The following is a 123,249-nucleotide window of genomic DNA, read 5'->3' on the forward strand; positions in this document are numbered from 1 at the left end:
GAGTGACTTAGCCATATTTTTGTCGTTCTACGCTGAGAGGTCAGCGCAAACAGGGCCGCTCGGTGGTATCATCTTTGCGCCAATTGACACTTCCCTGCTAAACATGTCAGACCTTCAGATTACACACTGTGTGAACGTTCTGACGGTTTCAAGGCGCCCCAACATGTGATCGTTAACACGAGAAAAAACTCCTCACCCCAGTCCGAAAACGGAGCATGCCACAAGCCTGCTTGACTAAACCCTGAATAAATACTAGGAGGCATTTTACACAATCGTGGCAAATTATCACGCGATCAAAATATTTAGGGAAATGTTGTTACGCTTAACGGTTCATTATGCTATTCAAACTAAGTGGAATAACAAAACAGGGATTGATAGTGTTTTATTTATCACCAACATTACAATTCGATTTGGGTAAAAACGTATTATTGACCATCCAGTGCTAATACTTGATATTTAAAACATGGGAACTATGTTATCTGTATCACGTGACACAACCACAGAGACAACAACAAAAAGTCACACGCATATTTCTTCTAGTTAGCTTTGTTATTCGATTAATATTTTTGTGTAGTTTTATTTTAATTGGATTTATGAGACGAAACGCTCAATACTAGCCACCCACCCATCCATCAATCAAACTGTTCATCCATCCTCCAACCCAGCTGTGCAATTAATCCATGCCTTTGTTATACACGTCCATGAATCCATTCATTGATATAACCCTGTTTTACTGCATCATGCATTATACATAGCAATTCCTAATGTTGATGTCTATAAAGCTTGGGTATCCATTGGGCTTATCGGCTCTCGACTCTCAAGAGAAAGCCATTATTTTCACATAATTACATTCAACGAAAGAACAATTGATTAAATAATATTGACCACCTCTAAGAAATCGCAGATTGGATTAAGATAACATGGTATGAATTGTGGAGGTATTTGTCCACCATAGTTCAAGCAGGCAAAAGTAGAGCTAGCAGACAAAAAACCACCAGAATAAAATATTTGAAGCCAGCAAAGACATACGTGGATCGATAAAAGGAATAACAAAAACCAGAAAGAACAACCTTTTGTTAAGCATTTCAACACCATTCACCAGCGCTAGACTTACAACATCGCCTGTAGGTCGACTTGAATATTACTCGTATATGGAGTGAAAAACGGTGTGTGTTTACACACGCTCCCTGTGTTGTAGGTATTGATTGGAACCGTGAAATAAAGACCCGGATACGCGACAGTTGCACAGTCGATGAATATCAAAAGGTGGAAGCTTGTTAGAAATATTGACAATGTTTAACAAAGGAAACACGAGTACAGCCAGGCCTGATGAGTGGATTCTGTGAAAACGATTAATGTCATTTGACATGGAACTTAAATCCACGAGGAAGACGAACTGTATACATGTGAAATTGACAACAGGCTGTAATTGACTCGATTAGATGTATGTTGCAAAAGGCTCTTGCACGTTCTACAGTGTTAACAATGCATTATTGATTATTCTGCGTGGTTGGCCTTTAAAAGGTTATTTTAAGTGATAAAAATATAAACACGGATTTTTTGCGTATTCCAGCGAGAGTAGGACGCATGTTGGAACGTCAGGTGTAAAATATCACTACTGGTGTATATTACCGTAAATAGGCAAGATAAGTACACCTGCCTTTCAACTAAACTCATACTCTTAGTTTAATGTTTTAACATATGACAGATCTTGTTTCGAAATGATCAGTGGATGTAAGTTTCTTACCAGCCAACACCGCACCTGCCTCCAAACATATCCTGTGTTCTGTCTGAGGTCAAGATTTCCTTACAAGTAAGTGTTTTCTCCCTCCCTGCAAGATCGAATCCCTCGATATCTAACATAGCTAAACGTACATCACATACTGATAACTTGGTTCTGATCACCAAGAAACTGGAATGGGTATTTTTATGCTTCTAATTCAATAAAATCATCTGAATTAAAGACTGAGACGCGAAATTAACATTCTTTCATGTCCTGGTTTCTATTGTTTGTGTGCAGGAAAATGGGAATGGGGCAATGAAAAGTATATGTAGATAAATCAGGTTTTAAGTGCTTTTAAGACGGTTATGTCTTCAACGAGTTTTGTTCTCTGAGCTATTCACACTATAAGTATCTCATTCATATTGTGTTTGTCATCTGTGTAGCTTTGAGCTTTGTACCGTCTAGATCCGTGTTCAGTTACCTGCACGGTTCAGTGTTTGAAAGCCATTGTTGAAGACTCCCGTCGTGATATGACTGACATTTTGTCAAACCTGGCGTTAAAACACATGCACTTACTCACAGTTGCATGTAAATGACGTTAATACAAGTGCAAGTACAATATAATGGATCATTTGATTTTCAGGGCGGGATTTGTTCTAAACATGTAATCAAGGATGAGTCTTAACCCAAAACACATGTGCCTCGCAATGAATGAAAACATTATGTGCCCATTTCTTGCTGACAAGCACACAAAAAATACAGTTCGTTATTTTTTAGTCATTCACAAATATAATAACCGAATTTTGTTGGTAAAAATAATTAAATTAATGAGATATTTAAATAAATCAAAATCAAATGGTTTCTCGCTAAACAAAAGCAGAAATATATCATGGAAGAGTCAATAACCTCGGGTTCACTTAAAAGCTATAACTGCTTGTAATTAAACCTTTTCACGTGACAGCCTATGTATTACTCTGTACATACATATCTCGTCCTCATGATGCAGTTAGAAAGTAAAATATGTCCTTATAAAAGTGTTTTGCATTTTAAACCATTATATCCGTTAGGTGTCGTTGTCACAGGGTGCATTCACAACAACTAGATTAGCAATATGCTGTTGAGGTTCTTCATGTCAACGTTTGCACGGTCACGTATTGCCCGGGGGAACGTGCAAGTGTCAGCACCGGTCGTTCTCTGTCGTCTTCACAAGTTCACGAAATTTCTCGCTAGAATCTGTGCAGGAAGCCTCAAGACGGAAATGTATTGGATGTCTTCCTAACAAAAGTCAACAGTGACGTGTGACCGACAGTCCATTTCACGTAAACAGGATCAAAATGTCAAATCACTATCAGTCAGCGTTAACACATAAAATCAAGTAAGCGTTGTTTTAATCAAAGGTTTTGCAATTTCTGCATTGCGTGTGGAAACTTGATTTGATCCACTGGTAGTCCTTCAACAGAGTAAGAGGATATAAGATGATAGATGTATCGGAAGCGGTATGACAGAACGAATGATTTCTCTTGTGGCTCTACATGGGTACATGTACTTCTTTTCTCTTAATTAACTGCAGGTACAGTAATATGACGTCACAAATGACAATCGTGTGAAAAACAATTGCAATGGTATACAGAAATATATGACCACAGGTTATCGGGGTCGTGGTACCCGATGCTGTCATTATAATGGAAGTTCCATGTTTGGAAGGCTAGACGTCAAAGTAGACGGTGACGTAGTGGTTGCAGATGCAGCAGGTGCAGGGCAACCATTGTCTGTCATACAGACCCAGAAACAAACATATCCAAGAAAGCCCATGCAAGTCTAGAATATGTGGCAAGTCTAGATTTCCATAGTTCAAGGCTGAAAATGAAGAAAATCTCTGGTCTCCTTTTCATAATATTTTATGATTATTTTTTATACACAGTATTTTTCTGTAAAAATTGTTCATTTCAGAGACAAGATCTTGGTTTAGGACAAGTACTTGTGCGGCCATGTAAATCATATTTTTGTTATTTTGGCTGATGTTATATTCACGTGGATGTATCGCACCAACACATGTTTCAAATGTTCACCGCATGTTTATTAAACCAAAGTTCAGATATATTACATCCTGAGTCACTGAGTGTATTTAATGAGAGACTATGTTAACACATTCAAGTTGTGCAGAACATAATTTAATAGTATGCATGCGTATAATTGTCCACTTGCGTGAGATAAATAGACATACCTATGTCGGCTCTAAAACATTTTACATCACCGCTGTATATTGTTTTTCGAAGCACTCTGCAGTACTCGGGCCAGATGAGTGAGTGAGTTAGTGTGGTTATACACCGCTGTATTACGGCGGGGGACAACAGAAATGGGCTTCACACATGACACCCATGTGGGGAATCGAACCCGAGTCTACGGCGTGACGAGCGAACGCTTTAATCACTAGGCTACCCCATCGCCCCTCCAGACAGATGATGTCGACCAGATAATGATCAAGTCTGGATTGGACAAACCAGTGATTGATATTGTGAGTATAAGGAGGCACAGTGACACGCAGTTAATCATGTAACCCAGTCTGACCACCCGGTTTTGTCGCCTCCCGCAACAAGTTTGTGGGATAGATTCTGAACCAGAATTCCCATAGGGTCTTCGAAGTGTAATCCACAACTATCTCGTGTGTCGAACCTTTGAGATATATAACACGTACATACTTTTAGGCATGACATTTTGTACATTGTTTTTGTTTGTCTTGTGGCCACGAATGAATCAAACGCTTATCCTACGGCTTAAACATGAAACGTTTTTATTTTGTTGAGAACATACAGCAGACAAACACGGATATCCATTAATGCATGTTCTTTGGCCCTTAAGCATATAAACACAGGTAATTCTCCCTGATACACAGGTAAGTGTAAGCCTCTTTGTCGGAACATTATGATTAACTGGTTGGTGACCTCAATCCGGATTCATGTGTTTGCATCACAGATTTCTTATGACAAAGCTCAAGAACATTCCAGCTAGGCAATGCCATTATACAAATAACCAACCCAGTTTAATATTAGATTATGTTATTTTTGTATTGCTACATGGCGCCTTTCCATAACCCGGTAGAACCTGTATTTATTGCAGTATTCACCTATTAGGGACAACATATATCAATACTTCATATAAAACAATGTATGCATTCTATTGTGTTAGCGCCACTTTACGACCATTAACAGAATTGATTAAGTAATTGTTTATGCATAAATAACTCAAATGCTGAACTAATTGAATCGATATTTTAAAATTTGCATTTTGCCAACTAAATATTCAAATTACAGAGGAACTATTACTACAGATGTAGCTAATGGGAAAATCTGTGTGAAGCCAGTCAACGTCGCACCGAAAAATCAATTTGAATATTTTATGGAGCACGCCATCAAGCGATCACAATATCACACAGCTTGCTTTGAACACGAAGTACACATAGCCCTCGCCGTGTAAGCCATCTGCCGCCATCGCAACGCATAACTGACTCGGAAACATAATACTCAGCACACAGCGAGAAAGGACAGTGTAGAGGGAACAAAACCGACCTGACACCGGCCCGGCTCACTATCAGCGTCAGCCAATCAGAAGACAAGAATCCGGAATCTCATCCTGTGATTGGCCAAGGGTCAATCCATTATCTAGGTGGCGCAGAAGGCTGCAGTACGTGACCTACGCCGGGTTGCCAAGAGAGATATTAGTTGGGCAGCCGGGACCGTGAGAGTGAATCTATCGCTTTCTGTGCTGCTTACGTGACACAATAGATTAGACTGACGGTGCGCGATCGATTGGTGCACCCTGTTGGAACAGGTCAACCCAACTAAATCTTTCGACTTTTTAAATTTCCGGAGTTACTTGCTTGTGTAACATGTATTTGTAGATTGTTTTACAATGTGATTATCGTAAATAATCGATGATATTGATTTGTGTGCTTGTACAGACTATATAAATTGACCGAATGAGTTATTTCCATTAGTTCACAGTGAATTAAAGTACTTCGTTTCATCATTTGTTTGCAATATCGTCATTCAGAGCTTTTTGGATGCGATCGTAATTTTCATCACTATATTTTTGGGTATAGCATTATACGTATTATTTCACCAAGGGCACTTTAAGAGCTGAACATCGCTCACACTAATGTACTTGAAGCAATATCAACTTTAATGATAGCTCTTAACTATTTATTTATGAGGTTCAAATGGGGAAAACGATAGGGTCACAAATATAAATTCTATCTTCAATATGTTTCGTTAACGTTATCACAATATTCATAGTTTCTTTTCTCTTAGCAACATTACTAAATATTCTGTTACAAATTGGTTGAAATGTGAAACTAGTTTAGCTCGAGTCTTTTAATGAGGGTCTTTTTTATTACAAATGGAGTCAATACTCACAAAGACTCAAGAACGCAGATGAAAATGATACATTATTTGACTGTAGTTTGATTCAGCTGCAATTAAATTTAAAAAGAGTAGTTTGAAAAATAAGAAATAAATAGAAAGACAAAACATTCTCATCACATTTCACAGTTCGTATTTAGGCTCTTGATTGCGAAGATGAGAAACAAATGAGATGAGATCGGTCTAGAAATGAAATGTTTGCGACTATAGTTATTACAAAAGCTTGACAAACTTTGATTCCAATCACACATACGACGTTGTTTATCGCTGTCATATTATCCAGGTCACCTACTGCTATATACTGGGTATATACAAGCCAGTACGTGCTTACCCGTCGACACCTGGTGTCTTAATTGATTTTCAGGGGTGGTGGGGTAGCCTAGTGGTTAAAGCGTTCGCTCGTCACGCCGAAGACCCAGGTTCGATTCCCCACATGGGTACATTGTGTGAAGTCAATTTCTGGTGTCCCCCCGTCGTGATATTGCTGGAATATTGCTAAAAGCGGCGGAAAACCAAACTCACTGACTGATTTTCAACGGTCCATTCATATGACTGTCACAGCTATTTTGCCATTTGGAATCTGTTTCTGAGGTCAAACCTGGGTATTGTTTTGCACTGACGTTATATAATTATGTATCATGTATTTCGGGACGGGCTAATGTATTCCTGGTAATAACCTACATGGATGTATGAAAGACGTACGTGCCTCGCATTCCCCTAACTGCTGTATTCCCAGGCCATGTGTCTCCTCCTACTGAGACACATATCCGTTAACCGCCAGACTGCTGTATCTCCTCTGCTTCACTGTCTCGCACCCTGTAATTCAGTCATCGTAACGTATAGTCAAGGTTTCAAACTTTACAACTTACTGTTAAATTTAGGCTTGCAAAAGTCGTTAATAGTGTAAATGATAATTTCTAAAAAAATATAAATAACAGACCGGAATGTCCGCTTATCTAGACTTGCCTCTTTGAAGGATAGAATTACTATACGCCCATGGGCTTAGCATTCAGTACAGCCTTGGAGCAAGGCTAGGTTAAAAGCTTTACAGCTATTTTCAAATTTCTGGCACGTTTATTCATACAACATCGATGCGTGGAGTGGGTGGTGGAAGGTGTGTGGCACAGCCTATGGTTCCCCGAATGCTGTTTCAGATTTAATATCTCACACTCCATATTGTAAATCTTCCCACCTGTAAATCCTTCCATTGTAAATCTAACACCCTACATCTGATGCTCAATACATTGTGTATCTCGTGGTCTCTGCACCCTGATTCCATATCTCACACTCTATATCTCATACTCAGCATCTCCCACTGTATATATAACACCCTACATCTGATGCTCAATACATTGTGTATCTCGTGGTCTCTGCACCCTGATTCCATATCTCACACTCTATATCTCATACTCAGCATCTCCCACTGTATATATAACACCCTACATCTGATGCTCAATACATTGTGTATCTCGTGGTCTCTGCACCCTGATTGCATATCTCACACTCTATATCTCATACTCAGCATCTCCCACTGTATATATTACACCCACATCTCATACTCAATACATTCCCCACTGCTTATTTTACCATACATCTCACATTGTATATCGTACACTATGAGTATTACACTTAATACATCTCCTAGTGTATATATTACTTCAGGAGTATAAAACTCAATACAACTTCCATCTCAGGCTCTAGATACACAATATTATGTCTCCCACTGCGTGTCTCTCACTTTATATCACACACTCAATACATATCCCACTGTGTGTCTCACACTTTATATCACACACTCAATACATCTCCCACTGCGTGTCTCTCACTTTATATCACACACTCAATACATCTCCCACTGCGTGTCTCTCACTTTATATCACACACTCAATACATCTCCCACTACGTGTCTCTCACTTTATATCACACACTCAATACATCTCCCACTGTGTGTCTCACACTTTATATCACACACTCAATACATCTCCCACTGTGTGTCTCTCACTTTATATCACACACTCAATACATCTCCCACTACGTGTCTCTCACTTTATATCACACACTCAATACATATCCCACTGTGTGTCTCACACTTTATATCACACACTCAATACATCTCCCACTGCGTGTCTCTCACTTTATATCACACACTCAATACATATCCCACTGTGTGTCTCTCACTTTATATCATATCACACACTCAATACAATACATCTCCCACTCAATACATCTCCCACTGTGTGTCTCTACACTTTATATCACACACTCAATACATCTCCCACTGTGTGTCTCTACACTTTTATATCACACACTCAATACATCTCCCACTGTGTGTCTCTACTTTTATATCACACACTCAATACATCTCCCACTGTGTGTCTCTCACTTTTATATCACACACTCAATACATCTCCCACTGTGTGTCTCTCACTTTTATATCACACACTCAATACATCTCCCACTGCGTGTCTCTACACTTTATATCACACACTCAATACATCTCCCATACATGTCCTCTACTTTATATCACACACTCAATACATCTCCCACTGCGTGTATATCACACACACTCAATACATCTCCCACTGTGTGTCTCTCACTTTTCTCTCACTATCACACACTCAATACATCTCCCACTGTGTGTCTCACACTTTATATCACACACTCAATACATCTCCCACTGCGTGTCTCTCACTTTATATCACACACTCAATACATCTCCCACTGTGTCTCTCACTTTATATCACACACTGTCTCTCTACTTTATATCACACACTCAATACATCTCCCACTGCGTGTCTCACACTTTTATATCACACACTCAATACATCTCCCACTGCGTGTCTCTCTCACTTTATATCACACACTCACATACTGCGTGTCTCCCACTGCTCAATGTCTCCTCACACTTTTATATCACACACTCAATACATCTCCCACTGTGTGTCTCTCACTTTTTATATCACACACTCAATACATATCTTTACACTGCGTGTCTCATCACTTTATATCACACACTCAATACATCTCCCACTGCGTGTCTCTCACTTTATATCACACACTCAATACATCTCCCACTGCGTGTCTCTCACTTTATATCACACACTCAATACATCTCCCACTGCGTGTCTCTCACTTTATATCACACACTCAATACATCTCCCACTGCGTGTCTCTCACTTTATATCACACACTCAATACATCTCCCACTGCGTGTCTCCACTGCGTGTCTCTCACTTTATATCACACACTCAATACATCTCCCACTGCGTGTGTCTCTCAATACATCTCCCACTGCGTGTCTCTACACTTTATATCACTCACTTTATATCACACATTCAATACATCTCCCACTGCGTGTCTCTCACTTCATATCACACACTCAATACATCTCCCACTGACATATCCCACTCTGTTCGTCTCCTATAGGATATCACACACACATTTCCTCTCCATTCGATATCACACACACATTTTCTCTCCCGTTGGATATCACATACACATTTCCTCTCCCAATGGATATCACACGCTCTATGGCACATTCAAGAAATCTCACACTCTTATAGTACACAATCAAATCATCCCACAGGATATCTCAAACCATGTATTACACAATCAATACATCACATATTTGATATCTCAAACTATATACCACACAATCAATATATCTCACATTGGATATCATAAACCCTATATCTCACATCCAAATCATCTCCCACTGGATATCTCAAACCCTATATAACACAATCAATACATCTCACATTGGATATCTCACACCCTATATAACACATTCAATACATCTCACACTGGATACTTCACACTCTTATCTCACACAATCAATATCTCACATTGGATATCTCAAACCCTATATCACACAATCAATACATCTCACATTGGGTATCTCTAACCCTATATCACACCATCAATACATCTCACACTGGATATCTCACACCCTATATAACACAATCAATACTTCTCACACTGGATATCTCATACTCTTATGTTACACAATCAATATCTCACATTGGATATCTCATACTCTTATGTTACACAATCAATATCTCACATTGGATATCTCAAACCCTATATCACACAATCAATACATCTCAAATTGGGTATCTCTAACCCAATATCACACCATCAATACATCTCACATTGGATATCTCACAATCCATATCACATACTCAATACATTTCACATTGGATATCTCACAATCCATATCACATAGTCAATGCAGTTCACATTGGAAATCTCACCCTCTTTATCACATAATCAATACATCTCACATTGGATATCTCACCCTCTAAATCACATAATCAATACATCTCACATTGGATATCTCGCCCTCTAAATCACATAATCAATACATCTCACATTGGATATCTCGCCCTCTATATCACATAACCAATACATCTCACATTGGATATCTCACCCTATATATCACATAACCAATACATCTCACATTGGATATCTCACCCTCTATATCACATAACTCAATACATCTCAAACTGATATCTCACCCTCTATATCACATAATCAATACATCTTACATTGATATCTCACACTCTATATCACACAATAATACATCTCACACATTGGATATCTCTGCCCTCTATATCACATAACCAATACATCTCAAACTGATATCTCACACCCTCTATATCACAATCCAATACATCTCACACACTGATATCTCACTTATGTATATCACATAATCAATACATCTCACATTAGATATCTCAAAACTCTGTATATCACACAATCAATACATCTCACATCCATGCTTGATATCTCACCCTCTATATCACACAATCAATACACCTCACATTGATATCTCTAACCCTCTATATCACATAATCAATACATCTCACATTGGATATCTCTGCAATCTATATCACATAACCAATACATCTCTACACATTGATATCCCACCTAATCACATCAGAATTCTCATAATTTATCATGCGTAAATCATCATTGGATATCCTCGCCCTCTATATCACATAATCAATACATCTCACATTGGATATCTCACCCTATATATCACATAATCAATACATCTCACATTGATATCTCGCCCTATATCACATAACCAATACATCTCACATTGATATCTCACCCTATATATCACATAACCAATACATCTCACATTGGATATCTCTGCCCTCTATATCACATAACCAATACATCTCAAACTGGATATCTCTCCCCTCTATATCACATAATCAATACATCTTACATTGATATTCTCACCCTCTATATCACATAATCAATACATCTCACATTGGATATCTCGCCCTCTATATCACATAACCAATACATCTCAAACTGGATATCTCACCCTCTATATCACATAACCAATACATCTCACACTGGATATCGTGATACTCACTCTGTATATCACATAATCAATACATCTCACATTAGATATCTCACCCTCTATATCACATAATCAATACATCTCACATTGGATATCTCACCCTGTATATCACATAATCAATACACCTCACATTGGATATCTCACCCTATATATCACATAACCAATACATCTCACATTGGATATCTCGCCCTCTATATCACATAACCAATACATCTCACATTGGATATCTCACCCTATATATCACATAACCAATACATCTCACATTGGATATCTCGCCCTCTATATCACATAACCAATACATCTCACATTGGATATCTCACCCTATATATCACATAACCAATACATCTCACATTGGATATCTCACCCTCTATATCACATAATCAATACATCTCACATTGATATCTCACCCTCTATATCACATAATCAATACATCTCACATTGATATCTCTGCCCTATATCACATAACCAATACATCTTACATTGGATATCTCACCCTATATATCACATAACCAATACATCTCACATTGGATATCTCACCCTCTATATCACATAACCAATACATCTCAAACTGGATATCTCACCCTCTATATCACATAATCAATACATCTTACATTGGATATCTCACCCTCTATATCACATAATCAATACATCTCACATTGGATATCTCGCCCTCTATATCACATAACCAATACATCTCAAACTGGATATCTCACCCTCTATATCACATAACCAATACATCTCACACTGGATATCTCACTCTGTATATCACATAATCAATACATCTCACATTAGATATCTCACCCTGTATATCACATAATCAATACATCTCACATTGGATATCTCACCCTCTATATCACATAATCAATACATCTCACACTGGATATCTCACCCTGTATATCACATAATCAATACACCTCACATTGGATATCTCAGACCCTACATATGACAATCAATGCTACTCCCATTGGACATCTCGCACCCTTTATCACACAATCAATAAATCTCCACTCGCATACTCTGTCTCTCTCTTTTCATTTCTCACTCTATTCACCACACTCTATTTCTGCCATGCATTTCATTCCATGCATTGGTGGCGGTTGGGTAGCCTAGTGGCTAAAGGGTTCGCTCGTCACGCTGAAGACCCGGGTTCGATTCCCCACATGGGTACAATGTGTGAAGCCCATTTCTGGTGTCCCCCGCCGTGATATTGCTGGAATATTGCTAAAAGCGGCGCAAAACCATAGTCACTCACTCATCCATGCATTGCACATCTCATTTGTTTAAAGTACACCCTTTATTCCAAGCTCTAAAAACATTCTTCATCCCACATACCTGTAGTATATCTCACGGTCTGCACACCTTTATCTCAGGTAGCATCTTTCACGTTTTATCTCTGACTAAAGTGCGACATCTCGCGCTCCACAGATCTCACGCCATATCCCAGTCTCTCATCTCTCGCCAAATTACATGTTTTTGTTTCCTTGTTTCTCAATATACACTTAGTCAGTGTTTACCGAACAGCCCCTACACATAATACCAATGAGATCTATTGACGTTGCCTACCAGCTAATTCTGTCTGCTACACGTACAATACCTTCCTAATCCGCACACACACAGTGATAACCGGCATGGCTTTTAATGATAGTGGGGCGATCTCCGTTACTGAAACATGATATTAGGAGATTTTTCTATTTTTCAAGACGTTTTAAGTGAATGCGCAGCATGTCTGAATATTCAAGGTCTTCTAAAGATACAGAAGTCTACATTCCACATAGTTTGAGTATTTCTAGCCCGCGCAGGCGACTCTCAGCCTTTTACGACTTCAGCCAACAATTGTCCTTGTATACATATATACTCCAGCGACGCCATAACTGTGTCTACAGAGAGCCAGCGCCGGGAAGCGAGATAAATATGACACATCCAATTATTATGTATTGTCTGTATATTTTTACACATCCTCCAGCCATGTAGAATTGTGGGCAATTACTTTCAGCTAATTTACCTTTCCGACCATCTGGTGCGTATGCTTTTATCATAAAAGCGACGGGGTTTAACAGCTGGTATTAAATACTTTATGAAGGCATGTTCAGTTGGATGTATTATCTAGTAAACTTGCAAAGCAGGTGTTCATGACACTAAACAAAGAGAAAAATGTTCAACACAGCGGTAATACATTGACAGAACTAATTAACCGAGTGGGATACGGGAGACGATGAAAAGTCACGTTCGACCGATACCTTTCAGTGATTAGCGGGCCTGCATACAGTATGGTGAGATCTGTGTTTATTTTGTCGGTTAAAAGGTACACGTTTATTTCAGCCAGTGTTATACTGTATTCGCGCGGTGGAGCGGAGAAAGCATCGTACAGAAATGTGTATTATATGCACACATCTTCTTTACACGAACACATTATCCATCCAGTCTTTCAGTGTTATAACCATCAATATCAGCGAAAAATGAAATAATTATTACACGGGTTATTAAACAAACTATATTTTATCCGAATATTAGTGGAATAAAATAAATTTGAAAGGAATGGTATTTTTAATTCATGAGGTCGAACATGATAATGTTAGTGCGTTGGTTAGTTCATCCTTGTGAAGAGATAGGGTACGGAAGAACATCCCTGCACATGCTGTTGCAGGCACATTGGGCTGTAGGCACTCTGGTCTGTAGGCACTCTGACCTGTAGGCACATTGGGCTGTAGGTACTCTGGCCTGTAGGCACATTGGGCTGTAGGTACTCTGACCTGTAGGCACATTGGGCTGTAGGTACTCTGGCCTGTAGGCACATTGGGCTGTAGGTACTCTGACCTGTAGGCACATTGGGCTGTAGGCACTCTGGCTAGACTAACATCTAGTCTCTGAAATGAACATATTTTACAGGGGGGAAATGGCTCATAAAAATAAATAATAAAATATAATGAAAAGGAGACGTTCACCATTTTACTGAAACTGTGGCAATCTGGACTTGCCACATACTCTAGTCTTGCATGGTCTTTCTGGTATATATTTGTTTCAGGGTCTGTATGACAGACTAGCACTTTGGCATGTGGGCACAATTATACACATGTATACCGACGCAGAGTAAGTGCCCGGTTTCTGTGTGAGTTCCGCCTGATTTAGAAGGACATAGAATCACCGACTGTTCGGTCTGACCATTACCTGACGTACCGCCGTCAAACAGGTGATGGATTGCTGACTGCGGTATAACCCATACTGCCTGTTTGAAGACTTATTTATTCACACGTAAGGCTTCTGATGAGAGATTGATCTTGATGCTGTTTAATGATGAAGATGACTCGATCATATTTGAACATATACACGGAAAGCACCGAACTGGGTCACGGGGATGGGTTGTCACGGAAGTGGTTTAGCTGGATGCTGTGAATCGTGTGGGTGAGGTGGCGTTATGTTTGTAATGGTATGTGTGTGCGCACGCGCGTCTGTGCGTGCGTGCGCGCGCGTCTGTGCGTGTAAGAGAGATGTGGTTGAGGATGGTGAGTGGTTTTGGGTGTGCATGATGTTTTTCTCTTTTTTCTCTTTGTTTTTTTTATGTATGTGTGTGTGTGTGTGTGTGTGTGTGTGTGTGTGTGTGTGTGTGTGTGTGTGTGTGTGTGTGTGTGTGTGTGTGTGTGTGTGTGTGTGTGTGTGTGTGTGTGTGTGAGTGAGTGAATGTCTGGGTGCATGGATTTATAGGTGTAGGAGTGAATACACCTTGAGTGTGTATGACGGTGTGTGGCGGAGTCAACGTATAACGTATAATGCAATCTATACTGAACGCATCATGTGTGTGGAGTAATATTTATAATCCCACAGGGGATCATAATCCGTCGTATGAAGTACGGTAGACGTCTGACAAATGTGATGATGCACATTATTATTTATTGTGTAGTGAGGGGCCATTGTGAGAGATGGAGACGACGCAGTTAATTACAATCATGTTCGACTGGGAACATTACAAAACAGATATCCGAAGCATACTGCTCTGAACAGTCGTGTAACCTGGCTATACCGTACACGCAGATATCTGAAGCATACTGCTCTGAACAGTCGGGTAACCTGGCTATACCGCACAAGCAGATATCTGAAGTGTACTGCTCTGAACAGTCGTGTAACCTGGCTATACCGCACAAGCAGATATCTGAAGTATACTGCACTGAACAGTCATGTAACCTTGCTATACCACACAAACAGATATCTGAAGTATACTGCTCTGAACAGTCATGTAACCTGGCTATACCGCACAAACAGATATCTGAAGTATACTGCTCTGAACAGTCGTGTAACCTGGCTATACCACACAAGCAGATATCTGAAGTATACTGGTCTGAACAGTCGTGTAACCTGGCTATACCACACAAACAGATATCTGAAGTATACTGCTCTGAACAGTCATGTAAACCTGGCTATACCGCACAAACAGATATCTGAAGTATACTGCTCTGAACAGTCATGTAACCTGGCTATACTAATACACAAACAGATATCTGACACAAACAATATCAGATATCTGAACCTGTATACTGCTATCTGAACATACTGCTCTGAACAGTGTAACCTGGCTATACCACACAAACAGATATCTGAAGTATACTGCTCTGAACAGGCGTGTAACCTGGCTATACCACACAAACAGATATCTGAAGTATACTGCTCTGAACAGTCGTGTAACCTGGCTATACCACACAAACAGATATCTGAAGTATACTGCTCTGAACAGTCGTAACCTGGCTATACCACACAAACAGATATCTGAAGTATACTGCTCTGAACAGTCGTGTAACCTGGCTATACCACACAAACAGATATCTGAAGTATACTGCTCTGAACAGGCGTGTAACCTGGCTATACCACACAAACAGATATCTGAAGTATACTGCTCTGAACAGGCGTGTAACCTGGCTATACCACACAAACAGATATCTGAAGTACACTGACCAGAACAGTCATGTAACCCTGGCTATACCACAAAAACAGATATCTGAAGTATACTGCTTTGAAAAGACATGTAACCTGGCTATACCACACAAACAGATATCTGAAGTATACTGCTCTGAACAGGCGTGTAACCTGGCTATACCACACAAACAGATATCTGAAGTATACTGCTCTGAACAGGCGTGTAACCTGGCTATACCACACAAACAGATATCTGAAGTATACTGCTCTGAACAGTCATGTAACCTGGCTATACCACACAAACAGATATCTGAAGTATACTGCTCTGAACAGACGTGTAACCTGGCTATACCACACAAACAGATATCTGAAGTATACTGCTCTGAACAGTCGTGTAACCTGGCTATACCACACAAACAGATATCTGAAGTATACTGCTCTGAACAGTCGTGTAACCTGGCTATACCACACAAACAGATATCTGAAGTATACTGCTCTGAACAGCCGTGTAACCTGGCTATACCACACAAACAGATATCTGAAGTATACTGCTCTGAACAGGCGTGTAACCTGGCTATACCACACAAACAGATATCTGAAGTATACGCTCTGCTCTGAACAGTCGTGTAACCTGGCTATACCACACAAACAGATATCTGAAGTATACTGCTCTGAACAGGCGTGTAACCTGGCTATACCACACAAACAGATATCTGAAGCATACTGCTCTGAACAGGCGTGTAACCTGGCTATACCACACAAACAGATATCTGAAGTATACTGCTCTGAACAGGCGTGTAACCTGGCTATACCACACAAACAGATATCTGAAGTATACTGCTCTGAACAGTCGTGTAACCTGGCTATACCACACAAACAGATATCTGAAGTATACTGCTCTGAACAGGCGTGTAACCTGGCTATACCACACAAACAGATATCTGAAGTATACTGCTCTGAACAGTCTTGTAACCTGGCTATACCACACAAACAGATATCTGAAGTATACTGCTCTGAACAGTCGTGTAACCTGGCTATACCACACAAACAGATATCTGAAGTATACTGCTCTGAACAGGCGTGTAACCTGGCTATACCACACAAACAGATATCTGAAGTATACTGCTCTGAACAGTCATGTAACCTGGCTATACCACACAAACAGATATCTGAAGTATACTGCTCTGAACAGGCGTGTAACCTGGCTATACAACACAAACTGATATCTGAAGTATACTGCTCTGAACAGTCGTGTAACCTGGCTATACCACACAAACAGATATCTGAAGTATACTGCTCTGAACAGCCGTGTAACCTGGCTATACCACACAAACAGATATCTGAAGTATACTGCTCTGAACAGGCGTGTAACCATGCTATATCACACAAACAGATATCTGAAGTATACTGCTCTGAACAGTCACTTAACCTGGCTATACCACACAAACAGATATCTGAAGTATACTGCTCTGAATAGTCATGTAACCTGGCTATACCACACAAACAGATATCTGAAGTATACTGCTCTGAACAGCCATGTAACCTGGCCATACCACACAAACAGATATCTGAAGTATACTGCTCTGAACAGGCGTGTAACCTGGCTATACCACACAAACAGATATCTGAAGTATACTGCTCTGAACAGTCATGTAACCTGGCTATACCACACAAACAGATATCTGAAGTATACTGCTCTGAACAGTCATGTAACCTGGCTATACCACACAAACAGATATCTGAAGTATACTGCTCTGAACAGGCGTGTAACCTGGCTATACCACACAAACAGATATCTGAAGTATACTGCTCTGAACAGTCGTGTAACCTGGCTATACCACACAAACAGATATCTGAAGTATACTGCTCTGAACAGTCGTGTAACCTGGCTATACTGAAAACAGATATCTGAAGTTACTGCTCTGAACAGTCTGGCTATACCACACAAACAGATATCTGAAGTATACTGCTCTGAACAGTCATGTAACCTGGCTATACCACACAAACAGATATCTGAAGTATACTGCTCTGAACAGGCGTGTAACCTGGCTATACCACACAAACAGATATCTGAAGTATACTGCTCTGAACAGTCGTGTAACCTGGCTATACCACACAAACAGATATCTGAAGTATACTGCTCTGAACAGGCGTGTAACCTGGCTATACCACACAAACAGATATCTGAAGTATACTGCTCTGAACAGTCATGTAACCTGGCTATACCACACAAACAGATATCTGAAGTATACTGCTCTGAACAGGCGTGTAACCTGGCTATACCAACACAAACAGATATCTGAAGTATACTGCTCTGAACAGTCGTGTAACCTGGCTATACCACACAAACAGATATCTGAAGTATACTGCTCTGAACAGGCGTGTAACCTGGCTATACCACACAAACAGATATCTGAAGTATACTGCTCTGAACAGCCGTGTAACCTGGCTATACCACACAAACAGATATCTGAAGTATACTGCTCTGAACAGGCGTGTAACCTGGCTATATCACACAAACAGATATCTGAAGTATACTGCTCTGAACAGTCACTTAACCTGGCTATACCACACAAACAGATATCTGAAGTATACTGCTCTGAATAGTCATGTAACCTGGCTATACCACACAAAACAGATATCTGAAGTATACTGCTCTGAACAGCCATGTAACCTGGCTATACCACACAAACAGATATCTGAAGTATACTGCTCTGAACAGTCGTGTAACCTGGCTATACCACACAAACAGATATCTGAAGTATACTGCTCTGAACAGTCATGTAACCTGGCTATACCACACAAACAGATATCTGAAGTATACTGCTCTGAACAGTCGTAACCTGGCTATACCACACAAACAGATATCTGAAGTATACTGCTCTGAACAGGCGTGTAACCTGGCTATACCACACAAACAGATATCTGAAGTATACTGCTCTGAACAGTCACTTAACCTGGCTATACCACACAAACAGATAACAGTCTGAAGGCTATACTATCTGAAGTATACTGCTCTGAACAGTCATGTAACCTGGCTATACCACACAAACAGATATCTGAAGTATACTGCTCTGAACAGCCGTGTAACCTGGCTATACCACACAAACAGATATCTGAAGTATACTGCTCTGAACAGGCGTGTAACCTGGCTATACCACACAAACAGATATCTGAAGTATACTGCTCTGAACAGTCAACCTGGCTATACCACACAAACAGATATCTGAAGTATACCACACAAACAGATATCCTGAAGTATACTGCTCTGAACAGTCTTGTAACCTGGCTATACTACACAAACAGATATCTGAAGTATACTGCTCTGAACAGGCGTGTAACCTGGCTATACCACACAAACAGATATCTGAAGTATACTGCTCTGAACAGTCTTGTAACCTGGCTATACCACACAAACAGATATCTGAAGTATACTGCTCTGAACAGTCGTGTAACCTGGCTATACCACGCAAACAGATATCTGAAGTATACTGCTCTGAACAGGCGTGTAACCTGGCTATACCACACAAACAGATATCTGAAGTATACTGCTCTGAACAGTCATGTAACCTGGCTATACCACACAAACAGATATCTGAAGTATACTGCTCTGAACAGGCGTGTAACCTGGCTATACAACACAAACTGATATCTGAAGTATACTGCTCTGAACAGTCGTGTAACCTGGCTATACCACACAAACAGATATCTGAAGTATACTGCTCTGAACAGCCGTGTAACCTGGCTATACCACACAAACAGATATCTGAAGTATACTGCTCTGAACAGGCGTGTAACCATGCTATATCACACAAACAGATATCTGAAGTATACTGCTCTGAACAGTCACTTAACCTTGCTATACCACACAAACAGATATCTGAAGTATACTGCTCTGAACAGTCATGTAACCTGGCTATACCACACAAACAGATATCTGAAGTATACTGCTCTGAACAGCCATGTAACCTGGCAATACCACACAAACAGATATCTGAAGTATACTGCTCTGAACAGTCATTTAACCTTGCTATACCACGCAAACAGATATCTGAAGTATACTGCTCTGAACAGTCATTTAACCTGGCTATACCACACAAACAGATATCTGAAGTATACTGCTCTGAACAGTCATGTAACCTGGCTATACCACACAAACAGATATCTGAAGTATACTGCTCTGAACAGGCGTGTAACCTGGCTATACCACACAAACTGATATCTGAAGTATACTGCTCTGAACAGTCGTGTAACCTGGCTATACCACACAAACAGATATCTGAAGTATACTGCTCTGAACAGCCGTGTAACCTGGCTATACCACACAAAACAGATATCTGAAGTATACTGCTCTGAACAGGCGTCTAACCTGGCTATATCACACAAAACAGATATCTGAAGTATACTGCTCTGAACAGTCACTTAACCTGGCTATACCACACAAACAGATATCTGAAGTATACTGCTCTGAATAGTCATGTAACCTGGCTATACCACACAAACAGATATCTGAAGTATACTGCTCTGAACAGCCATGTAACCTGGCAATACCACACAAACAGATATCTGAAGTATACTGCTCTGAACAGGCGTGTAACCTTGCTATACCACACAAACAGATATCTGAAGTATACTGCTCTGAACAGTCATTTAACCTGGCTATACCACACAAACAGATATCTGAAGTATACTGCTCTGAATAGTCATGTAACCTGGCTATACCACACAAACAGATATCTGAAGTATACTGCTCTGAACAGGCGTGTAACCTGGCTATACCACACAAACAGATATCTGAAGTATACTGCTCTGAACAGTCGTGTAACCTGGCTATACCACAACAAACAGATATCTGAAGTATACTGCTCTGAACAGTCGTGTAACCTGGCTATACCACACAAACAGATATCTGAAGTATACTGCTCTGAACAGTCGTGTAACCTGGCTATACCACACAAACAGATATCTGAAGTATACTGCTCTGAACAGTCGTGTAACCTGGCTATACCACACAAACAGATATCTGAAGTATACTGCTCTGAACAGTCGTGTAACCTGGCTATACCACACAAACAGATATCTGAAGTATACTGCTCTGAACAGACGTGTAACCTGGCTATACCACACAAACAGATATCTGAAGTATACTGCTCTGAACAGTCGTGTAACCTGGCTATACCACACAAACAGATATCTGAAGTATACTGCTCTGAACAGGCGTGTAACCTGGCTATACCACACAAACTGATATCTGAAGTATACTGCTCTGAACAGTCATGTAACCTGGCTATACCACACAAACAGATATCTGAAGTATACTGCTCTGAACAGGCGTGTAACCTGGCTATACCACACAAACAGATATCTGAAGTATACTGCTCTGAACAGGCGTGTAACCTTGCTATATCACACAAACAGATATCTGAAGTATACTGCTCTGAACAGTCACTTAACCTGGCTATACCACACAAACAGATATCTGAAGTATACTGCTCTGAATAGTCATGTAACCTGGCTTTACCACACAAACAGATATGTGAAGTATACTGCTCTGAATAGCCATGTAACTTGGTCATACCACACAAACAGATATCTGAAGTATACTGCTCTGAACAGGCGTGTAACCTGGCTATACCACACAAACAGATATCTGAAGTATACTGCTCTGAACAGTCATGTAACCTGGCTATACCACACAAACAGATATCTGAAGTATACTGCTCTGAACAGTCATGTAACCTGGCTATACCACACAAACAGATATCTGAAGTATACTGCTCTGAACAGTCGTGTAACCTGGCTATACCACACAAACAGATATCTGAAGTATACTGCTCTGAACAGGCGTGTAACCTGGCTATACCACACAAACAGATATCTGAAGTATACTGCTCTGATAAGGCGTGTAACCTTGCTATATCACACAAACAGATATCTGAAGTATACTGCTCTGAACAGTCACTTAATCTGGCTATACCACACAAACAGATATCTGAAGTATACTGCTCTGAATAGTCATGTAACCTGGCTATACCACACAAACAGATATCTGAAGTATACTGCTCTGAACAGTCATGTAACCTGGCCATACCACACAAACAGATATCTGAAGTATACTGCTCTGAACAGGCGTGTAACCTTGCTATACCACACAAACAGATATCTGAAGTATACTGCTCTGAACAGTCATTTAACCTCGCTATACCACACAAACAGATATCTGAAGTATACTGCTCTGAATAGTCATGTAACCTGGCTATACCACACAAACAGATATCTGAAGTATACTGCTCTGAACAGCCATGTAACCTGGCTATACCACACAAACAGATATCAGAAGTATACTGCTCTGAACAGTCGTGTAACCTGGCTATACCACACAAACTGATATCTGAAGTATACTGCTCTGAACAGTCGGGTAACCTGGCTATAACACGCAAACAGATATCTGAAGTATACTGCTCTGAACAGTCGTGTAACCTGGCTATACTACACAAACAGATATCTGAAGTATACTGCTCTGAACAGGCGTGTAACCTGGCTATACCACACAAACAGATATCTGAAGTATACTGCTCTGAACAGGCGTGTAACCTGGCTATACCACACAAACAGATATCTGAGGTGTACTGCTCTGAACAGTCGTGTAACCTGGCTATACCACACAAGCAGATATCTGAAGTATACTGCTCTAAACAACCGTGTAACCTTGCTATACCACACAAACAGATATCTGAAGTATACTGCTCTGAACAGGCGTTTAACCTTGCTATACCACACAAACAGATATCTGAAGTATACTGCTCTGAACAGTCTTGTAACCTGGCCATACCACAAAAACAGATAGCTGAAATATACAACTCTGAACAGTCATGTAACCTGGCTATACCACACAAACAGATATCTGAAGTATACTGCTCTGAACAGTCATTTAACCTGGCTATACCACACAAACAGATATCTGAAGCATACTGCTCTGAACAGTCACTTAACCTGGCTATACCACACAAACAGATATCTGAAGTATACTGCTCTGAATAGTCATGTAGCCTGGCTATACCACACAAACTGATATCTGAAGTATACTGTTCTGAACAGGCGTGTAACCTGGCTATACCACACAAACAGATATCTGAAGTATACTGCTCTGAACAGGCGTGTAACCTGGCTATACCACACAAACAGATATCTGAAGTATACTGCTCTGAACAGACGTGTAACCTTGCTATACCACACAAACAGATATCTGAAGTATACTGGTCTGAACAGTCGTGTAACCTGGCTATACCGCACAAGCAGATATCTGAAGTATACTGCTCTGAACAGCCGTGTATTCAGGCTATACCACAGAAACAGATATCTGAAGTATACTGGTCTGAACAAGCGTGTAACCTGGCTATACCACACAAACAGATATCTGAAGTATACTGCTCTGAACAGTCGTGTAAGCTGGCTATACCACACAAACAGATATCTGAAGTATACTGCTCTGAACAGTCATGTAACCTGGCTATACCACACAAACAGATATCAGAAGTATACTGCTCTGAACAGGCGTGTAACCTGGCTATACCACACAAACAGATATCTGAAGCATACTGTTCTGAACAGTCGTGTAACCTGGCTATACCACACAAGCAGATATCTGAAGTATACTGCTCTGAACAGTCGTGTAACCTGGCTATACCACACAAACAGATATCTGAAGTATACTGCTCTGATAAGGCGTGTAACCTGGCTATATCACACAAACAGATATCTGAAGTATACTGCTCTGAACAGTCACTTAATCTGGCTATACCACACAAACAGATATCTGAAGTATACTGCTCTGAATAGTCATGTAACCTGGCTATACCACACAAACAGATATCTGAAGTATACTGCTCTGAACAGTCATGTAACCTGGCCATACCACACAAACAGATATCTGAAGTATACTGCTCTGAACAGGCGTGTAACCTTGCTATACCACACAAACAGATATCTGAAGTATACTGCTCTGAACAGTCATTTAACCTGGCTATACCACACAAACAGATATCTGAAGTATACTGCTCTGAATAGTCATGTAACCTGGCTATACCACACAAACAGATATCTGAAGTATACTGCTCTGAACAGCCATGTAACCTGGCTATACCACACAAACAGATATCTGAAGTATACTGCTCTGAACAGTCGTGTAACCTGGCTATACCACACAAACAGATATCTGAAGTATACTGCTCTGAACAGTCGGGTAACCTGGCTATACCACGCAAACAGATATCTGAAGTATACTGCTCTGAACAGGCGTGTAACCTGGCTATACCACACAAACAGATATCTGAAGTATACTGCTCTGAACAGTCATGTAACCTGGCTATACCACACAAACAGATATCTGAAGTATACTGCTCTGAACAGTCATGTAACCTGGCTATACCACACAAACAGATATCTGAAGTATACTGCTCTGAACAGTCGTGTAACCTGGCTATACCACACAAACAGATATCTGAAGTATACTGCTCTGAACAGGCGTGTAACCTGACTATACCACACAAACAGATATCTGAAGTATACTGCTCTGAACAGGCGTGTAACCTGGCTATACCACACAAACAGATATCTGAAGTATACTGCTCTGAACAGTCGTGTAACCTGGCTATACCACACAAACAGATATCTGAAGTATACTGCTCTGAACAGTCGTGTAACCTGACTATACCACACAAACAGATATCTGAAGTATACTGCTCTGAACAGGCGTGTAACCTGGCTATACCACACAAACAGATATCTGAAGTATACTGCTCTGAACAGTCGTGTAACCTGGCTATACCACACAAACAGATATCTGAAGTATACTGCTCTGAACAGTCGTGTAACCTGGCTATACCACACAAACAGATATCTGAAGTATGCTGCTCTGAACAGGCGTGTAACCTGGCTATACCACACAAACAGATATCTGAAGTATACTGCTCTGAACAGTCGTGTAACCTGGCTATACCACACAAGCAGATATCTGAAGTATACTGCTCTGAACAGTCGTGTAACCTGGCTATACCACACAAACAGATATCTGAAGTATACTGCTCTGAACAGGCGTTTAACCTTGCTATACCACACAAACAGATATCTGAAGTATACTGCTCTGAACAGTCATTTAACCTGGCTATACCACACAAACAGATATCTGAAGTATACTGCTCTGAACAGTTGTGTAACCTGGCTATACCGCACAAGCATATATCTGAAGTAAGCTACACTCAACAGACTTTTTACATTGCTATATATATGAAGACAGACGTAAACATATCTTTAACAATGAGACACAAATTAAAACAATACCGACACCGACAGCCGTTAGCCACCCGAGGACATTGTGTCTGAACACAAGCCACGTGTGCGGTTTGCGGTTTGGAATATACATGGTCAGCCAGACAACCACATCAATCACCCTCTCATGAGACCTCATCTACGGACAAAGGAATATCTGTTTCTCCGCTACGACAAATTTCACATTAATGGCTTGCCTCATCCTATTGATTCTTGCCGTTCCTGAGGGCAGAGGATAGTGAGAATGAGGGTGTGTCCGTTGACGTGATGATGCTGCTGCTGATGATGATAATGATGTTGATGATGTTGATGATGATGTTGTTGTTGTTGATGTACACATATCACACTATGTCCCAGACAGCCCATGCCCCAACTCCCGTACATTTTGTGCTAAAGCAATGCACACACACACACACACACACACACACACACACATCCCGCCAACATTATCTACCCCTGCCCAACTCATGCCCAGACCCATATATGCAAACCAAATCCAAACTCACACCTCACCACGCCTCATCTACGCCTATCAATGCCCTATCCACACATAACACATGTCCTACCCATGCAAAATCGGTGCCACACCCATGCCTAACCCACCCATGTTAGCTGGTCCCATTTCTACCACTTCCCTTTACTAGTTGCTGATGGTGTACCTGTGGGATGTATTTTGTTATGACTTGAAAGATGGGTCATTTTCATAGTCTGTTTACATATTTCGGGCCGGAGGGTGGAAGTAAATATTTTACCAAAAAAATATAAATATTCAATTTTTCATTTTGAATTCAAATGTGGAACAGGAAGGATTTTTGGTGCAAAACGGAGCGCCGGGGGCGTGTCTCAGGTAAATGGGATTTCAGTAAGAAGTATCTTAAACAATATATTCATATTTGATGAGGTGAAATGAGGTGTGTTCAGCATTCCACTTATTTCTGGCCGGCAGAATATACACAAAACTCAGATTTCTAAACCAAGTTTTAAAAAAACGTTTTGCCTTATTCAATCTAGTTCTGTGCTGACTTACAAAAGTAGCTAGCACCCACTCTCCGTGGCTGTAAAACCAAATAAGAACTCTATGTAGTTCCAGTGAATGCGCATCAGAGGAACACAGTAACATCGGGACCGGGTACTTAAGCATATGACCTGTCATCGCACCTAGACCTCGTAGATCAAACTAAAGCCAGTTTACGGACCGTACATATAAGTTATAGCATGGACGCGCATTTAAGAACCTGATAAGAGTGGGCGAGGTGCCCTCCTGCCCCGGGCACTGCTAATTTAATCTGTAAAAAAATCATGTTAAATATGTATGGCGGACGGACGTGTGTGAATTGCAATGTAATTTGTTCAAATGTGGCTGAGCTTTATATTCTAGCAGTGGCAAAGAGATGCATTGCCATCGAAAAGCAATCTACTTTCAGTGGCTTTGTGTTTTAACTGTCTGGGATGTTATCAGTAAATTAGCATTCACAGTCAATAATAAAGGGCCCTAGCCGAAATAACTAGACACACGATAGCGAGCGACGCCCTTTGTGAAGATGCACACATTCTGTTTCTAATGTCATTCATTTATTCAGATATATAAATACGATTGATTACAGGCCGGGGAGATGGTCAAACCGAGTTATGCAGCACCAGCAATATGTCTGCTGTGATAAAACAGGCCAGTCGCTGGTTGGTCAGATTGTGATCGCTATAACCGGCCACGTCTGCTCTTTTGATCCGGTAGTAACATGCTCCCTGCCTAATCACATGTACCGAGATGTTATTTCCAGGGCGAAAGGGAAATAAAGACTTTATAGCCGCAATCGTCTAACAATGAATTCGGGACAGCACTCGCCCCGTCTCATTATAATTGCCGATGTCTGATCTTTAACAAATCTTGCAGAAACGGATTCACTGATGGCTACTCGAAAAGCGCGGGAAGGAGATCGAGCAGACGCGAGCCGAGCTCGATAATTTACTGCGAATGATAACATTCCACCTCAGTTTTACGCCCAAATGGGATGCGATATTTGTCACAGGTTGAACTCATCGAAGCAGGCTTTGCAAATAGATACGAAGCCATATTTACTCTGTTGTCAAAGACGCCATTTTCCAATTCCTTCTGCGTTAGAGAGCTTCTTTCAATTAAATAAGGCCTCGAGATGTAGACAGTTTGCAGCAGCGAATGGACTTACAAACGCCGCTATGTCCACATCATGCATTGACGCAGAAAACAGTCTCCAACTTCAATCACGCTGTCAGTCAATCAGGAGGTTCATGGTGGCATGGTTGGAGGCTCTGAGGGACGGCAATATTGCTCATGCCCGCATTAATGTCCATATGCCAAAATACACTTTACTCATACATGGGATTTCAACCTGATTTGTAACAGCAAAGGCGACTTACAAGTCTCATAAAGGTGGATGCTGAATCAGATCCTTGTAACCGTATCCAGAGACCATATAATATGGTCTCTGCCGTATCTTAAAGCGCTGCAGTGCTAATTTGGCCTTTCACTGAGAGATGCCTAGAGCTGAGTTTTAATTGGCTTCGGTTTTCAATACAATTTTTCCTGTCTGCAAATGAAGTTTCTTCAACTCCTTCAATCTGTCCTTAACTAATTATGCTAGATATCGTGACGTCAGATTTTTGTGTGCACACAGATTTCCCCAAGGTCGGAAAGCCAATACCCTATTCCGGAGTCTCCCTGCATACACCGAGGAATCCGAAGGCCGGCTCAGGGGTGTTCATGACCTACAAGGCGTTTATGACGTGACCCAACGGAGACAACATTGATCTCTCCCGATGAAATAATTTAAGCCGATATCTATCGCGTTATTGTTATGCTTGAAATATTTGTAAAGTGGCGGTTAGGAATGAAGTTTATAAGTTTTCCATAACTCATGGAAGTCACATATGTAGTGAAAATGTAGTCCTAACACGAATTTCATATCTGGCACTGTAACTGTTAAACTCCTAATTTAGCCTGACGCATGTATGCAACGACTCGTTCATATTTTTCTGTAATGTTAAATTGACGGATGAGTGAGGTAATGCACAGTCTTTATTACCAACATCAGAGCAACGTGTTCAAAAGATCACGTTAGCAATGCATCAGCGCGGCTTATAAGAGTCAGGCTGTTTGTTCAGTGCTCATCAATATTTAATTACATCTCAATCAGACCAGTCAAAAACTACCAACTCATGAGGTCCCTCGTGAACACTATCCATCCAACCTCTCCCAACATGGCAGGTGGAAATCGATAAGAGGAGATGAAGCCTTAGATTTTGCGTTGCTTTTCAAACGCAATTTCCGCCCCTAAAGGACCCGATAGCAGCCCCAAGAGTCATAGGTTTGATCACTGGAAGTAGCTTTTTCTCTGTCATCGTAAAAAGCCCGAGGGGTGGGAGGGAGTCGGTAAATTACCCGCACCGTCACCTCGACAAGACGTGCCCTGTTGTAGCGCCCTGCCTTACGCCCGAGGGAGTATGCGAGTCCGGGCTCCATAGTTTGAGCTGGCAGGCGAAAAAAGTCTGATTTGAGAGACGGATTCTGAGAGGAAAATAATACCTTTGCAATTTCAGAAATGGAGTTGTATTGATTTCGTCGTAGAAGTGGTGCATTTGATTTTCACAATTAACCGTTTGTGGCAGGTTTTCAAACTGAAAAGATCTCGACCAGAGGGTTTTAGTGAGAGAGTAACGACGCGTGTTCGCTGTATTCCTGGTCTGGAGTTTGGAAACGCTGCCTTCAAATGCGAGTCAAAGATTTCATTTGGCGAATTTCAAGTCACCGAGTCTCCTGGGACAAGTGAAAATGATTGATTAAAACTACATGTTGGCTTAAGGGCAAATTGCGAGAACTAGTGTTCGATTAAGGGTAACTCGAGGGTGAAAGAATTATGCATGTACTTGATGATTACGTACGACAGTAATGATGATAATATACTCTGGGCATCTGTATAATGTGACCAACATGTTAAATATACAATACTCACGCGTCGTGCTGTTGACAAGGAACAATGGTACGCGTGGTCTCTTTGGGAATTACTTATTCATCCTTTTTACATGCTGAGATAACGGAAAGTCGATTGGGTAATGGAATCCAATATTACTGAACGTAATCATTTCGCGCATAGATATAAAAATATAATTCAATGTTGCTTCAATCATATTAGAAGCCGGGACGGATGGGAGTCTGGGCCCTCAATATGATTGGATAAGATGACAAGGAAATTAGTTTTCTTGAAAGTATTCTGACTTTAATGTTGATGTATAGAACGCGAGTTGTTCATCATGCGCAGCTCTTTATGGGTCCTTCGCGGCCTGGCATAATTCAAGAAAAATGGGCTGACGTTATTATGCATTTTTCTTGATTTTAACAGCGATATAAATAAATATCATTTCAAATTGTCGATTTAGTGCAATTCTTGCGATGCGAAGAAATCACCATCTATGTCATTTGATAATGGAGATTCTAACACCGGTCATATATTTATGACCCGGTCATATTTTCCTAATCACAACCATTCATCACAACTAAGATGACAAATAAATCTTCTTCTACTCCCGTCAACAAAGAAAATAGACTGCACCAAATTGATTCTTTCCCTGTAAGCTGAGCACGGCATGCAACCACCAGGGAATCAGTCGACGGGCTTCGGCACTTCTCAAGGCAATCATTCCCCAAACCGGTGTAAAAGGAATTAATGTCCCTGGGGAATCTATCCAACATGTTCTATCTCCTCTCGTCAACAGGGAAGACGCCATGTATTACATTATCAAAGCATTCTAAATTACGCAAGTGATATTTCAAATTATGAATTTGTTTTCTCGATTAGACGAAGATTACTGATAGGAATGTTGAAACGTTATAAAACGGACCTTATCAGTAAAAAGAAAAGTATCCCGGATCTTTTGCTCCAGGGAATCCTTGTCATTATGTAGGATATGATTGCCTGTAAAACCCTATCTTTGCTTCACAGATATGACCTGTAGCAACAAGAACTACTTAATATTTGATACTTTAATTCCGATCATAACTTTGCCGTAGGCAGTCTGGTGTTTCTTTCAATTTCTTTCTAAGGATTCTTCCAAAGAGACGTCAGTTCCGCTATGAAGATAAATTCATTTTTGGGATTTCAGGAATTTTTGGAATTTTGCTCTTCTTTTGAGGATAAGAACCACTTATCATTTTAGTACTATTTTTGTTGGTCTGAGAAAGCAGAGATTAATTCTTAAATATATGATGTTCTCACAAAAGTCACTGGGGGAAACTGCCAGGCTCAAACTGGTATCCAGGTGATACAATGCGAAGATGGTAGAAAGCTTTGATATGATACTTTAGGACAACAACATTCCTTAATCCATTGGCGAATCCAGGGGGTGGGGGAGGCCCAACCACCACCACCTCCCTCTCCCCCCCCCCCCCTTTTTTTTCTTCTTCTTTGTTTTTGGTTGAAAATTCCTTGATCAGCCTATGTAATCTAGTTCTCACTGACGTGGATACTATACAGAAAGCTGTCTATCTGTGTTTAGAGGTTCTGGACAATTTGTCATAAACGAAGACTCAAGGCCACTTGATGTTTATGGGAGAAGGATGTGTGAGGCGTGAAACTTCATCATCGATCACATCAAAGGGAAGTTTGGGGGTGGAGCAGTTTAACCCGGCGGGGGCGGAGTGGGGGTATCCTAGACTAACAACTAGTCTCTGAAATGAACATATTTTACTGAAAAAAACGTTCATAGTAAAAAAATATATATATAATGAAAAGGAGCCCTGAGACTTTCTTCATTTTCAAAAAGCTGAGGAAATCTAGACTTGCCACATTTTCTAGACTTGCATGGGCTTTCTTGGATATATTTGCTTCAGGGTCTGTACGACAGACTAGGGGGATCCCTGTGGGCGCCAATACTACTCGCCTTCTTGGCGATCTGTTTCTTTGTAAGAAGCTCAACTGAGGTTCAGGTATATCGACGGTCTCATTATCGTTCGATATCCCATGTCCCTTCGACTGATATACCCACCTGTACTAGAAATAAATAACACCAGCCGCTTTCATATTTAGATCTAAGTGTGATGATACAGACTGATGACAAACTCCCCGAGACATGACTTCAACTTTCCCAAAGTCAACCTTCCCTTCATCACAATAGTCTTGTGGTTCCAACCTTTAGTGTCCACGCTTCACAACTTTCCAGTGTGTAATCAAGCATGCTGTTTCCACAACGACATCAGCAATAACTATGACAGCAACAGCTGTGGTATTTTATCAGTCTCGTATTCAATTAGTTTTAACTGTTCCATTAATCAGCATATATATTACTTCCCACATTTTTTCCACAACATTCAAATTTAACAAAAATACATTTAAATGGCACATTCGCTATATACGGGGCGCTGAAGCATACACCAGTACGGTAAGTGTCACTGAATGCCCTAGCATTACCTCAGTCAATGTTTTTATAAACATTTTCCCGTTACTATGGTTACTAGAGACGATTTGAATATCATCATTGATCAACGTCGCGCTGAAATAAGTTCTGATGATATCTGAACTTGACAAAAACATATGGTTGTGAAGTCTAAATTGAAAATTAAATCACTTTCGCACTTGCATGGTAAGGGGCTCTTCGATGTTGAAGAGACTTTTATCATCAGGAAAAAGAGAATTCCCGAAGATGCATCACATCAAAGCACTTCCTCTGTCAGAGAGAACACTCGGATGATGACTTGGAAAGACAGGATTAGTCATAACTGTAATGGTAGTTCGAGAAATCGATGTGGTGATGTGGTGTACTGTTTCCTGATATTGTTGTTTTCTGTCCTTATCAGTACATACACACATACGTACATATGTACACACACACACAGACGCACAGCTCAAATATCACTGATTGCTATGTATACGTGTATATCAGCATCACTGTACCTATCAACGTCACACATTGGCTACTAATGTATGTGCTGTAACTATAAATAAGTGAAGTTATGGTGCCATCTGCGGGCATTCGCAGACTTTTTCTATAGAAATATCATTGATTGTTTTGGGCATTCGCAGACTTTTTTTTCTATAGAAATATCATTGATTGTTTTGTATACTTGTATATCAGTATCACTGTACCTATCAACGCCAGCATCACACCTTGGCTTCATGTACTGTACCTATAGATGCGTTAAGAATGGTAAATAGGGCATTCTTTTTCTAAAAATATCATTGATTGTTTTGTATACTTGTATATCATATGTGGTGCAAAATTTACCTGTCAACACAGATACCTATATACGTCATACCGACAAACTTTCTGAACCACCATAGGTACCAATGTATATATACATATGCGTATCTCTACCTAGCCACCCTGCGACCTCACCCCGCTTCTCATCTTTGTGAATCCTACAAATTACCTTTATATATTATATATGTTACACATCTATCTACCTGCCTGCCTACACGTCCTAATCACCTACTTGCATTCTTCATATCCTTCTCCCATCATGCCTACCAAAACCATGCATACACATCTAACTCAGTACCTATCATTATCCGTGCACGTGCCTAGCAAGATATTACATACTCTAACTCGGTACCTACATTATCCGTGCGCGCAAGATATTACCTACGCACGCGCGCACACACACACACACACACACACACACACACACACACCTCCCTCGATTACCTACCAACCCACCCAACAACCCACACTCCCTCAGTTACTTACCACCCACTACCCTATCGTCCACATTCCTTAGACCGCCCTACCAACCACTTACCCAGTTATCCATCTATTCCGCAAACTCTTCCCTGTAAATACATATCGCTAGTTCACAGCCCTCCTCTTCACATGGCCTAAATATGCACAACGTCAACTCCACTTTCATCCATGGCCTAGCATTAAACACGAGGCGGCTGCGCAATCTGTCAGCGTGAAATCACATCGTTTGGTAACCTTGAATTGATTTGGTGACAAGGGCTCATTCAAAAGAATTACTGACGTTATGCAATTGTGAAAATTTAAATTGCTATCTGCAAGACGGAGATCTCTTTTCAAACAAGGAGGTCGTTCTTAAGGAGTCATGCCAGAAGTCAAAATTGGCTTCCTTCCTCGTACAACGTCTTGTGTCAGAATAATTACTCTAGTTGGGCAAATTGCAGCAGAGTCAATCTACAGAGATCAGAGTTAACCTTCACAAATCAAAACCTTTCATCACATCCATAAATTCTTCGTTGCCATCTACACAAGCCTTGATGTTTTTCAGCTTCAACATGAAAGTTTTTAATCTCTATGTTGATAAGACCATTAAATCATACGGAAACATATTAATTGTCTTCAAAACATTAATGTCAAAGCAAATTAGATTTTCCCCGCGATGTAAAGGAATTTCGTTAGGTTATAAGTTGGAGCACTACTGATATACTGATGTACATATATACCCACATAATATACCAATATTCCAATATTTACATTTTCACTGTAATACCTGGGCGGTAGGGTAGGCAAGTGGTTAAGGTTCGTGCTAGTCTAAAGCACGTGTTCGACTTCCCACATGGGTGCACTATTTGAGGGATATTTTTTTATGTCTCCCGCTGGGATATTCTTGGATTATTGTCAATGGTGGCGTTAAATCCAACTAAATCACACTCTATAATACCTGATAATAATTATAGTGCAGGTCTCATTGGAACTGGGGATACTAGTGGCTGGATGTGACGACCCAATGATATAAGGCCCCGCTATATTGTGTGCAGAGTTTGCCGGAACAGGCTCTACTGACCGTACTTCCAACCCGGAAATGCTTCTGAGAATGACCCTTGACCACAAACAGTATAGGAATATCAAAAACACGCCAATAATGTTTATACTTTTCATATATGGACCGACCAAAGCAAGGGTCCTCTAGTGTAATATGTTACAACACTGGTATGTTGTCAACGAAACTTCAGACAGTACATGTCGAGTGACGCAGTTTATCAGGTTTACATATGCTAATTTCCAACTTACTTCTTACCATCTTCAAATCATAAGGATCAACGCCATCATCATTTTATAAGGGACCTGAAATACAACTTTAGGTCAGAGAACAGACTATTTTTGGACATCCATTTCTTCACTTGCATGAAAGCAGCCTTCATTATATTTGTAAAACCTTCACGAACAAGGATTTTGTTTGGAATTCAAATTAGATTTGACAAGACCTAATCTAAGGTCACGTTATCGAAATCCTTAGAGGAGCAAGCTTCTCCTCGTGACTAAACATCGTCTATCGCTTCATTCTCACCTCTCTGCAGCTGCAACCAGACCTTCAAAAAATACACAGCTACTGCTCAACCCAGATGAAAGAGACCCCACTACCGGAGATTAAACCTAGTACATCATAGATTGAGCTGCAAAAAAACCATTTGCTGAAAGCTAAATAAAACATTCAGAGTTGTTCCAAGGATATGAGTGAAAAAACATAGCTCTGAGTGAGTGATTTATCCCGAGCTACTTCTTATGCCTCTTTACTCTTGGGGTCCTTTGAACCCGGCTAACCATATACACAATTCAGTTTCATATGGCTATCTGTACCGTTCCATCTAGAGGGGAGCTTAACGTCTTTGGTATGGCACTATCCTTGCAAGATGGAAACGGTTTTTGTTTGTTATTCAATCAGTAAGATGTTTCTTCATCTCACGGGAGCCACAAGTCCCGGTTTTATCATGCTATTGATTTTTCTATCGACGGTTCCATGGAGTGAGGAAATGGCGATGTCTTCAACTGGACTCGGCGCTAATGCTGGCAATCAGGAACGACTCTCCCCAGGGAGTTCAGATGGGCTTTCTTTTAATATGGTATTCGGTTAATTCCAATGTATTGAGTGAAGTCACGTTTGTACAGTATTTTGTTGGTGCACATACGCGTTATTAATGTTTTAGCGTTTCATAACTTCTCCCTCGATATTTTCTGGAAATAGCATACGGCTTTTATCATGTATATCGGCTCCAAGGCAACACGGCGAGGGACTTCGATTGGTTAAAAGTCATTTTATTGAGCTTATAGATAGATATCTTTTGATTTCAATACCCTCCAGATGAAGACGCTAGTATACCTATTATAGGTAAACGATTGATATCTAATCAGCCATTTCCAAACTTAACATAATACCACATGCATTATATTCCTTTTACAAATCACAATAGTAAAGGATATATTAAAGGGACATTCAGAGGAGGTGGTAACGATGACGACTGAAATTACTTTTCTTTCTGTGCAACGTCCCGATGTAAAGACGAATGCATTAATCCTGTATTCTACAGGAAAGTCCACACCGTCCTGTACACGAGTCTCAAAGATCCAGTGCAGCTGTGAAGAAACATATTTGGGAGAAACAAGGTCTACCAATATCTGGCATCACGTCACTGACCAAACAACACACATCCACCACCTCAGTTCACATGCAACATCACCCAGCCAACAGAACTAATGGACCATTCCCGAAAATCATCATAAAGAAAAAGAAGACATTGGCATCAACAGATTCACAGCGTTCATCAACAAAGACCAGGGTTACCTCATCAATGTATGATGACATGGTCATGTATGTTGTCATGGTAACTCAGCGGGATTGATCGTTACTCAGCCCCAGGTGTGCCATCATACAGAGGTCATAACGTGTGTCTCGAGATGGGATTCGAACTCTGAACCCTGTGATTCCAGGTCGGATGCCTTGTCAACATGACAGCTTGTGTTGCGTTATTGCGCTCAAAGACGTCACTGATTTCGTATTGTCGTCTACCGGTTGTGTGAGATGTGCATTTTGTCATGCTGTTATTGGTGACACGTATTTTTTTTGACAATTTTAAATGGAAACTGGGCACAACATTTCGTATATACGCGAACCTGTATCGGTTGTTGAGAAGACACGGTTGATTTAGGGACTGTGTCAGTGCAGCGTGTCGGTACATGAGCTGGTCGCTTTATCAACCAAGATATTGTTTTACTGGATAAAGTTCCAAGCAACTCTGCTGAAACGGCACTTTAATATAAAACCATCTTCATTCATACACGAGCTTCTAAATTGCCGCTTAAATATATTCATATTTATATACCTGAAGATTGTTGACAACTGCAACATTCACCAACAGTGTCTAGCAGTACCACAAGAAGCAATATATGACTTGTATAGTCATATTGAAGATTGTTGACAACTGCAACATTCACCAACAGTGTCTAGCAGTAGCACAAGAAGCAATATATGACTTGTATAGTCATATTGAAGATTGTTGACAACTGCAACATTCACCAACAGTGTCTAGCAGTAGCACAAGAAGCAATATATGACTTGTATAGTCATATTGAAGATTGTTGACAACTGCAACATTCACCAACAACGTCTAGCAGTAGCACAAGAAGCAATATATGACTTGTATAATCATATTGAAGATTGTTGACAACTGCAACATTCACCAACAGTGTCCAGCAGTAGCACAAGAAGCAATATATGACTGTTCTTAAAGGAAATGCAGTACAGACACGTGTACTCTCTTCTAATTTTGAAGCTGCAGTGAAGAATGCCTATGTGTTGTATGTTTTGATCATATAATGATTAAATCCATCTTGTCAGACATCGAGGTGACATATCTACAAAATAAATAACCTTTTAACATTAGTGTAATGGTATACACAATCTATCACACATACTACGAGGTTGACAAAGCTACACTGAAGACAGATCAGTGTTTAGTTTTTAGTTTTTCCTGCAAACACATAAATAGGAAAATGCTATTGTTATCACATTGTACCAGCATGGTCTTCAGCAATGAAACGTCAATTTAGAATTCGATTTTTATTGCTATGTTTCACTTCAACAACTCGACCCGGGGTTAAACATTCACTGATCGGTTTTTTTCTAGCAATCAAACAAACTGAACCGCACAAATTATACGAATAGCATTCCCTCCACTTGACCCTGTGTGACAATGTAATCCACTAAAAGCCGTTCTGACCACACAATCCAGCAGAAACCTCAGTGGCCAATCAATCCAGCAAACATCCCTGTGACTATACAAGCCACAAGAAGACACCGTGACCACCGTCTACCAGAAACCCCGGTGACCTTACAATCCACTAGAAACCTCTGTGGCCAATCAATCCACCAAACGTGTTTGTGACAATCCACAAGAAGACACTGTGACCACACGGTCTACCAGAAACCCAAGAGGTTACAATCACCCAGAAGCAATTTTGACAATCATTGATCCATCTGTCAAGCCACCGTACATTTCACAACCAACACAGACATCATTGATCCATCTGTCAAGCCACCGTACATTTCACAACCAACACAGACATCATTGATCCATCTGTCAAGCCACCGTACATTTCACAACCAACACAGACATCATTGATCCATCTGTCAAGCCACCGTACATTTCACAACCAACACAGACATCATTGATCCATCTGTCAAGCCACCGTACATTTCACAACCAACACAGACATCATTGATCCATCTGTCAAGCCACCGTACATTTCACAACCAACACAGACATCATTGATCCATCTGTCAAGCCACCGTACATTTCACAACCAACACAGACATCATTGATCCATCTGTCAAGCCACCGTACATTTCACAACCAACACAGACATCATTGATCCATCTGTCAAGCCACCGTACATTTCACAACCAACACAGACATCATTGATCCATCTGTCAAGCCACCGTACATTTCACAACCAACACAGACATCATTGATCCATCTGTCAAGCCACCGTACATTTCACAACCAACACAGACATCATTGATCCATCTGTCAAGCCACCGTACATTTCACAACCAACACAGACATCATTGATCCATCTGTCAAGCCACCGTACATTTCACAACCAACACAGACATCATTGATCCATCTGTCAAGCCACCGTACATTTCACAACCAACACAGACATCATTGATCCATCTGTCAAGCCACCGTACATTTCACAACCAACACAGACATCATTGATCCATCTGTCAAGCCACCGTACATTTCACAACCAACACAGACATCATTGATCCATCTGTCAAGCCACCGTACATTTCACAACCAACACAGACATCATTGATCCATCTGTCAAGCCACCGTACATTTCACAACCAACACAGACATCATTGATCCATCTGTCAAGCCACCGTACATTTCACAACCAACACAGACATCATTGATCCATCTGTCAAGCCACCGTACATTTCACAACCAACACAGACATCATTGATCCATCTGTCAAGCCACCGTACATTTCACAACCAACACAGACATCATTGATCCATCTGTCAAGCCACCGTACATTTCACAACCAACACAGACATCATTGATCCATCTGTCAAGCCACCGTACATTTCACAACCAACACAGACATCATTGATCCATCTGTCAAGCCACCGTACATTTCACAACCAACACAGACATCATTGATCCATCTGTCAAGCCACCGTACATTTCACAACCAACACAGACATCATTGATCCATCTGTCAAGCCACCGTACATTTCACAACCAACACAGACATCATTGATCCATCTGTCAAGCCACCGTACATTTCACAACCAACACAGACATCATTGATCCATCTGTCAAGCCACCGTACATTTCACAACCAACACAGACATCATTGATCCATCTGTCAAGCCACCGTACATTTCACAACCAACACAGACATCATTGATCCATCTGTCAAGCCACCGTACATTTCACAACCAACACAGACATCATTGATCCATCTGTCAAGCCACCGTACATTTCACAACCAACACAGACATCATTGATCCATCTGTCAAGCCACCGTACATTTCACAACCAACACAGACATCATTGATCCATCTGTCAAGCCACCGTACATTTCACAACCAACACAGACATCATTGATCCATCTGTCAAGCCACCGTACATTTCACAACCAACACAGACATCATTGATCCATCTGTCAAGCCACCGTACATTTCACAACCAACACAGACATCATTGATCCATCTGTCAAGCCACCGTACATTTCACAACCAACACAGACATCATTGATCTATCTGTCAAGCCACCGTGCATTTCACAACTAACACAGACATCGCACGATCCATCTGTCAAACCACCGTACATTTCACAACCAACACAGACATCACTGGATTCATCCCCTGTCCAAGCCACCGTACATTTCACAACCAACACTGACATCGCAGGCCATCTGTCAAGCCACCGTGCATGTCACTACCAACTCGAACAGCCAGTGATCCATCTGTCAAGCCACCGTGCATTTCTACATCCTAACACAGACAATCCATCTGTCAAGCCACCGTGCATTTCACAACCAACTAACTCAGACATCCACTGATCCATCCTGTCAAGCCACCGTGCATTTCACAACCAACACAGACATCACTGATCCATCTGTCAAGCCACCGTGCATTTCACTAACCAACTCAGACATCCTTGGATCCATCTGTCAAGCCACCATGCATTCCACATCCAACACAGACATCATTGATCCATCTGTCGCTTTCACCGTGCATGTCACTACCAACTCCGGAGCATCACTGATCCATCTGTCAACCACCGTCCATTTCACAACCAACACAGACATCATTGATCCATCTGTCAAGCCACCGTACATTTCACAACCAACACAGACATCATTGATCCATCTGTCAAACCAACACAGACATCACTGATCCATCTGTCAAACCACCGTACATTTCACAACCAACACAGACATCACTGATTCATCTGTCAAGCCACCGTACATTTCACAACCAACACAGACATCACTGACCCATCTGTCAAGCCACCGTGCATGTCACTACCAACTCAGACAGCCATTGATCCATCTGTCAAGCCACCGTGCATTTCACATCCAACACAGACATCACCGATCCATCTGTCAAGCCACCGTGCATTTCACAACCAACTCAGACAGCACTGATCCATCTGTCAAGCCACCATGCATTTCACTACCAACACAGACATCATTGATCCATCTGTCAAGCCACCGTACATTTCACAACCAACACAGACATCACTGACCCATCTGTCAAGCCACCGTACATTTCCCTTACAACCAACACAGACATCACTGATCTATCTGTCAAGCCACCATGCATGTCACTACGAACTCAGACATCACTGATCCATCTGTCAAGCCACCGTGCATTCCACATCCAACACAGACATCATTGATCCATCTGTCAAGCCACCGTGCATGTCACTACCAACTCAGACATCACTGATCCATCTGTCAAGCCACCGTCCATTCCACATCCAATCCACCTATGTAGCCACCCATGCACTTCACAACCAACACCGACAGCCACCGGTCCATCTGGCAAGCCACCGTGCACTCCACAACCAACACCGACAGCCACCGGTCCATCTGGCAAGCCACCGTGCACTCCACAACCAACACCGACAGCCACCGGTTCATCTGGCAAGCCTCCGTGCATGTCACAACCAACACCGACAGCCACCGGTCCATCTGGCAAGCCACCGTGCATGTCACAACCAACACAGACAGCCACTGATCTATCCCACAAGACACCATGCACTACGCAACACATCCATCAACTTCATCAACCATACGTCACACAAATTCCAGTCAGCCACCCATGAGGTGTGCTAAGAAAATCCGTGAAATACAGGACAACAGCATACATCCATGAACAATCAGGAGACAAGACGTTACTTGAGAAGTAAGCATTCCCATAGCCACTAATTGTGCTCTGATCTATAACTCTATTCATATCATTTGGATTCAAAATCAAATTGCTGCAACACAATGAATGCCTGCCAGGGATAACCACTCAACTGTCAGGGATAACCGCTCAACTGTCAAGGATAACCACTCAACTGTCAGGGATAATATAACCGCTCAACTGTCAGGGATAACATAACCAATCAACTGTCAGGGATAACCGCTCAACCGTCAGGGATAACATAACCAATCAACTGTCAGGGATAACCGCTCAACTGTCATGGATAACATAACCACTCAACTGTCATGGATAACATAACCACTCAACTGTCAGGGATAACCACTCAACCCAAGACAACTGTCAGGGATAACACTGATTAGGAATAGGAGTTGACAAATATCCAGGACATTGTAATCAAAGGAGATTAAGGACGTAACCCACTGCGCGCCGACCCGATCGTTAATCTTGAACAATGCGTCAAAGCCCGGGAACCCGTTTTAAACCCAAAGAAGGTGTTCCCCTCAGTGTGAAATTTGTTTGCCTGTCATGTTTATCATCTATTTCTTGGTTTTGCACATTCAATTTTGGACAAGCATTTATGATAAAGTATGCTCTATTGGTCAATGTGCTAAGTTGATGTGTTGTTGTTGTGCATGCACATGGCAACCATTACGACAAGGGGTTTCACCAACAAAACCAACCCATCTCTCTCAGCCAACTATCACAATAAAACCAACCCATCTCTCCAGCCAACCATGCACAACAAAACCAACCCATCTCTCCAGCCAACCAATATGTACAAATAAAACCAACCCATCTCTCCAGCCAACCAATCACAACAAAACCAACCCATCTCCAGCAACTAATCCAGCCAACCATACACAACAAAACCAACCCATCTCTCCAGCCAACCATACACAACAAAACCAACCCATCTCTCCAGCCAACCAATCACAACAAAACCAACCCATCTCTCCAGCCAACCAATACACAACAAAACCAACCCATCTCTCCAGCCAACCAAACCACAACAAAACCAACCCATCTCTCCAGCCAACCATGTACAACAAAACCAACCCATCTCTCCAGCCAACCATACACAACAAAACCAACCCATCTCTCCAGCCAACCAATCACAAAAAAACCAACCCATCTCTCCAGCCAACCAACCACAACAAAACCAACCCATCTCTCCAGCCAACCATGTACAACAAAACCAACCCATCTCCACGCCAAATAAAACCAACCAGCCATTACACAACAAAACCAACCCATCTCCAGCCAACCAATCACAATAAAACCAACCCATCTCTCTCCAGCCAACCATGTACAACAAAACCAACCCATCTCTCCAGCCAACCATAATCACAACAAAACCAACCCATCCTCCAGCCAACTATGTACAAATAAAACCAACCCATCTCTCCAGCCAACCATGTCACAACAAAACCAACCCATCTCTCCAGCCACCTATGTACAACAAAACCAACCCATCTCTCCAGCCAACCAATCACAACAAAACCAACCTCATCTCTCCAGCTAACCAACGTACAACAAAAAACAACCCATCCCTCCAGCCAACCAATCACAACAAAACCAACCCATCTCTCCAGCCAACCATGTACAACAAAACCAACCCATCCCTCCAGCCAACCAATCACAACAAAACCAACCCATCTCTCCAGCCAACCAATCCAAATAAAACCAACCCATCTCTCCAGCCAACCATACACAACAAAACCAACCCATCTCTCCAGCCAACCAATGTACAATAAAAAACCAACCCATCTCTCTCCAGCCAACCAACCACAACAAAACCAACCCATCCTCTCCCAGCCAACCATGTACACAATAAAACCAACCCATCTCTCCAGCCAACCATGTACAACAAAACCAACCCATCTCTCCAGCCAACCAATATGTAAATAAAACAACCCATCCCTCCAGCCAACCAATGCAAATAAAACCAACCCATCTCTCCAGCCAACCATGTACAACAAAACCAACCCATCCCTCCAGCCAACCATGTACAACAAAACCAACCCATCTCTCCAGCCACCCATGTACAACAAAACCAACCCATCCCTCTCCAGCCAACCATGTACAACAAAACCAACCCATCTCTCCAGCCAACCATACACAACAAAACCAACCCATCTCTCCAGCCAACCATATACAACAAAACCAACCCATCTCTCCAGCCAACCATACACAACAAAACCAACCCATCCCTCCAGCCACCCATGCACAACAAAACCAACCCATCCCTCCAGCCAACCATATACAACAAAACCAACCCATCTCTCCAGCCAACCATGTACAACAAAACCAACCCATCTCTCCAGCCAACCATGTACAACAAAACCAACCCATCTCTCCAGCCAACCATGTACAACAAAACCAACCCATCCCTCCAGCCAACCATGTACAACAAAACCAACCCATCCCTCCAGCCAACCAATGTACAACAAAACCAACCCATCCCTCTCCAGCCAACCATGTACAACAAAACCAACCCATCTCTCCAGCCAACCATGTACAACAAAACCAACCCATCCTCTCCAGCCAACCATGTACAACAAAAACCAACCCATCCCTCCAGCCAACCATACAACAAAAACCAACCCATCTCTCCAGCCAACCATATGTCACAACAAAACCAACCCATCCCTCCAGCCAACCATGTACACCAACCCATCCCTCCAAACCAACCCATCTCTCCAGCCAACCAATACACAACAAAAACCAACCCATCCCTCCAGCCAACCAATGCACAACAAAACCAACCCATCTCTCCAGCCAACCATGCACAATAAAACCAACCCATCTCTCCCAGCCAACCATGTACAACAAAACCAACCCATCCCTCCAGCCAACCAACCACAACAAAACCAACCCATCCTCTCCAGCCAACCAATGCACAACAAAACCAACCCATCTCTCCAGCCAACCATATACACAACAAAACCAACCCATCCCTCTCCAGCCAACCAACCACAACAACAAAACCAACCCATCTCTCCAGCCACCATATGTACAACAAAACCAACCCATCCCTCCAGCCAACCAATCACAACAAAACCAACCCATCCCTCCAGCCACCCATGCTACAACAAAACCAACCCATCTCTCCAGCCAACCCATGCCCTCTCCACAACAAAACCAACCCATCCCTCCAGCCAACCAATCACAACAAAACCAACCCATCTCTCCAGCCAACCATGTACAACAAAAAAACCAACCCATCTCTCCAGCCAACCATGTACAACAAAACCAACCCATCCCTCCAGCCAACAATACACACAACAAAACCAACCCATCCCTCCAGCCATTAATAATCACAACAAAACAAAAAACCCATCTCTCCAGCCAACCATGTACAACAAAACCAACCCATCTCTCCAGCCAACCATGTACAACAAAACCAACCCAACCCATCCCCCTCCAGCCAACCATACAAAACAAAACCAACCCATCCCTCCAGCCACCCATGTACAAATAAAACCAACCCATCCCTCCAGCCAACCATATACAACAAAACCAACCCATCTCTCCAGCCACCCACAACAAAAAACCAACCCATCTCTCCAGCCACCCATGTACAACAAAACCAACCCATCTCTCCAGCCAACCAACCACAACAAAACCATCCCATCCCTCCAGCCACCCATGTACAACAAAACCAACCCATCCCTCCAGCCACCCATGTACAACAAAACCAACCCATCCCTCCAGCCAACCATGTACAACAAAACCAACCCATCCCTCCAGCCAACCAACCACAACAAAACCAACCCATCCCTCCAGCCAACCAACCACAACAAAACCAACCCATCCCTCCAGCCAACAATGCACAACAAAACCAACCCATCTCTCCAGCCAACCAACCACAACAAAACCAACCCATCCCTCCAGCCAACCATACACAACAAAACCAACCCATCCCTCCAGCCAACCAACCACAACAAAACCAACCCATCCCTCCAGCCAACCATACACAACAAAACCAACCCATCCCTCCAGCCAACAATGTACAACAAAACCAACCCATCCCTCCAGCCAACCAACCACAACAAAACCAACCCATCCCTCCAGCCAACCAACCACACAACAAAACCAACCCATCTCTCCAGCCAACCATGTACAACAAAACCAACCCATCCCTCCAGCCACCCATGTCCAACAAAACCAACCCATCTCTCCAGCCACCCATGTACAACAAAACCAACCCATCCCTCCAGCAAAACCAACCCATCCCATCCCTCCAGCCAACCATGTACAAAACAAAACCAACCCATCCCTCCAGCCACCCATGTACAACAAAACCAACCCATCTCTCCAGCCAACCATGTACAACAAAACCAACCCATCTCTCCTGCCACCAATGAACAACAAAACCAACCCATCCCTCCAGCCAACCATATCACAACAAAACCAACCCATCCCTCCAGCCAACCATGCACAACAAAACCAACCCATCCCTCCAGCCAACCAACCACAACAAAACCAACCCATCCCTCCAGCCAACAATGCACAACAAAACCAAACCATCTCTCAAGCCAACCATGTACAACAAAACCAACCCAGCCACCCAGCCACCCATGTACAACAAAACCAACCCATCCCTCCAGCCAAACTCTGAAATATGTATTCCGACCTCAGACTATTAACCCAAGGTCACAATCCCACGGAGACTGCAGGAGAAAGCTATATGTGAAGTGGCAGAGTACAACCAGATCAAAGACCACATGTAATCTGTTCCCTTACAGATGTCCTCCACAACACTATCCATAATATGAAATCAGCAAAGAATGTAAATGCTATCATCACACGCCATACACTATATGTCAAAGTAAATACCAGATGCTTAAGCATAACTCCTCTCGTTCACCTGACCACGTTGCTTATTCTGCTGGATGAGTCCAGAATTAGTTGTGATGACCTTTATGCTCTCATTCCTATCTCTATGAATAGAGTCTGGAGTAGGGATCTACTTACGTCTCGCTGGCACGCCATTATGCATGTGTCTATGTACAGTGTGTGTCATATCATCTGTAGGTTTATCCTTGGTCTTTGTTAACGCCGCGTAACAAATCGATGCGACGATGGCCTAATCGCTTATCTCGATCAGTTGTGTTCGGCATGATCTGGTAATTTGTTCCTAACTTTTCAACAAGGATTAGTTGGGTGAAATGCTACACTGCAAGCATTACCTAAGCCGTGTCGTTTCTCCGTTGGGAGCTTAAACTGAAACGAAAAGACCAATGGTTGTCGATAGTGATCGAGAGGTAGACATTTGCACTGCGTTTAACGACATTCCAATCATATCTCGGAGGTGGACAATCTGTGGACAGTCGAACGTGATTGTCAGCGACGAGCCACACCGTGAACAACAGGGCTACCCAAACAGCAACCTGGTCCACAGTTGGAGCATTTAGTCAAGACTAAATAAGATGTGACGGTGGATCAATAACATTAGTTCATCATGATTTTTTAATTCGAATGATTGTTTTAAATATTGTTTAAAGTATTGTTTCCGGGTGTTATAGGACTGGAGCTGTTATAAATAATGGTTAATCATCATATACATATCGGGGCATATTTTATGTTAAGGTATAAATTGTGTCATCATGTTTCCAAGATTTTATGAGGACAATATATATATTTGAAAAAGTGTTAAGGCACTTCAGTGCATACCGGTCCTTAGACCTACGCTTAGTCTCTGAATATATGTATAATTTTGATTGTATCAAATAAACCCATTTAAATTGAAAAGGATCACCAGTGAGTTGGAAGATTCCTGAACATGTGGAAATCTAGACTTGCTTCATTTAGGGCTTTAGCATTGAAGGGAGGGCTAGGCTGCACTAAAAATAATATGGTTTAAGGACCGTGAGACAGACTAACCGGTAACTTTCAACATTCTCCTGAAATCACTTTCTCACATGAACACTGGTGTCAAAATCATACGCCTACACCATACCTCATATTTGTCAGTATTTTTTAATTCTCCATTCGAATGAAACGTATATTTTATCCAATGACGACTTAACCTTCAATCGCTAACCTTGAAATATTTATTTTGGCATTCCAACGCTCCAATAAAAACACATTGATATAAAATACAAACTCCATGTTTAGAGTATCTTGAGCAATCACGTTAAGCCGCCGTTGCCAACGATTCCAATCACCCTGCCCCGGACGTTAACAATTTATCACTTCACACGTTCCCGTCAAATCTATTTTTCTTAACAAAGAACTCTGTGTATTAATAATAACCACAATTGTTTACAAGTGACTAGTATCAGGTAGTAAATATATACTGGCGTTATCTAAGCACGATAAGACTCATGGGCCATGTGTTAGCGCTGCGATAGCCTTTAACCTTTGCCTGTATACCACTCGCCGATTTCCCGTCGAGTCACGAATCCGTTCCTGCAGTGAGAGCCATTCAGCACAAATGGACCGTTTCCTTTAACTACAAGGTGTTCGGAAGGAAGACTACTTAATCAACCGCAAAAATGTCACATGATCGAATACACCCATTGGGAAATGGCAAATGTTCAATGATATGTTATTAGTTACATTAGCATTGAACTATCCATCGTCATTTGGCTCGACATCTCAAGACTGTCATGGCTTTCATGTCGACTCGTTGTACTCTATTCCCCTATGAAGCACGGCTAAGTTTAGGAAGCGCTTCTAATTCGCATCCTCTTGATATATTATACATGTTCCATTGAAAAACCACCACGCAATCCAAGCAAGCTAATTAAATACCTTGTTAGAACATAAAACAACCGCCTCGTTTTTAGCCAGTTGTAAAAGTAGTATTAGCTTTTATCTACATTTCTTTTACTTTCCATCAATCCTATTTATTCCCAGAACTATCGGATGTTTAATGAACTCTTTCATTCAAGTGAAGCGTTTTTATAACGAAAGAGAAAACATCGTCGCAATTACATTCAGCTTAAGGTTGTTTATATACTCCACGCCAGAGAATGAAAAAAATACTAAATTCATACAATATTCTGAATAATTGTCATGAAATTGTTAATCAAACAAATGCTGTTACGACTCCGTATCTCATTATTGCAACCATTAGTATCAATATTTTACCAAGTCGGTCAATCTGATATGCGTGTGCTGGCTGAGAAAGGAATTATGGACACCAACTAAAGAGATCTGAGTTGATGGCACAGTGTATTAGCCAAGTCTGATAAAGTCATCTAGTCACTGCTGCTTCAGTGAAGCTTTGAGGTCGTCACAAGAATGCAGCAAAAAGCTAGAGCAGGATTGTAGAAGCGCGCTCATTACTGCTTCAAAAGCACGGAAACAGTCGAAACATTTCTTTCCCTTTTACAATAAGATTTGAGAAAGTATAGTCAATATTCATCAATAAAACATCAGGGTGGGAAAAACTCGGCCCTGCATAGTCTTTGATCCGATATTGCGTTCCGTGCCCTCGTTTGAAGTTTTCTCTGAATTATAAGTGGTATTCATTTTATTAAAGCACATTTGTAAACGAGAAATCCCACCAGCCCCAAGAGATGCGTGGATTTCTAAGGATTAGGCATTCCGTCTCCGTGGTTTCCGACAGACTTAGTTCTGGCAGGGAGATTAAGGAATCGATTCCATCCTTCCAGAAGCTGGCTGGAACTGCAAGCAGTGGAGGATTTTCTTAGATACTGGGCTATTGTCTGTCGAGCCATAGAAAACAGCTGATTAATTAATCGTATAAATCAACACAACGTAACATTGTTGGGATGAGGGGAAGAGGAAGCATCATGAAAAGACGCACTTTTTAAATGGTGCAATTGGTCTTTTTGTATGCTCACGGCCTTGTTAGCAGTGGATTCAGACGAAGGAGGGTTTTAAATTGTAGAATAAATGGAGACGTTGTGGTGGTGTACGTTCCCCGTCTTTCATTGCTGATCCGGGTAGTTTGGATGAAGGTTTTCAGCGTGGACTTTCATCATGTAATTACCTAAATGTGTCCAGTTGCAAGTTCGGTTTGATGTAAGAGTTTGTATGCATTATTTCGTCTCCCGTGGATTTATTGGGTAGACGCTCGGCGTCTTTGTTCTGTTGGAGGTGGCACAAGTCATAAAAGTTGATGAATGTTTTTTCTAGGTCTAAGGTGGCAATGTACTTGCACTTGCTCATTGTGAATGAAACATTATACTTCACACACACACACAGAGAGAGAGAGAGAGAGAGAGAGAGAGAGAGAGAGAGAGAGAGAGACTGTTATTAGATGGTGTGTGTTTACAACAGGGCGGCCTTGTAAATTTTGGATAATGTTTGCAGTTCATGGGTCAAACAAATATTTTAAGTGTATACTTTCGTGTGCCTTGTATTTCCGATGAGGTGTTATTGCTGCTTTAGTAGTTGAACACTGGAAAGACTTAGAAAGTACACCTGGAATATAATCCGATGTGAGAAGACGGAACACTCGGAAATATAGAAAATGAGAACACTTCCGGTATAACTGTGTCATGTGACCAGTGACCTTTGACCTCGGTCACATGACAGAAACTGGGCATCCACGTGTGGTAAAATGCAGCGTAAATATGATAGTATTTAGACCATTATAAGCAGGAAGCCACAGTGGACCCTTGGGAAATGATAGTCCTTTTGAAAACAGTAAAGTGAAACCAGAAGAAAAGAATGATAATCAAAGCTTAGACATCAAACACTCCTAAAACGCAAATTTCAATCCTTTTGAAGTTCTTTGGTGGTCAACATATTTGTAACATTTCCATTAAAGCCTATAGGTTTACAAACGGTCTTTTATCCGTGTTTTTCAGGTTTGGTTTAAAAGCATGCCTTATCTACAGAAACGAACTGAGACTTCAGCAGTGCAATCAGAAATGTATTTACCCTCTCAGCATCAAAGTTCTCATTTCGTAATTACCAGAACATGTTGTTATCAGTCATGTTTTAATGTGATATTGAGTTTCTAATGCTAAGCACAAGAGTCCGTGCAATCATTCATCTCAACAACACCCTATCTGTTATCGGTGCATACGAAGCCTCTTTCACGCGGCCTAGTTTGTATCTGGTAATTAATTCGTTGACGCTGGCGCTCGTTACAGCGTTTGCGGGTCGCCGTCTTGTTGTATATACATGCGCATGAATTATCTGATATTTGAACTACTTTTCTTTATAAAGTAAGAAGGATAAACCGAAATAACGGCTCAACAATTGATTAGAGGTTGAATGCTCCACCACAAAATGAACACTTATTCTTTATTTAGGATTGCAATATCGTTATTTCAGATTGCAATACTATACGTCAAAATGTCCAGAAAGGCTTTTTTCGGATTGCTATGCTCCACCGCAAAGTGAACTGTAACTCTTTCTTTAGGATTCCATCGCTCCACCACAAAATAATCAGTAAACATGTAGTTAGGATTGCAATGAGGTAATGCCACGGCTGAGCCTCATCGCAGTGGGCAAATGGGATGCGACCTAACCTACGGTAAACACACACAAACACACACACACACACACACACACACACAGAATATAACCCTAGCAACAAGTCAGACATGAACATTATTTAGTGTAATGCCACAGTAGAAAGTCAAGAATCAGCACATCAACACAACGCCACAGAATCAACAACCATTGTACACCGCTGACAGTAACTCCACACTCTCCTTCAGCTACGTGCATGTCTTGCATGTCTGGTATTTTCCTCATGTACAGATATGTATCAAGTTCCCCGGCGTGTTCACACAACTGCAGTGACATGCGGCTATAACATGTGTCATGCATCATGTCTCGTGCATCATATACCACAACAGCAGTAAAGCATGTCAACATGTCACGTGGGACGCATGTGTATGTGTAATAAAGGTAAGCTAACAGGCTGTGTTTGGTTTACATAACACAAGCAGCAATGCGTTTTGCAGAAGCGAGGAGATTCTGACAGTTTTTTCGTTGGTGAATTACAATCACGTTGTACAGCTTAAGGACCACTCAGGTTTATGCATCCACCAGTCTGTCTCCAAGTCCCTGGACCATAAATTCAAACGAATGATTGGGCAAGTCTGGTCTCACCTCCCTGATTAAGCGGACGGTGGGGTAGCCTAGTGGTTAAAGCGTCCGCTCGTCACGCTGAAGAACCGGGTTCGATTCCCCAGAGGGGTACAATTTGTGAAGCCCATTTTTGGTGTCGCCCGATGTGATATTGCTGGAATATTGCTAAAAGCAGCGTAAAACCACACTCACTCACTCTCTGATTAAGCATTTCTGTTCTTCCTTTAGATCATAATTGTTTAGATATATATTTTATTAAACATAATTTGGATACATTTATTTCAGGGGTCAAATGTCGCTCTATGCATCTATGTACATCCATCTACCAAGTAGTACAGGGACCATGTTTACAGGGTGCCAATGGTGCAATGTTTAGTTTAATGAACCTGAGATACAAAGGTTAATGGCACCGAGGGTAAAAGGAAGTCAAGGTGAAATGATATGAATATGCAAAGGAAGGCGCATTGAGTCAAGGAATTTGGGATGCAAGTACAACAAGAATTAACGGTAAATTGTCGGATGAATGGATTTGAAGCTATCTATTAAAATCACCTTTGGTAAACCGTTAGATGACAGGACATTTGGACACAAGGCCATGAGCGCCGTTGGTGAATGCTTCGGCAAGTTTGGATGTACACGTTCCTAAACGAATACCAAAAGTCCGACTGTCACTGGATGTTCAACACTTTATTCGGCAAAATCGTTTTCACTCTTTAATATTGTTCAGAAGCCTGAAACAGGTGTTAGGCGTACTGACCAATCAACAATAAGAATCGCTAGAATGTAATTTAAAAAGTTGTCAAAACCTTTTATCGCCTTTCAACCCTGGAATATGAACTCGATAACTTTTCACACTAATAGACGATCCTCCAACGTTTTCCAATCACTACAGCCTGTAATACAACATCTGATATCCCGGTCTAGACATATAATAAAACTAGTGTCGGCAGTTACATTAAACATCACCTTATCACCATTTACATCTCAATGAACTGTACTGTATGCTGTAACATTGTCGGCGTGTAGAAGTCTGTCAAAAGGAATCGGTTTTACTGCTCTGCTAATCGCCAGATATGGCAGCATCTGTCTGGAACACTTGTGGTCTGCGAGACTGTGTGAAATGTAGGATTTCACTCAACAGATTTGTTGCCTATTTGTACTGGTACGAAATGTTCCCACCTTTCTTCAGGTGGTTAGTTGGCCTGCCTTTGTATGTGTTTGTGACAGGTGCCACCGATGGCGTTTGATACGATCACATTTTGCAAACACCTGGTATCATCACTATCTGATAGTGATTCACAGACACACCTTATAATATAGACTAATGCTTAGTCTCTGAATATATATAATTTTGATAGTATCAAACAAGCCCATTTATATTGAAAAGGAGCCCTAGAAAGACCAGAGATTCAGAGACTAAGAACATCTGCATTGGGGCTACATGTGCTGGGGTCATTACCAGTTAGAAGTCACATCATACAACCATCAGATAACGGTATTAGTGACAGGCATATTTATTGGCCATCGTGTTAAGCCCTGTCCTATCTCCATGATGTCATCAACTCATGTGGGCCAGTCAAGCCCCCCTACTGCCTAACATTTTACAGTTGGGAAACTTGCAGCCCACAATGTCACTTGGAGACTAGATGACCAAGGTGCAAGATCTATCTGGAACACCAACAAAAATATTTATGAATTTGAACTTATTTCAAAATTTATTTGTATAATATGCGAAGAGGATATTTTTTTAAACAAACTGTTCAATAGAAGTGAAAAGACCAGCGTCTGTCTTATGCTTGAAGATGTTCTGGGTATTTCTATAGATACTAGATCATCCTCACTAGATTTCACCTTGCATGCCTCAATCACATCACGAAGGTAAACAGATTTAATTCCGAGATGCTGTGCCTTTTCAATCTGCTTCTTCATGAGAAGGCGACTAACGGGGTTGGGTGGTCAGGCTTGCTGACTTGGTTGACACATGTCATCGTATCCCAGTTGCGTAGATTGATGCTCATGTTGTTGATCACTGGATTATCTGGTCCAGACTCGATTATTTACATACCGCCTCCATATATGGAATATTGCTGAATGTGGTGTAAACCCAAAGTCACTCACTCACTCTTCATGAGTGCTACGAGTTGGGATACGACAGTTACTGTTGCTCCGTTTGTTTTGTGAAACAAATGGTACAATTTCAAATGTCAAAGATTTACCACTCCCAGTTAGATAACAGTACAGTATGTCACTTCCCTTCAGGTAAGACATGATACAAATTCGTTGGTTTGGACGTATTTCTTCTATTTGTAGTTTTTCAAGTCCTACTTTTATGGCTTTCTCGATATATTCATTTCTGTTCATATTCACTGTGTTTAATTTGCTAGCACAAATATCTGTTTCTGAAACAAGTCCTGGCATGTCAACAAATGAGCGATAGTAATGCCTTGATCAAATCAATCAGATTGATCCTGTGCACAAATAGGTCCCTGCCATATGTTGACACAGAGTTGAGCAATTAGATAAAGTGAGATTGAGTTTCACACAATAATCCTATATCAGGAATAAGAAAAATAACCCTTGTTATAATTACATTTAATACCTTAACCGCAATTGGGCTGCTATGTGTGGACCCAAATCAGACAATGAAACAATACTGTTTACAACATAACATTCAGGAGGAACCTTTCCACAACATTTTCCTTGATTTGTCTCTTCAAGACCAGAAACTGTACACAAGGCCTTCACTATAGCTTCATGTCACCCAATGTGCTTGTTAATTAAGAGTTGACAGATGAAAATGTGAGGCAAGATTCCAGACCACTGGTGAGGAGGTTGGTCCGGCCAGCCATGGTAGTTAGATATGTTTACTTTGTAACCCGACCCCCAAAGTGAGTTAGTTTTCTTGCAGATGTTAACAGACCCTGAACTACTTATAATATAGAAGATCCGGTTAGAATTGATCTTCAGTAACCAACCCATGATTTTCGTAAGGGGCGACTAACGGGATCGGGTGGTCAGACTCGTATATCAATTGCTTAGATAGCTGGAATATTGTTGAGTTCAGCGTAAATATAAACTCACTCTCTAACTGACCTTATAATATAATCGTACAATGGGTAAATGGATGTCTTATGGTCATGGAAAAGATTTCGTGGTTTTTGTCTTAAAAGCGCAGTGAGACCAAGGAAGACGGCGCAGCAGCATTCCAGTGATCACTATAGGCCCCTTCAGCAGAGTACGAAGCCTGTTTCATTGCCGATACCCAGACCAGAGAGTCCAACATTCAAGATTACACACGGCCAGTAGGTAGATCGATATGACAAGCACGTTTGAGTATTTTTCCTTTTCATTAACCATAGTTTACCGATATTTTACTTGTATAGGCTAGAATATTGCTTCCATAACATTTATATGTTGCAGTTGAACCAAAGAAATGTTTTTTTTATGCATAACTTGGGACATCTGTAGCAGTAACAGTAGTAGAAGTAGTAATAGTAGTAGTAGTACATGTAGTAGCAGTGGCAGCAGCAGCAGCAGTAGTAGTAGCAGTAGTAGTAGCAGCAACAGTAGCTAGCAGTAGTAGTAGCAGTGGCAGTAGAAGTACCTAGCAGTAGTAGTAGCAGTAGCAGTACCTAGCAGTAGTACTAGTAGTAGTAGTAGTAGTACATGTAGTAGCAGTGGCAGTAGCAGTACCTAGCAGTAGTAGTAGCAGTAGCAGCAGCAGTACCTACCAGTAGCAGTAGTAGTAGCAGCAGCAGTACCTAGCAGTAGCAGCAGTAGTAGCAGCAGCAGTGCCTAGCAGTAGCAGTAGTAGTAGCAGCAGCAGTACCTAGCAGTAGTAGTAGTAGTAGCAGCAGCAGTACCTAGCAGTAGCAGTAGTAGTAGCAGCAGCAGTACCTAGCAGTAGTAGTAGTAGCAGCAGCAGTAGTAGTACATGTAGTAGTAGTAGTAGTAGCAGTAGTAGTAGTAGCAGCAGCAGCAGTAGTCGTCGTCGTCGTCGTCGTAGTAGTAGTAGTAGTATGAACATATTTTACAAATAAAACACATCATAATTAAAAAAATATTAAAAAATGAAAAAGAGCACTGAGACTTTCTTCATTTTCACAGGTAAACAGTTAATAATAAAAAAATGAAAAAAAAATGAAAAGGAGCCCTGAGACCTTCTTCTTTTTCAGAAACTGGAAATCTAGACTTGCCACATATTCTAGGATATACTTGTTTCAGGGTCTGTATGACAGTAGTAGTAGTAGTGGTAGTAGTAGTAGTAGTAGTAGTAGTAGTAGTAGTAGTAGTAGTAGTGGGTGTGAGTGTAGTAGTAGTGTAGTAGTAGTAGTAGTAGTAGTGGTAGTGGTAGTAGTAGTAGTAGTAGTAGTGGTAGTGTGTGTAGTGGTGGTGGTGGTAGTGTGGTAGTGAGCAGTGGTAGTAGTGAGTAGTGGTGGTAGTGTGTAGTGAGTAGTGGTAGTGGTGGTAGTGGTAGTAGTGGTAGTGAGTAGTAGTGGTGAGTAGTAGTGGTGGTAGTGGTAGTAGTAGTGGTGAGTGGTAGTGAGTAGTGGTGGTGGTAGTAGTGGTAGTAGTAGTAGTGTAGTAGTGGTAGTAGTGGTAGTGGTAGTAGTGGTGTAGTGGTGGTAGTGGTGGTGGTAGTAGTGGTAGTGGTGGTGGTGAGTAGTGGTAGTAGTAGTGGTAGTGGTGGTGGTAGTAGTAGTGAGTAGTAGTGTAGTAGTAGTAGTTATGTAGTGGTGGTAGTAGTAGTAGTGGTGGTAGTGGTGGTGGTAGTGGTGTGAGTGGTAGTAGTGGTGAGTAGTAGTGGTGAGTAGTGAGTGTAGTGAGTGGTAGTGAGTAGTGGTGGTAGTAGTGGTGAGTAGTGAGTAGTAGTAGTCTAGTAGTAGTAGTGGTGGTGGTAGTGTAGTAGTGGTAGTGGTAGTGAGTAGTAGTAGTGGTAGTGGTAGTAGTAGTAGTGGTAGTAGTAGTAGTAGTAGTATAGGTGGTGGTAGTAGTAGTAGTAGTGGTAGTAGTGAGTAGTGGTAGTAGTAGTGGTGTAGTAGTGTAGTAGTAGTGGTAGTGGTAGTAGTAGTGAGTAGTAGTAGTAGTGGTAGTGGTAGTGAGTAGTAGTGGTGAGTAGTGGTAGTGGTAGTAGTAGTGAGTGGTGAGTGGTAGTAGTGAGTAGTAGTGGTAGTGGTGGTGAGTAGTAGTAGTGGTGAGTAATTGTGGTAATTGGTAGTAGTAGTGGTAGTGAGTAGTAGTAGTGAGTAGTGGTAGTGAGTAGTAGTGAGTAGTAGTGAGTAGTGGTAGTAGTGGTGATGGTAGTAGTAGTGGTAGTAGTAGTGGTGGTGAGTGGTGAGTAGTGAAGTAGTGGTAGTAGTGGTAGTAGTAGTGGTAGTAGTAGTGGTAGTGGTAGTAGTAGTGGTAGTGGTAGTAGTAGTAGTAGTGAGTAGTAGTGGTAGTAGTAGTGGTAGTAGTAGTGTAGTGGTAGTAGTAGTGGTGGTAGTAGTGGTAGTAGTAGTGTAGTAGTGTAGTAGTGTAGTGGTAGTAGTAGTAGTAGTAGTAGTAGTAGTAGTGGTGTAGTAGTGGTGTGGTGTAGTGGTAGTGAGTGGTGAGTAGTAGTAGTAGTAGTGGTGAGTGATGTAGTGGTAGTGGTGAAGTGAGTGAGTAGTGAGTGATGGTAGTAGTGGTGGTAGTGGTGGTAGTGAGTGAGTAGTGAGTGGTGGTGGTGTAGTAGTGGTGAGTGAGTAGTGAGTAGTGGTAGTAGTGGTGGTGGTAGTGGTGTAGTGGTAGTGGTAGTGGCAGTGAGTGGTGGTAGTGAAGTAGTAGTAGTGGTGGTGGTAGTGGTAGTGGTAGTGGTAGTGGTGGTAGTGAGTAGTGGTGAGTAGTGTGGTGAGTGTGAGTGGTAGTAGTAGTGAGTAGTGAGTAGTGGTAGTAGAGTAGTGGTAGTGGTGGTGTAGTAGTGGTAGTGAGTAGTGGTGAGTAGTAGTGGTGGTGGTGGTGGTGGTGGTGGTGGTGAGTAGTGGTAGTGGTGAGTGGTAGTGGTGAGTGAGTAGTAGTGGTGGTGGTGGTGGTGGTGAGTAGTGGTGGTGGTGGTGTGGTGGTGGTAGTGAGTGGTGGTGGTGTGGTGGTGGTGGTGGTGAGTGGTGGTAGTGGTGGTGGTGGTGGTGGTGAGTGGTGGTGGTGGTGGTAGTGAGTGGTGGTGGTGGTGTGTGGTGAGTGGTGAGTGGTGGTGAGTGGTGGTGGTGAGTGGTGGTGGTGGTGGTGGTGGTAGTGGTGGTGGTGGTGAGTGAGTAGTGGTGGTGGTGAGTGAGTGGTGGTGGTGAGTGGTGGTGAGTGAGTGAGTGGTGTAGTGAGTGGTGAGTGAGTGGTGGTGGTGTGTGTGGTAGTGGTGATGTAGTAGTGGTGTAGTAGTAGTGGTAGTGGTGAGTAGTAGTGGTGGTGTGGTGTGGTGAGTAGTAGTAGTGGTAGTGTAGTAAGTAGTAGTGGTAGTGAGTGGTGGTAGTGGTAGTGGTAGTGGTAGTAGTGAGTGGTAGTAGTGTAGTAGTGGTGAGTAGTGTGGTGAGTGGTAGTGAGTGGTGGTAGTGTAGTGGTGGTGGTAGTGGTGGTGAGTAGTGAGTAGTGAGTGGTGGTGATTAGTAGTGGTGGTAGTGAGTAGTGTAGTGTGAGTAGTGGTGGTAGTGGTAGTAGTAGTGAGTAGTAGTAGTAGTCTGACTAGTAGTGGAGTTAGTTGTAGTGGTGCAGAGTAGTTCTTCACATAGTGATAGTGGAGTGGAGTTAGTATTGGTCTCTTTATAATAACATTGCCAGTTGGTACCGAATACATCACTATCGAATACCCCTGCGTGTTTCATTTCAGCCACTACCAAACATAGCTGTGTACTTTCTTTTGTCCAGAAATTTGTGTAAGTCAAACATTTGACCACTTTTCAGCTTTGTATACTGCTTACCTAACGATACACGAGAGGAACATTGTCATTCATTGATCCATGGAGCATTTGTTACAATATGTAATGACCATATATGCAGTTACCTTTCTACCTCAGAGGGTTGGATGGTGTTTGTTTGTATGGCACATATAGATCGTCCCCGTAGTGTCGTAGTCAGTTTTACTGTGACCGGAAGGTCGGTGAGTCGATCTCCATGCCGGATCGTACCAACAGGCGTTTAAAGATTTACTTTTCATTACCCTGCCTGGGAGTAATAATCTGTTGTCGTACGTACTGTTTCCTTTGTAGTTATCTCAATCTGCATTTTATAACCTGTTATTGTTATTGCACCTTCAGAAATTATAACTGACATCTGATTGGTCAATTTGTATTTCAGGTTTTAGGGACAACAGAGAGCTTAGAGTAGGGCTCTTTTCTGTAACCAGCTGTTACGTAATACATTATGCACCACAACGAGCATTGTGACGTCATAATAGTGGTGCGTAAACTAAACTTTGTGAGGCTTGACCTTACGTTGGCTAACGAAGTTGCCGTGCTTTGCACTTTCCTTGTGTGTTTTACATGCTATTAAAGTAAACAATTTTTTTTTAAATATAAGCATATACAGCACCAAACTCTGCATCGTTCTTATCGGCGTCTCCTTATTTCAAATATACACTCCTTTGAAAAAATGGATCCGACCCATTCCGCTTAGTTCCATTGTTTTATTTAACGCTGAAGATATCAATTTTGTCATTGCAAAGTTGAAAAAGACTTATTTTCAATGTAGAGCCTGGCAACCTGTGGACCTAACCGCGCTACACTTCACATTTGAAACCTCTCCTGGGCATTCGGTTTCGATTTAGTTTATCTCCAAAATCTCCTAAAGGGGATAAAGCCATGACCGATCATAAAACAGATTATCTCAATGGGCTGATGTAAATTTATCGCCTCTTGTCATGATAGGTCTCACTACATGATCTTAATTAACACATATATGTTCGGTATTTATAGGTTATGGCTGTATAACAGGATGTGATGGCGTACATCGGCTTATGAGCACAGATAGAAGTTAATGGGTCAATACGTTGTACAATATTACACATAAAGGCATTTCAGTAGTCGTTCATTACTTCCTTATTTGATTAATAACCACTTCCAGTTATTATGGAACTATTACTCATATATCACGCAAGAAAACATCGCAGATACATCACATGTGAAAACGACACGCATTCATCATGTTCTACCTAACAGAGTTGCCTTGTTACAAAGCTGTACTGAATGCTTAGCCCATGGTGTATAGTCAATCTATCCTTTAAATGGGCATTTCTAGATAAGCTGACATCTGTAAAAGCGACAATGTGTTAATATTATTTATATCTTTTAGAAATATTATTTAAACTATTAATTATTACCTTAGAGACTCGTGGAAGTCTACTAACAGAGGTGATGAAACAAGAAAGGCCTGATATCTGCTTATCGCCGGTTGCCCACCTCGACAAACAGTGTTTATAAACGTAACGCTTAATACGAGAACTTGATAGATTACATGGACTTGTGTTAATAACTTCAATATCTCGTCCTGCCGCTTGCTAGATAATTATTCGATATTCAGTGTACTTTGCTCGACTTTAATCACAGTTGCCTTGCGATAAGGGTTCAGATGTTTGGTCCGCCATCCATTGTTGTTGGGACAGTTGTTTATTCATACGACACCGGTCTCTCTTTACCGGAGAACGAGAGAGAAATATGCGTGTTTGCTTGAAATGTTTTTTAACAAAAAAATGCACAAGAAAATCCATGCGACATCATCTGAACTATTAGTGGGTTTCCAATGAAATCTTTTACGCCCATTTTGAAAATAATGTTTGAACGGTTACACAGAGCTCTTTATCAACTGTCTGCAAATACGCCGATCTGCAGCGATCCTTTCAACGTTCAGAGAGCTGCTGTAGAGAATATCAGCCCCGACGGTCTAGGGTAAATTTAAATATTGAATGTCTTTTTGACAAATGGCCAAATAATTCAATATGATGAGATGAAATTGCAAAATCTACAAACCAATTTCGATCCAACTGTTCCCCAGTTAGATAAATTCATGACAAATTCATGCAATCACTTCAAGCGATTTAACTGGATTTGTACGCCAAGCTCATACTCGATCCTAGTGAAAGCAAACGTGGCCTAAAGGCACAAATTTGGGGAAAATATATTTGATATTTGAAGGAAGACTAGACAAGGCAATCCCAAAAGGCTTGATTCAACTCGATTATAAACAACCCTTTTTCTGTAAGCTCCAATTGTATACGGTAGATCTGTTCACCAGTAATAAATACTCATCATTATATTACAAAGTTCCAGTTTATCAGCAATAAATACCATGCTTATACAGATAAAATACCACACTTTATCAGCTGTACATGATTAAGACCAAAATACGAACATTGTATCAGTATGACATGGCTGGACTATCTGGTAAACTTGGGCATTTTATCGCTATAATTAGGCTGAGTATATTAATCAGTTGGGAGACTGGGCTATTGCATCTGGCAGATTAAGGTATTTTTTATGGTAAACCAGGGCTTTCTTTCTGTAAGATTAAGGAACTCAATTCTGGCAAACTAGGTTACAGCAGGATTAGGGTATCCATTATTGGTAAACTGAAAAATGCACCTGTAGGCAAAATATATTAATTTCCGGTAAAATAGATTATTGTATCTGTGAGAATGAGGTGTTCATGATTGGTAAATCGAGACATTGTATCTCTAGAAGTCAGGTATATATGTCAGCTGAAATAACGTATTTGTGGGATTAAATCATTCGTTATTGGTAATCTCTAGAATTCACGTATTCATTACCCATAAACTGATACTTGTATCTGTTACGTTAAGGTAGTCATTACCGGTAAACTAGGATATTGTATCTGTAACATAGGGTAGTTATTACTGGTAAACTAGGACACTGTATCTGTACATAAGGTAGTAATTACTGGTAAACTAGGATATTGTATCTGTGACATAGGGTTGTCATTACTGGTAAACTAGGATATTGTATCTGTTACGTTAAGGTAGTAATTACTGGTAAACAAGGATATTGTATCTGTGACATAGGGTAGTCATTACTGGTAAACTAGGATATTGTATCTGTTACGTTAAGGTAGTCATTACCGGTAAACTAAGATATTGTATCTGTAACATAGGGTAGTTATTACTGGTAAACTAGGATATTGTAGCTGTAACATAGGGTAGTCATTACCGGTAAACTAAGGTTATCGTATCTGTAACATAGGGTAGTAATTACTGGTAAACTAAGATATTGTATCTGTAATATAGGGTAGTTATTACTGGTAAACTAGGATATTGTATCTGTAGCATAGGGTAGTCATTACCGGTAAATAGGGTAGTTATTACTAAGGATATTGTATCTGTAATATAGGGTAGTTATTACTGGTAAACTATGATATTGTATTTGTAATACTAGTTATTATGGTAAACTAGGATACTGTATCTGTAGCATAGGGTAGTCATTACTGGTAAACTAAGATATTGTATCTGTAATATAGGGTAGTTATTACTGGTAAACTAGGATATTGTATCTGTAGCAGAGGGTAGTTATTACTGGTAAACTAAGATATTGTATCTGTAACATAGGGTAGTCATTACTGGTAAACTAGGATATTGAATCTGTAATATAGGGTAGATTTTTCCAAACACCTCAACCAAAGAATTAAAAATCAGCAAAACTAAAGAAGGAGACACTACCCTCGCTTCGCAAAGGTGCACAAGTGCATTGTCAGTAAACACTAAACACTATCTATTGAATGGCAACAAGCTCGACCCGTCATACTATGTTTGTGTTTTATTTCCTGGGGGAAATAATTACACATAGGATAGGATATTTTGCAACGACAATGATTATACATGTTCTATTTGCTCCAAAGATGACGCTATATCTACTGTAAATATAGTTCTAGTTTATTACAAGACACTGACATGGGAAAGGGTTTTAAAGCTATATGTAGTTGGCATATAAAAAGTGAAATACGTAGATGTAGTAAAATAGCGGGAGAAGCAGTTAAACTGTCCACGAGCAGCACGTTTTGGGATATTGTTTTCAGTGAGTTATGGTTAATGTTGTGAAAGAGCCATTTAATCCAACATTAATACCCGCGCCGGGCCATGAATCAAGGCGTTATGCACAAGACAACCTCGGGTTCTGTCTGCTCCACATAGATGAATTGAGTAATATTGCAAACTGTCGAGGTGCAACGTCTGGACCAGCTCTCTGAATATATACATCTTTTTTTATAGTAACAAATAAACCCATTTAAATCCCCTGGGAGACTAGAGATTCTGAACCTGAGGAAATCTAGACTTGCTTCATTTAGTGCTTTAAGCATTGCAGGGAGGGAGTGGCATTAGGGAACATAATATGGTTCGGGACTGTGAGACAGACTAGGGAGTTTGGATACACACAAAACTATAATGGGAGCCGGATCTCAGTGTTAGTCTGGACTTTGAAATCGGAGTCGTGTGTGACACCTTAAGACTAACGCTTAATCTCTGAATATGTATAATTTTGATAGTAATAAACAAGCCCATTTATATTGAAAAGTAGCCCCAGGGAGACCAGAGATTCAGAACCTGAGGATATCTAGACTTGCTTTATTTAGGGCTTTAGCAGTGCAGATGGGGCTTGGCAGTAGGGGAAATAATGTGGTTGAGTGACTGTGAGACAGACTAGTGACACCGGTGCAGTTAGGGTTAGCATTATCTGTTTGAGTGATATATGTTATCATAAAACAATTTGACTTAAGTTGCCTTAATTTACCCGGACTGGTAGTTTGCTTGATGTTCATTCCCTGTTTAAAAAGAATAGGTGGATGTTGTAATCTGTGATTTTAAATACAATTTGCATGGTCGTGCAGAACGAGTGAGTGACGTTTTACGCCGCTTTCATCAAGATTCCAGCAACAATGTTCACGGAGGGTATACCATGAATGGGCGTTTACTCTTTGTAACCATGTCGGAATGGAACCAGTGTCTTCGCGAAAGAGGTGAACACTTTAACAACGGTGCTAGTCACTATTCTTTCATACTCAAACCGACCAGTGAAGATCCGGGTTAGAATTGATCTTCAGTAACCCATGCTTATCGTAAGAGGCGACTAACGGGATCGGGTGGTCAGGCTCGCTGACTTGGTTGACACATGTCATCGTATCCCAATTGCGTAGATCGATGCTCATGATGATCACTGGATTGTGTGGTCTAGACTCGATTATCTATTGACCGCCGCCATATAGCTGGAATATTACTGAGTGCGGCGTAAAACTAACTCACTCACTCATACTCAAACCAGCTGTGTGTAGTAGTGTGGTAATGACAGTGACGATTGGTGGTTGACTAGATCCCATGGCCGGGTAGTTCTAAAAGGGCTTAAAGATGGAACTACAGCTACATGATTCCACAAGAATGTTCGGCTATTCCTGACCGGGTTAAACTGAGCTAATGTCTCACTAGGCGATAACTATTAAAATGGCATCTCCGGACTGGTTAATGCAGGCACACACGCAGGCGCGCACCGGATGAGTGATATATTCATCAATGTAACGTTAAACCTAAACTTGCACAACTCTCTAAGGTAATATATAATAGTTCATTAAAACATATGACAACAGATTGACCTCCTCTTATCTTGACTTGACTCTTTAAAGGATAGAATTACTAGTCAGCCATCGACGTTAACCTGTCGTGGCAAGTTTCTTATGTGGTTGTATCCAAAGGGTATGGCCATTATGCGCGCACACACACTACCTTTTTTAAAGAAAATCTGGGATTCCCCATTAAATACGACTACAAGAATCAAAATCTTTTCGGGACAGACTCGATTAGTTTGCAAAAAAACAAACATGGTAGAGTTATAATACTGCTGAAACAAATATATACTCATCATATAGCCACAGTTGAGCAATCAACTCTGATTTAGCAGAGATTTCTTACGGATGTGGAAAGGGTTTTGTCGCTTTGTTTTCATAAAACAAAACGATTTTACAAAACGTGGCCAGTTCCTAGCCAGGGATAGGAAATCTACAACTTTACAACACCCGTTCAGCGGTCACACGGACACGTGATCAGTTTAGCAGATGCATGAGAAGCCGCCGTTATTAGCCGGAAACACAACGTGCCATGTGTTCATAAATATGTCATTATCAGTCCGTGTCAATCAATGACGGAGATAAGACATCATTCATGTTGTCAATAGCATAATCAGCACATCAATATCGCCACCACACGTAGAGTAGAACTACAATTATGAGGGGTGAGTGATTAAAGTCGGGGTCGCAATGATAACCCTCCCGTGCTTATCGTTATCACATTAACACATGTAGATACGACTTCGTGGATACTGCTTGTAATGGCTGAACTGTGATCTCGTGACGTCACGTGATAAAGCACGGGATTTGTTTCAACAGGATTCAAAGAACTCCTGCATGTGATAATAGAATGTCTAGTATTTGTCAATAGGTTATACAGTACAACCAGAAATTATTGAGAATTTATGATTGTATTTTTTTCCACTCATTACTCACGTATTAAATGTGAATATTAGCAGAACATAACTCCAGATTCAAAGACAGGTGAACAGTTAGTATTTTGTCAAGTCACCATGGGCAGCAATGCAGGCTTCAATGCGGCGGGGCATACTACTGATCAAAGAAGTTAGAAAGTCGTGATCCATGCTGTCCCAATATCGGACCACCTCTTCTTTCATTTCAGCAATATTTGTCAGATTTTTCTTAAGACACTTTTCCTTCATAAGTCCCCAAACATTTTCTATTGGATTAGGGTCAGGGCTATAACTTGGCCAATCTAATAATGTCATATTTTGGGTCCGAAACCAGGCCTGTGAATGCTTTGAACGATGTTTTGGGTCGTTGTCCTGCTGGAAAATCAAAAAATTTCCATAGAACACGTGAGCAGATGGAAGTAAATGTCCCTCGAGAATATCTGTGTACCGCTCACTGTTCATACTCCCTTCAAATACACAGAGGGGCGTTGCCCCTAACACAGATATGCCACCCTACACGTTAAATTTCGGACTGTACTTTGGGCGCTGATACATAGGTTTTTCAGTTCGTTTGGTCCAGAATTTCAGTGTATTAGGAAACAGCCACACACAACTTTCATCTGAGAAAATCACATTGTCCCAGTTAAAATTTCTATGCTGTAAGCACCACTTCAACCTTCGTTCCTTTTGTTCAGGTTTCATGATCGGTGATGGAATTCCTCGACTTTTCTGCCAACCCATTGCATGCAGCTCAGTTCTAATTGTCTCCTTACAGACAGCCACAGTTCCTCTATCAATCATATCCAGCATTAAGTTTTCTAAACTCCTTCGTTTGTTTTTAGAAACAAGAATACCAAGCCGCCTCCTGTCACCGACAGTCCATTTTCTTGGCCTACCTACGCCTCCCTGGTGCTCAATGCCATATCCATTTGCAATATGTTTCAAAACACGATAAACAGTGGACAAAGGGATGCCTGTTCTACTTGAAATCACTTTAGCTGATCCGATGTCCTTGTTATAATACTCTAAAATCAACTTCCTCTTCTCTAAATCATCCATACTGAGAAACACTGAAAATGTCGTCTGCTAGCAAGTAAACAAAGGGGGATAACTCTTCACAAACTAATGAAAAAGGATTAACGGAATTGTCTCTCTTGAATGAAACCAAGCACTTGATAGCTGGTCAAGGTTGTTTATACTAGAAATCAAATTAAACATATTCCTAAAATTCTCAATAATTTCTGGTCATACAATACGTTGCTGATAAATATATCAATATTACATTTGAACTGTGCATGTCCAGAAGAGCTCAAACGCGTATACAGCAGCTCATAAAGGTTCATATCTCGGTGAGCGACAGCAAGATTTGGGTTTAACGCAACGAAACAGTTTGGTGGTAGGGCTACTCTAGATTAAAGCTTAGTGTCTGAATATATGTAATTTTGATTCAGGGACTGTGAGTCAGACTAGTGTTACTCTAGTTGTAATCAACATTTCTGTTCTATTTCATATATTTCAGAAGCTGAATGTTGACAGGACGACTAAAGAGCCCAGGACCGTGCACGTTCATCGTCCTGGTGAAACTCACTAGCAAGAGATGGACAGACCAGATATAGTCCACAACAAGCTGAATGTTGACAGGACGACTAAAGAGCTCAGGGCCGTGCACGTTCATCGTCCTGGTGAACTCACTAGCAAGAGATGGACAGACCAGATATAGTCCACAACAAGCTGAATGTTGACAGGACGACTAAAGAGCTCAGGACCGTGCACGTTCATCGTCCTGGTGAACTCACTAGCAAGAGATGGATAGACCAGATATAGTCCACAACAAGCTGAATGTTGACAGGACGACTAAAGAGCTCAGGACCGTGCACGTTCATCGTCCTGGTGAACTCACTAGCAAGAGATGGATAGACCAGATATAGTCCACAACAAGCTGAATGTTGACAGGACGACTAAAGAGCTCAGGACCGTGCACGTTCATCGTCCTGGTGAACTCACTAGCAAGAGATGGATAGATCAGATATAGTCCACAACAAGCTGAATGTTGACAGGACGACTAAAGAGCCCAGGACCGTGCACGTTCATCGTCCTGGTGAAACTCACTAGCAAGAGATGGATAGACCAGATATAGTCCACAACAAGCTGAATGTTGACAGGACGACTAAAGAGCCCAGGACCGTGCACGTTCATCGTCCTGGTGAAACTCACTAGCAAGAGATGGACAGACCAGATATAGTCCACAACAAGCTGAATGTTGACAGGACGACTAAAGAGCCCAGGACCGTGCACGTTCATCGTCCTGGTGAACTCACTAGCAAGAGATGGACAGATCAGATATAGTCCACAACAAGCTGAATGTTGACAGGACGACTAAAGAGCTCAGGACCGTGCACGTTCATCGTCCTGGTGAAACTCACTAGCACTGGACAGATCAGATATAGTCCACAAGCTGAATGGACAGGACGACTAAAGAGCTAGGGCCGTGCACGTTCATCGTCCTGGTGAACTCACTAGCAAGAGATGGATAGACCAGATATAGTCCACAACAAGCTGAATGTTGACAGGACGACTAAAGAGCTGGACCGTGCACGTTTATCGTCCTGGTGAACTCACTAGCAAGAGATGGATAGACCAGATATAGTCCACAACAAGCTGAATGTTGACAGGACAGGAGGACCGACTAAAGAGCAGATATAGTCCACAAGGACCGTGCCCAGGACGTGCACGTTCATCGTCCTGGTGAACTCAAGAGATGGATAGACCAGATATAGTCCAAGCTGAATGTTGACAGGACGACTGGAGGACCGTGCACGTTCATCGTCCTGGTGAACTCACTAGCAAGAGATGGATAGACCAGATATAGTCCACAACAAGCTGAATGTTGACAGGACGACTAAAGAGCCCAGGACCGTGCACGTTCATCGTCCTGGTGAACTCACTAGCAAGAGATGGATCAGACCAGATATAGTCCACAACAAGCTGAATGTTGACAGGACGACTAAAGAGCCCAGGACCGTGCACGTTCATCGTCCTGGTGGTGAACTCACTAGCAAGAGATGGATAGATCAGATATAGTCCACAACAAGCTGAATGTTGACAGGACGACTAAAGAGCCCAGGACCGTGCACGTTCATCGTCCTGGTGAACTCACTAGCAAGAGATGGATAGACCAGATATAGTCCACAACAAGCTGAATGTTGACAGGACGACTAAAGAGCCCAGGACCGTGCACGTTCATCGTCCTGGTGAACTCACTAGCAAGAGATGGATAGATCAGATATAGTCCACAACAAGCTGAATGTTGACAGGACGACTAAAGAGCCCAGGACCGTGCACGTTCATCGTCCTGGTGAACTCACTAGCAAGAGATGGACAGACCAGATATAGTCCACAACAAGCTGAATGTTGACAGGACGACTAAAGAGCCCAGGACCGTGCACGTTCATCGTCCTGGTGAAACTCACTAGCAAGAGATGGATAGACCAGATATAGTCCACAACAAGCTGAATGTTGACAGGACGACTAAAGAGCCCAGGACCGTGCACGTCGTCATCGTCCTGCTGAATGTTGACAGGACGACTAAAGAGCTCCTGGTGAACTCACTAGCAAGAGAACAAGCTGGACAGACCAGATATAGTCCAAACAAGCAAGCTGAGCCAGATATAGTCAACAACAAGCTGAATGTTGACAGGACGACTAAAGAGCCAGTTTCATCGTCCTGGTGTTGTTTGATGTTTAACGCCGCACTCAGCTATATTGAGGTGGTCTGTAAATAATCGAGTCTGCACCAGACAATCCAGTGATCAACATCATGTGAGAACGCAAATGTTGTGTACACTGTGTCGTAATGTAGCGTTTTGAGCGTTTTGTGGATTGGCGCAATGTAAATATGCACATTAAGTAGGATAATAATCATGACAAAGCATGATTCGAACGAACAACCAATTTACTCCAATAAACTCACAGAGTGTGAAAGCGAAACAGCATAACGTTTCCCGAATTACTGGGTTAAAGTGTAGCATTGTAAATAATCATTTTCATTTTACGATCATTTTCATTTAACAAATCACCGTGAACTGGTTACATCTAAAGCAACTCAAGGTGAAGAGGTAAACAATGAATTGGGCTAAGCCAAGGAAATAGGCCATTGCCTTCAACTTGGGTATAAAATGTGATTTAAAACATTCACTAAAATGTTCCACCAAATAATTCTCGCATCAGTAGTGCCAAAGCCTTGGAACGTTTTGATCGCCAGCCTTAAGCTTAACACTCACAACACCACAGCAAGGAAGCTGTCGAAGAACATCTATTTAAGCTATTCCACGAGAAGGAAAAAGTTCTTCCGCTCTAACTATCTCATCTAACATCGATAATAGATTTCCAGTTCCAGGTCGTGCGAGGTTGGTTACATCTGTGAGAACTCATGGGGAAAAATAAAGATTAATTTTATTTCAAGATACAGTTTTGGGAAACAGTCGAGCAGCACGTTCCCTGTAGACCGCCCGGCCAATCAGATGAATCTATTTGCTCCGAAATTGGTTTTGAAGTTATGCAATGTAATACTGAACTTATTCCTGAAGGGAGAGAGGCGTCGTTAGCCGTTAGCCGTTAGCCTTCATTCATTCACTGTTTATGTGGCACGACTCGCGAGGTGATGTTGAACCGATGATTTAAATTAATTTTGCCGTGTAGTCTAAAGACTCAAAACACGCTTCTTTAATTTAGACTCAAAGTACACTGGGGCAAGGAAAAAATCGCCTGAAAAACAAACTGCCTCCAAAATTAGCCTTGATTCATATCGGGGATAATTCAATTTTCGCCCGACAAATATGGCACTCGGTACTACCAGGACAGGAGACCCACGAGTGGAATATGGAAATTCTGAGCGCAACAAAATACCAATTTCATCAAATTATTCTTCATTATATTGTGGCTCTCTGATTCAGAGAGGCCGACACAATGGTCCTTATAGCCCAAGTCTTCGAAACACGAGACACTAGCTGGGTTGAAGAATCAGAAAAAGAAACATGCCTCGGACTTCTATCGATCCGCTATTTAGCACATCGAGATCGCTCTCTCATTAATCGTTCTTGCGAGAAATAAATTAGATCCTCCGACGGGGAAACTTGTTTATGACGCAATTAAAGCCCCCGGTCCAAATTGTCAGAGAACGATAACCAATACGATCACCGGTTGGCGAACAGGAAGAGAAGAGGCCTAAGGTCTTTATCGACATTTCAGTGACAATGACGGGCTCTTAATTGCCGGGTCATCAACTGATGTCCATAATCGGTCGACTGGAAGCCACAGACTTCAGTAATGTACATGGTCTGACAAAGCAAACAAGGAAACCCTGTAACTTGAGCGTGTACGGATAATGGCGCCGCTATATACTTGATAGCCCAGAGATTAATCTCATCTGGATTATTGACGTTTCAGATTCTAATCAAACTGATCAAAGAAATACTAACCTTTGATTGTATTTCTCCGATAGCGTGGGGCAGATTGGTAATGCTTAGAGTTATGTGTTTCATTTTGAAATATTAAGGTAAAAATGTCGTTCATCGCCTTATTTGCTCCGGTGTCTATTTCTATTTAATCTGGGATCGAAACTTCACTTTGTATCAGTGTTTCTTGCAGTTGTGTTTTTCCGTTGACAATTACGGCGACTGCTACTTGTATCAGCAGCAAATGTGCGTCTTGCAAACCCATTCATACGGACTCACAGCCTTCACATCTGAAGACACACATTCCTGCAGTGCAGTCTTCACACATAAATACACTCACACGTCGAAAGACATATGCAATCTCTGCAATACAGTCTTCACACATAAATACACTCACGCAATCTCTGCAATACAGTCTTCACACATAAATACACTCACGCAATCTCTGCAATACAGTCTTCACACATAAATACACTCACATCTCTGCAATACAGTCTCACACATAAATACACGCAATCTCTGCAATACAGTCTTCACACATAAATACACTCACACAATCTCTGCAATACAGTCTTCACACATAAATACACTCACACAATCTCTGCAATACAGTCTTCACACATAAATACACTCACACAATCTCTGCAATACAGTCTTCACACATAAATACACTCACACAATCTCTGCAATACAGTCTTCACACATAAATACACTCACACAATCTCTGCAATACAGTCTTCACACATAAATACACTCACACAATCTCTGCAAAACAGTCTTCACACATAAATACACTCACAATCTCTGCAATACAGTCTTCACACATACATACACTCACACAATCTCTGCAATACAGTCTTCACACATAAATACACTCACACAATCTCTGCAAAACAGTCTTCACACATAAATACACTCACACAATCTCTGCAATACAGTCTTCACACATAAATACACTCACACAATCTCTGCAATACAGTCTTCACACATAAGACACCAAAACAGTGTCTGCAATACAGTCTTCGCACATAAGACACCAAAACAGTGTCTGCAATACAGTCTTCACACATGACACCAAAACAGTGTCTGCACTGCAACTTTTAAATCTGGAGACACCAACACAGACTCTGCCATACAGGCTTCACACCTTAACACAACCACACATCTATCTGCAATGCAGCCCTCACATCTAAAAATCTCACACAGACTCTACAAATGCAGTCTACACCTCCAAAGACACTCATATCATATCTGCAATACAGCCTTTACCTCTAAGGGCGCTCACAATACTGTCTCTGGAATGCAGAATTCACACGTAAACACACTCACAGTTTCTGCAATGTAGCTTTCACACGTAAACACACTCACAGTTTCTGCAATGTAGCTTTCACATGTAAACACACTCACAGTTTCTGCAATGTAGCTTCCACATGTAAACACACTCACAGTTTCTGCAATGTAGCTTCCACATGTAAACACACTCACAGTTTCTGCAATGTAGCTTTCACATGTAAACACACTCACAGTTTCTGCAATGCAGTTTTCACCTGTAAACACACTCACAGTTTCTGCAACGTAGCTTTCACATGTAAACACACTCACAGTTTCTGCAATGCAGCTTTCACCTGTAAACACACAGTTTCTGCAATGAAGCTTTCACCTGTAAACACACCCTGTGTGACATCAATCGGGAATTCAGCTGTCACATCTGAAGGGAACTCATACAGACAGTACATCGTTTTAAAGTCTCTTCAAGACTGTCCTCTTTGCTGTAAAGAGTATTGTTGCATCTCAGAAGTGTAATTTTCTTTTGCGTATTCAATGATAAAATTTCCGCATTTTAAGCCTCTCCTATGAGGACAGCGACAACATGCGCTTCAGATGGTCATCCCGTTTTCTCCTGCGGGGAATAGCCGCATCCTTGGGAGTCATATTTCTTTATCTGCATACCCACTCTCCAAAACAACACCGCTGCTCCAAAAACCTTAATTGCCTCTCTGTATTAGATTCCTATTACTTGACGACAATAGTTACTAGCTATCCTGTTAGACAAGGCTTTTCTCAGCCTCCCTGCAACACCGTTAGTTTCTGAACAACAATGGCGTCTTTCAAACTGAAGTTCTCCTTGACAACTCTAGCCTGATGGGAAACATAACAATTTTCTTGACAAAAGTCTCCTTTTAAATTAGCTCCTCTCATTTTCAGATAACTTCTGAAAAATTCGCTGTCTGAAAATACTAGCTGTCCTCTCTGTACTCACACATCAATTATAATGCAACCGTGACGTCTTCCATTATAGCGACAATGCAATGGAGCGTACCATTGTAGTAGTGATAGTGGCGTTACAATGTGTTACATTCTGTCAACAGTGACGTTACAGTATAGTCTTCTATTGTAGTGATAGTGACGTTACAATATAGTCTTCTATTGTAGTGATAGTGACGTTACAATATAGTCTTATATTGTATTGACAGTGACGTTACCAAAACGTCTTTCATTGGAGTGATAGTGCCGTTCCCAGAGTCTTTCTTTGTAGTGATAATGACATTGCAATATAGTCTTCTATTGTAGGGATAGTGACGTTACCAAATAGTCTTCCATTGGAGTGATAGTGTCGTTACAATACAGTCTTCCATTGTGATAGTGACGTTACAATTTAGTCTTCCATTGTGATAGTGACGTTACAATTTAGTCTTCAATTGTAGTGATACTGACGTTACAATACAGTCTTCAGTTGTAGTGACACAGACGTTAAAATACTGTCTTCCATTGTGATAGTGACGTTACAATATAACCTGCCATTGTAGTGATAGTGCCGTTACAATATAGCCTCCCATTGTATTAATATTGACGTTACCACTTAGTCTTCCATTGTAGTGATAGTGCCGTTACAATATAGTCTTCAATTGCATTGATAGTGACGTTACAATGTATCCTTCCGTTGTATTGATAGTGACGCTACAATACAGGTCAAACACGTCATATGGACTTTACTGGACAGGGACTTGACAGTCAAATAACTTATCAAATGATAAACATAAAATGGTCTTCCTTGAGCAATGGATTGCCTACCAACTCCAGAGTCTGAAGTCTATTTAACTTCCCCTTACTCTGATGCAATAACTGACACAGGGATTGTACTTCCACGATTTATAGTTAAAAATATTACATTCGATTAATTCCAGCTTGGTTTTCTTTTGTGTACAGCAGCAAAGTTAATCTGTTTAAAGTCATTCCCACAGATCTTGATCAAATCATCATGTCCTGCAACAACTGACGTTTTCTCACATTTTTAAATTCGTTTTTATATAAGTTAATTTACTTCATATCAATCTCACAACATTTTTTTTCTATTTGCTAAATTGCAAGGTTTTATGACTCTATCGCCGGCAGCCCTGGACTTTATGAGTTCAGGAGAGCTTTGACAGGTTGATATTTGATATTTAAATTCTTCCCAAACGCAGACAAAATGTCGCTATTATTATTAATAATGAATTTACCACCTAAGGCCGCGGGTAGCTGTCGGACTACAATTATTATCTTTTAAACACCAGAGGCGTCACTTTGCCGTAATTCAAAATCAATTTTTCAGAAGTTAAGTGTATTAAATTTGAATGTTGTATTAAGCTTCTACGCTTTTTTCGCAAGCAGCAGAGGCAGCTGAACATTCCGCCTTGACGATTGTTGGGTGTGTTTTTATCTCAATCGTTCTGTTTTCCCGCTCGCGGGTTCTTGTCAACTCCAGCCAAGGTTTCAGGCTATGTATTACATGCTCTAAAGCAAAGACTAAACAAAAGAAACTGGTGCAGATTATCTGTAAAACAGTGGCGAACATATCTGAAATGTTGGAACGAATGAGGCTGACAGAAACAACTCGTTCAGACACACAAAATGCAACTGCAGTTAATGTGGAAAATTGAGGAGCATAATATATACCCTGTTTTTAACTAAATTAGTTTAACAGGAAATGCATTCAGATCATATGCAAACATAGTTAAAGCTAGGCAACATTTTGAGTCGGCTGGGGAACTGTTCGGCTCGAGGTTTGTAACGTATTATCCAATTTGCTTGACAAATGTCGATTCTGCCAGTGAAGGTATGACTGGAAAAGCGAAGGACCAGCTAACAGGATCTACTGTTAGCCTGCCAAATTGTCCAGTCACGTGATTCGTAGCATATTGATTAACTGTCTTAAGTACTCCGAGGCTCTGCGCCATTTACTGATTTTCCATTTCCCTACAGTAGTGAAAATTAGCTGGCTATTATTTTGACAGTCCAGTGATAGACTCTGTCCCAAAGACATATTCCTAAACCTGGTAGAAATGTGAAATCTATAGTCAAGCACTCACCTCCCTCACTAAAGTGCAGTTTACTATGCTCGGGTGCGTCAGCGTATCTGACATGGTCTAGGGAGATTTAATGGCGTTTGGGAGTGAACAGATAATAAGCTGATGGGTTTTATTTGATCAATTCTCAAATAACAACTTAGTATCGAAAAACTGATATTAAATGCCAATATCATTATTTAAAGAATTAGGCTGGAATCAATTTTGTTGTCGAAAATATTATGTGAGATGCAGAATGTTGGTGTTCTTGAAAGACTGCGGTTTTTCGGTCAATCTGCCGGTCATTCATTCTATGTTGGGCGGATCCATGGGGAGGGGGGTGCTAACCCCTAATCTTTGGACTTCATGATTTATATGACACCCCAACCCCACCCCACCCCAACCCCAACCCTTCTCACAATTCCTGGAGCCGCCACTGCTATATTGTACTCGGAAGTAAGTCTAATACAACATGCAACATTTACCCTTAAAGGTAAAGGTGTGGACAGGTTAACACTGACATGTATTATTAATGTAATTAAAATCGAGGTAGAAAGCAAATGTAACCTCTCTCACTCACTCACTCACTCACTCTGGTATCCTCATCTTGCACTCTCGTCCATCTGTCATTCAGCATTTTTCAAGCTAGTTCGCATGAATATCCCGTTATATGTTTCTCCCTCATTGTCTTCTATCAATTATCTGTCTATTCCTATCCACCACCCTCTACCCAAACACCACCCGAAATCCTTCATACCACGCACCATAAATACAATTTCTTAGATTCCAAAACCTTGGAAAATGAAACCACCGCAAGGTTAAATTATTGGCATGACGAGATTGCCTCAGCTGAAGGGAATTGGATTTGTTCCGGATTTTTCTTGGATTATATTTTTCATTTTTTTTTTTTAAATTTATTATCTAACATAACTTTACATATGGAACTAAGCGTTAGTCTAACATTCTTTTTGTAATACCCCTCACAATGGACAGTAACCCAGGCATATATATTCAAAACCATAAACATAGACGTGGACACATGGACTTCTGCCATATGAACAGTATATTTAGACAACTGCCCCTTGTATATGTGCTGTTTGAATTACATGGCAGGGAGGCAACAGCGTAAATCAGGGTGGGAATACGCTACAAGATCTACGGGCAACCAATGAGTTTGAAATAGGTTTGGGTCAAGTAATAGTTTCAACATTTTGGTCCTTCTATTCGGAACGAAAGATAACCGAACTGAAGTCCATGGTGTTCTCGAGTAATGTCGTTATATCCCTTTTCAGCTGTGGGATTACAATTCCACACAGCGCCTTTTTCAGTTAAATGCTTGTTCATCTTCTACAATTGCTAACGCAGTTACGTTTTTCTAACGACACGTGAAAATGACAGCGTTGTAGATTGCATGAAATCGTTACGACGTAAAAAATGCGCAGCGTTGTTTTTTATGACATTGAAAACCGCCTTTGCTCCCAGTTTCCGTCAGCTATCGATTACCTCGTTAAACGTCAAATCAGCATGGCTTTCCAGATTACGGCTTGACAGTTCTGAACAGCTCGCCTTGTCGCTAGTCCCCGCCAACCCTTAAAAAACGTGCCCAACCAACGATCTTAGCATCAGATGAGCCGCCATTGTAACGTTAGGTCACGTTTACAAATACAGACCATCCGAGTAGGCCGGAACTGGTCGACCTTTGACCTTTCCATGTATGGTCACGTGACCTGTGTTGGCACCAATTACGACTCCTGATTCCAAATTGATTCACTTCCCTCGATCAGTGAGAGCAGAGATAATTGAGGCGGATTTAATCAAGGAGATAAACCACGTTAGTCCTGGGTTCACGGTTGTAATTGGCATTTCCGCGACGAATAACGTCAAATGTGAGCTGCATTATGTTGTTTGCTGATAATAATATCGATGTAGAGATAAGATCTAACACAAGGGCACCCCACAATATGGGTAATTAGAACTGCAAAGGTACCTGAAAATTGAACAAAGGCTTACCTGTCGGGCAAAAGAAATTATATATGTTATAGTCAGATTGTGAAATCAGTCATTTTCGTGAAATAACTAAGAGGGTCAGCCATTCAACTATTTCTACTGCTCGTTCTCCCATCTTCCTGGGTTAACCTTGGCATTCTCTCTGTGTGACTTTATGTGCAGTGATATTGTTGCAGTGTTGGACAGGCCATGTACATGTATACTGATTTTTCGCATGATCTTTCCCATGTATCCGACTAAGATATGTGTTTCGTGTTTCTGAGAGTCGGGGCCACAAAATGCGTTTTGGCGATGTGTTTCGTGCTCCTCGAACACTGGCAATCGTCATCAAGCACATTTACATCATATTTGATGGAAACGTCCAAACCTATTTATATAGCCAATAGCAAAATGGCTGATCCTCTTAGTCATTTCATGATATGACTGAAATTTTCACGAAATGACTGATTTCACAATCTGACTAACATATACACATGACAAAAGGATTTTACAAAAACATTACAAATATTTACTTTAAAAAACCCGCCAAAACATTGTGAACTTTAGGTGCATAACCTCATAACGAAACCTGATCAAACTGAATAATCACTTTTATTTTCCGTTTTAGCTACATTCAAACATGGGGATGTAGTTTATTTTGCTAGTCAGTTTGGATGTGTTGGTGAAGCGTAACGTTATGAAACGAGAATTAAAGCCGTTTCCTCATAATTACACTGCCCGTTATACCTTTCATGAGAAGAACCAAACTGGTAAGGGTAAACACCCTAATAATGAATCATGTTTCGTTTCCTGTACACGTTGAAAACTTAAATGGTACCTCGGGACTCACTGTATGCCACTAGGGTCCATTATCTTCGTGTTGGTCGTTTTGCACGGGTGTCTTGCTCGTAGATTTTTATCACGGTAGTGCAGAAGTTCGTAGAGCAGAGGCAAGGAATATGGTCTGTGATCAACCACATCTTCTTTTGTCTGGCTGTGTTTGAGTCACTGCTTTCTAACAGTGCTGGCTTGTCAACGATAACAGCCTTTGTTCAATTCGGAGTGTCCCTTTCTGGACACAGGGTCAGGTTACGCCACCATTACGAAGGCTAAGTGAACTGGGATCAGTTGGTCAAAATGTGGGATTTTCCTAAATGGTAACTGCTTGGTGGTCGTTGATCAAGCACCCACCACTGTGTTTGCCTGTTTTTGAGTCGATCTTGTTTTTCAGACTTCACCATATGATTTCAGCTCAACTCCAATAATCTACAGCGGGTTTGCGGATTTGTTTTGCATTGGGCAAAACTAGTGCAATAGTTCATACCTGTTGGGATTTTTTCTTTGTTTAGTTTTTTCAGAGATGATAACGACAATATGAACGTTTTCTTGCGTGTGGTAGGAAAAAGTCCATTTGCCATCGACGCCAAGCAGGAAATGTGTCGACTGCGTTGGCCCCATTTCCCGTAGGACTGATGACGGTCGCTGCAACAGCAACGTTGTTGAAGGACGTCGCCACTACGTCTAAGCCGATGTACACTGATTGCTTCCTGAGGAACAGACAAATCGCTTATGTTGAAAATAATGAAAATGGATATCTTTCGTATGATTGATGATATGGGCGACTCGCGTCAACAGCAGCATGAAAAACTCGTGAACAGGGGCAATATATCTTCAACATGTATGTTATACATAGACATTTTCTCATAGTTATGTTACTCTGTTGACGGTTTACTTCATATTTACTCCCTTATTTGCATTATTATTCATCCCTTGTTTGAAAGATAGTTTATTGTCGGTGTTTAGTTTCTTCTGCGACAAACTATATCATACCCAGCGGGACTGTAAGGCTTCCTCGACCATCACAGTGAAATATGAGAAATAAACTTACGTTTAGATATTCGTGTGTCTCAATCAATATTTTTTATTGGCACGTTTGTTACCTTTTAGGACTTGACAGATGCCTCAGGCCAGAATAAGATCGTCTTTGTATTTGACGTTCTTGGAATTGTTTTTGTTAAACAGTGTCACTGACTTGACGCAAATGTCAAATACGACTCCATCGTCTGTACATACATTGTAACGATTAAACATTTAATATTTCTTTTTCTTCTCTGACAATTTACGTCCCAACTTCTAAATGGTAGGATATTAGAAAAAAATATGTTTCTAAATCCTTCGTAATGGACTTCATGTATTGTATTATTGCACAGTGTGACGTAACTGCGCATGCTCAGTAGCAGCTGTGTTCCAACGTAAAAATACGAACAAATAGTTAATCATATTCGTTTTTTTGCTCTCCATGATCTGAAACCTAGAAGTAAGATGGAAATTTTCCTTTCTTCGTTTCCCCTGGCTCTTGCATTTTTATACATCGGCTTCATTGGGTCTTCAATTATTCATTCGCCTCTACGAAGACATAGCACACATCGCTCTGACAGATCTTATTACGCTGAGGGAATATAGTTCAGGCTGGCTCGTATCCCAACTCTCATATTGCGGGATGGTGTTCTAACTATTGTCTGACATTTGTGCAGATTCCTATTAAAGTTCAACGACGAGTTATTCGGACGCAAGCCTAGAGTTAGTTTGTCTTGATAACATCAGGGGGTGATTACAGCACTAGCACAATCGATAAGTAGTTGCAGGAAGACCGTGCCACTGCTATGAAATAAACATGAATTGAGGGTCGAGGAGTGATTGCTGTTTGACAGAAATTGATCATTTGGGTCCTGCAGTGAAAATGAAACGTCTAAAATGAAAGAAAAGGGTAATGGAATTATAAAAAAAAGGAAAAACGATATCTCCTTTGAATACTCGCGATGAGATGAATATTGCGATTCCAAGACGAAATTTAGGACTTGACTGCTCTTTCCAAAGTCCACCTTTAACAATGTAATTAAGGCTTCGTCAGATTTTTTCCCTTATTTTCAAAACAGTTTTGCCTGATTTTGGGCTCGGAGATAAATGCTGTCCCTCGACACAGGGTCTTTCATCTCTGTCATTTTAATCTATTTACTGAACGGCTCACAATTTTAATTCACGAGATACCGTGGAACTCCCAACATGCAGAGTGTGATTTTTCCCCTCGGGTCTGCCAATCCAATGCGAACTACCATGCAAGTCGTGCAGGCCAATTCCACCCTTTCTTCACAATCGGCTTTGTTCCATCAGAGACGCACGTTCACAGAACGTAGCTTCATGGAATTATTGGGCATCGTCGGGGGAGTTCAGCCATCAGCGTTCATCTCAGCAATCAGGGGACAAATTGTTAATATTTTTATTTACCGTTCGTAATATATTACAGCCAGTTGTTTATTACCGCGTAATCACTGTTTGTATTGATACTGATTCCACAGGAAGGAGAAAAAGCATCGATATGAAAATAATAGCGGTTTTAAATTGTAGTAACAGAATAGTGCCATATTTTAATGTTTGCGACAAAGCTATGTAGAAGCAGAGGTAGACTTGCTCAAGTCTTTAAGGTAATAATTAAGAGTTTAATTGAAAATTTCTTCAAAAATATAAATAAAGGACTGGCGCACTGTCCGCTTATCTAGACTTGCCTCTTTAAAGGGTAGAATTACTATACATGCATGGGCTTAGCATTCAGTATAGACTAATGCTTAGTCTCTGAATATGTAGAATTTTGATAGTAACAAACAAGCCCATTTAAATTGAAAAGGAGCCCCAGGGAGACCAGAGATTCAGAACCTGAGACTTGCTTTATTTAGGGCTTTAGCACTGCAGAGAGGGCTAGGCGGTAGGGAAAATAATGTGGTTCAGGGACTGTGAGACAGACTACAATGCAGAGAGGGCAAAGCAGTAGGGACAGACTACATTCAGTACAGCCTTGGAGCAAGGCTAAGGCAGAGGCTGCAGAAGGAAATATCTTACACACACTCCCTGGTTGAGGCGTGATCGATTGAAAATTCCTTCTAACATGAGGGGTTAAAAGATGATTATGCTACTGTCAAGACTATCGGCGAGTCGTTTTTAACATATGCTGACTGTTTCTGCAATCACCACCACCACCCCACCAACCTCCATCCTTCCCCACCCCCAAACCTACCTACATAGACACACAACCCAAACAACGCATTACTATAAACCCTACACTCCCGACCCCTACTCATACTCGTCATTATGGTTGTGGGAGCCAATAAATATTCTAGTATTATTCTGGGTTTTTTTTATTCTTTTTATTTATTTGTCTGTCTTTTATCTACACTTGCACGTGTTCACGTATTCACCTATATTTACACGTGTTCACTCACATTTACATGTGTTCATTTACATTTATATTTGTTCACTTATATTTACACGTGTTCACTAACATTTACATGTGTTCATGTACATGTGTGTACTTACATTTACACGTGTTCACTTACATTTACTTATGTTCACTTACATATACATGTGTTCACTCACATTTATATTTGTTCACTTATTTTACATGTGTTCACTTACATTTACATGTGTTCATTTACATGTGTGTACTTACATTTACACGTGTTCACTTACATTTAATTGTGTTCACTTACATTTACATTTTCACTTACATGTTCACTTACATTTACACGTGTTCACTTTACAACATTTACACGTGTTCACTTACATTTACACGTGTTCACTTACGTTACTTGTGTTTCATTTACATTTACTTGTGTTCACTTACATTTACATGTGTTCACTTACATTTACACGTGTTCACTTACATTTACATGTGTTCACTTACATTTACACGTGTTCACTTACATTTACACGTGTTCACTTACATTTACATGTGTTCATGTACATGTGTGTACTTACATTTACATGTGTTCACTTACATTTACATGTGTTCACTTACATTTAATTGTGTTCACTTACATCTATATGTGTTCACTTACCTTTACATGTGTTCACTTACATTTACACGTGTTCACTTACATTTACATGTGTTCACTTACATTTACATGTGTTCACTTACATTTACATGTGGGTACTTACATTTACACGTGTTCACTTACATTTACACGTGTTCACTTACATTTACATGTGGGTACTTACATTTACACATGTTCACTTACATTTACATGTGTTCACTTACATTTACTTATGTTCACTTACATTTACATGTGTTCACTTACATTTACATGTGTGTACTTACCTTTACACATGTTCACTTACATTTACACGTGTTCACTTACATTTACATGTGTTCACTTACTTTTACATGTGGGTACTTACATTTACACGTGTTCACTTACATTTACATGTGTTTACTTAGATGTACACGTGTTCACATACATTTACATGTGTTCTCTTACATTTAAGTTTGTTTACTTATATTTACACGTGTTCACCTACATTTACAAGTGTTCATGTACATGTGTTTACTTACATTTACACATGTTCACATACATTTACATCTGTTCACTTGTATGTACATGTGTTCTGTTACATTTATATTTGTTCACTTATATTTACACGTGTTCACTTATATTTACATGTGTCCATATAATTTACACGTGTTCACCTACATTTACATGTGTTCACTTACATTTACACATACATTTACACGTGTTCATATACATTTACATGTGCTTACTTACATGTACACGTGTTCACATACATTTACATTTGTTCACTTGCATTTACATGTGTTCTCTTACATTTATATTTGTTCACTTCTTTTACACGTGTTCACCTACATTTACAAGTGTTCATGTACATGCGTTTACTTCACATTTACACATGTTCACCTACATTTACATGTGTTCACTTACATTTACACATACATTTACACGTGTTCACTTACATTTACATGTGTTTACTTACATGTACACGTGTTCACATACATTTACATTTGTTCACTTGCATTTACATGTGTTCTCTTACATTTATATTTGTTCACTTCTTTTACACGTGGTCACATATATTTACATGTGTTCATATACATTTACACGTGTTCACCTACATTTACATGTGTTCATGTACATGTGTTCTCTTACATTTACATTTGTTCACTTGCATTTGCATGTGTTCTCTTACATTTATATTTGTTCACATATATTTACATGTGTTTACTTATATTTACATGTGTTCATATACATTTACACGTGTTCACTGACATTTACATGCGCTCGGGTCCATTTAATAGCGATCACGTACATTTACATACGTAGTTACATGAACAGATTGAATATATAATGGTAGCTTAATGGCACAGGCCTTTTAAACGGGAAACGGCAATGCAATTTCTTCAAAACTGCCTTGACGTCAAAAGTGCCATGTTTGCTTACACACGGAGCCAAGTACATATCCATTACACTAATACGAAGTCAAGAAGCAAGAAGAATTGGAATCGATTCTCTTTGTAATCTCTTTGTCTAAAGACAATAGGCTATAACAATAACTGGTTTACCATCAGATTGACTGGTTTGCCTTGCTGCGTGGATTCTACATCATATGCATCACATTAACGTGATTAGTTTTTAAAGGGTATAGTATACAAAAGTGAAAGCTGCACTATTTCCCCGACAACAAATTGAAGATACAATAACAGGCCTCTTCAGACACTCAGTTATTCAATGTTAATGTCCAATACCAGCCACGCATTTGATGATATATCGATGTACCTCATGCCAGTGGGTATACTTAGTACATGGTGTATCGTGTAAAATCGATACTTGTGAGAAATGTCAGTTGTTAATGCTGCTACCACGAGTGTCGCGTCAGCTTCTTACAATGAAAATATCTCGCTGATCACGTCACACTGCAGTTTTTATATTAACACTGAGTGTTTAGTAGTGAGGGTACTGAAGGGGGATTCGGTGAGGGTATTGATGGGTATTCAATGAGGGGTAATGGCGGGCGTTCATTGAGGGGTACTGAAAGGGTATTCGAAGGTGTATGGTATTCACTGAAATTTGCTGCGTACCCATTCAATCTTCTCATCACTACCCTCAGACCCCTACCAACTACCCAGTGTGCGAAATAGCCACTGGCCCGCTAGCCCGTGGGTAGTAAAAATTCAGTCGGGCCAGTAAGTCTCCACAGTCACTGGCCCGACTGGCTAGTGAATTTTCATGGGGTTATTTGTATATACATGTATATCACTCTCTCCGACTTGTTAAGTTACAATACACTTTTAAATCATGCAAGATTATGGCCTCATAAAAATGTTCATTAAATAAGTAGCTGAATGATAAAACCCGCCATTGTCATGCCGACAATGTTTTATTCTCATCTATTTTTTTCGACATTCAAATTTCGGGCTAGTGAAATATTTTGTGGGTTAGTAACGTTCAGGCAATTTGGAAACTATTTCGCACACTGCATCTACCACTCAACACCATCAAACCATTTTACATCTTCCATCCATCACCTAACATTTCATCTCTCATCCACCTCCTCACACCAAACAGCTGTCACCTAACAGACCATCTACCTCCTCACACCAAACACCTGTCACCTAACAGACCATCTACCATCCCCCCGACAAACACACACAAACACTTGCTACCTAACAGACCATCTACCTCCTCACACAAACACCTGTCGCCTAACAGACCATCTACCCCCTCACGCAAACACCTGTCGCCTAACAGACCATCTACCTCCTCACACAAACACCTGCTACCTAACAGACCATCTACCTCCTCACACAAACACTTGCTACCTAACAGACCATCTACCTCCTCACACAAACACCTGTCACTTAACAGACCATCTACCTCCTCAAAGACACTCTTGTCAACTAAAACAGACTATTTGCCTCCTCACACAAGCTCCTGTCACCTAACAGACCATCTACCTCCTCACACAAACACCTGTCACTAAAACAGACCATCTACCTCCTCTCAAATTGCTGAGCACGGCGTTAAACAACAAACAAGAAAGGCCTACATACCATCTACCATCTCACACCTTCCACCACCACTCCACCACCCACAACTACCATCTACCATCTCAGTGTTACCACCAATTACCATATACCACTTCACCCGCCCTACCTCGACAGTAATACCCTATCCGTATTCACCAAAACACCATGTACATTTCACACACGTCCATGTCATTACCCACCGGCAGATGGAAACACCGTACTCGTTGTGTGTTCGATGGCATTAGCAGGCTCATCAATAGATTAACAGCGCCTGGATAATGAGACGTGTTCCCTCCACATTACACTGCCTCGTGGGAGCCGAGCGACAGTCTGTATATAATACAGATTTATTGCCTCGTAGCTAGTGTTTCATTAGCCTATTGTACAGGACTGGAAGATTGTGTTACTCCCAGTAGATAAATGCCATCATATTGCATTACACGGATAAATCTTGATTATTTGTTTCACATCAATATTTGATTATACTTCGTGTGGCGTCTAAGCTAATATCATTCACGGACATAAACTTGCAAAAGAAGTCGGAGATATATAGGTTTCTCTCCACCTAGCATTTACCTCAGAAACACAAATAACATATTAGAGTGGAAACCGGATAGTTGGCGTATCACGGGCGCAATTTAGTTTATATATTCACATGTCCTTGCAATCGCTGTTGTGTTATATTCGTAACAATGAACAACTCACTCTTGACTTAAAGGTCGCGTATAAATGTCACAGTAGGTGATCAATGGGGAGTGAGCAATACCAGTAAGTCGCAAAGGGAATGCCAACCCTTTCTGAATTCTTAGAATCTATAGTCTTGTTTTCAGCAACCGTCTTATTCAGTTGTATGTTTCACAACTAGTCAAGCGGACATATTTATTCCGCCAGGCCTCATTACTCGTAACGTCATGGCTGCCATACAATATAAATTATCCGGATTAATAGATATTTAAACAAATGAGGACTCTGATGGTTGAATGGTAATTGTAACACATTCACGCGTAATCTGGCCGGCTGACGGTATTGCATCAATAGTCTGAATCGTTATGTAAAAAATACGGCACACTGACTGACTGAAAAATGGAACTGTTTGCTCAACGAATATTTTCTAATGAAAATAAACTACCCACGAGAGACAGTATGTGTGTCTGCTAAGAAAAATGAGAGCCAAAAGCTGTACATGTTGAACAATTTACATCTTACTAAGCTCCCAAGATCTGGCAATAAACATGAAAAGTGTTCTGAGTTGTATGGTCATGTTACCCCATTGTATTGTGTTGACAATACGACTATAGGTCGTGGGTGAGAGTTTTGTCAACGTCATTGTGTATATGTTATTTTGAATATTGACCTGGGGCAAAATGAACACAAACAAGGTTTTATATGGTTTCAACCCAATAATTCGTTTTGGGTAATATCATGAAAACTTTACACAGAACATGGTTCATCTTTACTTAGGTTGCATAAAGCCAGAGGGTGTTTTAATCATGGATCCACTGTGGCGATGGCATACAAACCCCAAGAACTGGAACCAGACACCATATAATAGATTATATGGTCTCTGCTGGAACTAACCAAATTTGCTTCAAAACAACACAAAGTGACACCTTCATTTTCTTAGAGTTACCTCCCCTGTTGGTAGCAGACGACCAAACCACCATTACAGCATGGGCTGAAGGTATGCAATGAATATAACAAATAAACATGTTGTCACACTAGTTACCTTTAAAGAATTTGTTATCAGACCAAAGATCAATACATCACGGCTCCGGAAAAGATTGCCACTAAATACATGTGCAACGTCAATACATTAATCCCCGATATAACGCATTTGGCACACCAGTGGCGTGTATTCAAACGACTTGATTTATCAATACTTTCATTACATAAATATTATAAATCGCTAAAAATGTGTTCTCCGCCAGGTTGTGGCAGCAAGTGTATTGCTCCGCGATGTGCTGTGATCCCTGCAAGTCAGTAACGTTGACAGCAGGCTTTTATTGACAAGATAGGAAATTAAGCACGGGAAGACCGTATTTGGGGCTGACAGCGAGAGCTCTTGTGCCAGACTTCTGCTTGGAAGGCATTTTGCTGATAGCCACGGGTTTTAATTATCGCCACTCTTAGATTGTTTACATTGTCCAGAACACAGTGGGTTGTTTTCATTAGTTCTGTTGTAACATATCGTTGGCAATCTTCAAGAATTTGGATTTGTGTTGGATACAATCAGACGGTGTTTACCAAACAGCCAACAGTGGTACTTTACATCTCGTCACCAACAGATCACATTTTAAAAGTACATTCAACATTAACAAAATATAACCTCTTGCAGTTCTTTATATTTAGACTTTAAGTGCAGGAGTATGTTATATCTGTAATTATATCTACTCATTACGTTTTTTGCCTGTATAGTTTGATTAGACCGGATGTAAATTCCCGATCCGGAAGAACTTGCATGGATCCGGAATGCATGGGTTTCATAGACATTTAGTCCCAGAAAAGAGCTATCTTGTCTTAAAATATATTTCGTCAAGAAGTAAAGAGAAATATATAAATTCCAAAAAGAAAGAGGTAAGTACAATTCTTAATTTGAGAGCTGAGGCAATCTAGACCTCCCTAATCATTAGACCTGAGTTAGACACCTCTTTGATTTCTTCTCTAATGTCTGGGAGACAGTTTCCGGTTTATCCTACGAATATATAAAAAGGTATCTAAAACTCTGATATATTTTGTGCTATGAAGGTGATTATTTATGCTGATGGTATTGAAGAAGCATGCGTATTTATCAGTGCAAAACCATATTGCAACTTATAATTACAACAAATAAACAGTGCCTTCTCACATGTTTCAACATATTCTGTTTGTTCAGCAACACGATACGTCTTCCACGTGCAAATGTAGGTCCAAATTTAGCAGGAGGAAACAACTACGCCCAAAATGACATCGGCGTCATTCACTGAGATAACGTCTCGTGCAAGAGGTGACTGCACGTATTTATTTAGACAGTGTGCACGAGACAATAAATTAACATGTCCCACGGGACATCACACGTCATTCATATAGATATTATCTTCGCCTGTTTATGTGGACAGATTACAGTTTTAGTCCGTCTAGCCACCACCTGCCAATCATGCATGTGATAACAACATGCATTGTACAACAACGCCATGCATGCGAATCCGTGACTGGTCATATGACCCATCCAGCTGACGTACCCGTCATTCCAGGCGTCAAAATATGGTATAGTTAGAGGTGCGTCGGGGCATTAAGCATTTGGCATTACGCGGGAAATTATCGTTGCGATAGACTGCTAGCCTTGCTCCAAGGCAGTACTGAGTGCTAAGCCCATGCATGTACAGTAAGTCTATCCTTCAAAGAGGCAAGTCTAGATAAGCGGATAGTATATCTAAGGACCCCAGTCTGTTAATTTGTTTAATTATCATTTAAACTATTAATTATTACCTTTGAGATTTGTGCAAGTCTACTAGAGTGCATAAAATTAGAAGTTTGGGTTGTAGAGTTGACTTGCTTGATGAGTGTAAGAACACCTGCCCTTCTCCACTGTTCTTGTAGTTGTAGAACAGCGCCGCTGATTCTTCATGGAACGTAACGCAGGGCTTATTTTTCTTTTACTATCTTATAACATGTAACCATATATTCACTATGCGTATATTCTGAAGTTCGAAAGGTATTATTTAAGCTTCACCTTTTTCTTTTCTTTTCTCCCTTATTTTCTTCCCCATTTTCTTTCTTCTTTTAAACACTTTCTTATTTCATTTATTTTCTCTGTTCTTTTCTTTACATTTTTTGTTTTCTGTTCTGCTCTTTTCGTTTGTCTGTTCTATTTTTTATTTTTTCTAACTTTTCTGTTCTTTTTTTTCGGTTGAGTGCCCTTTTCTTTTACTTTCCCTATTAGGAGAATCAGATAGTCCCACCTATTTATATCAAGCTGCATTATGCGGGTGTGTAAAGTAAAAGACAAATGAAGAATGGGTTAGGGAAATAGCGTTGGAAGATATACGCCACAATATCCATAATTATCCATGGCAAGCTAATTCCTCTTACACCGGTCAAGATGTACCTGTGGAATGATTGATGAATGACAGATGTACTTCCGAATTTCAAGCAGCGAATACCTCTGCTAAAGTGGATTGTTATGACAAACTATGTTTATGTTCAGAAAAAAGGCAAACCAACAGCAATCTTCTCGACATTATGCCGTGAAAAGAGTTTAGAAAGAGCATGCTTTGGTGTACTTACGAGGAGTTATAAAAACAACTTTTGAAAAAATGCCGTTCGTAGAATGTGACCGAGTGTTATTCATGAGAAAAGAGATGTGACTATCTGGTGACTCACTGTTGAGATAGACAGCGGCCTTCCTCTGTTTAACACTGCCTGTGTTGTATCGTCTATCTAATCTTACATTAGATAACGCCAGGGGGAAAAGCAGGTGTGGTCACAATGAGAGAGAGAACTTCACTTCGGCAATAAAAGATAACATGCGTCAGTTCCAACCCCTGAAAATATGTTGTAATTTTGTAAACAAAATATTTTTACCCCAATTTCGAAACCGTTGCATTATCCATAGATATGTTGTTACACCACACAAGTAAATATGCTGCATATCACATTCCTTCGACGCATTTTTAATACGCTACAAGCGTATGCAGGTAAATAAAACGATGCACATATGATAGGCGGATTATTAGCCCCAACTCCTTACAAATCTACACTAAATACTTCCAACATCCAAAAAATCGATATCAAGGCGTATTCGAATATGAAACCGATTAAGTTGTAAAAACGATTAATCTTTAAAATCGCAAATCACAGCGTAACAAAATCCATGAAGAGATTCACAAGATCACAAATTTAGATTTTCCATTCGAGTATTCGAAATGATAAATCACAGGCAGATAAAGAATTTTATTCCTTGATTCATTGAATATCTAATGCTTCAGCTGACACCTTAATACGCTTCACATGTTTAAATCAGGAGATCCCAGCAACCATCCAGGAGACTGTATTCATGGCGTCGGCCATTCTCGTCCCTGCTGTAGTCGAGGTTATCGGTGTTGCAGACTACCCACGAGAGGGCTGTAAAACCTACATTTCCTCTATGTGAGGGAAACAGTATCATTGCTGAAATGTAACGTGCACTTACACGGAAACGAGATTTTACTGGGCAATAACCAATCATCCGGAGTTGATGTATGCATTTAAAAAGCGCCCTGGGCCTGTATGAATAATACATGTAATTCATTGTTGAGTACATTGTAGAATATGGCGGAGATATATTGTTACTTTGTGATCTCTGGCAGGATGGATCCTGTTTATACAAACGCGTCTGTCTCCTCTGTAGTCGTTTACATGTTCTCCACGGGAACGTGGCTAAACGCAGCTCGCTCGGAGTCCAGTAACGCCATAGTTATGTGCGTACCGTAGCCTCCCTTACTTACATCACGCGACGTAATGGGGCTCATTGAAGCCAGTAAGAAGGTTGATGTATACAGCCCTCGTTAAGTTGGGTAATTCGTGGAATCTCTCACATGGCGTAACCACATTCGGACGTAATAAAACATGCATCATTTGCACTAAGGGATACATCACGACATGCATAGGAAACTCTTGACATTTAATTTTAATACAAATGAAGGAATAAAACTAAGTACAAAATCGGACATGTATTATAATTAAAATCAAGGAGTATTATCCTCTCTCTCTCTCTCTCTCTCTCTCTCTCTCTCTCTCTCTCTCTCTCTCTCTCTCTCTCTCTCTCTCTCTCTCTCTCTCTCTCTCTCTCTCTCTCTCTCTCTCTCTCTCTCTCTCTCATATCCTGTTTACATTGACTACGGTACGTATAAAATGCCTTGCTTTAAGCTCTGTGGAGTATGATTAATGTTTGCTAGCCCTTGGTTCCGATGGTTTACGAGACATGGAAATTACGCTTAGACATAATTGCCTTTGCAGCACGGTTTATGCTCAAAAGATTTTAAAAGTTCACTGCCTGTTTTATTCATAAGTGCCGGTGTTGACAGAAATATTTTCCTGTGGAATATTTTTTGCGTTGCACACGAAGTTAACGCCAAATAAAAATACATTGCGTTAACTTCGTGTGGAAACACGCTTCTTAACGTTTCTCTTTTTGAAGAAATGGTAATTATGTTCTAATGCAAAATTCATATCTGTAATTCAACTCTAGTCTGTATTTTTAATCAAAATGACACGACGTGTGATAAATCAGAAATTCTCCAGCTTCGTTTTTTTTCATTTCTGAGAATAATTCTAAATGTAGTCAATTTTCATTTGACACAAATTGATGTTGCGTTTTACCCTATTTATCGCATTCTCACAGTGCTAGTTAGCAAGTAAAATCATTACTGCCGTGACAGTTTTACAGTTTTTCCGTACCCGCTTATCTCCATGGCAAACGGCGTGTTTGTTTACTCTCCTCCATGCTATCTTCCTAGCGGGCACCTGTTGAACTTAGAGCGATTTTTTTCATTGCCGACAAGTTCTGTATGGAGATCCAGTGACAAGTGGGGGGAACCTATGAAATAACGTTCTCGCCACATTCGTAGGCATTCTCGCATGACGTCAAACGGTGTGCACATATGACATATATACCACATCTACACATGATCTAGTACAACATACTGAGTACAGAGGATGTGTGTGTGTGTGTGTATTGGGTGGGGGGCCTACAAGCGACTATAAAGACATTTCAATTTAATAACTCATTTCGCGCTTGAATCGGCGCTTGCTGTTATTTGTCCATTAGACATGATTTGGCCGTGTTATTATTTTATTGTATACTAGAGTTTTTTTACATTCTGTTTTCTTTATTTGCTTATTTTTATTATCTTTATTCTATGCGCTGACACTTTATTCCATAGGATCATGTTCTTTTCTTGTATTTCTATTGGTGTTGTTGTTTTGAGGAGAGGGTGTTGGCTTTTGGAAAAAAAACATAAAACCTTTAATATTACGAAAATATTATCTATGCAAAAATAGAAGGATGCGGTTAAAAGTGTAAACGACGATATCGAGTGGTACGGGACTGGTGAAAAAGGAAGTGTGTAAAAAACAGCCTCAAAGCAATCTTAAGAGAGAGTTCAAGAAGTTGGGGAAAGAAAAGGGCTTTCTGATAAATCAAACGACACATTGAGGGTTTGGTGTGGGACAAAGAACACGATTGAGATTCAAAGTTAAGACTACACATTGATCAAGATTGGACCGGTGTTTTTTGGTCTTCTAAAGAGGCGCATTTCAGTTGGTATGGAGTTAGAAGACGGGAAGACTGAAATACGAGATTTAAAACAAGTTCTAAAGATTTAACTGAAAGACGATCTGAGCTTGTGTAAAAAAATCTGCCACCACCAGCAAGACGACTACTTTCAACAGAAAAAAACACAGCCCTGTGATACATCGCATTATTTTTTACCAGAACGAAAACCATTTCCATTTCCTCACTAGATCTAAGTTGGCAATTTAGTAGTGTGTTACCATGTCAATAAACGCGAGGGAAACTGGCGCTGAACAAAATGGCCCATCTTTGATCTCAAAGCTTACAGGCCCCGACTAAAATTGAGCTATTTGATACCTCTAGCTGCACATGAAGGCTAAACTTTTGTACCCTCGAGGCTAGAGAGTTCTTTTCTATAGCCTCGAAACGGAGTGTTTTACCACGTCCTTGGTGAACCCTTCAGCGCAGTGGGGGGCCCTCAAGAGAATTTGATTATCAACATGTTGTTTTAATGTCTTAATGCGCCTTTCCTGAGGTTATTGATACAAAAGGACATACTCTGTCGACACCTCTCCTATATTTTGTTGGTTTGTTTGTATATTATACGGATATTGATTTCTGCATGAAGACATAACATATGTTCGTCTTACACGATCAAAATAGCTGAAAAGAATAATTCTCGTCGCTATTCAGACATCATAAGCGTCTTAAAGGGTATTGAATTAAGGTTAGGAAAATAATTCAATACATGGTGAGTGGCAGTCGGTGCGTTAAAGATTAAATTCTAAACTCTTTGTAAGAAAAACATACATCTATATAACTTAAAAATCGACAGCAGATCAACAGGTCACATTTATCTCTTTTACAAATACTGCATTTTCTTAAAATATTTTTGTAACATTTTCATATCTTTTATCTATTAGAAAAGCTTAAATTGTTTCTTAATGCATCCTTGAGTAGTTAAGTGAACGCATGCATGCATTCTTTCATGACAAGTGAATGGATATTCCTTCAACTCAACGTGCATTTTTTAAAAATCAGAATGTTTAAAAAATGAAGCACATTATTCATATATAAAACTAATTACTGCAACAGACACTAGCGCGATTGTTATCGACCGTGACACACTTTCCTTAATGGGAAACGTAATAATATGAAGAATGTTTGTACATGAATCTGATGTATATAAAGCACACATGATCTGTTCAGAAACATGATAAGAAAGCTTGATGTTCACTCCTATTTGCAGCAACAACTCTCTGTTGCGGATGCTTTCATTCAAGCTAAACGGTCCGGATATAAACACATTGTTCCTGAATAATGTGCTTTATACAGGGGGTCGTCTCAGCAAGAGATCGAGAAATTCATACAGAAAATATCCTAACGTACTGAATGACCTTATACTGGAATGTATGAATAACAAGACATGCACGTACCAGGTTGTAGCAAGAGACAGTGAGTGAGTTGGGTTGAACCCTTCTTTTAACAGCATTCCAATTTCAACAGGTGTTTGTTTAATGAGTGAGGAAAACCCGAAGTGATGCAGGTCTTAGACGTTTACGACATTGGCGAAACCCACGAGCAAACCCCGGACAAAACTACAAACATGATCGGTTCGACCTGGGACTAGAACCCACGAGCACACCCCGGATAACCTACAAACATGATCGGTCGACCTGGGACTAGAACCCACGAGCACACCCCGGACAAACCTACAAACATGATCAAACATGATCGTCGACCTGGGACTAGAACCCACGAGCACACCCCGGACAAACTCTACAAACATGATCGGTCGACCTGGGACTAGAACCCACGAGCACACCCCGGACAAACCTACAAACATGATCGGTCGACCTGGGACTAGAACCCACGAGCACACCCCGGACAAACCTACAAACATGATCATGATCGGTCGACCTGGGACTAGAACCCACGAGCACACCCCGGACAAACCTACAAACATGATCGGGTCAACCTGGGACTAGAACCCACGAGCACACCCCGGACAAACCTACAAACATGATCGGTCAACCTGGGACTAGAACCCACGAGCAAACCCCGGACAAACCTACAAACATGATCGGTCAACCTGGGACTAGAACCCACGAGCACACCCCGGACAAACCTACAAACATGATCGGGTCAACCTGGGACTAGAACCCACGAGCACACCCCGGACAAACCTACAAACATGATCGGGTCAACCTGGGACTAGAACCCACGAGCACACCCCGGACAAACCTACAAACATGATCGGGTCAACCTGGGACTAGAACCCACGAGCACACCCCGGACAAACCTACAAACATGATCGGGTCAACCTGGGACTAGAACCCACGAGCACACCCCGGACAAACCTACAAACATGATCGGGTCAACCTGGGACTAGAACCCACGAGCACACCCCGGACAAACCTACAAACATGATCGGGTCAACCTGGGACTAGAACCCACGAGCACACCCCGGACAAACCTACAAACATGATCGGGTCAACCTGGGACTACAACCCACGAGCACACCCCGGACAAACCTACAAACATGATCGGGTCAATCTGGGACTAGAACCCACGAGCATAGGTTTCAGGTGTAACCAAGGAACTCAACTCTTAACAACACCTCTTAACCTCGATACGTTTTCAGAACAGACATAATTAGTTTCAGTTGCCTTTAAAAGGTTTTTTAAAATATTCTTCTGACAATTACCAATTATTTACATATTCTTCACGACTGGCCGTTCCCCATTCTGTTTGGGCTTACTAATGATCCAGGACAAAGTTTGAATTTTGACTGAGATCAAGTTGAAAAGAAGAATGTTTACATTGCACTGCTGTCTGAATCTTAGACTTCTGTCTTATCTCTGAATAAAATTTCCTTCCAGATGTTTTTTTTTATCATTGTTGTTATTTTAGCCTCACCTCTTTAATTGGTGTTTGCATGTTCGAAACCTGCAAGTGTTGAAAGTGTAAAATCTAAATCAGATTCATATGAATTGAAATTACGATTTCTTACATGATATACAAGTGTTTTATCCTTACTTCGCTCTTTGGACAAGAGAACAGACAGTTATAGCTTGTGGGGCATCTTGTTCGTATTTTAAGTTGTGCAGGTAATTACTTCACTATGTTATCACTTAGATATAACGTGGCTGTTATTTTCACAATAGAGAATATAACTTAATCATCGTGGATGACGCCAGGAAATGAAACGATGGTCAAAGGGAAGTAACTCGCTTATCAAAACCATTCATCGGTAGAGCGCCCGAACCTGTATATGCAGTGTAATTGTGGATGTGTTATTGTGTATGTGTCATTAATGACTTAAAAATTAAAACAGACATCTTCTGTCTGTACTGACATGTATAGTAGAAATAAATGACACATTTAAATGTACCTTATACTGGAATGTATGACAGCTCACGGAGAGAGGTGATGATGCCCATGTGATCTGTTCCCAGCCTGGTCTAAGGGAGGTAATTCTGCAGTTCAGCGGTAGAGCGGGCGAGTTGGTTTCATCAGGGATAATCTACTACGTCTTCTGTTCTCCCTGGTTTCATTATGTTCAGTGAATATCATGGTATAATAACACAATGGGGGAAGGAAGCAGTGTTTAGTAAAATTAGCAACATTTTAACATCCTATGCTTTATCTATTTGTTTATGATTTTTTATTTATTTCATCATATGTAGGCACGCTGTATGTATACAGAAATACGGATTGTTACTAATATATTTTGAAATTGTTCAGTTAGATAGTTTCTTGACAGCCCTGTCAGTTTATCTCCCACTGCTTCTAATGTGCTTCCTGTATTCTAATGTGACCTCAATGTTTTCGTAGACCAAACGTTCTTTCGGAATCTGTGGCATCTTAGATGTGTACCACAAGGTCTCTGTCAAATGAATATATTTTCAAAAGATGCACGAGGGTTAAGAATATATGATAATAAAGAGTCCGTGGGCTTTACACACAGTTACCATATGGGGGAATCGAACCCGATCTTCGGCGCGATGAGTAAACGCTTTAACCACTATGCTAACCGCCCGATATTACAGATGGAGTATTGGATAACTGTCGGGCGTACACAGTATGTTGGAGTATTTCTATGCAACTCTTGCATACTTGCGTTTTATTAAACGTTTTCAGTAAGCAAAGCCACGGTATGCATATCAGCATACTAATTAGATTTATGGATGTTATAAAATATATTTAGCGTAGATCTATGATAATGTGTTTGTTGTACTTGTCAAACGTTACACTGGTGGTAATCAAAGAACATTAATAAGGATTGTCAGAGTAGATCTGGATTATAATTGGTCCTTCGCAAATTATGCTTGTTCGTTGTCAGGGGAAACGTAAGCTTGTTGTATTGTAAGACTGACGTGATTGGGTACCAGGCTGGCTGACATATTTGATTCAGGGCATCATATCCTTGTTGCACAGATTGATGCTCATGATGTCCATCACTATTTACAAATTGCTGTGTTAATCAACAAGCAAAATATTTGCAATAGCACACCTTTAGAGACTGACATAACATCTTCAAGAGAGAAGCAGATCACAGGGTTTTTTCTACTTTTCTGTGTGGTGGTGGGGAGATGGGACAAAGAATATATTTGTTAGGCCTACCAGTCGTATACTAGTGTGTTAGTGTGTGTGTGTGTTAGTGTGTTAGTGTGTGTGTGTCTGTGTGTAAAACTGGGTTTCACGCCCCCAAGCAAGCCCGAGACTCTGATATGGGTGATTACCCCTGACTACTGACACTGCAATGTTTATCTCATGCTTAAAAAAAAAGATTTTCTTTGGAATGATTAGACCACTTTGCATCTTACAGTTTATCCTTTTTTTCAAATAGAAACTATGTTTAAAATTTCATTAGTTCCATGACACAGGTTCAGTTGGCCATGCTTGATAATTGACATTGAATGAAGGAGCCGAGTTCTGTGTAAAAACTACAAAGTGTTTACCATCACAACTGTTAACACTAAACATAACTGCCACCTAACTATTGAGAAATGTGTGACAAACCTGTTATTATGCAGCCTTTTTCAAAACCCTTTAGAAATGAATAACACCTCACTGAAACATAAGAACCGACATTCTGGAAAATAAAACACAGCACCAACTGCTTCTCTTGTGATTTTATTTTTGAAATGTATCAACATGTAAAGCAACCCTTCCTGGCTGTCAACATCACAAAGTTTGGCCTTTCACATACAGACTCAAGAATCATTCCTCAAACGATGATGAAATAAACACCCCATCTGTATAACCATTAATCAAAGCAAGTTTATTACTCCACATTGTCAAAGCAGCAGCTGGAGACAGAAACATTCCACAAAAAGCCACTGCCCTATTCCAAGGTTCCTCAACCATGTTCTCTGATGGCCTGCTTTACCATGTTCTCTGATGGCCTGCTTTACCATGTTCTCTGATGGCCTGCTTTACCATGTTCTCTGATGGCCTGCTTTACCATGTTCTCTGATGGCCTGCTTTACCATGTACACTGTATGGCCAGCTAGACACATTATCTGCCACCACTATGTGCACTGGTTGGGAAATGCAATACTGACATGTATTTCAACACATTTCTCACGCAAATATACAATGCCAACCCTTGTATACTTTTATGAAGAATGATCAGCAAAGGTCAACATCGATGAAAAAATATGCAACTGATCAATCAGTGGAATGCATTACTACACTTGAAAACATTCTGATACAATTTACATCTTCATACATTCTGACACATCTAGCAATAAATCATGTATATCATGGAATATTTGTGTTCAAAGAAAATATATTCCAAAGCTGATATGACTTGAATTCTCTCCCTTAGTCACATTAAGTAGACTCCAGTAGTGATGTGATCAGCATCACAGAGTGGGATACACATTATGTAACCCTTATTACTCAAGGCTTTAGGATTCCTAGTTTGTCCTTGTGACCCAAACACATTCATTGGGTGCTAGCAGGTCTTGGCCTGTAGATGTTACTTTTAACATATTTATTAATACAGGCATTTTATTTTGGTCATATATATCACATATATGATTATCAAAGAAATAGAACATTCAATATAGGGCTAGTTATCTCATATCTTATTACAAATTATTTTCATATATATATACATATAAATATATACACATAGATATACTACACAACTTTTGATAGGGATAAGGATACACAAAACTGTCACATTATTTTCAAATGAATAACATTTTATCCCTATCAATGGGGAGTAGCATACTTCTTTGTGACAAAACTGTCCACGAATAACTATGTACAATATTTATATAAGAAATATTTCTTCACTGTCAGACTTATTTTTCAAAGCCCCTTGTGTCTGTCAATTTGGACAGGAATCTAACTCCGGTAACACCAGCCTTATTCTATCTTCCCTCATTACTATTTGTTTGTCTGTTAAACACCACTCAGCATGACAGCAGCTAGACTAAGGCTTAGTTTCTGAATATATATAATTTTGTTTGATAGTAACAAACAAGCCCATTTATATTGAAAAGGAGCCCTAGGGAGACCAGAGATTCAGAACCTGAAGAAATCTAGACTTGCTTTATTTAGGGCTTTAGCACTGCAGAGAGGGCTTGGCAGTAGGGAAATTAATGTGGTTCAGGGACTATGAGACAGACTAGACAGCAGCCTGTAAATGACCAGTCTGGACCAGACAATCCAGTGATTGACCTCATGAGCATCAATCTACGCAACTGTCGCCTTGTACAACAAGCATGGGTTGCTGAAAACCAGTTCTATCCCGGATCTTTACTGGTCTGTTATTACTGTAGTACAGTGTAAGTACATAGAGGAGGACTGGCAGATGGGTTATGTACAGGTCTATATCAGCTAACAGTAGATTATGTATATATCACAGTGAAATTCTTATATACAGAATTCAGCCTCACAAAGTAGGACTAGTTGTGTAGTCGGGTGGGGGTTGATGAATGGATAGTCAGGTGGGTTGTCACTGATTGTCTATCCAAAACAAAATTCAGGTTGGTAGTCTGATCAAAATAAAATATTTCCAACTCAAAATGTTTTCAGTTTCCTCAAAATATTATATCGGTTGTATATTTTAAATGAAAAATAAAGGAGAGGCACAAGGTTTCCCAATTTACAGCAGGTTTTCAGTGCAATTCTTTGCATAACATATTTATGTTGATAGCAAATGCAAATTAAGCTTTTTTGCAAACATTTTACATATTTTTGGTCTGCCAAATACGAAGCTCAGAGCTTTTCACTTACCCCAGTATTAATATGTTTACATTTAAATCTTTTGTAATTGGCATATTTGAAAATACAGTTTTATTTACTTTATAGTATAGTTTTTAAATAAGTCTTGAGTCAAGGTGTCAAAAGGTTTCTGTGTATACATCATCATATCCTTATATGGACAAGAGACTAACTAAGGAACACTACCATGTTCATAGTCCAGTATTTCAACATATACAGCCTTCCTGTATACAGCCTTCCTCGGGTGGAACTTGTTACACTTGACCCATGATTCAAACAAGGCCAATAACGCATGTATTCTGTCTGTCACTGGGGCATCTCTTTCAGCTACTTAGGGACCAGTTATGTATTACAGGGAGGCGGATGATGTGAACTTTTTTTATTCATCCATTCTCTACATTTGTGCGAACTGGACACACATTTGCGTGTCGAATAAAACTGCAAATATTTGGCAAATATAAAGTGCTTTTGCATTTTGTCTTTTCAGTAAGGGTAAGGAAAAACTGGATCCAGGACAATGGGAGGGTCTTCCAAAAATATGACAAGCACTAAGAGTGCTTTACTATTTTCAGTGTAGTAGTACATCAAAGACCCTGACCAACCCATCCCTGTAATTAATGACTGGTCCCTGAGGGGGGAAACGGTACAATGTGTAGGTTATTACAGACCTTATGCACTGACCCAAATAAACATATTATACCTCTGATAATAGGGTTTAACATTTGGCTAGATCAGCTGGTGAGTATTTATGTTCATAATTTATGTTCATAAAATCCAAGTTACTACAGCTGATACAAACCGTGCCACAGCAATCATTTGGAATTGTACAGCAACTTTACCATATTCTCCAAAAATAATTTGACGTCATGTTACAAGTGCCTGCTCCATACATACCAAACCAAATTCCCTTTCAATTATTTTATGTCGTGTGTAAAACGAATGAATTATATTATATAAATCAAGAAAACAATTGCAGTCAATTGTGTTTTTCAAGAGGTGATTCAAAGGACGGATTTGGTAGCAAATATCTAGTAAATTGGCAACTCTGTAAAGTATTGTGTAGTTAATTGGAATATATATCATTGTGTTTACAGCAGAAATGTAAGGGGTGAGGAGTGATATTTTTGTTTTAAAAAACACTTCATCAGAAATTGCTGATGGAAACAGCATGGAAAGATATATTACATGTTACACCTCCTTGTCTAGAAATAATATGATATCATGTTTATGACATTCAAATACAAATATGGATGTACATTTCTCTGAGGTAAAACTATGTAAAGACCTTCCCAAAGCACTTTATGTACAGAGGTTTGAGATTGCATAAATATTCCAATAAATCTATATGATCAAATTATAACAGGATTCATTATTAATCACTCTTGATATATGAAACTAGTATATTTGCTGATAAAAATATTGCCAAAGATCTGTTTCTCACCAATTTCCATACTGACCAGAAAAAGGCTCATAATGCCTATCACTGGATTGTCTGGTCCAGTCTCAGTTATTTACACATCACTGCCATATTGCTCGAATACCACTGAGGGCAGCGTTAAACAACAAAAGAATAATTTTTACAACAAAGTGAAAAATGGCCACAGTTAAGTGTACAGAACACCTAAAAATGTTTTTTAATGTTTCCTTCATTCAGTAGAATTTGTCACGCTATGATTAATATAGAAACCAGATGTATAGCTACATATCCACCTAATATGTTAGCTCTCTTGCCATGGAAGTTAATGAGAACTAATTCAGCTAACTGAACAATATTTTCAGAATATATAGAAAAACAACTCCAAAGGCCTCTGACCAAAGGCTTCACAAAGCTAAGTTCCATTTCTACCGTACACATCCTCATAATGTGTCAGCCCTCTGGGTCGTACAGTTTAGTGGCAGAAGACTTTCATTCATGTTTTCATTCATTGCCCAAATACTTCAAATTCTGAAGAAATCTATGGACAGAAAATGAACACCATGCCTTGCCATGAGCTCGCTGGGGCTTCCACTTTCTAGTCCTCGCGAGCTGAAAGTCTCCCCAATTTCTTCACTATAAGAATAAATCCTATTTTATACAGGAAGATTGTCATGTCCACAACCATGTGAATCTTTTCTCAAATCCAGACAATAAAGTTTGAAGGTGACACAATTCGGTGTCACCATGACTCCCTGGGAAACATACAGTGTATCACATTGACTATTTAGGTAAAACACAAGGTGTCACAATGAGTCCCTCGTTATACACAATGTATCACATTGACTATTTAGGTAAAACACAAGGTGTCACAATGAGTCCCTGGTTTTACACAATGTATCACATTGACTATTTAGGTAAAACACAAGGTGTCACAATGACTCCCTGGTTATACACAATGTATCACATTGACTACTTAGGTAAAACACAAGGTGTCACAATGAGTCCCTGGTTATACACAATGTATCACATTGACTACTCAGGTAAAACACAAGGTGTCACAATGAGTCCCTGGTTATACACAATGTATCACATTGACTATTTAGGTAAAACACAAGGTGTCACAATGACTCCCTGGTTATACACAATGTATCACATTGACTACTCAGGTAAAACACAAGGTGTCACAATGAGTCCCTCGTTATACACAATGTATCACATTGACTACTCAGGTAAAACACAAGGTGTCACAATGAGTCCCTCGTTATACACAATGTATCACATTGACTATTTAGGTAAAACACAAGGTGTCACAATGACTCCCTGGTTATACACAATGTATCACATTGACTACTCAGGTAAAACACAAGGTGTCACAATGAGTCCCTCGTTATACACAATGGTTATACACAATGTATCATCACATTGACTACTTAGGTAAAACACAAGGTGTCACAATGAGTCCCTCGTTATACACAATGTATCACATTGACTATTTAGGTAAAACACAAGGTGTCACAATGACTCCCTGGTTATACACAATGTATCACATTGACTACTCAGGTAAAACACAAGGTGTCACAATGAGTCCCTGGTTATACACAATGTATCACATTGACTACTTAGGTAAAACACACAAGGTGTCACAATGATCTCCCTGGTCACAATATACACAATGTATCACATTGACTACTTAGGTAAAACACAAGGTGTCACAATGAGTCCCTCGTTATACACAATGTATCACATTGACTACTTAGGTAAGGTAAAACACAAGGTGTCACAATGACTCCCTGGTTATACACAATGTATCACATTGACTACTCAGGTAAAACACAAGGTGTCACAATGAGTCCCTGGTTATACACAATGTATCACATTGACTACTTAGGTAAAACACAAGGTGTCACAATGAGTCCCTGGTTATACACAATGTATCACATTGACTACTCAGGTAAAACACAAGGTGTCACAATGAGTCCCTCGTTATACACAATGTATCACATTGACTACTTAGGTAAAACACAAGGTGTCACAATGACTCCCTGGTTATACACAATGTATCACATTGACTACTCAGGTAAAACACAAGGTGTTACAATGAGTCCCTGGTTATATACAAGGAGTCGCAGTGACGCCTTGGGTTGCACCTAAGTTGTATACTGAATTGTTCAAAGTAAACAACAGGTATGTATCATTAGCTATAAAACATCAGCGCACTTGTTTCAACCAATCACCGTCATCACGCAATAGTTTCATGACTGACACAGCGCAGTGTTGTCCCCCAACCTTGAACACATCAACTCTGTTCCGACCTAACAACACAATTACACAACAACTTCCTGTCCAGCAATCAGCCCTGTATATATCTACCCGTCCAAATGCATCACTTTATACACCAGATGAACCAACAATAATTAAAACAAGTGTGTGCTAGTCCTCTAAAATCGACTCCTGTCAGTGACTTGATTGGCTTGACTGGCGAGACCTTTCTTAGCAGCTTGGTGTATGCGACTGTCGAGTTTATCTGAAAATATAATACCTCATATAATTGATAAAAATATCTAAAAAGTCTTTCAACAAAATATGCAGGAGTTTTTCATGATGATATGTTATTATACACAACACAATATCTGTTCATATCACAATAGTCGATAAATGGGGATTCTGTGACTGGACTGATTGAACAATACAAAACACAATAAGCCAGGTGATACAAGCACCCAATCCACCATGAAGCATGGGGCACATGAAGTATGGGGCACATGAAGCACAGTATACAACAAGTTCTGTAAGGACTTTAGACACTACTCACATATTTTGTGTTTTCCCCTGATTGGAAATTTGACGATTAGCTCCTGTGGGTTCTCACAGATGAACACATACGGTGAGGCAGACTCGCCATCTGGAAACTGAAGAATGGAAGCAGCATAATGAGGTCATAATCTTTTAAGAAAAACACAAGCACAAGATAAATTGTATGAAACCCTGGGCGAATGTGTAACACAGCTAGTCTGCTTGATATGGGAGTAAAGCCTAAAGTGATGCAAGTGTTAGATATTTATCACTTTGGGAAACCCATTCTCTTCCCACAGAGGTTACTCCTGTCATATCTTCCTACGTAATATGACAGGAGTAACCTCTGTGGGAAGAGAATGTGGGAAACCCTGAATAGATCATATATAACTTCCTATATACTCAATCCCAGTACCAAGGAAGCTTAACCCAAATTAGAAATGGCCAACCTGAGCTATATCCCGGAAACGGGTACCCCAACCCTGCACTAGTAACAGGATACCTGGATCCAGTCCTAGAAATGGGATATCTTGATCCTGTTCCAGTAATGGGGTAACTCAACCTGCCCTCTACCGTGGTACTCCACCAAGCCCATGTAGCTAGCCCCACTGCATACCTGCTGACTGTACTCCTCCTGAGAGAGACAGTCCACAACATCCACACAGCCCAGGAGACAGCCCACAGGGTAGGTGCTGGGGAAGGATATGTTGGGATCTGAAACACAACAAGGTATGGCATCACTGCAGCTGTGAACAGCTTCCACAGGTGTTCATACAATGAACAATGCAGGAAGTGAGTTTTACATAGCTTGTCACACGCTTGCAGCCATGTCAAAAACATACAATGTCTCAGTTCAGCTCATGGCACATATTATGAGTGTTGGACAGGAAAAAGATGAGTGTCGCCAGTTGTCTTTGTGGAACTACTCATTCTGTGATGCACTAAAGGCATTTGTTTACGATTACAGAATGAAACAGAAATGTTTGATTAGCTTTGTCTATTGATTCTATAATTTTTTATATAAGAAACAAGAGCATTTATCTAAATAAGCAACACATGAATAATGTATATTAACTATTTATGGACACAAACAGTGTACCAAGGCAAAGCAAAGGATATTGATGACATATTCTGACTTGAAATGAAAGGGGAGACAAGCATGAGGTTCTATGGATCTATTCTGACTTTAAATGAAAGGGGAGACAAGCATGAGGTTCTATGGATCTATTCTGACTTTAGTTTAAATGAAAGGGGAGACAAGCATGAAGTTCTATGGATCTATTCTGACTAGAAATGCAAGGGGAGACAAGCATGAGGTTCTATGGATCTATTCTGACTTTAAATGAAAGGGGAGACAAGCATGAGGTTCTATGGATCTATTCTGACTTTAGTTTAAATGAAAGGGGAGACAAGCATGAGGTTCTATGGATCTATTCTGACTTTAAATGAAAGGGGAGACAAGCATGAGGTTCTATGGATCTATTCTGACTTTAGTTTAAATGAAAGGGGAGACAAGCATGAGGTTCTATGGATCTATTCTGACTAGAAATGCAAGGGGAGACAAGCATGAGGTTCTATGGATCTATTCTGACTTTAAATGCAAGGGGAGACAAGCATGAGGTTCTATGGATCTATTCTGACTTGAAATGAAAGGGGAGACAAGCATGAGGTTCTATGGATCTATTCTGACTTTAAATGAAAGGGGAGACAAGCATGAGGTTCTATGGATCTATTCTGACTTGAAATGAAAGGGGAGACAAGCATGAGGTTCTATGGATCTATTCTGACTTTAAATGAAAGGGGAGACAAGCATGAGGTTCTATGGATCTATTCTGACTAGAAATGCAAGGGGAGACAAGCATGAGGTTCTATGGATCTATTCTGACTTTTTAAATGAAAGGGGAGACAAGCATGAGGTTCTATGGATCTATTCTGACTTGAAATGAAAGGGGAGACAAGCATGAGGTTCTATGGATCTATTCTGACTAGAAATGCAAGGGGAGACAAGCATGAGGTTCTATGGATCTATTCTGACTTGAAATGAAAGGGGAGACAAGCATGAGGTTCTATGGATCTATTCTGACTTGAAATGAAAGGGGAGACAAGCATGAGGTTCTATGGATCTATTCTGACTTGAAATGCAAGGGGAGACAAGCATGTGGTTCTATGGATCTATTCTGACTTTAAATGAAAGGGGAGACAAGCATGAGGTTCTATGGATCCATTCTGACTTTAAATGCAAGGGGAGACAAGCATGAGGTTCTATGGATCCATTCTGACTAGAAATGCAAGGGGAGACAAGCATGAGGTTCTATGGATCCATTCTGACTAGAAATGAAAGGGGAGACAAGCATGAGGTTCTATGGATCCATTCTGACTAGAAATGAAAGGGGAGACAAGCATGAGGTTCTATGGATCCATTCTGACTAGAAATGAAAGGGGAGACAAGCATGAGGTTCTATGGATCCATTCTGACTTTAAATGCAAGGGGAGACAAGCATGAGGTTACTATGGATCTATTCTGACTTGAAATGCAAGGGGAGACAAGCATGAGGTTCTATGGATCTATTCTGACTTTAAATGAAAGGGGAGACAAGCATGAGGTTCTATGGATCTATTCTGACTTGAAATGCAAGGGAGACAAGACAAGCAAATGAGGTTCTATGGATCTATTCTGACTTGAAATGCAAGGGGAGACAAGCATGAGGTTCTATGGATCTGATTTCTGACTTGAAATGCAAGGGGAGACTAGCAAATGAGACAAGCATGAGGTTCTATGGATCTATTCTGACTTGCAAGGGGAGACAAGAAATTCTGACTTGAAAGGGGAGACAAGCATGAGGTTCTATGGATCTATTCTGACTTGAAATGAAAGGGGAGACAAGCATGAGGTTCTATGGATCCATTCTGACTTTAAATGCAAGGGAGACAAGCATGAGGTTCTATGGATCCATTCTGACTTGAAATGCAAGGGGAGACAAGCATGAGGTTCTATGGATCTATTCTGACTTGAAATGCAAGGGGAGACAAGCATGAGGTTCTATGGATCCATTCTGACTTGAAATGCAAGGGGGAGACAAGCATGAGGTTCTATGGATCTATTCTGACTTGAAATGCAAGGGAGACAAGCATGAGGTTCTATGGATCCATTCTGACTTGAAATGCAAGGGGAGACAAGCATGAGGTTCTATGGATCCATTCTGACTTGAAATGCAAGGGGAGACAAGCATGAGGTTCTATGGATCTATTCTGACTTGAAATGCAAGGGGAGACAAGCATGAGGTTCTATGGATCCATTCTGACTTGAAATGCAAGGGGAGACAAGCATGAGGTTCTATGGATCCATTCTGACTTTAAATGCAAGGGGAGACAAGCATGAGGTTCTATGGATCTATTCTGACTTGAAATGCAAGGGGAGACAAGCATGAGGTTCTATGGATCCATTCTGACTTGAAATGCAAGGGGAGACAAGCATGAGGTTCTATGGATCCATTCTGACTTTAAATGCAAGGGGAGACAAGCATGAGGTTCTATGGATCCATTCTGACTTTAAATGCAAGGGGAGACAAGCATGAGGTTCTATGGATCCATTCTGACTTTAAATGCAAGGGGAGACAAGCATGAGGTTCTATGGATCCATTCTGACTTTAAATGCAAGGGGAGACAAGCATGAGGTTCTATGGATCCATTCTGACTTTAAATGCAAGGGGAGACAAGCATGAGGTTCTATGGATCCATTCTGACTTGAAATGCAAGGGGAGACAAGCATGAGGTTCTATGGATCTATTCTTGACTTGAGAAAGCATGGGTTCTATGGATCTATTCTGAAGCATGAGAGTTCTATGGATCCATGAGGTTTCTATGGATCCATTCTGACTTTAAATGAAAGGGGAGACAAGCATGAGGTTCTATGGATCCATTCTGACTTGAAATGCAAGGGGAGACAAGCATGAGGTTATATGGATCTATTTTGACTTGGAATCGCATGGGGAGAGAAGCAAGAGGTTCTATGGATCTATTCTGACTTGGAATCGCATTGGGAGAGAAGCATGAGGTTCTATGGATCTATTCTGACTTGGAACCACATGGGGAGAGCAGCATGAGGTACTGGGGGCCAGTTCTGACTGTGAATCCACACAGGAAGATCACATACCTGTGTAGAGATACTGATACATCTGCTCCACCTCGTGTGTTTCCTGTGTGGTGGGGGACTTTGATGTAGCCGCATCCAGAGGCGACCTCGGTGGGCTGTGTACCAAACCCGGCCTTCATGCCTTTGGAGCATGCACAATACAAACATATCATGTAAGTCAATCTCAAAATCAAAATAGTTCTATATATATTCATAGAAGTTATCCTACAACAACCAAATCAAGTACCATGTTGACAGTTTGGAAAAAAACTAATATTACCTTATAATAAGATTTGTTTGGTAGTTACATAAATGCGACACTCAACAATATTCTAGATATATGGCAGTGGTCTGAACCAGATAATCCAGTGATCAACATCATGAGCATCGATCTACGCAATTGGGATATGATGACATGTGTCAACCAAGTCAGCAAGCCTGACCACCCGATCCCGTTAGTCACCTCTTACGACAAGCATGGGTTACTGAAGACCAAATCTAACCCGGATCTTCACGGGTTGCTTACAGTAACAAATCCCACAACTGCCATGGTGTCACTAAACAGACAATCTAACATGGAACATGGTAACATCAACAAATATTACAAAGAGACTGACATACATTTTGATTCCTTTGATAAGCAGCGACGCCCACGGTTGATGCATGCTCATGCACATGCCCTCGTCTGTCATCTCCAGCAACTGGCGGTCCTGGATACGAGCTGACTTGGCATGTGGGTCAACATCACAAGATGAACTCTGACCAATAACCTTCCGACTAAAGGAAGACCCTTTCGACACAAACTGTAAAACAAATATCATTGATGGATTTAATTGAGAGAAAACATAATTCTAACACTTTCTTTCATATTTTTCTGTTTTTCATTCCAACATGCTTTCATGCTCTTAGTCATTAACATCTTTCCATCATCTACCATTCCAAACTTTTGAAACACCATCTGCTTTCCCACTGCGAGCAGTATTCCGAATACAATTAGATTATTTTCAAAACTTGAAGAATTTGTTTTCAAATGTACTCAATCAGAGTTTTGCTGGGTTATTTACCAATCTTTTCAAAATCATGACCTGAGCCTTTCATTAGCATGATTTACATTACCAATTATTCATAAAAAAGTAATAAAGGAAGAAATCTTGACCTGTATATGCAACACATGCATAACAGATGTAGTATTATGTTTATCATGTTTACAGACAACAATAAAGAGCGCTACAAGAGGAAAGTTTTGATTGACAGCATTAATCTAGGCAATTGGGGTATGATGACATGCATCAAGCAAGTCAGAGGGCCAGCCTTTCAATTCCGTTAGTTGCCTCCTACATCAATCATGGGTTGCTGAAGATCAGTTCTGCCCTGGATCTGTCAAACATTAACATTTTTAAGTCCATAAATCTAAGATGCTTAATACAGATTTCTAAATTTCAGCAAAGCCCAAGAATCTCTCTCTGTGTAAGTCACTTACTGTTGGTGCTGGCTGTACTATGGTGGGGTTCAGTATATTCCCAGATTCCTGTAACGTGTAAGCACTAGGTGAGTTTTTGGGCCGCGCACCTTGATAAACTTGCTGCACCACCTCATCATTGGCATCATACATGTATTTTGCAGCATCCGATTCCGCATCAACCACTTGACGCCCAGCAAAGTCAAGCGTTATTTTCCGATCTCTCCTCGATGCAAACCTCTGACTTCGGAGCTCTTCCTCACGTTTCTTCAGTGCTTCCCTGTCTTTCTTGCTGAGCCACTTAGAGTCCGAGGCAAAATAGTCACTTTCATCATCTATCACTTTGGTTCGTCTCGCACTGCAGTGAACAAGACAGGTTAACCAATAAACTTGGACAGAGTGTTATAAATGGAGCATGATTTTACTCTAAAAAAAATTCTGGAGGATTTTCAGGCACAAGCATATCATCAAAACCATTCTTGGCAGTATCTGAGTTCTGGAGGGAACTGAATTTGAACTTCGCCCAACACATTTTACAAAGGCTACCAGACAGATCATAGTTAGCTATGTCTGACATCACTTTCCAGCAGTCTGGTTTCACATCAACCAGCCCTTACACCATCCACAACTTCCCCCCACTTTTTAAACCACTGGTCCTACCCTTAATGCTTATACCAACCCACCTGGTCCGATCAAAGTCTAGCAGTCTTTCCTTGTGTTTGAGTGCCTTTTCCAGACCTTCGGACATCTTGACAGCTGCCGTTGGCAACAAGCCTCCCCCTCCTCCCTCTGTCTCCAGGAACGGCACTATTGTTGCTCCTTTCATCAGCTGCTGTCGCAGCCTCTCACTCTTCTTGGACCCTCGGTTCAGTATCTCTTGTTCTTCCCTCGTACACACCTAACAACAAACAACCTGATTACAACTACCCTCCCTCATTACACCTGACAACAAACAACCTGATTACAACTCTCCTCCTCATTACACCTGACAACACAGAATCAAATTACAATCATCCTCCCTCATTACACCTGACAACACAGAACCAGATTACAACCATCCTTCCTCATTACACCTGACAACACAGAACCAGATTACAACCATCCTTCCTCATTACACCTGACAACACAGAACCAGATTACAACCATCCTCCCTCATTACACCTGACAACAAACAACCTGATTACAACCATCCTCCCTCATTACACCTGACAACAAAGAACCTGATTACAACCCTTCCTCCCCTGATCACAGAACCAGATTACAACCTGACCCTCAACACCTGACAACAACAGAACACATTACATTACTCCCTCATTACACCTGACAACACAGAACCAGATTACAACCATCCTCCCTCATTACACCTGACAACACAGAACCAGATTACAAATCTCCTCCCTCATTACACCTGACAACACAGAACCAGATTACAACTAACCTCCCTCATTACACCTGACAACACAGAACCAGATTACAAATCTTACAACTCCCCTCATTACACCTGACAACACAGAACCAGATTACAACTAACCTCCCTCATTACACCTGACAACACCTGATTACCTGATTACAACACAGAACCCCTCCCTCATTACACCTGACAACACAGAACCTGATTACAAATCTCCTCCCTCATTACACCTGACAACACAGAACCTGATTACAATCATCCTCCCTCATTACACCTGACAACACAGAACCTGATTACAAATCTCCTCCCTCATTACACCTGACAACACAGAACCAGATTACAACTAACCTCCCTCATTACACCTGACAACACAGAACCTGATTACAACCTCCCTCATTATACCTGACAACACAGAACCTGATTACAAATCTCCTCCCTCATTACACCTGACAACACAGAACCTGATTACAAATCTCCTCCCTCATTACACCTGACAACACAGAACCTGATTACAACTAACCTCCCTCATTATACCTGACAACACAGAACCTGATTACAAATCTCCTCCCTCATTACACCTGACAACACAGAACCAGATTACAAATCTCCTCCCTCATTACACCTGACAACACAGAACCAGATTACAACTAACCTCCCTCATTACACCTGACAACACAGAACCTGATTACAAATCTCCTCCCTCATTACACCTGACAACACAGAACCTGATTACAAAATTACACCTGACAACACAGAACCAGATTACAACTAACCTCCCTCATTACACCTGACAACACAGAACCAGATTACAACTAACCTCCCTCATTACACCTGACAACACAGAACCAGATTACAACTAACCTCCCTCATTACACCTGACAACACAGAACCAGATTACAACTAACCTCCCTCATCCACCTGACCACAGAACCAGATTACAACTATTCTCCCTCATTACACCTAACAACAAACAACCTGATTACAACTAACCTCCCTCATTACACCTGACAACACAGAACCAGATTACAACCATCCTCCCTCGTACACACCTGACAACAAACAACCTGATAACAACTCTCCTCCTCATTACACCTGACAACACAGAACCAGATTACAACCATCCTCCCTCATTACACCTGACAACACAGAACCGGATTACAACCATCCTCCCTCATTACACCTGACAACACAGAACCAGATTACAACCATCCTCCCTCATTACACCTGACAACACAGAACCAGATTACAACTCTCCGTCCTCATAAAACAGTGCACTCGATAATATTTTAGCTATATGGCTGCAAAAAGTAATGGAGTCTGAGCCAGACAAGTGATCCACAGCATGAGCATTAATCTACAAAAAATCGGATATAATGACGTATCAACCAAGTCAGCGAGCCTGACCACCCACCTCTTACAACAAGCATTGGTTGATGAAGACTGGTGTGCTGGATGACAGGAAACATGCTTAAACGTAATGACACAAAAACAGAAGCAGTTCTCATTGGTACAAAGCAACAACTTAGCAAGGTCAAAACCGACTTCCTTACAGTCGCAGACTCTGACGTCAGATTCTCTGATGTGGTTAAGGATTTGGGTGTCCACATCGACTCTTCCTTGACTCTGGATGCTCATGTTAACCGTCTGAGCAGGACCTGCTACTTTCACCTAAGATCCATTGGTAACATTCGGCAATACCTGACAACTACTGCAACTCAAGCCCTTGTTCGAGCTCTTGTTACATCTAGGCTTGACTACTGTCCTTTCAGGCCTCAGTTCTAAACTCCTTGATAAGCTTCAGAAGATCAAAAATACTTCCGCCCGCATCATCAGCAAGACTTCTAAACGTTCCCATATAACACCAGTGTTGAAAGAACTGCATTGGCTACCAGTTAGGGCCAGAATTGACTTTAAGATCCTCTGTCTGACATACAAGTGCCTCCATGGTTTGGCTCCCTCCTACTTGTCTGAACTCCTACATCCATAGATGTCCCATACGCAACTTGGCTCAAACACACAAAATCGACTGGTCATCCCATCCTACAAACTGAAATCCTTCGGACACCGATCATTCTCTTACTCCGCGCCTGTGCTTTGGAACTCTCTCCCATGTGCCCTTAAAAGCTCTGACACAATTGACATTTTAAAGTCCAGACTTAAAACCCACCTTTTCTCAGTATATTATGTATAACTTCATCTGTAAATACTCCAGTGTAAATATTCTGTAGCGCTTTGAGCATGCCTTAGGGTGTGGAAGGGGCGCATTATAAATATGCATTTATTTTTATTATTATTATTATTATTATTAAGACTAACTCTAACTCGGATCTTCACATTGGTCTTGTGGCCAAACCCTGTTTGATTAAGATATACTAGTAGAGAAGTAATAATCATAATAATAATAATAGTGGATATTTGTAAAGCGCCAGTGTCCACCCACTCATGCATGCTCATGGCGCATTAAAACTATTTACAGAAGAAGGGAAAATGTCAATTATAGGCTTTAGTAAAAAGGAATGTCTTTAGGGCCTTCTTAAAAGAGTCCAGGGTCGGGGCGAGTTTGATTTGGAGCGGTAGAGAGTTCCATAAGAGAGTCGTGACATGCTGAAAACTCCTCTTGAGATGAGCCGAGCTTGAGGTACTTTGAGGAGCTGTTTATCCTGGGAACGTAGAGTTCTGGAAGGCACATACTGGGTTAGGAGAGATGACAGATATGTAGGGGCAAGGTTGTTGAGACCCTTAAAGACTGTACACAGAACTTTGAACTCAACTCGGTATTGAACAGGAAGCCAGTGCAAAGACTTTATCACAGGGGTTATATATATGATCATATTTAGAACTCAAAGATATAATTCTAGTGGCTGTATTCTGCACTTTCTGGAGTTTTTTCATGTGTTCTTTGGATATTCCAGTGAGAAGGCTATTGCAGTAGTCTAGGCGGGAAGACACCAGGCATCTGACCAGGATATGTGCACTCTCTTTAGTGATGTATTTTCGGATGGTACCAGTGGAACGATTGTGAAAGTAGCATGTCTTACACAGATGATCCACTTGTGCAGACATGGAAAGGTCCGACTGTAGCTGTACTCCAAGATCTTTAACTTGTTGTGATGGGGAGATACAGGCAGAAGCAATCATCACTCGCTCAACATCTACCTTGTCGATGTGCTGTTGTCTTCCGACCAATAATACCTCTGTTTTGTCGTCATTTAACTTTAGTTTTCTTTCGGTCATCCATGACTTAATTTCAGAAGTACAGTTTTCAGTTTGTTGTAGGGTGTCAGAAATTGATTCAGTGTTAAATCTATTCATCAGTTGAACATCAGCTGCATATGAAAACTGAGGAGTCACAAACTTTTCAGTTATGGTTTTGAGACAGTTTACGTATAAGAGAAACAACACAGGTCCCAACACTTAACCTTGTGGGACTCCACACAAGAGCACTGTCTTATCCGAAAACTGTCCCAAGACATATACATACTGACGCCTGACATGGAGGTAAGATGCAAACCAAGAGAGCACTGTTCCACTGATACCAACTTGATGCTGTCAAATATCCAGAAGCTTGGAATGATCAACCATATCAAACGCTGCACTGAGATCTAAAAGAGTCAGGGTTGCCATGTCACCAGAATCCACTAGACACCTCAGATCATTAACAACTCTCAGGAGCAAGGTCTCTGTTGAATGCTGCGGACGATAAGCAGACTGATAGTCATCAAGGATGTCTTGGAGGTTGATATGCTTCATCAGTTGTCTGGTAACAGCTTTCTCCACAAGTTTTAAAAGAAAAGTCAAGTTTGAAACGGCCGATAGTTCTTAAGTATGTTGGTATCAAGTTTGGAATTCTTTAACAGTGGAGTAACAATAGCATCTTTCAAACATGTAGGGAAAACACCTGATGAAAGACTTTTATTAATAATGTCGGTTATAACTGGAAGTAAATGATCGAGAGGATCAACCACAAGATTGCTTGGCATTGGATCATTCAGACAAGTGGTTTTGTTGGATGAGTTGACGAGAGTCAGAACATCCTGTGGAGTACAAAGTGCGAACTCCCTCAGAGAAACGCCTTCACACAAGGTTTCCTTGAACACCATGTCTGGCTGTTGATACTCCCTGAGAAGTTTCTTGATATCCAGAATTATATTCTCAAAGAATGACTTGAAATCATTGGCAAGTTGTGTAATATTATCACATTGAGGAAGAACAACTTCTTTCGTCTTGCCCATAATAGATTTCATGAAATTGTGGAGATCTCTAGGCTTTCCTACACACTCTGTGATTTGCTGTTTACAGTACAAACGCTTCTGCTCTCAGACGATCTTGCAAAAAGCATTTCTTTGAGATTTGTACATTTGACGATGTATCTCAAGTTGAGATTTTCGCCACCTACGTTCTGCTTTACGTCTTTGCTGTTTAGCTTCATGAACAAGTTCATTCTACCAGGGACACCATGTACGCTGTACAAAAGTACATTCCTTCTGAGGTGCATGACAGTCCAGCAATTGGCGAAGTGAGTTGTTATACAATGTAACATGCTGATTTTACTACTTGCCAACTGAGTGTTGTTTAAGATCATGGTCTGCAGTTTTCAACTACTATATTATATTATGAATAATCAATAGCAAGCAAGAGCAGTAGCTGATTTACTCCTCATCAAGGTAACTATTGTGAACATTGTAAAAGAACACAATAAATGCCCAGATCTGATGTTGCCTCTTGGAACCTTTTTAAAGTGGACAGTCTCTGCTGGGTAAGCATGGGTAACTCCACAACATGAGAACTGTGCACACTGAGGGACCCACTAACTTACCAATGTCCCACAGAAGACGCAGGGGCCGGACCCCTCCTGCTGACACACCACACGCCCACAGCAGGTGCAGTTGTTGACAAGCGAATGCTTCGAGGCCTGGCACTCACACGTGTGACGACCTGCAATATGGTGAGGGCACTGATGAGCAGGATGAAAACACTTAAAGTACAACACACAGTTTGGTATTCCGACAAAAACTAAACCACTAGAAACGTGGACTACAGAGGCACCCAGAGGACAAGGACTTACCAGGAATCTAGAGGACAGAGGACAACTGAGAAAACATATGGAGGATAGCCAAATACCAAGCACCTGCAGGTCAAGGATGTTACTCACCAGGCAACTTGAGGACTGTTTTCTCTTGGCCTTCCTGACTGTAGAGAGGAACAAATTTAGATTTCTTTTTCAACTTGTCAGCATTGCCATGAGAACTTTCTACAATGGAAGGAACTGGCATCTGAAAATGCAGAAATAGTATTTTGCAAAAACATGAACTGGATATGGAATGTCAAGGGATTCAACAAGGCATACAGTGAAACCTGCCAACACCAGCACCTGTCTAATCCGGCACACTGTAGTTCATTGCAGACACTGAAACTATTTGGCCACCAAACGATCCATGACTTAGTGTGTATGTTAGTGTAAGTTATTTCATTCAAGAGTGATACCATTAATGTCAATCACAGTGGCGGAGGAAGTATAAAGTCTGGCCAATACAAACCAGTGACTGAAGGCATGAGCACCAATCTACACTTAAGGAACATGATGACATCCAATCAGCCAAGTCACCAAACATTCTAGAGGCATATAAATAGTTGCAGTACTAAATAAGGAGAGGCCGTATGAAAGAACACCATCTTTATTGCAATAAGGAGAGGCCGTATGGATGAACACCATCTATATTACAATAAGGATAGGCCGTATGGATGAACACCATCTTTATTGCAATAAGGAGAGGCCGTATGGATGAACACCATCTTTATTACAATAAGGATAGGCCGTATGGATGAACACCATCTATATTACAATAAGGAGAGGCTGTATGGATGAACACCATCTTTATTGCAATAAGGAGAGGCTGTATGGATGAACACCATCTATATTACAATAAGGAGAGGCCGTATGGATGAACACCATCTTTATTACAATAAGGAGAAGGCGTATGGATGAACACCATCTTTATTACAATAAGGAGAGGCCGTATGGATGAACACCATCTTTATTACAATAAGGATAGGCCGTATGGATGAACACCATCTTTATTACAATAAGGAGTGTCACATCGGTCCTTACTTAGTACCATAAGCAGACATAATGAACCTTACCTGGTTGTGGTCTATAACTCCATTTATGTTTTCTGGGGAAGAATTGGAATTGTTTTTATTCTCTTGTTTTTGTTTCTTTTTCTTTGCTTTTTGTGAACCCTGAGTAAACTCATCACTGTCTTTCCCTTTTCTGTATACCTATAACAGAAAGAAACACAGCAATTACAAGCCTTCAATGTTACCAGCTGAGTACTACAACATTTATGATTATAATGAAAATACAGAAATCAAACAAACAAATTTGTGTGTAATTCTCAATACATCAGTTAGGATCAACTATCCTTGGAGAAACCTTATCATTGTATGAGCTAATGACACACTTCATACATATATAAACAGAACATGACATTACCAAAACATTATCAGGCACTTGTAGACTTGATGGAGGGTGCCACCGATTGAGGAGCTCTTTCACGAATCTGCGTACTTTTGAGTCACTTGCATCTAGCAGATCTAGCATATAGTCCTCCAAATCTTTGGCTGTTTCAATTGCAAGGATGTACCTAGAAACATAGAGTTGATTGAAATCAATAGAAATAGTCTTTAAAAGTTCTAATTGGTATGGGAATAAAAAGAAAATCATCTGCAATCAACTTTTTTATTCACTATTAATTTGTGACATATCATAGCATTAGGAAGTAATTCATCATAATCACTTCCAAGCACCACTGAGTGGGTTGTCATCATGAAGGAAACTACAGAAATACACCACAGTTATATTTTAATACTGTGTCATGTAATCAAGACAAGACTAGGGCTGCAACGAATTCACTATGTGGCAAATATGATATGTATCATGAATATTGGGTAACGGATACCAGAGCTCCAGATAAGATTTAGCTCATGTGGGTACTGTACCCACTGTATTTTTTGGTGGGTATTATGAATGTTGAGTGGGTATTTCATTTTCCGTTACCCACTGCTTTCAAATATGTGCGTATTTCAGTCATTTTACTTACCTAAGTATATGTCATTGAGTAAGTTTACTAAGCAGGTATGTTCTGCCTTATGTCATACCTAATCAAAACCAACTTTAATATAATGGAAATGATTTCATAAAAAATCACTCATCCTATACTAACAGTACAACTTGATAGCAATCGATGTCTTTTTCATTACGCAAGCGATTTTTATAAATATATTCTGTACGCATTTGTTTTAAACTTTTTTCGTATCTAACATTTTAAATGCGTAATTGGTGCGCAACAACATTTTTTCAATGCGTAATTGGAAATTTTCTATGCGTATTTTACCCGGATACGCAGCTTATCTGGGCCTCTGGAATACAAATAATTATTCACGAATACAATATTGTAGTTAAGTGATTGATGTACAATATGAACGCCCATGTTGACAGTGTTAATTTGTCACAGCAATAACCAGTGATCTCATGACACTCAAATTTGGTATGTAATAGTTATAGTCGACAGTACCACGTGCGGCCTTGGCAAACTAACATGACTTGCGCTACTGCAATGCTAGTACATATTCCATCCTTGCATATCTCACTTTCCAAAAGTACACAAGGGTTCAAGTAAAACATGATCCCTTAAAAAAATCGTATATATTCGTTAATATTCGGTTCTGGTGAGCACGAATAACGAATTGAATTCATGAAGGGCTACAGTTCGATTTACCAAATATGTGAGTGAATCATTACAGCCTTACTAGACACTATGCTATGGTCGTAATGTAAAATGAGTCCTGGATAGCTATAACAGAGTGAAGGTATCAATACTATCATTGTGATAGACGGGACAATCGCGGATAGACTGTGTATGTTCTTATAAACAGTCTCCATTTCCTTTCAACAATCTATTAGTATTTTAGCACAGCATTTTAGGTTTGAGATTAAAATTGAAAGCAAAAATTTGTTTTCACACGCTTTTTAAATTCACCACAGTGGCTTAATCTTTGTCCTGCTGCCATAGCACCATTCATTGGGCTAGTTAGCTACTATTCAGGGTCAAAACTTGTCATAATCAAAACAATTTTCACAACAGTGATCATAAAGTTCAATACACAGCAAATGTAGATGAAAATGTCACTTCCATGCATAAATAAAAATATAAATAAATATATGTAAGTTTAAGATATCACATAGTGCACCTATAAATGTATTACTTTGCCATTAAAGTTTTCACATGTAACCCATCAGCTATTGTAGTTGTTACTGTAACAATTTGTTGGCGACTTACTTTAAGCTATATTGAACAAACTTCATGGATAACAACTTCTTTTATTTATCTATCTATCTATCTATTTATTCATTCATTTATTTGCTAGTTTGTTCAATATTGTATGTCCCAACCTCTAAAATGCCACTCAAAGCTGTCAGATAGCTGACATCTATATCAGTTTGGTAAATACTGGATGTGTCACTGTGAAGAGGTTGGAAAATGACTTCTGTAACAGAAATGAGCTGTAGGCTTAAGTCATGTCGGCAATATCTCAGCCATATCGTGACCCAGGCTTAGTGAACAGGGCCCAGTTGTTCAAAAGCCTGTTAAATTTTAATGGACAGTTAACTAGTCTTTAATGGACCGTTAACGTTAAGAGAGCGAAAGCCTGTTGCTCAAAGCACCGTTAACCTTTAACGGTCCGTTAAGACCATGTTAACTTAACATAAGGGGAGGGGGTACATTAGCTCACTAACGTTAGCATTAGCATTAGTTCTACACCTAGCTGCATTGTGACAACATGGCATTTATTGTCCAGCGTAATGCAGCATTCATGAACATTAGACCACAAAGAAAACCTAAGGAATTCATAGTTTTGAATTCTGCAGCAAATTCCCTTTTTCTTGATACCATCAACTATTATCTCAGACAAAGCTAAAGTGCTGTAAAAGACATTTCAAAATAGGCTTCATCGTAATGTTGATATTTTTGACACAATACGAAATCACGATTTACAGCGTTATTTGCTGTATGTTTTGAAATGTGAAATTGGATAATTACTGGGAGTATTGAATTTCAAAAATTGCATATTAATGATCACTCATATCAGTTTTCCAGGAAATCGCTAATGATAATTCTGAAACGCTGCCGATGAACTTAGAATCAGTTGGGATGTTTTCGAGAATACACTAACACGAACGCCAAAGTGCGCTTTCCGCTTTATTGGTATATATATCCTCCACATGTAAAATCTGTTACACATTCCTTTGGCTGTAGTGTGTGATGGAAGATAAGTTGGTCACCAGGTGCAACAGGAAACGTATTGTGTTCCTTAGGCAAGTAACATTTTCTCAGTAATTAGGCATTTAGACATGCATGTATTTATGAAGTCATTTTATGTTGGGGTTCTGGAATTTTCTAGTATTTATGCATTAACTTCGACTATCAGTTGGGATGTTTGTCAACCCTGAGAACACTGCCAATCCTTTTCAGGTTTTGTTTGTCATAAGAATAAAATACATTGTTTGTACATGGTATGTCATATATCTGAAACATTTCTGGAGGAAACCATCAGCAGCTCATTTTCATGTTTAAATTTTCAAAGTTAAATAATGCATGAACTTGATGATACATTAATGTTTTTCGTTTGTCACTTTTTATAAATGCATGTGAGGAGCATGGCCACTTCAGCAATTACTCAATGAGTTTCACCACAGTCTCTTCCTTCTTGCATGGGCTTATAACTTAGGTGTAACACATGAATTGTGAGTTGTTGGAAGACAGAGCATGTTTATATTACCAAGACGTTATTTGCCAAGTCAGCATCTTGATTTTATTTGCAATTGCAGAATTCTGTAACATGTTTGTGTTGTAGACTGTGTCAACATCGATCCTGTGTGTGGTATGCATTAAACTCAAATGTCAGGCACTAAAATTGTCAGTAAATCATTAAACATGATCTAATTTCTAAAGAGATAAAAGTGAAACTAGATGAATGAAATATTGCACAACACTTCAACATATTGATGCAGACGTTATTAATTCAAATAGAAAATTATCTATACGATATGAGGTCAAAATGAAACATGCATAACGCCGATTCTATTTTTCTGTTAAATGTCACTGTTTTACCTTGCACTTTCTTCATTAGCATCAATCCCTAGTTTAGCGAGCTCCTCACACATCCAATCTTCTGTGGACGCCGCCATCTTGGATTATTGCTAAGGGAGGTAACTTGCACCAGACATATTGCTGACCGCCTAAAAATCTATTTGGCTTTTCGATTTCAAAGGACATATTCAACGATGATTAGTTTTACCAAATATATTTCACATTTGATGAACGAAAGCAGAATGGGGGTTCAACGTATGATCACAATATGTTGCACAATCTGATCACAAACAATCACTGGAGAATACATGTATAGTACTTTTCGATTTAAAGGAACAACATTACACAGCGCCAAGTGCCAATATGTTTGTGTATTCAAGTCACAAAAACACCAGATCTAATGGCTATATGTTTATGGGCAGTAAGTATCTTCTTCTCGAATTTCTCCTTGGCTGCCGTCTTGAATTGCAAGGGGACAGCTTGTTGATAAGTAGCTTCTCTTCTCTAGATGTTCCACTTCACCATCTTCAGTTTAACGCAGTCAAGAGCTCTTAAAAGAAATTGCAGGAAAGACAGTGTTATGTTTGTACGTCACTAACCGTCGAGCGTCAAAGAGTAAAGAATGGCTCCTTTCTTTATTTTAGGAAGAATCGTCTTTCAAACGAGTAACGTCGGCAATCGTATATATGTGCTGAATATAATTTGTAGGTATGTGACAGTAAACATAGACAATATGACACCACCGCCCGACACCACCCCACACCACGCCGCCCCACACCACCCCACACCGCACCACCCCACCGCCCCACACCAGAGAGGCCCTAAGGACCAAGAACCACTAAAGATGACGCGATACTGCCGCCACGACAGCAGACGATAAACAAAATGAAAAGTAGATATGCTTTTATTCATTCCAAGTATATTTTACTGCATACATGCTCATTCTTGTTTTTAAGATACCATCGCAAAACACATGTAGATAAACAAGGAACATACACGTTTCTAATATGCCGGACAGTACCCTGTAACATCTTCCTGAGATGTATTTTGCCCAAGGACCATAACGTAAGGTCTTATAGCTTTCGTTTATTTGATTTAGTTTCCATCTTAACCAGATCGAATAAATCTCTCTGTCAAAAAAATACACAGTGTTGCTTTCGATTCCCCACAGTTAGTTCACAGTATCATTGTCCAGATGTATTATCATGAAGAACACAAGTCTGTATACTGACCATGCATTACTGTGGAAGTGGTGTTGCTCATTGGCTCAGAGAATGGGAAACCGTGTGCATCATTACAGATCATATTGTATCATCAACATTGCATCTTCAGTAATGGTTGTCTCCCTTTTCCCTTCAGGTTAATGCTCTATTGGCCTGTTCACTGCGTAGTTTGCATTCCACCACATTTATTGTTATTGTCCGATGTCTATATTTATAATACGCATAAAGGGACTCTGTGAAATGGCTGGATTTAAGATACACCTATGTTTTATGCTACATTAATATTTTGATTAGAATGGATAAATGAAAATATTTGCGTATAGATATCATTGATTCTCATTCACAAAAGATATCTGTTCCACATGTGACTGTATAAAGACGTCATGTAGCTGGAACAATGCTTAGTGCGGCGTTAAACAACTAACAAGCACAATGTCTTTATTGGAAAGTGAGCGTTGAGGAAGGACATGCATGGAACCTAGGGCATGGGTGTGACATGAAGTCCCAAGACGTGTGCTAGTTAATCACACGCTAGTTCTGATAGTAACCGAAAAGTTTGTAGTTGCATAGATGTTACTTTGTATAATGTGAGGTTTCAATACTTGGTTGCAGTGTTTGCCCTTAACCCTGAAAAGTTGCAGGCCCTAAGGACCCAGAACCACATAAAGTTGTGGGTCCTGATCAGAATGTGTAGATCCTATATTTTAGATGCAATATAAGTAATTCCCAGCAAACAGAAAATGTGACAACTAACAAACTGAGTTAAAGAGTTTAATTTAGAAATTTAAACTAGACATTACTGAGTGATATTTTCTTAAAAAATAATACTCTTAGTTATTGGGGATGAAAAAGCTGTCGGCCATAAGGACCTGCAGAAAACAAAAGCTGTGGGTCCGAGTGATTTTCAGTCGGCTTCGAGCCTAAGAACCGACGTTAATTTCGAACGCTGCTTGGTTGAGAAAATGTCATCTTTTGGTAGACAGGGGTGTGTCTCAGTGGAAGAGAATTTTTGCCATCATTGGTATTCTTTAAACGGAAGTTAATTTTGAGGCAACATTTGTGTGTTTTAGTATTGCCTATCTGAACAGAAATTACGATTCTTATGAATAAAGAAACCTGTCAGTATTGAGGGGAACACCACGATACCTGAATGTCCTTTATCGAAACTTAAAATTCATATGATTGCTATCTGCGGGGAAGTTCAGAATTTCATGTATTGCTCTCATTTTGAAAATGGATAATTGTCCTGAGTTTGTGAGTTTGCCGTATATGACAGTGATGTTCATAGTTGAAAAATCAAATACTGCCTCACAATTACACTAGGCTCTTTTCTGAGCTTGCAAATATTAAAAGCAAATCCTTTATGTTACTGAGAATCCACTTAGTATAACTTCCATGTTGTCTTGTGTGAATATAGAGAAAGTCCTTTCTTGGAGAAACATGTATCAAGGTTCATGACTGAGGCGGATTTGGTGGTATATTTGCATGACCCTGCAATGTTTGTCTGTGCTGATAAATGTGGAGTTTTGCAATCCTCCACGAAATATAATAGGACATCTGTGTAGGTTTTAG

General features: G+C 40.5%; 1 protein-coding gene and 2 long non-coding RNA genes across 3 annotated transcripts; 1 reads left to right on the top strand and 2 right to left on the bottom strand.

Moving 5' to 3' along the window:
- The first annotated feature begins 1,612 nt into the window (after window positions 1-1,612).
- Window positions 1,613-35,961, top strand: LOC124291026. Its single transcript, XR_006902122.1, has 2 exons — window positions 1,613-1,813; window positions 34,413-35,961. It is a non-coding gene; the product is annotated as an uncharacterized LOC124291026 (long non-coding RNA).
- Window positions 14,044-95,305, bottom strand: LOC124291027. The gene is made up of 2 exons (XR_006902123.1): window positions 95,241-95,305; window positions 14,044-14,382 (listed from the first exon to the last, which is right to left on the bottom strand). It is a non-coding gene; the product is annotated as an uncharacterized LOC124291027 (long non-coding RNA).
- A 6,985-nt stretch (window positions 95,306-102,290) lies between these two features.
- LOC124291001 (activating signal cointegrator 1-like) lies at window positions 102,291-120,558 on the bottom strand. Its single transcript, XM_046727866.1, is given in 13 exon segments — window positions 102,291-103,032; window positions 103,321-103,417; window positions 103,918-104,015; window positions 107,455-107,529; window positions 107,532-107,575; window positions 108,055-108,236; window positions 108,914-109,250; window positions 109,576-109,790; window positions 115,120-115,238; window positions 115,456-115,576; window positions 116,445-116,582; window positions 116,797-116,947; window positions 120,476-120,558. Coding segments are annotated over 13 exon segments (1,740 nt in total). The 5' UTR covers window positions 120,553-120,558; the 3' UTR covers window positions 102,291-102,946.
- Window positions 120,559-123,249: the final 2,691 nt, after the last annotated feature.

The sequence above is a fragment of the Haliotis rubra genome, unplaced genomic scaffold, assembly GCF_003918875.1.
Source record: "Haliotis rubra isolate DU_JTF1 unplaced genomic scaffold, ASM391887v1 Scf48, whole genome shotgun sequence".
In the NCBI taxonomy this organism is placed as follows: Eukaryota; Metazoa; Mollusca; class Gastropoda; order Lepetellida; family Haliotidae; genus Haliotis; species Haliotis rubra.